Genomic DNA, 141,507 nt, shown 5'->3' on the forward strand with positions numbered 1-141,507 from the left:
TCACTGCTCACTTCCAAAGGCACAAGAGAGCCTCTAGCCGAGTGTGCACAGAGAGGAAACGTCAAAGCCTGTTATTTCAGAGATGCAGAAGCAGGGAAATGGCCACCGTCTCAGAAGAACTGGGCTACTACACATACATAAAACAGCCAGATTGCTCTTTATAAAGGTGGTGCTTAATCTCCAGCAGCGTTCACAAGAGAGGTTCTCTGCATGCAAGCGCACTCACCGAGTCTGTGTAACAGGGCACGGTGAGGTCTGTTTTGCACTGCTCGCAGCACCTACGTGAAGCTGGATCATGTTTACTGCAGCTCTTTGCACTGCAGCGGGTTAGGTAAGAAACCTGGTCTCTTTGTGCTGGCTGCAGTAGAAAAGCTAAAATCCTTGTGAGCTCCCTCTTTCCAGTGGATAGAGCTACTTTTGTTTCCACTCCCCACAAAGCCAGGGAGGAATAAACACCTTTCCCATAGACGAGCACCAAACCGCTGCAGACTGGGACCCGGCTGGGGTCTGCACAAACAGCCTTCCTCTTAGACAGTTAAGGCTGGTTTTCAGTCAATTTTTTCTCCCTTCAAATCCTTTTATTTTTTTTTCCCTCCCTGTGAGCAAGGACCCCCCCAAGCCGCAGTCCCTGCCACGGGGCCCCCACTGTGGAGCCGTCAGACGGGGATCCTGCCTGGGCGCTGGAGCCCCAGAGACCCCAGCACCTGGAGGGTCTCCAACACATCCAGCTCCTGACGCTGCCTGCAGACCTGACCCTGCTGAACGCTTCGCCTCTCACAGCGCAAAGGCAGCTGCAACATACAGGGTTTCCCGATGCAGGGAAAGCCTTCGGGTCCAAACCCTCTGCCCACGCTGCAGGGAAATGGCAGAGCTCGGCAGGAGACCCGCGGCTCGTCAGCACCGGGCTCTGACAGCGAGCAGCTGGGGAGGCAGCACGGTGCCGGCCGGTGCCTCGGCAGAGGTCTGCCGTTGGCACGGCTCCCAGAGCGCCGGACCCCCCGTCCCCAGCCACGGAGGATTTCTGCCCTAGCAAAACTCACCGGTGCGGCAGCGCTGGTAACGCGGGCGTTGAGCCCAGACGCTGGCGAGGACCGGCCCTACCCTGGCCGTGGCTCCCAGCCCAGCGCCTGCTGCACGGCAAGGGCAGCTCTGGCGGCATGCGGCGGTCGGCCTCGGTGTCCTGCAACCGGCCTCCGCGTGCCGCCTCTCCACCGTCCCCATCGCCGATCCCCAGCACCTCTCCATATGGGTGCGCAGGCAACACGCTTGCAGCCGGTGCTACCCGCGCGGGACGGCCCGGCAAACTCAGCCACGGCCGCCGGTCTGGCCCCGCCGTCCTTCCTGCAGCTCTGCGGGGCTGCCTGCTCCCAGGAACGGCAGGCGGGCCCAGCAACCTCCGGCTTTGGGGCTGCATCAGCAAAGTCGATAAAGCGAACGGCTTCCGTCTAGCCTGTAGGAATCCTACCGGCAGGAGAAGGATTTTACGCTTTCATTTTAGTTTTCTTTGCTCAGTGAACCATTTGTTTCTCTGAAGACAAAGAGGAAAGGAAAAAATTCATCCGTTACACAATCCCCATGATTCATTTTTTGCTGCTCTGTGTGTGTTGACACAAACCATGCTGGAGAAGGTGAAGAAAGTATGTTTATTTCTGGTTGAAGACTGATTACATCACTATCATGGATAATGTAATAGAATAATTATATACCCTTGGGAGAACTCTAAGAATAAATATGAAAAAGTAAAATATTTTGTTTCCACTGTCTCTGAAGATGAGTGATGATTAAGTGCTGTATTTACAGGATAGTTATCATACTCTAGACTCTGTGCTGAATAAATATTATCTTGAAAGGGTAAAAAAATCCATTGAAATATTTTAACTCACCACAAAATTAAAAAAAAAAAAAAAAATCCATGTATTTGTCCAAAGCGAAGGTTAGTTACATGTTAATTATTGAATCCACACAGGATCATTGTCCAAGAAAGCATCCTCTCCTTGCTGACCAGTTCCTCTCTGCAGAAGAAGCCCCGGTGGTTCTCCTTGTCTCGACTGACGAACTACTACTGGTTCTTCAGGCTGCAAGACAGAAACGAAGCAGAAGTCACCCTCCTCCCTGCCGTCCCCGGCTCAGGGCCGGTTTCTGTGCACCTCCTGAGGTCTGCCCGCGCCTTGCCCAGGTAGCACCTCGCTCCCCGTCCGCAGCGGACGGTACCCACCCCCCCGCCGCCTCTTTCAGCGGCCGAAGCTCCAGAGAGATCCAGCGCTGAAAGCAGATCCGAGGCAAACCTGCAGATTTTCTCGTAATGACCAAAGACATTTTTAATGTGAGCAATGAGGAAACTTCAGTTCTAAAAATATATAAACAAACTCTTTCTACCCAAAACATATTTGCAATTTTAAGGATAGTTTTGTATTTTATGCAAGAAAACCGATGTAACAATTTGAAAAAAGCGTACTTTCTTTAGGTCTTCAATTTAAATTGTTTAAGAGCCTAGCAAACCCTGCAAAACTTGCCATGTATTCAACCCAACGCATTTTTGGCCAATGAGGAATTCCTCATTCAGCAAGCGTTGGCGATCTCAGGTTTACACTTTGTGAAATCAGTCCAATGTTTATGCTTTACATTAAAATAATTAATCCGTACACCCGACACGACGAAACAAAGTTGCACCAGCCATTCTGGGGCTTTCAAATGATGATCAAAACAGAAGATATCAGAGAGATCTTCATTTTCACTTGCATTAAAAGGGAAGGGAGACAATTTAATCCTATAATGAGAGAAAGTATTACACACTCTCTCTTCATAGGCAGTATAATTATTCAGCTGCTCTCTGGAACTGAAATAATGACAAATTAAAACGCCTTTCAATTCCATCTACCTTTTATAACTATTCATCTTCTGGAGTTATTATCACTCTAAAGGCTCCTTTATATTTTAGGCATCAGCCACTATATGTTACAGAAAGCACATGGAAATTGTTACTGCTACCAATAAAAGTTGCAGTCATCAAGCTAAGAACAAAATCATTTGGCCTTGTTGTAAAGTATATGGTACAACTCAAGTTTTTAATATAATTTCCTGAAATTTATTGGAAATCTTATCTCAAAGAGTGCATTCGTTCTGGGTGAGGATGCACAGGAGGGAGCTCGACCTCTGAGTGCCGGGGACGGGGGCTGGAAAAATAACAGAAAATGCAGAATAACAGAAATAACATTTTGCATAAAATCTGACACAAATGAAGCGAGGCCAGGCAGTGCCAAAGCCTTCCTCCGGTCCCGTCTCCTGCTTTTTGGCACGTCATCAACGTCCAAAGCCCCCGAGCGGGGACAGCCGCAAACGGCCCTGAGGAGGACAGGACGGGCAGAGCACCCACCCGGCCGCGCCCAGGCCCTGCCTTCGCCACGCCGCCGGCACCGCGCCGGGGAACGGCGGGACGCGCTGCCCTGCCGTCGCGTGCGCGCTTGCCACGTCAGCTACCGCAACCGGGAACGTGTTTCAGCCACAACAGGCTGTAAATATTTGTTTACACTTTCTTAAATAGATTGAAAAAAAAAAACGGAAATGCAATCATGGTGAAGGGTGACATTTCTCCAGGCACGGTATTTACAATATTTTGATTAGCTCCCCTTCCTGAATAGCCAAGCAAGCTTATGCTAATAAATACCCTATTCCAATTAGGCATCCGTGTTCTCAATCAGAAGAAAAAAAACCCCAAAAAGCGCTCATAGGCACCAAGCCTGCTGTCATTTGCTCCTCAGCAGGCCATTAATCATCTGGGCTTTCGCAGGCTGCAGCCCACTGACGAGGCGCAGGGCTGTGGCGAAGATCTTCAGAGCGCACCTCCCAGACTGGAAGCGCCCGTTCCCAACCCCCAGGCACTCGCTCTGACGGAACACCCCGCTCCTTCGGTACGTTTAGGTTCCTATAGAATCGATTTTACCCCAACGACGGCTGCAGGACTGGGTCCCCTCTCTGCAAAAATCCTAAAATTAATCAGAAAGCATGCGTTTGAAAGGGAAACCTAGACATGTATTAGCATCTATGAATGTGTAAATGAGTAGTTATAAAACCCCAGAATACATTTGTGAGCTCTAGATGTGGCAGAGAGGTCTGGCTGATCAAAGAGACAAAGCAAAGGCGAGAAGATGAAATTCTTCTTTATGGAAGTGGGAATCATTATCCCCATATAGTCAGACTCTTAATTACTAGGGCTGGATCTCAGCCTCCGATCACTGACAGCCAGAGCGGCGGCGGACAGCTCGCAGCTCTCGCTATCCGGCACGTTATTACAGCGTTTGATATATTTGCAGCCGGCCCAGAGATGGCACTTACACCCGGTGTGGGTCGGGGCTCTGGTACTCTGCCAACGGCATCGCCGGTCCTTCCATCCGCAGGCCCCTGAGGAGCTACCTCAGAGCGGGAACCGCCCTCCGCCGCGGCCGCCCCAAACACAGCCGCTGTCTCCTGGGCGCAGCCACCAGCGCAGCACCCTGTCCCCAGCCCCGCTGCCCGCGCGCGCTGATTAAAGGAGGGAAGCGCTTTTTGCGAAGCCCCAAGTTAATATTCCGCACAAGTATTTCTTTGACCCAGAATCTGAATCTCCTCTGGCTTCTTTCACAACTACCCGGACTTTAATTCTCTGTTGTTGGTTGCAAATCCCTTCTAGCAGCGACTCTTCATCCTTCCAGTTGACATAAACCCGAAAAGAGGGAAGCCGTGTTTCTTCCAGCCTACGGTAAGCAGTAAGGAGCAAGGCTGGCACGCGATTCTCTCCCAATATTTCAGAGCTAACGTGCCCTCATTCTGCAGCTCCTCATGAGCCGGTGCTTCGGCTGCCACCGGTCCCCATAGAAACGGAGCTGCTGGTGCTGACCGCGGTCCAGCCGAAGCGGGCACCAGCGCCGCCGGCTGCCTCGCGCCTTGCTCGCCATTCTGCTGCTCTTCCGCGCGTTGAGGGGAGGAGGAAGGGAGAAGGGGAGATTAAAAAAAACCACTTCTATTTCTGGAAAGCAAGTCAAACAATGACTCAATCATCTCTACACAGTTCATAAATCCCTAATTAAAGGTTTAGTGCTCCTCCCCGCTGCAGATGTTCCAGAGTCCAGCTACATTTCAAAACCTGCTTCTGTGCCGGCGTGCCTGCACGCACGCAGCCGCCCGCGCCGCTGCTCAGCGCCCGAGCTGGAGCTCCTCTTTCCCAAGGCGTTCAAAAGGCAGCCCTCGCTGGGCTGCTCCGTGGGAACGCGCGTTCCCATCAGCGCTGTGGTGAACACTGCCTGGCCCCTGACGTAATGTAAGCAGACTGGATGCCAGATTCGCGATGCCTTAAAAGAAATACTCTCCTGTATCCGACTCTAGCCCCAGTTCCTGACTTTATGATAGGATAAGAAAAGGATGCAATCTTCCTTTATTTTCAAATATACAGCTTCAAGTACCTGCACCCTGGAGAAAAACTGGGAGCTAGCAGACATTATCTTGCTTTGCATATTCATTGGCCAGAGGGATAAGGACTAGCTCAATATTAGCTACCTCCTCCTGCATCTTTTATTCAACACCAAAACACCAGCCAAGACACTTTCAGCTTCCCCCCCTGGCCCCTCATTTTCCCCATCTTTTGGTCAAACAAATTCAGGCAGAAGCATTCAGGCGAGCCCCCGAGATTCCTGTAAATAACCAGCCAAGCTCTCCCCACCAGACGCCCAAAGGAAGAGCAGGTCAGCTGCAGGGTACGCGGCTCCAGCTCCTGCTTTGCTAACGGAGCTCCAGCGCCATCAGCGCTGCGCTGAGCGTGACGGGGGTCCAAACAGCATGGCCTGCTAAGCACCGGCAGTTCAAGGGCTGCTACACGGTGGGTTATTTAAAGCAACTCTAGCAGTGCCTCGGTTGTGTGTTGCTCTCTGGAGAGCTCTCAAGAACTGTAATAAATATCCACAACTTGACTCATTCCTCATAAAAGTTTTTCTCTCCTAAAGCAGCTTTTCAGAAGACTCATCTGCCCGGTATTTTTTGGGTGCTACCAGCTTCCAGTCACCTTCCCTGCTAACCCGTCCCAGAGCAAAATCCCTTTCCTTTACAAAGTGCTCCCCCTTTCTTTTTTTTTTTTTAATTAGATGAAGTATGACAGCTACATAAAATGTTTTGTTGCCTTGGCAACTGCAATCCACTGGCTTCAGACTGAGTTATAAGGAAGAGGACAGTCTTATCACTACCAGCAATAATGAGAACAGCAAAAACCAGTGGGCAAAGCACTTGCCAAGGTACGTGGGAGGGCTGCAGGAGGGACGGCGTCCTCGCCTGGCACCCCAAGGCAGAGCATGCTTGCTTCACCCGGCACTTGAGAGCCAAGGTGCTGCGGTGACCCAGCCTTGCTCTGGGACAAAGCAGCAGTGGGAACTTGGCAGAAGTACCAGGTCTGGATTTCAAAATTAACTGTCTTTGTATAGAAGAGGTAATCGCTTGCAGAAAGCTACAAAAACACAGATGCAGCCCTGTCAAAATCTGTTGTGTTTCTGCTGCCCTGCACATCCCTTTGCGTTGGAAACAGGGCTGAGCTGAGGGCACGTGTACCTTCAGTACAATAGTCAAGACACGATGTAGAATAACTTTTCACAATGTATTCATTTACAGCACTAGAAATGAAGATTTCTTCATCTTTGTCTGCACTATAGACGATTTCTGTAGTCAGGAACATGAGCTGTATGAACTGCCTTACCTTCCTGAATTCTTCTGCTACCTGCTATTATCACAAGCGCCCGACCCGTGCAGCTGGCTCTGTGCAGACACCGTGTACGCAGTCATCTCTGTGCACGTGGCAAACAGAACTATGGTCAGGAGACCCCCGACTCATTCTGGGGCTGCACCTCTGGGCCAGCCACCTTCAGCAGTGCACAGGGCTGTTACAGACCCCTTAGGCTGGGGGGGACAACTGATTCAGGACAAAAGATACGGGTAACTCATTCCCTCAGTCCCATATAGAGGACAATGAAGCTGCAAAACCAGCTTTAAACAAGGAGAGTAAAATCTGGTTACATACTAATTACAGGGTGGGAAGAGCTTTTGTTGTGCACAAACCCAAGCTGCCAATCTATTGTCTCCCATGCTTCTGCTCTTTCCTATAGGCGCTGGAGGGATCTGTGCTGTGCTCAGATACTTAGCCTCAAGGAAAATTGTGTAAGAATGAACAATGGATGGAGGAAATAGAATAATCAGAGCAATTTCCCATAGAAATTGGTCAGACGAATGTCTCTAATTGGCATTCCATTATTACATTTGTAACATACTTTCTTTTGAATTTATTACTTTCTTTCCTCTTATACTGAATGCCCATGAAAATCCCTTGGGACCAGACTTAAGTCATTATGAATAAATGATAAGAAACTAAATTTAGAAAGACTGATAAGAATATTAATTTGCAAAAGAGGAAGGTCCTTAAAAAAGAGTGGGAGTCCTGCAGGCCCCTGCACCACTCTGGCGTTCCCTGCGCAGGCTGGCTTGATCCTCACCGCGATAAAAGAAATGGGCCTTCCTATCAATAATTCACGTCCTTTCAGAGCTCCGGAAAGCTCTGGGAACGCCTGTGAGTGCCACCGAGCCGTGACACTAAAATAGCGCGATGCCGTTTGGCTTGCTGGTGTCCCAGTGACACGGGCTGGGACACCGGGAGCCTCCGTAAACCAAACCCAGCCCTCCCCGCACCGCCTGCTGCTCTCCTCCCGACGCCCCGTGTGTTCCGGGCAGTATTTGTCTGGACCCTGCTGCTTTATCAGCCCCGGTTCCCTGGCGCTTCTGCTCTCGCCAGCTGGAGCAGCTGCGGGAGGTTCTTCTGCCCAACAGCAGCAATCCCCTGCCATGGAACGGGGATTCCTCCGTTTCCCCGTCCTGCAGCCTGGCCTCCTGCCACGCACGCTCCGTCGGGGAGTTGAGGGTCTTCTCCCCGACAGGCGGCAATAAAGGGATGTGAATTATTGTCTCGACTCCTGCTGATTCTTTACCCAGAGATTCCCTTCAATCCCGAGCTCTGTAGTGAATGCCCTCCCCGTTAGGCTCCTACTCCAGCTACAGAAAGAGCTGAAGCAGGAAGATCCCTAGTCTTTGCCATTTTTGTCAGAGTATGTCAGAAGAAAACGTTTGGGGAAGCACTAGATGCAGAAGGAATTATCTTTCTGCAGAATTGTCTAAGTGTGGGGATGACACTCTGCTAATTACAGGTGACTGAGAAACAAAAGCAGAAGGTGTGGGTATAAAACAAAGAGGATGCGAGGCACCCTCCCAGCACTGAAAAGAAGTAGCGCATCTTTCCTGCACATCTATATTTCCCGTCCATAAGGCTGCTCTGATTTGAAATGAACTCCTTTATCCTTCGCAATAATACCAGCAGCAACAACCGCAATAATAATACAAACTCAGAAGGACTGGCAGGGGAAGGATAAATTACAGCTCTGTGCCCGGGCAGCACACCACAGCTGCTCTCATTCCGGGTTTCCGATGAGAAGAGCTGTCCGCTCCTTTCTCCAGCAGTGGGAGTTCATTGCATTGGGTACGGACACGGACCCCATCTGCGCTGTCCTGCACGCTGCGCGGGTAACCTGGTGGAGCAGGGATGCACCATCAGTTAGATGTATGGAAAGAGAAAGGGAGACGGAGGCAGTGAAGGACTTGCTGAAGGTCCCAGATTGCTCGTGGCACAGCCTAAAACTGCATCTCGCTTGCCTGACCCCAGCCCTCTTCTCCACGAAACATCTGGACTGGGAGGTGTGCTGGATCCCTGCGGCCACTCAACAACCGCCTCTCCTTCCACTTCACCCGTCCTCTGCAAAGGGGGGGCGAACACCACCTCGTTAGAAAGTCTGACGCCATCAGTTCCTTCTGCTAATTGAGATCCTGAATATGAGGACACGCTCAGGTCCAGAAAGGGTAGCATTTGGAAGACATTCCAATGCTCCGTGAATAAATAGGATAGAGCTAACGTGAATAATACCAGGAATCTTTGAAGGTCTAACATCAGCTGGGGAAGGTCTGCCTTTATCCTTTGGTGGCTTAAGCAAAATTAGACATTAGTGCTTACTGCTGGTTCTGATCATCCTGCCTCATCTTTCAGATTGCCCTTAAAGCTACCTGAAGTATTTCAGTAACTAACGACACCTTCTATATCCCTCCTCTAATCCAGGCAGTCCTGACTGCTTCAGCCTGAAATGGTTCCCAAAGCTCACATGTAAGTGTATTAAGAGAGATTAGTTCATTAATCTAGTCTCTGGTACCATGTATCTTTATCACTGCATTTTGATAATTTGGACTAATTGACAGAGCAGACTCCCCCCAAGTCTCAAAGCTGGGTAATACAGAATTGCTCTAAATCGCAGCATAAACACTTTCACCTGAAAACACCTAATCCCATTACACTCCCAGTGTCTCCTCTGAGGCTTAACACATGAGAGGAGCTGCAAACTCTGCATCATTAAGCACGAATGCCTGTGGCATCAGGACCAGACATCGTCAGTCTTGGGTCACTGCTGCCCATTTCTTCTTCACCCGTCCCAAAGCAGTAGGCACTGCTGAGTTTGAGGAGGGGATGGGCAGATATTTGGGTTCCCCAGCATCCTCTGACATGTTTCAGCGGGGAAGGACAGCAAACCTCTAACCTGGCTGAGGACACGGGGAAGAGATGTGCAAAGCTGTAAGGTACTCTGTGCTGTAAACGCACACGGCACTGTCGCGAGCAGAGGTAAGGAGTGCTCCTGCCCAAAAGCCGATAACCTACCAAGGACAAGCTGAGGGCGAGGGGTGTCCCTGAGGACGTGCAGAACGATAGCTGGGGGGGCCTTGGGGGGAGAGGGGTCTGCAGGAGAGAAGGAAGATGTTCAGGAGAGCGGGACTTCCCCTTAACACACTTCACCTCTCCAGAGAGGAGCCCTGTCCGCGGGACATCTGCAGTCTCACGAGCCCCCAGCCCCAGCTGAGCCCCCAGGACTACCCCTGAGCCTGCAGGAAGAAACCCAGGACAGCAGGACCAAGCTCCAGCAGCAGAACGCAGCAGGCTGCGTGGGAAGCGCGACGAGCTGGCAGCAGGACCTCGCTGGGCCGTGCCGTGACTGGCAGGAAATTAAGAGCAAACAGCACTCTCCGCTTCGGCGGGACTCCGGGAAGCCCATCTGGGCTCAGCCCTGCCTTCCTCGAGCTGGAGGTGCCTCCGATATCTGTGTTTGCAAAACACCCAGAGCTCCTCAGATGACAGGGTTATCGGAGCGTAAAGCACTATGATATATATATTCATCTAGGCAGACACAGACAGACAGGAGGCCACCGGGAAAAGCACGAAGATACCCACTTGGTCTGATGTTTGGAGCCCTTCAGGTGCGCGTGGTACTGCTCTATCGAGTTCAGGGTGACGTTGCAGATGTTGCACGTGTAGCTGCGCTTCAGGCCTGCGAAGAAAACCCAGAGTCGTTAATCGGAACTGTTAACTGCCCGCAGCACTGGCTGTGTGTTTTGGTGTAGGCTGAGGGCAAGCTCAGGGCTGCAGAGGGAGGAAAAACACCTCGGTGCCTGGGCTACAGACTGCTCAGCGTCAAAATGGCAGCTGGGAAGTACAAATGAGTGAAAATGGCTGAAGAAACGGGGGAAAAAAAAAGGCATTAACCTTTTCCCCCAGCAAACTTCTAATTAATTGGAAGGTACTCAGATCTCAAATTTCATTTCCAGTTTCCCAGACATTTCTCTTTACAGTAACCCATCTATTTACTTTTCCAGGCCAGGCTATCCAAGCATTAGCGAAGCCTAAAGGAATAGTTTAAGAGACAGACGGCAAATCCCTCCTGGAGACCACGGTCCCCGCAGTTCATCAGCACCGGCATCCCTCTCCTGTGGCTTTCTCACAAAGCATCATTGCACTCAACTAACGAGCACACGAGGCCCCATTTATTCCTCTGGTTTTTTGGTAGCGAGCGCAATTCAGGGCAATTCCTCGTAGTGTATTTAGGAGCCAGATCACTTAGGAACCTTTTTTTTTCTCCAGAGGGATCACCTCTGATTTATCCACCGAAGTGAACGGCCACGTTTGCTGAACGCAGCCGCTGATCTCCAAGAGCCAGCGACTGGGCAGCCTGCGTCTGAAGGTCAAAGCTGGAAGCCTGGCCCGGGTACCAGGTGGCCATCCAAAAGCTGGAAGCCAGGAGCTCGTTTGCCTGACGGATTTACCCGTGGCTGCAATACCTGTCTACAGCCCCTGACCGCAAAGCAGCCCTCGCCTTGCTAATTTTAGCCCTTCACAGATACAATAACAACCAACTATTTATAAAGCTGTAGCTCTTGCTGCTGGCCAACTGAGTACCACTGAACTAGAAATAACATCTCAGCAGGTCACAGCAGAAATGTTATTAGGAACTTTTGTTGTTGGTTTTGCTTTGTGGGGGTCTGGGGGGTTTTGCTTGGTTCTTTTTACCTTCTACCAAATCTCTTAGCTGCCTCTGCTACTTTGCATTTCATTGACTATTTGATTGCCACAGTTACAAGTGATTTTCCAAGTAAGCATACTGCATTTTATTTTCTTGCTGTGTAAACTGCAGAGAACGTGACCGTAAATGCAGCAGTGCAGTTGGCTGAGCAAGTTAAGGCAAGAGCAGACAGCGCAGGCGACCGTGCTGGGCTCCAGAGAAGAGCACAGGGCACACGCATGCGAGGATTCTCTCCTGCTAGCAAAGAGGAGACGAGCGGTGCCAGCAGCACTGAACCAAACCTCACAAACACCCCCGGAGCGACAGAAACGGGGGCTGTGCCCCGACCCGCTCTCTGGGTCATGGAAAGGCGAAAGCTGCACCCTCAGAAGGGGCCGCTGGACCCACGGAAAAGACGCCCCGGCCCCGAGGAGCAGCACCCACAGCTCCCTGCGCAGGAAGAGCGCTTGCTTTAAACAGCGTTCCCCTCCTAATCCACTGCTCTGCCTCTGGGCACAGATTGCAGGGAAGACAAAACCAGGCAATTAAGCAGATTCATGCACATCTCAAACAGAAGCTGCAAAGCGATTTATAAGGAAAGTCACAGAAACACTCTCTCGGCACATTCACTGGAAAACATCCGAGCCGCAGAACCAAACCCAACAAAACCAGCCTGTGTTTCGCCTATTCAGCTAAGATCAAACTTCAAGTCTGTGAGACATCCACTGCAGACAAGACATTTGTTCACCTAAAGAGTGTGCATGCACAGAACACGAACAGGAGACTCTGTAGGACTGTAATGGCAGGCACTGCCAACGAGAGCGTGGCAGTAGCAGATGAGCCACCTTTCTCTGTATGCAACTCAGAAACGTCTCCAAACCCTGTTCAACTAATTGTCATGTAAGGTAAAAAAAGCAAGAGACAGGAGATGATTTATGGATACAATAAAAATTGCTCATTTAAAAATTGTAATAGCTTTTACGCTGCTACCAAAGTTCAGTTTTTTTACTGGAGATTGATACTCAGACTGGGACAGTTATTACGGCTTTTCTTCCGATACCATCCTTTCCACTCCATGTTATTCCAGACCATCTAATAAAGTGAATTGTCCTGGGTGGGTCTCAGGGAAAGGGAAGAAGGTCAGGGTTAAAGAAGTCGTCCAGGGTTACAGATGCAACCTCTGTACAGCGCAGCCTGAGAAAAACAGTCGCCTGAGATGCCCAGAGAGATACAAAAAATGCTATTCTCAACACTATTTATTGTACTAAATAGGAAAATTATTTCTTCCTCGTTTAACAGTTTGCATCTCGGAATTATAATTTAATGACTTGAGGCTTAGAGTATTTTCCGTTCTCAGCAGACAAGGAAATAAAGACTTTGTCGCCTCTGAAAAGCTGAAAATCTAAAAATAGGAACCCAGCAGACAGGCAGCAATCAGAATTAGAGGTGAAGGAGAAAAGGCCTTTTCCCAAGACAGCGTGCTGCCCGGTGGCTGCTGAAAACGGCTGATATTATTTTTGATTTGTGTCAGTTTAGCTTTCCTGGGAAAATGTGGCGTTTAGTCCATTTCTGAGGCATTTATTCTTAGTGCCCTGGTGCACTCCTCCCTCCCTCTGGAGAGGATATTAGCCTGCTTAGCACACAATAGATCAAGTCATTATTTACACACTACTGTTCTATTTTGCCCTTCTAGACGGGTTTTCACCCACAACATTCCTCAATGACTTTTGCAATCACAGAAGAACATGATGCTGCCAGGGAAGTTCCTCCACACCTGCAAAAGCTGCAAAAGCAGATTCCATTTGTTTCTTCTCTTTTTTTTTTTTTTTTTTTTAATTACTTTCTCCTTCCATAAGGAAGTGACCTGGGCCAAGAGACAGCCACTATCTAGGTTCAAAATCTACTTTTTGTGGGAGAAATGAGAAGCCTCTTTTAGGAGCTACAACAACAACAAAACCAGTTCCTTGCCCTTCCGCAACACCCGACGTCCCCAGCCCCTGTGCCGGGGCAGCATCCCGGCGCCGGCGTGCCCGCAGCAGGACCCTCACGGGGCCCAGAGGACCAGGGCGGCATCACAGCCCCGAGGGGTCAAAACCCGGACCCCAAGCATGCGGAGCTGGCAGCAGTCGCCGGCGGCATCCCGGGCCGGAGGGACGCCTGCCCTGTGCCAGCGGCGTCACCGCGACAGCACCGCGTAAGGGAAGGGCCACGTGCCCGCGCGCTTTGCGAGCACGGAGGGCAGGAAACCAAAACACTTCCCGGTTTCTACAAATGGAGCAAACCTGGCAACAAGACAGGGAGCGTCGGTACAAACCCGAGCACGGCAGAGCCCCTGGGACGGGACGGGGCTCTCTGCTCCCTGCAGCGTAACTACAATTTAACTCCATTATTCTTCTGCCTTGGGGAAAGAGTACAGCGGTTTCAGAGCAGATGTACAGAAACAGTCACTTCTCTGCCTCATCTAACATGTTTTCACCGAAAAGACAAAGACCGGCTGAACGTACATTAAACGCCTGCTTCCCTCCTGGACGCCCCTGAGAAGGACAGCAATCTGAGAGCTCTTACTCCCGGTATGTAGGGCAAAGCCTGACATGAATTAAGCATATAAATGCAGACTTTAAGTGTTTCCAGACCCTGATTCTGTTGTGTCCTTTACTATGCTGAGTGTCAGAGAGTGGTTTCTTCTCTCGTCTTCTCTTTTGTATTTTAACATCCTAATAATTCCCTTGGCATCACGGACTGCATTAGCATCACTGACATTACACGTACGTTGGCATTACAGTAAACCATTGATGCTAAAGTAATGCCTGTCCTGTCCTCCTAGAAAAAAAGGGAATTGCAAATTTTAGAGTCTCTGTGGTCAGGTTTCTGCTTTGCACTGATTCACTTCCATGAAGATCTGAACAGAGCGTTTCAAGCTTAATTGAAAGGCTCAGCTTAAAAATACCAGAGTTGTGGAATTCTTACCATGGGCTGCTGTGCTCTTGAGGAACAGTTTTAATGTACCATGTAATAGTCTCTTTTGACTTTCCACAGCATTATTTCTTTGCAGAAATTGTTAAAACAATTCATTTAGAACAAGTAATGTACGGCCTTCTCAAATTTGATCATTTTTGCTTACCATAATTAACTGTATAGGCTATATACCCACTTACCATTCCCCAGCTGTATCTCCAGACTCCCAAAAAATCACTTTTCCTTTTTTGAACTTCAGACACTAGCTATACTAAGAGTCCCACTTTTCTCAAACACCTCATGCATCTCTCACCTAGGAATCTGGTCCAACATAAACATCTTCTTTAAAAAATATTTCAAAACTATTCAGATGAGCACTTGAAAATAGCAAGTGAGCAATAATACTGAAGTATTTAAATAGTCACCTATATCTTTATGTGTCACGATGTGGCACAGAACAAAAATCAAATTGCAAATATACTTATGGATGCTCTCCTTACTGAATTTATTCTTGATGCAGCAGCAATGGTTTTATAGTCAAGCCCTCTCTCCACAGCTGGCAGCTCCCGTTTCCTTTATTAAGCCAACAGGAGTCACAAACCACGTACATTCGTGCCACAAGGCAGGGAAAAGGATGGAAAAGGCAGCGTGTGGCTGGCACGGGCGGTGCGTTAGCACCTTGCTGCAGGCCGAGCCCTCGGACCATGCCGTGACCGCCGCTTGGCAGAGATCGGGACTGGGGAAGCAAGAAACTGGTAATACTTTAAATTAAGGTAATCAGGTTCTAATGCTCAGCAGCTAATTTAATAGCATACATTAACAGCAGCCTTATTGAATCTTAATTACTTGTGTAGGTGGAAACGCCATCAGCGATTACAGTTCCTAACTGGGGACACAGATTTTTTTCCACCAGCATGTCAAGGCTGCTCACGATGATGAACAGAGGGGAATCCTGTCCCTCCTCCCCGCGTCCAGCACAGGAGGGACTCGGCGCTGCTCCGCCGCAGCAGCTCTTCCCCCCGCCTGGAAAACGTGGCCGCAGAACGGGCCGATTCTGTGAACTCGCTCGTGCTCAGCAGAATCGCACATCTGCTAGCACACACGGGTACGTTTTAGGTGGACGGAAACGTTGCCGGGGCTGGGCCGGCCGGTCGGGAAGACACCAGAAGCCACACCGTGCTCCCCAACACCGCGCTGCCCCGGGGCGGCCGCGCTGCCGCTCGCCTCGTGCCCGGGATCGTCGTTCCTGCGGCAGGACAAGGGCTGCAGGACCTCTCAGCTGAAATCTGGCATCCTGAGACGGCCTTGTACAGGAAAAGTCTCGAGCGTGACATGAACTCCACCAAAACGAGACACGGAGAAAGGAAACTAGCCTCAGATAAAGTGCAGGCTGAAACCCCAGGCAACCATCACCTCCAGAGTATCAAAATTAACAGTCTTTGATCTCACCGGAGCTTACCAAAGCTGCCAACTTGGCTGAAACTGTAGTTTCATAAAATGCACCCAACCAAAGCGCGCTGGAGCTGAGTATTAGCTCAGCAGGCAGTCTGCAACAGGAAGGTGGTCCCGACCAGAGCAGCCTGTTAGGAAATGCTGGGCTCTGTCTGGCTTCACATCTACTTTTGCATCCTCACGACACATCAGCATTCCCTACCCTGCACTCATGTAAAATTGAATGTGCTCCTATATCCATTAAATAAAATATTAACAAGTAAAGTCATTAATGTCATTCTGCATAAAATGCATTAAAACACACTCCAGGGGAGTACTTGTTAAATCGCTTTTTACTAACCAAAAGTGACAGCACAGAACGAAAAGTATTTATAAGGCATACAAAGAAATTATGAGCTGAGAAGGAAAATGAGAGTCAGCTCTTTGCCTGATTTTTCAAGATAGCATCTGCAACTATGACAATTTACCTGAAAATACAAAGGCTTCAGGTGACAACATCCCTGTGCAGCCGTCCCGGTTCTGCTTTCCTGCAGAGGCTGCTGCGTTTTATTTTAGGGGTTCACAGTGCAATCCCCTTGAGAGGCACCAGCTTCTGCTCCAGGGCCCGGTGCTCTTCTCCTTCACCAGGGACCAAGTGCCCCGGGAAGCGGACCAGCGCACCAGGACCCGCGCTCCTGCGGTTTACAGGATCCCATCTAATCAGCTCCAGGTACACAAGGCTGGCCCTGAATCTGTCTCCGTCGCTACGTAAAATTCAAGTTTTACTGGCAGGCATCAAAGAGAGCCCAAGGTGCCTTGGCAAGTCGTTTGTTGTCGGCAAAAGGCGCTGAAGCGCAGGTTACGAACCCTGACGAGATGAAGGAGGGTCTGTCTGTACGCTAAGTCTTCTGCTCATTTTGTTCATTCAAAGGTGTACATCTAGGAAAGGAAAGGACACACCGAATCCACTTAACGAAGCCCAGACTTTCAAACACTGCACCAGCCTTCAAAGAGAGAGCGTTTTGCTGTGGGGTTTCGGCTCAGCACCAGCAATAAGCAGAGTCCCTTATTAATTAAATTCCCCATGAATGAGATCCGCCAGCCTCTGTTGCGAGGCCTCTGCCCCTGCAGAGCCCACCTGCGTTAGAGGAGGAACGAAAGAGAGCTCAGCGATGGATAATGCCAGACGTGAAGTAAAGCTGGTGAAACGTGACCTGATGGAGCAAAAACGCAATTTGCTTTCTGCCTGGCGCAGGCTGCGGGAAGGCGAGAGCTGCCAGACAGAGCCGCGCCGGTGCCTCCGACGGAGCGGCTTCTGCTCCGTGTTGCTGAACAGGCGCAAGCTGTCGGGGAAGAGCCCAGAATTCAGAGTTTGTCACCATACCCACCGGTTTTTGTCTTTCTGTTATCTGCTCCAGGATCGGCCGGGGCGCAGCGGCAGCTAGAGGAGGCAGCTCTGCAGGAAGAAACTCTTCGTTTCCTCCTCTTTCAGGGTATGTCCACGGGCTCTGCTAAGGGGTAGGAGCAGAGGGGCTTCCAGGCCAGCCCTCAGAGCAGGGGGCCCTGGACCGGCTGCGCTGGCAAGGCTGGCAAGCTGCACGAAGCCGCTCGGAGAGACGGGGCTGGACCCTGCCGGAGCAGCGGCGCGCACGGCCGAAAAACCCGCCGAGCGCCCTCCATGCGGCCAAAGCACGCGGACGGCGTGACTGCGCACCAGCGTGTATGGCAGCTTTACCTCAACACAGACCAGAGAAATGGTGCTTTTTCCTTTTTTTTTTCCTCCTCTTTCTCATTTCTGAGAAGAAAATAAGTCTTCAAAATTGCAGGATGAGCACTTGGCAAGAAGAATCAATGCTTTTGTTTCCTATAAATATCAGTTGTCCAAAAATATATCTCTATTCTTATTTCTCCAAATACACATTCATATTTATCAATAAATATTTTATTATAGCCATTATCAAAACATCAAAGGCTGCTGGAATGTTTTACTTCAACCGACACTGCTTGTTCCAGGCTCACACAATGCATCAAATGTTCGTCTCGCACAGTAGTCAAAATAGATTTAATATTTAAGTTGTGATGGGAGAAGCCACTGGGGGTAGCGTGGAAAGGAAATGAGTTTGTATTCGAGCAAACACCGAGGTAGCAAAACAAGCGCAGAGCAAGGAGAGCACACTGCTACAATCCCTACCAGGTACTGTCGAACACCAAACCTGCCGGCCATCGAAAGCGATGGTCAGACGAGATTTCGCTGACAGCCTGGGACAGACCGCCCCTGGGTATCTCCGATCTGCCACTCTTATCATTTTCCTTGAAGTCAGATATGACTTTATCTGCCAAGGTAAGGCTATTTTCTCGGACAGAAGGCAGATCTCATTCTGTGTTGGCTCTTGCAGAGATCTGCCTTCTACATCTGTACAGATCTGCTCTAGCCTCACAGCTAAACGCATACAGGAGAGCATATCACACCTCCTAGTTAAGAAAAACTGTGAAAAAGAGGATTTCCCATCTTCCTTGGCTCACCGAGTCTGGCTGCGCAGCTCGTCGGCGTTAGAAAGCACTGGACACCCGTGAACTGCAGGCTCCGAAACAGCAGCCTGGCAGTGTCTGACCGGGGGACCAAAGCTGGCTTCCCCCTGCAGCCGGGGCCGGGGCCGCCGCGGCACAGCTCTGCAGCCCGCTCTCCTGCGATCGCCCCGCGCCGGCAGGACCACGCTAGATTCAGCTGCGCATCCCAACCACGCACAGAACCACCGTAAAGCTAAAAGCCAGCACGGGCTGATGAGTGTGTAAAGCCCTCCAATTTCAACTCTCCTAGGCACAAGCTAAATGAATAAAACACTTCACAATTGATTTATTTACAGTTAACGGCAGCCTCAGCCACTCTTGAGCTTGGCACAGCTCAAAGTACTAAGCGCTTCCATGTTATTGTCCCAGGTTTTATTTCCCCGCATATTTTCAACAGCGGGCAGTGACTCAGCCACATGAATCATTGATGGCATTGTGAGTCACGCTAGGTAGCACACGAAGGATCTGGATAACCACTACAAGGTTTATTTGAGATCAAGAAATGCACAATATACTGCATAGTCATTAGTATTTGAAGGAAAACTATTTAATTTAGCAAGGAAAAAAAAGAAAGATATTTTAAAATGTTAATGCAATGTCTTGCTGGCAAACCAGATTTCCTCTCCCCCATGGCTGTGAAAATCAAACCTGCACTTTTTCCTCAGCCTGCTTCAGTCAAATACGCTGTGTGCATACCGGATTATAATCAAGACCACAGAGAAAACTTCCACCAGGAGGCTCGTACCCCTCCCCCTGTAATTACTCCTCTATGTTAGAAAGCGCTTTGCTCAGAATCCAGTCTCGGCCGCATCCTCAGCCGCTATAATCAGCACATCTCCATCAACAGGCACAGCGCGAGGGAGCCGGCCCCTCAGCGGGGCCGGGGATGCGCGGGGGCTCGGGCAGCCGTGGCTACCGGCCAGGCTGCGGCCGGGCCCCGCTCCGCACGAGGGGGCTCCCGGAGGGGTGCAAGGCCCAAATCCGGGTGACCCCAGGGTGCAGCCCCCGCAGGGACCCCACGGGTGGCAGAGACCTTCCCGGTGGGGCCGGGATGGGCGGACGGAGAGGCAGGCGGGTGGACGGCTGCTCTCCCTTCAGCGGGAACACGGAAAACTTGTGTTTAACATACCCACGGCAAATGCTCCGTTCCTCTTTTCTGCTGCTGACCCAGGGCCATCGCCGTGTTTTACAAGCACTAATTAAATCGCAGAAGACAGCTAATGCCCCGCTCCCCATCAGGGAGATGTAGGGAGTGCTCTGCCTCCAGCAACAAACATCCCCGTCCCCCTTCCCTGCGGGGCTGAGCGCTTTAAGGCGAGCTCTCTCGCAGCTCAGGGACAGTCCGCATCTGCCAGAGGACAGAAGCGTGTGCTAATGGAAGGGACTATTTCAGGAAGAGGCAAAAGAAATACCTAGGAAACAACTTTTAAAAGATGCTGCTAAAGCTGCAGACTGTTATCGCAGAGGAGGGGATTTTTTTTTTACGGTAGCAGGAAGCTCCTAAAGCAGCGAGAGCACCGCAGTCTCCCCTGCACCCCTTGCCCAGAGGAACAGCGACCGCGGCGGGCGAGGGCGTCATCGCCGTGGTCACCAGATCCCACGGGGAGCAGGTCCGTGCTCTCCACGTACCGGTGCTCTCACCTCTCAGCTCTCCCAGGTCCAGGGTCTTCCCCAGCTGCTCCAGGAGGTCGGCCCTGGCCGCGTTCTTCTTGTGCTTTTTGCCATCGTAGTGCTGCTGTGCCATCATGGGGTTGTTGAACCAGGCTGCGCAGAGCTGGCAGTATCTGTCCGAGTCTCTCCGCTGATGCGGTGACGGTACCACCGGGGGACCGTCCGTGTGCGGCTGCTTCAGGGAGCTCAGGGTGGTTTCTGCAAAAGGAAACGTTCAGACATGAGCTCTTCCAGGCTGGTGCTGCTGTCTGAATAACAGCAGAGCCTGAGGCAGATCCCACGTTAGACACGGGGAATAATTAGCAGCAGTTACAGGGTCCCACTGGATATATTGGATGGTACTGCTCAGAAATCTACCATTTCTCATAAAAACAGCAGCGTGAAAGGATAGCACAGGACTGTTCCTCAACTATCTGCATTTCACCAGGTGGGAAAGGACGCTCTCAGTGCAGTTACACAGCTTACCACTGTTGTGACTAAACCTGCTAAACTTATCCTGCTTAAACTGCTACTTCCAGGAAAAATTGCCAGTGGAGAACAAACAAAACGTGCGAAGTTACTTCTCAAGATAGAGAGACAGATTTATCAATACCTCAGGATTCTTATTTTTCAATTTATTTGGTCTCAGAAAGAACAGGGAAAGCTGTAGTAATCGTAAATTGTCACAGATGAAAATATTCGATAGTCAGTCCCCTGATTCACGTATCTTTACACTGTGAATTGACAGGTAGCAGCAACCTTATGGGCAGCAACCCACTTAGTTTAATCCTATTTCCCTTCAGATTCACCAAGAGGCCACCTGGGAACACAAACATGATCCCCAAATAATTTCAAAGAAAAATGGGTGATTAGTCTTTACGTAATGGAGCTGCACCTTGTTTGCCACAGTTTTCCCACTTTGTACGATCTAAGTGACAAAGCCATGGAAAAACAGTTTAAAGTAAAATAACGTTCAGATAACATTGGGATACAAAAATATACAATGACTAGCACTTAATTATCACACCTCATTCAAAAATTCCCTTTTATGTGGTTTTCCTTTTCTTTTCTTTTCCAGATGAAATGTCTGCTATCTAAATAATTAACAAACCCACTCTCTCCACGATACAAGAGTAGGCAAATTTGAAGGTGGCGAAGAGGAGCTCAATCGCTCCCCTTTGATCAAGAGGCTCCGTGCTATTCCAGCTGAGCCCCGAGCAGAGCACGGGCTGGCGAGTGATGAACCCGCCTCGGTGTCTGATACCGGGAACGGCAGCCGTGCGCAACACAGGGATGTCTTTAGACACGTAATTACGACTGAGGCCCGCTGTGATTGACTCCACGGCTCCAGAAAGTTAATATTGTTAGAAATCTTCCGCTGACCTGCTCGGGAAAGGATGTCTATTAACTTTCCTCAAGGAAATTGTATCTCACATATAACATTACCTACAACCTCATCAATTTCCAGGGGTTTATAGGCTTCTATCGGTTTTGATGACAACGGCCAGGGTATCGGAGTTTCGCGGCCCGGGCGGCTGGTCGAGGCACCATCGCCCTCCTGGCCAGGCCGCCCCTGGCAAACACCTGGAGAAGCTCCCTCGCTTCTGCTGCTGCCGCCAGCGCTCTGCGCAGCACGAGCGAAACGAGCTCTTTGGGGACTAGTTAATAAAGGGATTACACAATTAGCTCCTGCGGAAGATATTTCTTCTCCTCGTTCTGCTGTCTCGCGAACCGCCCGCCCGCTCGTTTGGATTCATTTCTCCCCACCAGAGGATTCCACTGCCTGATCTCTGCCCGCCCTCCATTGAAGCAGCCTCGCCAGGAACCAGGCACAACGCCAACAAAGGACGCCTTCTTCCTGTGCCCCGCGGCCCTGACGCCCCTTGCAGCGTGCCGGGGCCGGGGGCTCTGCTCGGACACGTCCAGCTCTGCCGAGGCCAGCGGCTGCCGTGCTGCCTCCTGAAAGCTGCTCCTGCCAGAGCGGTGGGCAGCAGCAGGGCTCAGGAAGGGCCCGGCTGTGCTTTGCTCCTAAAAACAACATCTTTTCTGACACCTGCGGTTCCAGCACAAGAGACAACCCCCAGCCCCTCCGAGGTGCCCGCGACATAAACAAAAGCGCAAAGCACACCAAAGAGCAGAGCTAGGGCCAACACGCGGCGATTAAGAAGAAAATTTGGAAATAACAATATTGCCTGTCCAAACTAAGATTACGCAGAGTTTGCACACGCTTGACTCGTGAAAGCGAGCGTAGCTCGCCTATTCCTCGCGTGTTTCTGTGACCCCCCGCGGGCGCTCCCTCCCCAGGGAGCCTCCCCGCGCCGGGACCGGGCGCAGCCCCGCAGATGCTGCCGGTGCCCAGGGACGGGGCTGAGCCGCTCCGGGGCACGCGCGAGGCACCGGGACAGGGCTGCAGAGATGTCCGGGCATCTGGACCAGTATAAACAGCCAGTTACTATGGCAGTCCAGCAGCCTTGTGATATATTTGACTTGCTGCTCTCCAGGCCCCAGGCTATAAAGTTAAATCTATCAGATCTTTTAGTCGGCTTTCTCCTTGTTTATATGTTAGCTGCCGCCAGAGGGGAACCAGGGAGGCTGAAGTTCAGAGAGCTGGTGGTGTCCGCAGGAGTTACATCTCCCCCTCGCTAAAGAAATACGACCACAGCATCCTCTGCGGCTCAGCCATCGGCCGGGCCGGCGGCCCCGTGGCTGCGCGTCCAAGCCCCTCTTGACGAGGCTGGTGGTTGTGCCCCTCCAAACGCAGTGCAGAAGGGAGGCTGTCCGTGGGACGGGCGCTCCTGCTCCCGGGGCTTGCACCAGAGCCCCCCGCACCCACCCCAGCCCTGCTCCGAGCCCACCACGACGCCTGGCTGCCCCCGGCCCCGCGGGCTGCAGCCCCTACGGCAGAGACCCTGCGCAGACCCAGCGCCGGCCCCTCTGCCCACATCACGCGGGTGCTCCCGCACGGCAGGGATTTCCTCTTAGCACGCGCAATACAAAATATTTTCTTGTAAAGCCGCATTCCTCAGGTTCCGTTTACAACTACCACTAGTCCTACGGCGTGCTGAACCCAGCCTGGCAATTAATGAAAACATCCCGTGTCTTCCAAATCCTCCTGAAGAGAAATAGATGAAAGTTGACTTCTCCACAAATGTGGATTTATCATTTTGATATGCGCTACGTAACTACTACAGAACAGAAAATATCATCATTCCCTGAGCAGTGACACAAAAATTAATAATAAACACTCACAAAATGTCAAATGTTAAAAATGTTTCTCCACCTAAAACACAAACATAAAAGCTGCTAGTTTGACTATTTCAAGTATTTCAAAATGCTAAATAGCTCATGACAGTCTGCCTTACGTTCCCTTTTGCTGTGGGAGGGAAGTGAGAAAGCCTTACTTTGCTGCAAGAAGCAAAATACAAAGTTAGAAACACTTTAGCACTCTGGCAATGAACTAATGTTTGACTTATTTCTTGCATGCAAAGCTTTTTATTCATAGCTGTATTTAAATGGCACTCAACTTTTTATCGTTGCCACTCTCCAGGAACTGAGCACGAGGACGAGAAAGTCACTGAGCCACGACAATGGGGCACCCCAGAAATGCAGTTTTCTGCAGAAGACAAACCTGGGACTAAGGCAGACTCCAGGCGCTGCTGGACGGATCCTCGCACCCCAGCCTGAAAGCCATTTACTCTGTCCCCTTCTGCGCATCTGAAACGCAAACCCCACGCTAGGAACTAGAGAACAAGGAGGTAAAAAAGCCAAGGTGACTTCTCCCACCGGCAATATCACACCCTTATTCCTCGCCCCGAACGCAGGGGACCCCGGTGCTGGCATCTCCCCTCCCGGGAGCTGGCGCACACCAGCCCCGGCCCTGCAGCCGTGGCAGCTCCCAAAGCCGTGACTCTCGGCGGCCGGGTGGCACTGCCGGTGCCGAAGGGCTCATCTCCACCTTCCTGAAACGATGCTTGCAGGCACCCGCACTTTGATCCGTGAGGGCAGCAGCTATTTCCCCCCCCAGTTCTCTGTTTTGTAACTCATACCGATGACTGGATGCAAACTGACACAAGATGTTGGAAATGACAAGAGAAATTCATCAGCACTAGTGGTGACAGAAAGCCTCTGAAGGCTACAACCGTGTACTGCAGGAGCAACAGAGAAGATTACAAATATTTTGCTGTAGTGATGAGACGTCGCTTTCCTATTGTGAAAAACCCGACTGTTAAGGCACTTCTCCCTCTCCTGAAAGCACCAGCAGAGAAAGGAGAGATCTGTATTTCGTTAAGATGATAGAATTGAAAGGGAAGGTGTAACTCCGTAAGGGAACCGAGAATAGATGTAATTTTCTACAGAACTGGCGAGACAGAAAACCCAGAAAATCAAGCAGTGGTCTGTTGGGAGGCAAAATGCAGTCGCTAGCGTGTCCACGTGCACCTGCAAAACAGATCCGAGCCCTCCCGAAGGCCGGTGACGGATGCTGCAGCTTCAGATGACCCGAAAGCACATCTGGATTATCTGGCAGGAATGGGGGAGGAACAGAACTGCCAGGGCACAGAGCAGGATGTACGGTCATACCTCGCACCGCTTCATATGCCGTGCAGAGCACAGGCTGCTCAGAGTTTAGGACTGAGGCAACCTCCATGGTGAGGAGAGGGAACTCTTGTTCTTCACCAGCTCAGTAGAGCTGAGATAAACATTTCACCTTGCAGCATGAAACTCACTGGGAAGCCCCCGAGCTGCTCTCGGGTGTAGCATCAGGCAGTGCTCTGGCACTACAGCGCTTGCAGGGAAGAACGCTCAGCACTGACACATGTCGGATGGCAGCAGCAGAGGAGGCATCTGCAGAAACCCTTCCCTCTGCCGCGTTCCAGCTGGAAACGGATGCGAGTCCAGGGCGAAGCCGCAGGACGCTGTGTCTGGAGAGGAGCTGCTCTGCAGCGGTGAAGCCTCAGGGAATTTCTGGCTCCAGGTCCCGGGGCCGCCTTGCAGCACAGTGTGTTTCAGGGCCGATGCCTCCAGGGACCGTGACCAGGAACGGAATTCCAGTGGCAGACGTTTTTCAAATTTTCACCTTTGCTGAGAGTATTACCTATATTTCAATGCACTTCTTTCTTTACTGGAAAATGCTGCTCTTCAAACAGCTCAAGAATTCTTCCTCAATTTCTCCTGCAGTTTCAACCGCATTCATTAGTCTTCATTTTGTCCCCTAAATTCATTTTGTTATTGTGCAATTTAAAGAGATGCTACGCTCCACAGAGGCAACTGTATGTCTGTGTGAACAAAATGACTCTGCAAAGACAGTCGTGCAAAGAATTTCACAAATTCTTTCCTCCCTTTACACACAGACCCACTAATTAAGCAAATGGTCAACACAGAATTTCATAACAATTTAGGGTAGCAGAATAAATTTTTGTGCAAGGCTGAAAATCAGACATTGCAATCTGGAGGTTATTACCTATTTTTACTTGCCTACTGCCACTAAAATACCTTTTCAGATTAACTGTACATGTTTAATCTCACCCATAATAAGAGCACTCGGGGAACTCTGAAGACATTTTAAGCTTTTTTTTTTTTTAATTAAAAGATTATGAGAGTTCAAATATTTGTATGGAGTCTCACTTTTTTTGATCACACATGAAAGTTAAAAAATACTTTACTCGCAAGAGCTTAGGGAAACACCAAATAAAACATTCAGCCCATTTAACCGTCTGAAGGATTACCGTGTTACGATCAGAACAGCAGCCTGATCTCTTTTAAAGACGCTGCCCAGCTACACCGCAAGCACGAGCGCGTGCCTCCCGAACCGCCAGCACCCGCTCCTCCGCCACGGGGCTCAGCTCCCAGGGCCCCAGAGCCCCTGAAGGGGTTGGATCCCTCAGCAGCAACACGTCAGTGATTATCGGTACCTCTTAATCGCTGCAAGTTAGCAGCTTACTTCTGCACAAACTAACCCTATATTAAATGTTATTTATCTCCTCTAAGGAAATCAAAGGGAAAACAAACCCGACTCATCCCACCACCAGGTGACGTGGAAAGCACCACGTCCCTGTCCCGCAGCTCCAGCGCGGCCAGAGGGGCTCTGGGACTGAGCGCACCCAGCGCCACGGGGAGTTACGGGGAACCACAGCAAGGGACAGCTCCACCACCAGCACTTCCAGCCTCCATCACAGGGGACTCAAAGCTGAAGCGTTCCCAGGCCTTCTGGCAAGCAGGGCTTTAAGGACGACGTACAGGAGCCTCTGGAGTGCCCTTCCATGGAGCTGGGGAAGAAAAACGGCTAGATAATCTCAGCGACGAACTCCTATCGAAAACAGCATAGCCACCACTCGAATCCTGCGCAGCCCCCTGCCGCACCGCAGCCAGGCTACGCTGTCATCACAGACACGCGTGAAGCCCCGGGGACGGGACGCTCCTCCCTGGGAGCACCCAGCACGCTCGGGGCTGTGCGTGGCCGGCTCCCAGGACTCGTGAGCTCCAGAGCCTCTGAAGCTCTGTCCGGGAGACTAAAAGCTCCCCGGTGCCAGCCACGAAGGACTGGGAGAAAAATCCAGTGGAAAAATGCTGGATGACCCTGTAGGAAGCCCAGAAAAATGCTGTGTCCAAAGGGCACATTTCTGAGAACTACTAGAGAGCAAGGAGGTGCTTATTAATGTATTGCTGCAGCTCCGCTTCATCAGATGAAGTGTCTGGAAGGGTTGATGAGTCCTTGAGTTACTCTTTCCTAGTGATTACCACAGCTGAAGAGCCCATTACTCTCGGAGCACGTGGTGCAGCTCACTCAGAGCCTCTGCGAGGCTGATCCAGATGATTAAAAAATTAGACAAAAACACAATGCAAAGTTGCAGCTCTTGGAAAGCCCTGCCTCAACAGGGCCCTACAGCCTCTGTATCCATGAGCAGCGTGGCACGGCTGGTCGCTGCATCGTCTAGCACAGACCCCACAGTAAGTCAGCCTCGGCACCACTTCAGAGAGGTCTCTAACAAAGGAGAGGGTACGACTGGTTCTCATCTACCTATTGCCAGTCCACGCGCACCTCTGATTTCATTAACAGAAACGCTGGTTCACCAGAGTCCGAGATTTCCACCGGCACCGGCTGTGCGGAGGTCAGTTCCCTCCTGCCATCGACCGAGAACCACTGCCCAGGGTTTGTCCATCTGCCGTCGCACGGCTCCAGCTCCGCAGGCGGACCCCGAGCTCCCGGCGGCTCCCTCTGACCTGCCCAAACAGCACCAGACCCGCGGGGTCCTGCCCGCAACGACCGTCCTGGAGGCGAAAACAGCGACTCCTTCCCCACTGGCAGGTGAAGCCGAATCGTCGGCTTACGTGGGAATCAGTCCAAATCGGTCCACTATTCCCTGAAACCCAGCACCCCCGTGACCCTCAGAAACTCACCTGGATTTGACCAGAAATACTAGGTTTTCTGGCAGGTCCTTTGGTGCTGGAGGATAACTCGCTGGAAGGCTGCACACGAGGGATGGAGTTCTGAGCGCTAATGCAAGCGCTGGACAATTAAATACCACAAGCGAGTACACTACTTCTCTCGGTGCCCTTGTAATTATTTGCCAGCTGCAGAGAAGAGCCTGAGGACTCCTAAAGTGAGTCAGCTGCAAACGATCACGTTAGTCCCGGCCAGATCCGTCCTGCTGGCCCGCTGCGGGGATGGCCAGGAGCTGCCAGCACCCCCCGCCGCTGCACCCGCGGGACTCACAGCCGGTACCCAAAGCACCGGGCAGTTTCCAGACGCACCTCAGCGAACTCTGCTGCACCTTCACTTCAGCAGCCTTCTGAGAGCGCGCTCGTTAGTTAAAACAAGTAAGCCACCATCTAAAGTGATTCCCCGGGTTCCCTCAGGCAAAGGCGATAACATTTCCCAAGCCAGTCCTGGTAAAGGACAAGTGATATTCTGTGCATCAGCATCTAAAAAAGCAACAAAAACCACACAGACAGCCAACCCCCCCTTACCGAATCGCATCTAGGATTTATGCACATCATGTTAGGCAGGATGTAAAATGCACAGCTAAATATATATTGTGTTCGGACAGAAGTGCCACTGGTGGTAACACTGAAATACATCTGTCTGCAGGACCGCAGCCCAGTTATCCTGCCTGGTTAGCATGAAGAATATTTTGCTCAAGTATCCTCTGGCCCAACGAGCACAAAGGAAGTTTTGTTTCACAGTATATTAGCAGTTTGCAGGGACTTTATAGTTAAGCAAACAATAAGATGGTTAAATTATGCGGTTCCAACATTTGACTTTCTAAATGTGAGAGTTAATAGGCTTGCATTATCACAATCACCGTGGAGGAAAGCATGAATACCCATCTGGGCAAAAATCGAAAGACAATCGATCCAACAGTTTTTAAAGACTAGATTTCCCTCTAAGGTAAAAGCAAATGATATTCTGTTCTGTACAGCAACACGAAAGGTTTATTAAATGTATTAGCTGAGCTGCCGAATAATTTCTGATAATTAAAGCGAGGCTTGGCTATTTGGGCCCAGAGGAGAGATTGTCTTCCACCGAGCAAAACATTTCGGAAGCGTGGAGCCAGAGACAGGGCTCTCGTACAAAGGCCAGCCCTGGCTGATAAACCACTGATGTACGTGAACATAGCAGACAATAATGAGCATCAGCAGTTTTTAAAGGCTGTTATGACAGCAACACAAATGAATAGCTGCTTCTGCCGGCCTTCACCACTCAGCTATCCATTTTCTGCCGCGCAGGCACCGAGCCGGCGCCTCGGCCGTGCCTCCTCGGCACAGCGAGCCCGCTCCGCCCCGCGCCGGACCCTCCTGCGCCGGCTCACTGGCTCTGGACCTACCTGTGGCCTTTAATGCTGGTTGTTCACCTAGCAACAGTTTTAACCTTTTGGCATGGATTTTCCCTTGGTAATGCGATTCGGCCACCACTGCTGAGGTAAAGGACATGTTACATAGTGTGCAGCATTTGTTCTTATCCACTGAGTCACCATCACTGCCCTGGGTGGAGACAAAAACACAGACAAAAAAAGAGGTGTATAAGCCCACCAAGCACAGTCACGGAGAAAGAAGAGAGAGGAATCCAGGTTGTTATGCCAAGGCCGTGGTTTCCAAGGGGTTTCCCTTCCTTGCCTCCCCCAGACTTGCTCCTGCCTGGTCCCAGCCCTGCTCAGCCTGGGGATGCCTCCGACCCCTGCGCGCTCCCAGGCCCCCAGCGCCTCCACTCTCATTCGCGCGCCGGGAGCTCGTCCTGTCGCTTCACGTTCCCCACGGCCGAGAGCCTCCTCCTTCACATCCACCAGCCTGCCTCCCGTTAGTCTTTACTCTATTCTCTGGCTGAGGGAGTCATACAAATCCAGAGCTTTCCCTGCCACCAGACACCGGTGCTTCCTCCTGCCACACGTCTGCAAGAGACCCCAAAGTGGCGGGGGGGGGGACGGGGACGGGCAGCCCTCGCTGCAGGTGAGAGAAGCAAATGAACCAGTGGGACTCACGTGGGTCCCCCGAGAAGGATCGCACACCAGCCCCGGACACCCCCTGCCCCTCTGCCTTTGCTCTGCCGTTCTCGAGCCCTTGGAGGAGACCCCCTTATCCCCCCTCCTGCAGAGACCCAGACCGAGGGGGAGATCGGCCAGAGGGGTGGGGAGCCCCGGCTGCACCCCCTCTGCAGCCGGGTGCCTGCTCCACCGGGCAGGAGCTCCACGAGGCGCCTGGCCACGGGGCTGCCCATCTGCCGGCCCCTGCGGAGGAGCCAGGCTCGTACGTCGCGGCAGTAACCTACTACCAGCTGCTGGCAAGAGAAACCCAAGGGCAAGATAGCCTCGTGGCACATACTAAAGACAGGAATGACCGCTTGCTGCGGCGTTTGCATAAAAGGAAAAAAAGAGCAAAACACCTAAAAACCGCACCTATGCTCTGCTCCTTTCCTAGAGGTGGATTTTGAGCTCTTGAACACTGCCAGATGAAAAAAGGCAATCATAAAAAGTCCAAGATGCTTTGCAGGCAATGGTAAAAAACACATCCCAAACCCCAGTGCTGCCTAAAACAAACCCGGAGCTGTGGCCCGTAGCCCTGTTTGAGGATCTGCGCAACGAAACACCTTGGTGCAAAGGTGATACTCCCTTACAAGATCCCGGGTGTCAGCTAACGGGTGACTGGAAATTTTAGTAAGTTATGAACGTCACCATTCAGTATTTCGGTACCAGCAAGAGGCTCTCATGGCTGCAGCGATACAAGTAGGGGCCATTCTTTGCAGTTACTAATTGCCGCATCTTTATTTTTATAAGTACGTACCAATTTAATGAGAATATTGTCTCCAACCTTCATTATGGTTATTCTTGTAGGAATAAAAGCCAGCGTGCCTCTGCCCAGCTGTGTAGCTGAGCTCCGACCTTCTACTCTCAGCAAGCCCCGCGAGGAGGAGTGGTCGCAGCTGAAGGCTGCCTGTCCCCACGCTGGGGCGGGAGCCGCGTCACTGTCCGTGTCACCGTACGTCCTGGATCCCACAGCAGCTCCTGGCACTGCCCCGAGTCCCACCCGGGCACCCGTTACCCCAGGGGCACCGAGCATCCCAGCACGACCCCCGACTCCCAGCTCCCGGTCCAGGGCCACCAGCACTTCCCAGGCACAGACGCGTCTGCCGGGACTTGTCCCCGCTCCAACGGGGGGTTCGGCCCCCGCATGGGGGGAGGCGGAGGCTGAGCGGCAGCAGGAAGGGACCCCTGCCCGGCAGGGAGGAGCCGAGCAGCCAGGGAGGGTTTGGGAGAAGAGCTCACACGCAGCCCCTGGGCCGCACGTCTGTCAGCAAAACAGAGCTGCCGCTGCCAGCAAGTGTTTACGGACAAACAGCTTCCACAGATACAAGGGTAAGCGTACCGACAACCAACAAGCAGGGGAAAAAGCACGTTTGCGCCATTAGTCACAATTAATTGTTCAATCCATTCCACAAAGGAAATGGGAATCACATTTAGGGACATATATACATGGCCTCGCTTTTCCAAAGATCTCAGTATGCTGTGTTAGCCGCTGAGCACAATTTATAAATTATCTCTTTTGAAAATACTTCTCTGTGCAGAGCAAGACCTTTCCAAAGCTGGGAAATGACCTGCTGCGTGCAGGCAGTTAGCATCCCGGCCCATTCCCTGGACAAGATGCTCAGATCTGGCCCCTGTGCCAGGGTAAAACTCCCTCCAGTGAGAGGCCATCTGGAGACAGTCATGCACTTTTTTCTTTTTTCTTTTTTTTTTTAAAGCAAGTATTCCAACTGCTGGTATACAGTCAAAACAGAAAATAGTCTGCTTTAGAAGCTGCAATCTTCATTTCACAACAACTTCACAACAAGCTGTAAATGCATTCTGCAATTCATCCCCGAGCAAAGACTCAGGCGCTCGCGGGGGCACACGACCGGTCTCGTGCTGGCCGTGCCCGCGGGACTGCACCCCCTGCACGGAAAACACACTGCACCGCTGGAAACGATGCCACGGCTGCAGGGGCAGCGGAGGCCGAGGGCAAGTCAGATGCAGTCCAAAAGCCAGTTCCCCTTCTGCAAATGCCACGCTTACGTTCACACACAGAACGAAGGGCCCAGCTCTTCAACTCCCCCGTGTAACGGGTGAAACAGCTCCAGCACGAGCACCCACCCCTGCTGTCCTCCCACCGAACCCCAGCCCGAGCCAGGCTGGCGCTGGCACAGCCGCAGCCGCCGGCCAGCCGCCTCCGGCACACCCTGACCTGCCCGCCAGCGGCAGGCCCCTCCGGCAGCGCCCGACCCCGCGCGACGCGGCGTCCTGGGCGGCAGCCCCGGAGCACCGGGGGAACCCGCGGGGCTGTGGCAGCAGGGCAAGCCCCAGAGATGCCCCGAGCCTGCAGCAGCTGTGGGGCAGGAGAGGGGCTCTGCAATACTTGGAGAGCGAACCGACCACACAGTCGGCACCCAACCCACTCATTTCAGGTCATTTTCTCCCCCAAAATAAGCACAATTAGAAAAAGGACCGATTTTCATCACTTTTTTCTGTTGTTGTTAACTATAAATCAACTTAAACCTTAGGGAGAAATCTCAAGAGGTGGTAAGTACTGTTCTGAGTGTAATTTGCACTTCTTTTAAATACGTTTCTCTCAAGATATTTTACGTCTTCAAAGGGAAATCACTTGAAAGTTAAGAGCAGAGTAAAAAATTCCCAGACTCTATTGATCATCAGCGGCGGTAACATACAAAGAGCCTCCAACAGACCCCATTTGAAAAGCTGATACACTTCGGTGTTTACGCACCAGGGTCTCTTCCTCTGCCTGGTCTGCTCCTCAGTGACATTTTCTCCTTTCCAACCTACTTTCACAGATAGACTGCAATTAAAAAAGAAAATTAGAAAAAAATTTTAAACCCTCTCAAACACCCTATTTAGAGCCTAAGGTCCCATTTACACCGATCCACAGTTCGCTGCGCAGCTTATCCGAGTTCACCCCAGTCTCTGGGTGAGCGCCTCGAAGCCGGGATGGGGATTTGGCCACCAGACTGGCACTCGCCTGCAGGAGAGGGGTGTCCCCAATTTCCTGGTCGGTCTGAGAGTCCCAGCCTCTGCACAAAGCACAACAGACCTTCCCCATCTGACAGCCAGCCGTTTTTCATATACTAAATGCTGCTCTTTGTTAGCAGGATGCAGGGGGTGATTGGGCTCGAGTGTTATGAAGCATTTACCCAAGTCTGTAGCATTTGTCAGCAGAATTGCCTCCCTTCCCTCCTCCACCACCCAAACTCCCTGCTCCAAGCCGCCCAGGCGCCCGGGGCTGGATCCAGCCCTGAAGGGTAATTATGCCTTCTCATTTGTCAGCGGCTGTTTTACCTGTAACCAGATGGGCTGGGGGGAACCCGATCCGCACGTCTTTTGTCACCCGTTGAATGACACCGCATTGACAGGATTGTGCAGCCAGCTGGTAAAATAACATCGCTATCAGAATGCCTGGGCGAGACGGCTGGGTGAGCCCAGCCCGAGCCGGGGCACAGGGCTCGGCCAGCCCGCAGCCTGCTCGGGGCAGACGCCTGCTCTCCCGGGACCCTCTGCACCCGCGTGTGCACCCATCCACCTCCCGGGACGCTCTGCACCCACGTGTGCACCCATCCACCTCCCGGGACCCTCTGCACCCACGTGTGCACCCATCCACCTCCCGGGACCCTCTGCACCCACGTGTGCACCCATCCACCTCCCGGGACCCTCTGCACCCACGTGTGCACCCATCCACCTCCCGGGACCCTCTGCACCCACGTGTGCACCCATCCACCTCCCGGGACCCTCTGCACCCACGTGTGCACCCATCCACCTCCCGGGACCCTCTGCACCCATGTCTGCACTCATCCATCTCCCGGGACGCTCTGCACCCACGTGTGCACCCATCCACCTCCCGGGACCCTCTGCACCCACGTGTGCACCCATCCACCTCCCGGGACCCTCTGCACCCACGTGTGCACCCATCCACCTCTCCTCGCTGCTTCTCTTGCTCCCGCACCCAACTCCGTCTAAAGCAGCAGCAGTAAATAGGCACTAACATCTCAATTTAGTTTCCATAAAACCCACACAAGCAACTCTCTAACCCCGTGCTGCGTAAAGCCAGCCAATGTGCAAGGAATATTTCTACCATCTGTTTTTGCAATCTTCTCCAGGCGCTCCCTTCTCGCTAACCTTTGCAGAGATGCAGCACTGACAGGGGCGAATGGCCTCGCATAAACTGAAGCACAATGACACACACCATGGCCTCAGAGATAAAGCATCCGTTTCCCAAAGCTGACATCACTCATCTTCCCCCCACTCTGTAGCCGTGCCGAGCCAGCCTAATTTATAGGGCTTCTTTTTGCAATATTATAAACTTCAAAGCAAGTCTCGTACATCCAACAGAATTAACTTCAGTTATTCAGATGCCTGTTAACAAGCTGCTAAAAGGCATAATCCTCACACAGGACCAGGCAGTTGCAGTCCTTTGCTGGATGTTCCTTAAGTAATCCTCAGGAAGAGTAAGGATTTTTATTCCACAGATACAAATCTGCTGTCTTCATTTCCTAGGTTTTATTAAGAAGAAAAGATTATACAAACCCTTGAAACACAGCAATATAAAACAGAGCACTCAAGGCACTGCAAAGTGTCTTTTAAATTGGAGTTAATTTTCTGCGCATGAAGAAGGTGTTGCTGCTAAAGAGCTGTTTTCCGTAACGCTCTGTGTGAAATTTAGACCACTTCCATTTTGGAGCCTGTTCTTCTGGTGGTACAAGCAAGGAGCGAGTACCAGTTTATGGCTATCTCAATCTGAAACGTGCGTTAATTCTTGGAGGATCTCAGGACCTATAGGTTCCCCGAAGCAAAGCTGGCCCTAAGTAAGGGGCGTGTTCGACAAGGTCAGCACGCGTCCCACTGTCCCCGCTCTGGCAGGGACAGAGCCACGGGCAGCTGGGCGAGGACAGGGGCGACTCCGCAGCCAGAGACCCCGGCTTCCACCGCTCAGCGCTGGCTCAGTGGGTATTCAGAGCCGCGCAGGCGAAGCCCTGGGGACGCGGGAGGACCGGAGCACAGAGCGCACGGCGGGGCACGCGGCGGAGCGCCAGCGGGCTCTGCCCCGGGGCCGGGTTGGGGCGTCCCCCGGGGCACTGCCCGGGGCAGAGCCCCTCACAGCAGCAGCAGCTCTCGGCCAGTCCCAGCCTTCTGTCGGAGAGCAAGTTAAGTCTTCCATCACTAATTTCTTTCATTGAAACCAATACCTGACCTTTTGGTTGAAAACCTCTGACCAGGTACAAAACACACAGTAAGAACGTTGGCTCTGAAACCAGACATTTCATCTTAGTTTCAGTGTAATCGCTGAAGATTTAAGTTATAGCATGCAGTAAATTTTGCACTAGAACCTATAAAAACTGTGATTCCCTTGCTGATTGGGAACCAAAGCCGAGCCTCCCAAGGCAGCCGCCGGCACCGTTTGTGCCTCAGAGAGGCACAGCTCTTAGAATCACAGAATCGTATAGGTTGGAAAAGACCTTTAAGATCATCGAGTCCAACCGTTAACCCAGCACTGCCAAGTCCACCACTACACCATGTCCCTAGGCACCTCATCTACATGGCTTTTAAATACCTCCAGGGATGGGGACTCCAGCACTTCCCTGGGCAGCCTGTTCCAACACTTGATAACCCTTTGGGTGAAGAGATTTTTCCTAATATCCAGTCTAAACCTCCCCTGGCACAACTTGAGGCCGTTTCCTCTCATCCTATCACTTGTTACCTGGGAGAAGAGACCGAGACCCACATCTCCAGCGCTGCCTGGCAGGACATGCATTACCCTCAGCAACAAAATCTAATATCCTGCTATCTTCCCTCAAACAATTTATCCTTGCTTTCTTGACCCCTTTCTTTTTCAAGGAAGATGATACTGGTTAAAGCAATTTACTATCTCATAGTACAAATAGGGCTAGAAAGAATTTGAAGGCTTTTCTCCCATCCCAAAAAATGTGTTTCGTAGCACATCAGAACTTTTCATCATAAAGGTAGTGAGAAAAGGCTGATTAAAACTAATTCACCAATCCTGGGACTTGAGGATATGACTCCGAATTCCAGCATGGCCCTGACCCAGGCTGCAACCTTCTCCGATTACTTTCAGCTGAAATGTTAAGCGGAAATTTAAAATGAAAGGTCAACAATCCCTCAGTACACCAAAGACATGAGGGTTTTCCCCTCCCCCACAAAAAATTAAAACAATAATGAACAGCCCAACAACTGCGTCGTTATTCAGTGCAAGACTAATTGTATAAGCCTCGTACTTCTTACTAGGAAAGGATAATGGGTGTTTGGGGAATGCAGAGTATTTTTATAGTCCTCAAACACCAGCAACCACTACCCTTTGCCTCACAGAAAGGTCAGGTAGCAAATGCTCTGCTAAGCCTGTGGCACCGAGAATCTACAACTGCAGCCGCTTCTTCCTCTTGCCATGTGGAAGACAGACAAGGTGTTCCGTCTTGTGGTCAAAAGGATACCATCTAATGGCATACAGGCATGTCGCAGTGCAGCTTTTGATGAAAAAAAGGCTAATCTTCCCTTTTTAGTTGCAGATGCTTCTACGCAGAAATTTAATTGCTTTTCATGGATTGTGTCTAATATTCGTTAGAGTTGGCGTGCCGTGGATTGACTGAGGCTGCTGGGTACCTGAACTGGGCAACGCAGCTGCGCTCTGTACGGGGCAACGGTTATCGTGCAGCGTTAGAGATGTCCTAAATATTTCTGTCCTCTTTAAATGCAAAGGCTTGGCTAATACCTGATCAGCAACAGGCCTACTTTGAGCTGTAAATGTTGGCAGATTTTCCTTGCTGTATTTTTATAACGTAAATAATTTTAGAATTTAGGTCTTGCATAGCCTATCATTCAGCCAGTGCATAAGGACTTGTTAATTCATCCCCCACTAAGGGCTGCCCTTGGCACAATCAAGCAGCAGCAAACATAGAATTACATTACTTCTCGCCGTTGCCTTTCACAAAAGAAGCGGGAAGTAGTTCAGCTTTGACTTATTTGAGGTCTGTTTGGTTCTCTGTCTACCATATCCTTGTGCTACGGTGTACATGCAGCCATGCGGTTTCCTGTTAGATGTAATGAAGCTCATCAGAGGACCCCATTCCAAGTCTGTATGTGCATGTCCACTGTACCTTTCACATTCTGTAATTAATAACTCATTAAAAATACTGGAAGATTCTGTTGTTAAGGGGTAGACTGCATCTGCAATTACCTTGTGTGCAACATAAAAGTTCCACTAAAATTTTAATTACTGTGTGAAGGAACTTTCAGATTCCTTTGGCATGCTTCTCCCTTTAATTAGAAGATATCTCACTAAATATTGATAGCATTAAGCCACAGTCACACTCCCATAGATCTGAAATGGTTTGGATGCTATCTGCTGGGAACCTCATCAACAGCTCTCACACCAGCCCCAGAACATGGGAAAGAGCTGAATGAATAATTCACTGTGAATCAGTCCCTTATAAATTTAGTCTCCTTTTATTGCCTGACAAACGGCTGCGAGCTGGTCCAATTTCCTCAGGTTTGTTTGTTTATTTGAATGCAATTGAGGAACCCGATGGCAATTTTTTAAAACTGCAGACTGACCTCAAACCTTTGTGAGGAACCTTTCGGATCCAGCACTCCGTTTTCATCGACTCTCAGAAAAAATGGGGTTGGAAGAGACCTCCGGAGGTGACGCTGCTCTGCCGTGACCTCTCCGCTCACCTCAGGGGCTCTCGGGGGGTTTCGGCCACGATGCGGTGATGACACCGCAGGCGTCCCCTGACCTCCCGCAGGCTGGAGGGCACGGCACCACCGCACCGGGTGTACGCACAACAGCTCCACGCGCAGCACCGCCACGCCAAGTGTGCGTACAACAGCTCCGTACCCGGCACCGCCGCGCTGGGCATACCCGACAGCTCCATACACGGCACCACCACACCGAGTGTACGTACAACAGCTCCGTACCCGGCACCGCCGTGCTGGGCATACCCGACAGCTCCATACCCGGCACTGCCACGCTGCACTGCTCCCCAAATGCTGGCTGGGCAGCAAGCCCTGCCCTCTGCCCAGTGATCCCCGCCCTCGGGAAGGGAGTCGCATACTGCAAGTTGGGTGAACGTGTCTGGAAGCGACCCGAGTGCTGCTTCGATCAGAGCAACTCCAAAGCCCCTGCCAGAGCCGCTGCAGAGCAGCCTTCATGATGACCCCAAGCACCCGAAGGCACAAGCCTCCTGCAGCCATCGCCCTGCCTCACCTGCGCACAGGAGCTCACCAGCAAAAAACGAGCCGTTGCACTTAAACTGTGTAAATGCTGGATATTTGCTATCAGCATATTTTTTTTCCTATGAAAGAACATTCAAATAACTAAAAATGCAATTACTGTTGCTGATGCACATAATATTTCTTGTATAGCTTATTGAAAATTATTTCCAGTTACTTAGCATTTCAGCTAATCTAAATGTTACCTCTGGGTACCTGATCATCTGTGGCTGTTAACAGAAAAAAATGTTGTAGCACAGAGTCAATGATTCACAAAGCAGCTGAGTAAACAGGGACTTAAATTATACCCACGTTTTCTGACCGGAGCTTTTTAGCTGGACAGCCTCCATCTATGGGATGAAGCATATAATATAGACGAACTTTGCTGGCATGTTTCCGACTCTGAAAAAAAGAAAAGAAAAGAAAAGAAAATGCAAGAAATGAAGTTACAAAAAGGAAGAGACTGTATTGCTGTGCATACAACACTAATCTGCAGTAAGATTTCACATCCCCTTGATATATGCATCCAACGTGGGAGGAGAAAAGGGGGAAAGACCCAGGTGAGGAACACTTGCATTTCACAGAGGCTTCACAGAGCTGCAATGAACTGTGGAACGATTACACCACCTGCCATTAGCAGGAGAACCAGTCCACCCTCGCCACTCTGCGCTAAGTCCTGCTGCCTGCAGCCCCCAGGAGGTACAGCGGGAACAAAGGCAGCGAGAGAAGAGCCACATTGGTTATCAGCCCATTTCCATAGCGGGAGAGATTGAAAAGATGAGGGTTATTTACCTTCAAGCAGAGACAGGATGGCATGGTGAGGGATCAGATACACGCGCACAAACAGAAATCCACAGTTCCTACACTTACAGAAGAATAAAATATATAAGGGGTATAAAACCTCACTCTCTAGGAAATAAGCCAACTGATACCTGCCAAAGGTTTGAAAGAAATTTCTCCCACGGGTAAATTATCAGGTAATTGTGCATTATGAAATGTAATGCTTTCCTCATACGCAGCTGGTGCTGGCCCTGCAGAGAGGGGATAAGGACTACACGGGGCCTGAGCCTGAGTCCCTTCTCCTCCTCGAGCATTTCTAAGGGGAGCTGAACAGTAAAACCTTCCAGACGGCCACGGAAACGGGAGGGTCTGAGCTCCGGGTTAAACAGTGCCAAGCAGGCGAAAGCCCAGGCTCGACCCGATGTTTGCTGCTGCAGGAACCAGCCCCAGGAGCCCGGGCACCGCCACAGGGTCCTTCTGCTTTCCAGAGCCCTGCCCAGCGTCACCCTCCACCATCCCATCGGAGGGACGCAGACCGCGCTTTCCAGCACCCGCGGTGGTCACCAGTCCCAAAACCCGCTCTGCTCCTTCACACCCAATTCCAGTAAGCAGCCCCCCTTCAGCCAGAGGGCTGGCTTCCCGCGGCACAGCAGAGCAGGTACTTCTCGTACTTCCCAAGAAAGGCACCGAGTGGGCGTGTGCTTTTCAAACATTATGTATATCCCAGGAAATTTTCAGGGGACCTGTATTTTTGCAGAGGGACCAGGACGAGCTGATGAGGAGGGATGCCTGGAGGAGACTCTTCCCTGAGGGACACACCAGGCAGCACGGGCAGGCTTCCCGTGCCTGTGGGCATGACCAGAGCTTACCAGCAGGTGAGAAGGAGAGACGGAGAGATGTCCTGGTCGTGCCAGCATCAACAGACAAAGCAACCCGTGCGATTTGCAAAATGTAAAGGAAGATTTAAAAGCTTCTACAGCAGGAGCACAGACGTAAACCTTCAAAACGCTAACTTGCAGTCAGCTCTCATCTTCCAGTAGATGTAAGGGGGGGGAAAGACTGCAGCTACTAAATACCTGCATCCAGAGCCCAGACATGCACGGCAGCTATTATTATGCAAATGTTTTCTCTGAATCTCCATTTCTGATTGCCTCATGGAACAAAGGCACCATAATATTATAATTTCAGATCACAGATTTGCAATTTTAAAATATTAAATTATCATTAGCATGTTCTGGAACATTCTTTTTCCTGTGGTGCGAACTTGGAGCTAAATTTGCAGAGAACTATATTTGTATGCATAAATGTGACTATGCAATGATTTTTTTTAACGGTGCAAATCAGTCAAGATAAATAATGTCAAATATCTTTCCCTAACGCGTCTTCCTGCACGCATTTAGAAAACGTGACCCACTGTAGTCAGAGCTAAGCGCAGGAAACCCCGAAAGCTTCAGCTATCAGCGATTAGCAGTCCAGACAGCAATGGCATAATTAAGAAATGACAAAATAACATTTGCCATGCAAAGGGCAGATGTGCGAAGTCGGTCTCGGAGCCTGGCAGCGCTCCTGCTTTCTGCCTGAAGGGACGCGCGGCTGGTTTCACCTCGTGGAGGTCGGCACGCCAGGAAGCCCCTGCCCGGGCAGGGCGCGGGAGGCGGTGACGGCTGGCCCCTTCGCTCAGGGCAGGGGACAGGACGAGCCACCACAGTCCCCTGCACCGCATGCTATGGATGGAGGAGTCACACACACCGTAAAGGCGACGTGGCCAGAGCTTTTCAGCTGAATTCCTTTACTGAATGTTTACACCCCTGGGAGCAGCCAGCCAGCCTCAAATCATCCTTCCCACAGTCACGAGGCTCTTCCCTCGGGTGAGTTAATCCAGCATGTCATGATGCCTACTTGCGCACAAGTACAGCCTGCTGAATTTAGAGGTTAAAAAGTTTGTGGGTTTTTTGTTGTTTTTTTGCAAGATGGAAAGGCAAGATTTTAACAGTAATCATTTTCAGTGTTCTTTTCCATGGCACTCAGCTGTGCCATAAATGATGTCCAAATGTCAGCATTAAAAGGCAGCAAAGCCTCAACCTTCTGTAAAGCACCCCTCACCTTTATTTATGCACTTGGTCGGGTTTATGAAAGCTAAGGTAAAGAAATAACTTATGTTTGGCATAATTTAAAACTACATAGCTCCTTATGCAGCCTTATTATCCTACGGTTATAAAAGCGGAGCTTAAAATCATCCCTGGCCTTTACAAGTTTGTAGCGAGCATCTCATTCCCTCTCAGGGAGCGGAGGTAGCACAGCCCATTTGTCACCCATTTTATCTTTGGTATTTTCTACATTTACATGTGTATTTATCATCCTAACACCAAGGCAAGAGCGAAGTGATTATTCTTAGCGTACTGCTCGCAAACAGCCCTGCGGGTTATCTTTTCCCCTCCGCAAAGCACCTTGAAATCTGTAGCTCTGAGGCGCGAGAAGGGCAAGTGCCAGGGAGGGGGTGGCAAGTCCCGGCGGCAGCACCGCCGCTGCCGCGCAGCAGGGACGCACCACGCTCCTGAGCCAGGCCCCGCCGTCCCCTTCAGAGCTCGCGTGTTTGAAGGAGCTCCGGAGAACACAGCACCGGGAGGACGCCCGAGAAGAGCGGAGGCACGGCGGCGAGCGCTGCCGGAGCATCGCTGCCGGCCCGCCGGCCAGCCTGCCCGGGCAGAGCAGGTCCCTGCAGGACAGCTCGCAGCAGGGGCTGGCGTGGCCGGCGTGGCCAGCTGAGCACCTGCTGGCAGCTGGCACCCAAGTCACTGCAGATGCACGGGGAAAAGGGGCCAAAGGAAGAACCACGTCCAGGAGACAGGAAACCGGGATAAAGTGGGATCAGGGCACGTCCAGCTCCCGTTTTGATCTGTCTCACCGCACGTGCAAGCCTTAGGAAAGACAAAACGTTGACACGTCCGTAAATCCATGGTCTGGAACAAGAACACTGCCTTTGGAGATACCTGCCTGTTCATCAACAGCCACCACAACTTTATCTTAGGGTGCACTAAGAGAGTATTTCTGTGCCTGTGAATGTTTTGTAGCTTTACAAAGCGCTACGCCAAAGGCATTTTCACTTAAATTCTCTGTGTCTAGTGTCTGAAAGCAACTCCTTTAGAAGGCAAGAAGCCTAGCTTAATACTATATGCTTTAAAAACAACCTTCTCTGTGCAGGGAGGGGAGGGAAGCTTAGAAAGAGCCTGTTTTCACATAGCAACTGCAGTCTTCTGCATTGCAAGCTCGTGTGCTATTGTAAGAAGGCTCATCAATAAAAGTAAATAAATGGATCATTTCTATCTATATCAAATCTACTTTAATACAGAGGACGGTGGCAGAGGCAGCAGAGTTCCGGCAATTCAACCCTAAAACATAGAAGGGCAAAGCAGAGCTAAATTGTGCTATGAAATGCAATTTGGTGTTGCATAAATCAAATTTTGCAGCACACTTCTGCCCAGAGCAAGCAGCAGTGCCGTGAGGAGACAATTACGTCTCTGTGGGAGCGGCGGCAGCTGGCAGGACCCCGGGAGCCACAGACGAGCTGGTTTCAGACGCAGCAGCCCTGCTCACCCTGGCTCATGGAGGGTTTGCTCGCCGCCATCGTAACTTAACAGCTTCTCTGTAAATTCACCACCAGCAGCAACGTCCCTGGGGAGGACGGAGATGCGTCTCCCTTTTCAAGGCCAGAAGTCCCCGGTGGAGGCTTTAGCCCAGGGTTTGCTGGGCTGCACAGACGCGCAGATCCCTGCTTCCCCGGTCTGCCCGGGGCGTGCGGGGAGCCCTCCCGTCAGCGGGAGCTGGGCAGCCTGAGGGGGCCCCGGGATCTGCTCCCGCTTTGCATCGCTGATTTAAGCTGACCTGACAGTCTAAAACATTTCACCACCTTGTGAGGGACTTCCCGTACCCCCAGCCACCTCGCCAGGTTCAAATCAACCGTTTCTGCTGCTTTCCTCACGCTGCGCTTGCATCTGATCTAATTTCCCTATTCCCCATAGCTCCCTTTATCATCTGCTTGTTCGCTCCTCTGCTGGCAGCATCCCGCGTTCGGTCGGTCTGCCTCTCCTCTCCTGCTCCCCCTCCTCTGTGCCCCGTTCTCCAGCCACAGACCAGAGACCCTCCGCGCCGGGGCCGCGCGGCCGTGCCGAGCGCAGGCAGAGACACAGGTGGGAGGTGAAGAAAGGAACTGCAATGGCAGCCCGAACGGCTGTGGCTTCCCTTAGTTTGTAATGAATTCTTTTTCAGAAGCCTGTCGGTTGGATTTTAATCCTTTTAGCGTGTACTGTGTTGATTTTTTTGTATGCTGGCAGTTTAATTAAATTGCCATGAAACATGCAGTCATATGATTACACCAACTTTATTATCTGTATTGGCCCTACTTGTAATCTCATCAAAAGAGATAAAGTTATTTTGGCCAGACCCAGTTCTCTAAACCTCATGCAGAATACCAATTACGTTGTCCTCCTGAAGCTACGTACTCGAGTCCCTTTCCAGGGCCTGTTCTGCTCAGGAGCCATGCCAAGTTAGGAGGGCTCCACTCCCCGCGGTCGTCCCCCGGTGCTGCCGTGCCTGGCTCCGCGCTCGCCTTCCTCCTAGAAACTTCCTCACTTTCCAAGTCCCATGAAGGATCAGCAGTGACGATGCAGAGCACATGGCCAGCTCTTTTCAAGCACTTGCCTGCAAATTACTGGACCTGCTGACTCAAAAAAACCAACATTCTAGATTTCATAATCGCTGCCTAACAAACTTCCAAATTTCTACTGGAACAGAACCAATCTATTCCTCATTCTGTGATATAACAACATCCTCTGCTTTTTTTTAAATAGAGGACAGAAGTATTTTCAGCAAACGCCTTCCCTTTTTTGCCTCTTCTACCCACACGACCAGCAAACACTACTGTCGAGATCCCCGTTGTTCGTCGCAGAGACAAACTCCCGTCTGTTATTCCAGACGCTGCTGGGTGCCAATGTCCTTTTTCTCCCTTTGTAATTTTTGCAAAGCCTCATTTATAATTTATGGTCATTTCTATCCACTTCCCCTTTTTTCTCCGTGAGTTAATTTTTTAAAAAGCGTCTACTCATGCTTGTGCCTTTCTGGGCACACAGATACGTGTCTGTAATTCCCAATTGCACACAGCTGAATTTTCACCCCCATGAAACTGGCTTCTTCAAAGCAACAGGTAGACACATTACCAGTTTGGACATTGATTTGCTTACACGTAAAGGCAATTACCGATGTCTGTTCAGCCCAGCAACCGCTAGCTCATTTCATTTTCTCTAAACCCGTAATCATTTCTCCCTGCTCGCCAAGCTGACCCCGACGTGGATCCCCCTCACCAGGGACGCCAGCAGCCTCACGGGACGGGCGTGCGTGGCTGCGAGCGGTTCACAGGCCCCAGCGGCTTCTCCCAAATCTTGATCACTGCAATTTCAAAAATGCGAAAACACCACCTCAAAAGCTCCAGGTAAAGCAAATAGCAGCGACCTGCTGCACCCAACAGCAGCGACTCGCAGGGGGTAAGGGGGGCTGCCATGTCTGCCGCTCTGGAATCGCACGGGGCCAAAGCGTCCAGTTCAAGCCTGACTTTAATTATAATCAACATTGTTGTTGCTTCACTCACCTTCGTAAGAGAAAAATCTCACCCGCTAGATCCTCCTCTCCAGCGTGAGCTCAGAGCTCCTGTTGCCGTATGAAACGCATTTCCTCCAGGAGAGCTCAGAAACACCCTTTCCCGTCCACCTCCCTTCTGCTGCGCTTGAAATATTAAAGCTGCAAAGAGCCGGAGGGGGCTCACGCCGCCAGCCCAAGGGGCCCTTGAGAAAAGGGTTTCCAAACTGCACTTGTTCAACAGAAAAGAAAATACCACCTTTGCTTTTTTCACCCGGTGCAGTCCCCATCACACAGGCAGACCAGGCGGATGGCTCCGGTACCCCGCAAGGGTGGGTCCCACGGGTCCTGTGGGTCCCACAGGGCATCTCCCACGCTGGAGTTATCACCCCGGGACCCAGCCCTGCCCTCTCACAGCTGCTGATCCAGACGGATCCAGGCTCGGCTCTGCAGCTCCCGGCACGATAGATACCTGCAGACTGCCAGAACAGCAAGGCATGAATTGTCTGTCTCGGGAATCACTGTTTCAGCTATGTGATCTTTAATTTTACCGCTTCCTATATTGATTTTGAACGTAGTCAAAGCACCTCTTGTCCTACACACCGCAGCACATCCTGCAGAGAGGAAAATAACTCTCTCTACGGCCTGTTGCTGGAGCAGCGCGGCACCAGCAGCAGGGCTCAGCACCCGGCTCGCAGGCTGCCGGTGCCCGCGGACCTGCCCCCCAGCACCCGGCATCCCCCGGGATTGCCCGCAGGCTTCTCTTCCTCCCCAAATGCACCAGAAGTCCCTTCTCACTTCACGTCCTCACATTTCTTCTGCAGGTGGATCTTACACCTGAGCTAATGCAACCGTGAATTTACTTCTCCATTGGTGTTTAGGGATTTTTTCCAGGCAGGGCACCTCCCTGTGAACGGGCCCAGGGAAAGGGGATGCAGGGGACAGAGCGAGTGAGCCAGGAACCTCTGAAACATGCTTCGCTCGGCAAGCTAAACCCTTGCTGTTTGCCCGCAGCTGACTGACGTCAAGCGGCTGCAGCTCGGGTTTCTCAGCTCAGGCCACTCTGCCGCTGGGTACCGATGCTCGAGGTGTGGATGAACTTCGCTGCTGGTAGAGAACTATCATCCTGGTAATCAAGTGGGAAACAGAAGAGTTAACACAAACAGAACGTCTCCTCCCCGCCCAAGTCGCCCAGCACTGTGCTCTGCGGAGCGGCACGCACCAGCCGCCGCTGTTCCCATTCTATCTTTACACGTCTGAAACAAATCACTTCTAAAGCACATCAGTGCCAGTCACTTCGGAGAGCCCGCTCAGCCCCGGCGCAGCGCGTGGGCGGGTTTTGTCACAACACACAACGATAACTAAAGACTCTGCTTTCAAACACCTGGAACCCAAATCCAAACGCGGGTTGCGAGTTTAAAACATTAAAGAAAAGCAAGAGTGAATACCTGGAACAAACAGGGGCCCTCCTATGCATCGGGAGCAGAAAGGGGCTGCCGCGGGAAAGCGAGAGCTGCAGGGACTTCTCCTGGGGACCCGTCTTGGGTAACAGAGCAACGTTTCATCGCTTTTATTCCATGTAGGCTTAATGTGACATCCCTTGTGCCTCTCCATCACTGCTGACCTCGGGGTCTCATCCCCAGTGGATCTTACCTCTGCTCTGAAAGTACCTTTGAACTTCAGCTATTTTTAGCCAGGAACGAGACTCTGCACAGAGGTACCTTGGAAGGGAGCTGTACGAGAGGGCTTTATCTGCTCCGCTGTTGCTGCTATTTAGTGATAGATGTTGACACTGGGAGTGCATTAAAAATGATGTTTAGCCATTAATGTTGACAACAGCGTAGTAACAGAGCGCCTTGTAAAGTACCATTTAATCTACATTGGCTTCCTGAAGCACACTGTGATCCAGCAGCTAGTACTGCCCAGGTGGGTATATACTTACAGTATGCAGAAAAGGGAAGACGCAGCACGAGCACCTCACCATAAAACACCGACATCCACGTATCTCTCCCACATACGATGTGTGGCCACGTTTACCTCAACGTCTTTTAACTGCTGCTGTTAGATGGCACTACATGAACTGGGTACCAAGGCAATCTGCAGCAGGTCTATATGTGCACATACAGAAAACAGAACAGTGCCTTCATCATCTTTGTAACTGAACCACAAAAACGCTTTCTTTAGCCTGATTTTTTTTTCCTCCCCAAGCCAAGGTTCTCCTACCAAACACCAGCATAATCTGCAGAGTAACAGCAATGTTTGAGCAGCCACTAAAAACTATATAGCATGTGTACACCACGGCAGAGCAGATTCTCAGCAGTTCTGGGGAAGGACATAGGAACAACAGGTAGGACGTCCCCTCCTCCTCCATCCTCTGAAGTACTGACAGGTTACTCTCAATAAAGCAAGCCAAAACTTCACAGGTAAGTAGCGGTGATGGCAGAACATAGGAGAGAGGGTGTTGCTAGCAAACATTGGCATTCCCTTCGATAACGCACAGCTAACATCAGCAGACTCCCTGACACACGAGAGCCCTGTGTAGTCTTTATTTCCAGCTGAAGCGCGTCCTTTCCGCTCCTCCATCCTGGAAATGCCTGCAGCATCTCGTGCGGGGAGCTGGCACCAGACACAGAATATTCCAGCTCCTGGTGTTCTAGTGCAGCATTTATTTTGTTAAATAGAGTATATGCTCTTCCGCTGCATTAATATTTCAGACACAGGATTGCCTTTCTGAGCACACATATCTTGATCCTTAAGGCACTAACGTGCCAACAGTAAACAATGTTTGTTATTCCTTCAGACAAGCCATCATTTTATGCAGTTTCCCAGAGACGGATGGCCCACTGGAAGCAGATTAACCCGAGCACCACTCCAGCCCCGCGCAGACAAGGAGTATTGACGAGGCTGTCGATAACGCTCGCCCGCTTCGCTCCGGAGACAGGGCGAGAAATTCCAGAGAGCACTTGGCTCCCGAGATGAGCCAAAGGGCACGGCACTTTATTTGTTCTCCCCAGCTTCCTCTGCATTTGAATTTTAATACACTTTGCCTCTGCCCTCCCCCTGCCTCTCAGGCTCCACTGCAAGCATTTAAGCATCATTCCTTCATCTCACAAGGTGAGCCAACATTCGCACGACACCTTCCTGGGCTTCTCTTCTGACAGACCCAGTGTGCTTTTTCATTTAAAATGAAGAAATAAAGTACCATCTGAACACCTGAAGCAATAAAGATTACAATGGCGAAAAGTATTATAGCAGCTTAAGGAGCAAATGTGGTGATGAATATGCAGCTCAGGGTGGAATCCGAGAGCAACTTTGCATATTTGGTAATTTTCCTGCAGGATTTTCAAGGAGAAACTTGAAAATAAACGGTAACATCTTCCTAAAGGCTGTGAACACTTCTATATAGAGAGATGAGGACTTGGAGCTAACAAAGAAAGCTTAGCTCTTGAAATTTACGGAGCAGCTCACCAAAGGAACTGATACAACCTCTCTCAAAGACAGAGCTGGAAGGAAGTGTTAAATTACGGATGATCTAGAGAGTATCCAGCGGCAAAGATGCTTCCCACTCCAGAGGAAGGTGAGATGCAGAAATACAGAAAACTAAACACTCATCTCTGGGGCACAGACTTTCAATCACGTTGCAGCAAGTACAGTGCATTTTATTTTTCTTCTCCTCCTGTTTAGAAGCTCTGTGGCACCGGCCACTTCCCAAATCACTGCTGCCCTCCCACCCTCTCCGATTCCTCCTATGCTTTTCCCCTTGCAGAGGGCAGCAGCATTGCCGAGCATAGCAAGCAGCTGGTAAAGCGGCCACACAACTGCAAGAGCTTCTGATCACAGGGCAGCAGCCTCAGTTATTTCTTCGCAATACCTTTGAGGGGTGAATGGCATTTGAATAGCGATGCTTTGTTGATAAAAGTCACAGGGGCCTGACGCAAGATAGAGCTGCTGTAGCACAAACCGTGTGCTCCAAATCCCAGCCTTTTGACAGGCTCTCCCGTCTCCCCAAAACAGGCTCTGTGCCAAGGTGCAGACGCTGGGTTGCTGCCTTCTGGTTTTCCCACCCACAAATGTCATTTAAAAAACAACAACCAAAAAAAAAAAATCAATCCCTTCATTTCAAAGTTGTGCTTCAAAGACACACACTGTCTGTGCCATCAAGGCAGAGCAAAAAGGTCGCTGTCTGCGAGACGCTCCCCATCTCTGTGGCCGGCGCAGAAGGTGCCCCAGGAGGAGGGCGCTGGCAGACGTGCCCCTCGCCACGCGCCCGGCCCTCGCCACCGTCCCCGTCACCGCGAGGAGGTGGCCGAGCAAGGAGCTGCCGTGGCACAGCCCGGGCATCCCTCTATGCCGCAGGAGCCGGCCGGCGACGACTAAAGAGCATCAGGAGCAGACTGGCCCCAACCTCGCGCAGATCGAGCGTCCTGCCTGGAAGGGGTCTGCCAGGCGAGCGAGCGAGCAGGCTTGAAACACCCCCCCTCCACCAGACAGCACCGCACATCTGGCGCGGGCAGCAATCGCCTGGAGCGTATTGCATCCTTCTGCCCTTTCTCGTGATTCTTTATCTAATCAGTCATCCTGCCCCATCTTTGTTCCTCCCGTGGGGGGAAAGGGAGAGCCGATGCACATGAGGAATGCTTGGCACACCACGGCAGCACAGCGAGCTATTACCTAGCAGGGATTTTATCAGGCATCCATATTTGGACGCTTTATTCCAGTAGCGGAAACGGGAAGGGAGTTTTCTCATACTTCAGGGGACAAATTAAGATATTAATTTGCTTTCAGAATTAATATTCAAATGCACCATCTTTTGGGCATTGACAACAACCAGTAAGATCCGTCTCATCTCTTACTTACCGCTGCATGGAAGCTAACCGGTACCTTTAAAGCAACCCCCTGTGATACTCAGCATCACAGTACGCAGAGAGCTTGTTAAGGCATTTTCTCATTTGGGCACCTGCAACTTCATTACAAGTCATTACCCCACGGCCAGCTACTCGGATCGGCTCTGCCGCGAGGTGAACCCTGGACAGGAGAGCAGTACCTGGCAGTTTCACCGGGACGGAAAGGCAAGCAAAGGCACAGCAGACATCTCAGACAAAGCCATAGACACAGTTGCACAAAGCACATAAAACAGGGGCAGTATTTTGCTGTATGTCAAGTTAGAAGCAAAAATGTGCTGCAAATACTCTGATTCTTTTGTCATTTTTTCACTACACGTGCCCTTGGAAATAATACCGCTTAATATTGCACGACTGACATCAAATTATTTTTTATTCCTGGCAAAGTAGTGCAGAAGAAAAGAAGAGTTAATGGTTGATGATCTGGAGAAGGAGACAAGACAGCGATTGGAACTGACTATTCCTGTTTGGCAAGATAAAAACATCCCCCTTTCATACGCCGTTTCCCTCTATTTTCTTACAGAGAAATGTCTTATTTTGCATGCACAAAGGAGCCAGGATTTCAGTGCCTGGCACAAAGGCTGCAGATCTTACTCGGCTGTGCTAGAGAGGCAGCGGATAAACTCCCTTTCTCTCTAAGCTCTGGCTCAGTAAGGGCGAGGGCACTGCTGACCAAAACAAACCCAGCCCCGGGGGAAGGTGCATTACCAGCACAGTCCGGGAGCTTGAGATCGCTGGTTTCCAGTCCGGTCTTCCGCAGGTACCCTCGCCAGCTCCGAGCGCGAGGCTCGGGGCGTTCAGCCGCTGCTCAGCTTGCTCCGCACACCCCTTGGCACCGCTCCTCGGGGCAGGCAGAGCCCCCGGGCCCCAGCAGCCGCCCAGGCTGCTCCACCGCCCCGCTCCGCCCGCAGCCCCGGGCGCTCCCCATCGGCCGGTCCCTCTTCAGAAAACCAAAGAAAAGGAACGCTCGGGAGCACGGGGGACCCAGGCCGCGCGAGAAGTTTCCCCGCGCGGCTCTCCCGACGCCAGCGAGCACGCTGAGCCGGGTGGGCACGCTGCACTATTTTGATTAAGCTGCATGCACCGCACCGGTGTGGAATTGCTATTTTGCAGTATTTCACTTTCCCCCATAAAGTTCAAGTCAATTCAAAATGAGAAGTTGTGCCCTGTGCAAAAAGTTAATTTACATTGTGTTTTTATTGTGTGCTTTGATATTGACAGTATTTTTTTTCAATCAAGAAGCTGAAACAAAGCAACTTTAGAAGATTAAATGAAAATTTATTTGCAGAAAATTTAGTCTTCTGAAGTTGGTATTTTCCCTATGAAAAGAATCAGTTTTGACCACAGAGTGCTTTTTAAAAGAATGAAGAAAAAAAACCCAAAACACCAAGGTGTGAAAATTGTGACCAGCTGCTTTTTAGTTAGGAAGAAACAGTGAATTTTATATTCCTGCTATTAACTAATTGGCTTGCAGCAAGGGCTGGCAGTCTCGGGCAGGATGGAGCTCAGGTACCTTCGACACCCCAGCTTTGTACAAGAACAGTCACGTTGCAAATCCTGATGTTATAAAAGTGAATATTCTGACCACAGACTTGATCTGCTCACCTGGCCAGGGAAGAGAAGCCCCTCATGGGCAGGTGCCTGGCAGACAGAGCCGCCGCCTCCATTCGCAGAGCAGATGCTCGGACCAAACTCCTTACGAAACAGCGTCAGGGCAAGAATTGTTTGCAGAAATTATTCTCCAATAATTTGCCATGATTAATGTACACGGGGAAATCGCCTACTGCTTGTCCGACGTCTGACTAGAGAAAGAGGCCAAGTTCACCTAACAAGTGAATCACTACAAATTATTTGCTCAGGTCTCTCAAAACCCTGTCCAGCTCGCATCAGGCAGGAGCCGGGAGCGCTGCAGAGCGGTTTTCCGCTCGCATTTGCAGTCAAAGCACACGGACTCAGGAGCCTCCCCCGCAAGGCTCGATGCTGCACCGAGCTGCCGGCAGCCCAACGGCTTCGTGCATCGGCCGCACGGAGGAAAACATCCAGGGCCGGGCTCTGCTGCGCCCGGCGAGAGCTCCTCGTGGGCACGCCTGGCACCCAGCACCGCCTTCCCCATAAACCTCGGGGCAGATTTTCAGCCCCCTCGCTGTGTCTGTGGGTTTCTTGGGACAGGGCTACGAGGAGAATTTGTGTGACGCTCCAGAGCGGTGACCAGAAGGGACGCTGCAAAGCACTGAGCCTCCCTGTCGAGAGCAGCAGCTGCTGTGGGGACACGGCAGAGCGTGGCACAGCTGCGGGGCAGAGACCTTCAGCCTCTGGGGCCAGCAGAGGAGACCCCCGGCCAGGGCTGGGCCAGTCCCCCCGGCCAGCTCGCTCCCTCCATCCCTCTGCTTTGCGTTATGCAACCCAGCAGGCAAGGTTAGGTAACGACATTATTGTGCCAAACGTCTACAGCGTCTGCTGGGATTTCACAGGGGATGACAAATGAGCACAACACCTCGCGCTAGAAATATACAACAGAAAACCGTGTTGTTTTCCACATTTCAAGAACATCTGCTATGAATTAATGATTCAGCTCATACCTACAATTGCAGGCGCAGAAGAAAAGAGATTGGCTGAGCACCCCGTTGCTCACCAGTCGCTACTCCCGTTTCTGCAGCAATGCTTCTGCCTCCTGTAGACAAAAGTTGGCATCTGCATCGCCCATTATCAAGATCTGGAAGGTGTCCCTAAAACTGCAGCCTTGGACTTCACAGCAGCTGCCAGGGATCTCTGCTGCACGCCAAGGGCAGCCAGAGGAGCGTTCACAGGAGATGCCTTAAGAAATTCACCAAAACAGACACGTAAAGTGCCTTACAAGTAAACGTGCATTATTGTTTGCATTGTTTATTAATGCGGCTCAGCATCCTTGGGTACTGTACGTCGATTAAGCTTCTTGTATGTCTCCACTGACCACATTGAGACAAATGTCTCCCCTGTATATCCATTGCTAAACACTCAAATCAGAGCAAAAGTCTGGGGAAACTTCATCTTCCAGGCCTCTTAGCACAGGTTCTGATTTTGTTGAAATACTGCAGACACCAATGGTCTTAGTGTATTCAAAAGCAGGGGCAAAACACAGCTGAGCCACGCAGCCCCCATGAGTGCAGACGTCCCTCATCCCCAGCCTCTCCACATTCATCGCTCCTTCTCCTGGAGCCCTCCAGGAGACACTGGACCGCACCACACGTCCTTCCTCCGCACAGCACTGACCGCACGGCTGGGCGTCACCAGGGGGGACGGTCCTCTGCTCCCTGCGCAATTAATACCGTGCAAAGGGTGACCGACTGCGCTCTAATCCCTTGTGCACAACCATCACGCAAAGCGGTCCTACACCCTCCTCTTCATCTGAACGTGAATGAGAAAATGTCTGTTCTCCTGTCGGGTTAATGCCAAGACAGCCCCTCACTGCGACGAGGATTTACACCCCTCTGCTGCGGAACTGCTCGGTGCACGTTCCCCACGCCGCAGGGAGCGGGTGCCAAGGCATGGACACAGTGGGTTTCCTTTCTTGAAGGACTTCACAGCAGAATATCCCTCAGTAATTTCCTCCCTTGTTTAATAGGAATTTATTTAATTTTGTTTCGAAGATATGCAGCGCTGTTAATTGCTGTTCTAACGTGTCTCTAATAATATATCCTTTCTAATGGTTTATTGCTTGCCTACCTCTTAAGTGCTTAAATACGTTCACAAATACTAATCTATTCTCTGCACAATCAGTGATTCCTACTCCGCAAAGCATAGTGCAGCACATTTAATATAAAAACATGAGTTCATTTTGCTGAACTCTTAATTGATCTCCTTGCTAACTATGTTTCTTTGAAAACTAGCTTTCAGTTGTGTTCAAATTGCAGCCTGACCTTGCAAATTTAGACAGAAGAAAACACCAGCCACGCAGCAGACAACGTTTGCAGTGACATCTTTTACAGAGTAAGACGCCACCAGTAAAAACAGTCTTTTGAATCTTGAGTTTTCAGAGAGGAACTTTAACTGCTGGTGTAGCTACTGGCTGGGAATGCAGTAGCTGATGCCACCCTGTAAAACACGCAGCTGGAAGAGGCGGCGTTACAAACCCACAGAGCAGAGGTACCAAAGAGCATCCTACCTCGTAATGGGCCACGCGCTGGGACTCGGATATCAGCTGAGCGCTGCACACTTTGCAGTAACTTTCAGTGAATAATTCCTGGTCGATGTCGGACGATTTCATCTGTTCATGGCAGAGAGGAGAGACAACAAACAGAACCAGTTACAAAAGGCAGGCAGAACCAGACATGCTTGATGAGGGTCCCTACAGAGACACGGGCAAAGCAACGCTCGACTCAAGGGGTTCTTGTCACCACGAGGGAACGCAACCAACTTAATAAACCTGCAAATGTGAAACACGTACGGTGCCCATCACATCCCTGCCATCTACAATTTGGAGTCCCCGGGTTTACGCACAAGCAACCCGTGCCGAGCGTCCGGTCCTCACCTGCAGCAGCTCCTGGGTGTCCCCGGGACCAGCGGGGTGTCCCCAGCCCCGCAGCCTGCGGGCGAGGACAGCGGACACGCGCCTGTGCCCAAGGAGCACCCGGCCCGCTGCACACCCTTGGCCACAGGCACGGCACAGATTCCTGTGCTGCTCTGTAATTGTATTTCATGTGTGAGCTACAGTTGTAAATAGCTGTTCTTCTGTATTACCTTTCACATCTAGAAATACCACGTACATAACCAGCTATAGCATATATCACTCGTGGCTCGAAACACACTTAACCGTTTGTTACACAACACGAAAGAGCTGATAAAGAGTTTTCTATAAAACGCAAACATCATTACAACCTGGAGGAAGGTGTTTTTAAGCTGGAAGGGTGCTCTGCTATATTTCTCAATTTAGACGTGGAAGGAAATTGCTTGGGTGATTTAGTGGGCTGTGCTGTTCCCAAGCAGCTGTTTAAATATTTGTGCGTTCCCCGCAACTTCCAACGAGGACACCTGCACTTACAAAAACAGCTCGCCGAGTGATCTGGTTCACCGGAATACTTTAGTTCTCTGTTCACACCTTCCTCCTCATGCAAGCAGTTGCAGGTACCCAAGTCTGAACTGATAACCAAGGTGCATACGAGGGAGGTTGAGGCTTAGAGAAGACTGAACCCAGGCAGAGCCAGAAACACCAAAAGTAGCTTCACAGACAGGATAGTTAAAAACAAAAAACCCCGGTGCAATTCAACAGGGAAATAGAGGCCAATGCCTTCTGACTAAAGCCAAGATAAAGTCTATTAATTCACAATCATAACAAACCTGGGCATAATGAAGACCGATAATACAGTTTTTATAGAGTTTATTACACTGATTAGGAAGAAAAACAACAAGGAAATTAACAAGTTACGAGATCTCATTAGCAGAAAAACAATCAGGCAGAGAAAGACCTGTCGCTGCTGAGCGGGGCTTGGGGCCGGGGATGTCCCAGACCCCCCCGGACGCCGTCCTGGGCCAACCGTGCCCGGTCCCTGGGGCTCGGGGAAGGAGCCTTTCTGCGCACGTCTGCCTGCCAGCCCGCAGCACGAGCTGCTGAGCCGGAGGTGGCTGCACAGAACCCCCAAGTGTATTGCAGTCTCACAAGTATGGAGATCCCTGCACATTTTATAAAAACAAGCAGCTGAGTCGACACCAGAGGCTCCCAGCCTGGAGAGACCGACTTGCCCTCAGCTCCAGGAAAAGATTTATTCGGGTGTTCGTGCTCTACCAGACAAAAGACACAACTCTCAGAGCTCCTCTGCTGGTGCCCTTGCTCTCTGACTCTGCAAAGACACTTGCTTGTTTTCTCTTGCTATCTGCCTAGGTTTAATCTTCATTTACTCTGTCTAGAGAAACGCTGCTTTGAGGAACTTTCAAAGACACCAAAAGACCCTTTTAGGAGTACAAGAACTGTTGCAAAATTGCATCAAAGGCAAAATAAAGTGGAGGGAAGAAGTCTCACTTAAAATACAACAGATTGGCACAAGGCAAACCAAAGAATCTCATTAAACCTCAATCCAGCAACCGAGACAGAGGCAGGTAATATTGCCCTCATTTGCAGGCAGTCTGCAATGCTCACAGTATAAACTCTCATTGCAAAAATCAGACTAAATCAAAAGCTACTCAGTATTAGCTTAGCCCTTCATGCTCTGATAACAGATCCCAAGTCTATTCTGCCTCTAACATACGAACGGAGCCGTCCGTCCCCCCGTCATAGCAGCAGGGGCTAAACAGGCTTATCCAGGAACAGGATTTAGTGTCTTTTCTCTAAGCAGTAACTTCTGATACAGGTATAGGATTTGTTAGCCTCAATATTGCCTGTTAGGTTTTATACGCCATTGTTACTACACAAGGCTGTAACGCATCGCAACAGGTGAATACAGTTATTACGCTGCCAGTGTGAAGGTTATGCAGCGTGATTCATGGATAACTATTCAAGTTATCTAATAAAGCCTCTCTGGGATGGCAGACCCCCAAGTAACGCATCAAGAGCACGGTTACAGACTGCACGCGACAGGAGCATCCCCAGGGTGCTATCCCTGCAGGTGACTCCAGTACCGGCGGGTCCCACCCTGCTGTACAAGGCCGTGGAAAGCAGAGTTTTAACGAACAGTAAATCCCCACCGCAACGCAGCTCGTCCCCTTCGGCCGCAGCGCGTGAGCTCTGCCGCTGCCCCGCTCGGGGCGGCCACAGGCCCTTGGCTAAGGTCACCCGGCAGCTCTCGGCCAGCGCGGGCACCTGGTAATGACTCTGCTCTGACTCGGGAGCACAAGTGGTACCCACCAAAATGCCAGCACCCGCAGGGTCCCACCAAGGGCTGACTCAGCCCCTCGCTGGCTTTGGCTCAGGCTCTTTTTTACTGCAACTGTCTCTTCCTACCACCACACGTGGTCCGACCTGCTCCACACCTTTCACACGGGACCAGCGTTCAGCCACGCATGCCCGGTGCCCCCAGCACATCTCCCGAAGGAAGAGCTACCGCTCGCCACGTCCCTTCCCTTACCCACGCAGCAAACCCCGTAGCTGTGGCTTGGGGCAACAGCTGCCCCGCTCCCAGAACTGGGTGCATCCTCGCCGCCAGCGGGACCACGCTGCTCTGCCCGGCCGTCACTTCAGCATCTCAGCAAGGAGAAGCTCTTGGCTGCCTTTGCCCCGCTCTCCGCAGCGGGACAGCCAGGCACCAGGTTGCTTTGACCTCCTCAAGCAGCTTGTCGGGTCCCACTGTTGTCTCCGAGTTGCCGCACTCTCGTTGAACAGCTGGCCGCGGGACGGGGCAACCCTTCTCCCCCCGGTGCTGTTCGGGGACCAGGTCTTTTTGCTTGGCTTCAAGCACTGGATGCACAAGCGAGCAGTGATGCTGCAAGGAGATCATGGTTCCCCGAAAGCCCTCCGTGCCCCTGGGAAGTGCAGCAAGCCCAGGATCGCTAAAGCTTGCAGGATGTCAGAGTCCCCTTGTCAGGGAGCAGAAACGTAACAGAGTGTCCTCTCCTCATACTTAGGGTCCTGGCAAGGGGGTTCACTGCTTGTTTTTGCATGCATTGCTTTTTTTAATAGCAATGCAAAGGACAGCGAGGCAGAGGAGTGAGGGATGGGGATTAGGGGGAACAGGAGAATAAATGGAACCAAAGCCTCCTTCATGCTTTTGCATGAATATATTAGGGTAGAGAGGATTCAAGCATATGTAAGCTTGGCTACTTAAAATAATTAGAAAGCTCTGGTAACAATAACTGCTTTGGGCAAAACTTATTATGAAGGGTTTGACAAAAATAATAGATTCACCTTAGCAAGGAAGATTTCCACACAAGCAATCCACTACCAGCACCCATTTATACAAGTGACCCTTGTGAAGCTGCCACTAAAACCCAGACAGCCTAAGAACAAGTTTAAACTCAAGTACCAGCTATTGACTTGAGAAAACGGACTTTTACCTGTCCCACACAAATGCAACAGAAGAGCAAAAGTCTCTTCCCCATCTCAGCAGCCTCCTAATTGTCTCTCTGCTGCTGGAGAGCCCCCATACAGCCTGCCTTCCCAGAGTCCCTTCCTGAGGACTGACACTTTAAACTCAGCTGGTGCAACCTGCTGGCTCCGAATAAAGCTTTTAAGTTTGGTGACTGTTAGCTGGTTCCTTTGCTTTTCTTAAAAAATATTTTTTTTCTGTACTCTTCTGTTTTCCTTTCTAAGATAACATGAGCAGTAAATGATGTAGAGCAGTACATCAAAAGGATGTCAAGGTAATACGCAGTGAAATGAATGCATGAACGTGCATCTCGCCATGCCATGTGTTTTAAAGCAGGCTCTCTCACTGCCACCGTCCCCAGGGTGCCACCGGCTGGTCTTGCATGCAGACCGTAGGAAAGGTCCAGGGCTGATATTTCCCTGGGGACCTGTGCAGAGACCCCCTTCCAACGCACGAACCAAGTGAGGGGCCTGTCTGCTTCCTACAAAGGGATCGGTACAGAGATGCTGTAACCGCAGCGAGGCGACCGCAGGCAGCCTGCTGATGGCATCCTGCACAACTGCGAGGGCTCCCCTCTGCAGCAAGAGGCAGACTCGACATGCAGCCCTGGGAAAGAGAAAACGGCTTTGTTGTGTGGGTACCTGACCTAAAAACAGTGCTTCCTCCTGCTCCAGAAAAGCTCCCTTTTCCCCCCCTTTTGTCTTGTCTCAGATACACTCTGCATTATCATTTTGTGGGTCAATCATAGCAGAGATTTATTAACTTCCGCCCGCAAGTGTCATAAAGGGAGTTCATAAGCAATTACTATTTATATATTTCTAATCACTTAATTCCACTCTGACTCTCCCTGCCTACAAGTGCCTAACAGCTCGTAGAATTGACTAGCCTTTGGCTGACGCTCACTATGCAGCCTGCCTTTGTCACAAAGCAGAGTGGAAGGGGGGCTTTTCTCCACCACCACCACCAGCCAGCAGCGTTCAGCACGTCATGGCCGCAAAGCACCACATGCCTCTGAGACGCTTGAGGAGAACCACAGATGCTGACCAAGGAGGGACATGTTCCCCGCGTGCTCCCAGAGGCTTTTCTTGCTGAGAGTTGAAGAATTAACGTGCGATTCGCAGCCTTGCCAGCTGGACTCGAACTGTTGAGCTGAGCAGAAGCCCTTGGTCTGCACACCAAGGTCTAAATATCTAAAACTCTTGGTCTCCTCCTCAGGTGGGGACGTGAACGGTGGGGCCTCCAACACAAACGCTGACCGCTTTGTCTCCTTCCAGTGGGGTTTGTTATTGCCTCTTGCGCTGGCACTCCAGTGTTGACACCCCCCTCCCCACTTCAGATCAGTAACCTCTGCACGTGTCAGCTCAGCATCTCCAGGAATGGCAAACCGTGTCATAAGAGACTTCATTTTAAATACCTTGTGCCATATGGCTACGATTCTTCTCAGCAGTTTCAGTGACTGTAACAGCTTAATGAAAATCCATTTGATGGGGCTGACTCCAGTTTTTGGCAACTGCTAGAAAAATGCTAAGTAAGTTGCATTCAATTTTAGAGGACAGCAATCCACATATTGACATCAGAGACGTATTCAAAGCCAAATTCCTTTTTAAGGATATGCTTCGCACCAGCTGAACCCCACCGGACATGCGACACGTGCTGAACGTGTACCTGTCACAAAGGAGAGCGACAGAAGTGCCCCTGCAATACACGCTTTTGCAATCCAGACCCAGCCAGGACAGCAAAGCGGCTCCAGGACCTCACTTCGGTGCGGAGTGCCAGCTGGATGGGCGTGAGCTGCAGCAGCCCTTGACTCTTGCGACAGCCCTCGGGGTCCTCACTCACAAGGCAGGAGCAGAAGCACAATCTGCAGTCACTGCTAGCAAACACTTCCCATCGTGTTTCTGATAAATACTGTTGTAATCTTCTTTCCAGCAATCTTCCCTCAGCAAGCCGCTTCTATTTTTATTGTTGTATAACCCCTGTTATCAAGTTCATCGTCCCCTTTTATTGAGCAATGAGCTCAGTGAATAGGAAAAGAAATTCTTCTAATAACGGGAAATTCACGACCGGTAGCAAAAGTTCCAGACTACATGACAAACATGAACAAGACAGAGTTTTTTCCAATTCCAAGTTTTGCCTTTTATATCACTTCACAGGCTACCTTTGGTATTTTTCATTGTCAATTATTTCTGTATTTCGAAAACAATAAGCAGAAAACCATGAAAACCCTGAGAAGCTGCAGACGACTTCACATCATTTCAGGGTGGGGATTTTGAAAATGCAGCACCGTCCCTTGCCGAACCAGCCTGCTGACAGAACCAGACAGCTTGCAGCTTTTCCAAACGCTCCTCCTGCGCTGCTCGCACGCGCCGCAGATCCCGCGGCACTTAGAGCAACGGCTCAGGAGGGGACGTGTTAAATAGAGACGGCAAACGAAGGATCTAAATCCGAGATCAGAGCCAAGTCCCTGGGTAACCGCTGTCTAAACTTTCCAACACGTGCCTCAGGTACAAGGATAAAAGTTACAGGCAGACATCCCAGAAGTTGCTGACTCAGCTGCCGCGACCACAGACCCACACACCCAGCCTCTTCCTCACCCAGAGGCCTCGGAGCAGAAGGTGGCAACGACCTGTGCAACACGTCCAAGCACCAGCAGGAGAGGCGAGTCCGTCTGCCCTGCTCTGGGCACTGCCTCGCTGCGCTCCGCCGAAAGCGCCAGCACCCGCAGGAAGGAAACTGCTTCCCACCGACCCCGCTTGGCCATGCCTCCCACTGGTTGCTTCCAGCTACGTTACCGCCTTTCTGATTGAACTTTTTAAAAATTTTTTTTAAATCACTGCTTCTCAGTGCCAAATTTCGCCCCCAGCCCACCCCCAAACACTGCTACAGGGTTAGGGGAGCATCCCCCAGCCACCCTCTGCGCAGGGCTGCTCTCCCCGAGACAGCCCGGACCCGCTTCCCTGCCTGCAACAGCACTGGGGCAAAGTCACTCCCACGTGTGCACGGACCCTGAGCAGCCACACCACGGTCATCAGCTCATACAAGAAAACTGCCTTTGCATCATCATTTAACCAACGGGTCTGAGACCTTGGGGCACTTCAGCCCCTCGGTCTGGCCCCCCCGTGGTGCTGGGCAGAGGCCAGCGTGCTTCGCCCTGCGCCAGGGCTGCCCCGCGCGGGGATTCGAACGCCTTGTCCTGAGCCCTGCCACCGAGGCGCTCGTTCCATCACCTGCCTGTGGTGATGCACCAGGAATTTCTGCACAGGTTCACTTTTCCTATTGTACAACCAAGGACAAGGAGCGCTATACGATAAAGCACCGAATTCAGCAACTCGGTTTCTTCCAGTCAAGAAAAAATAAAAAATTTCTGGTCCCTTATCCAATTTGCTCTGAAGGGCCTTAATCACCTGTCCCAGAATTAACAGCTTCCGAAACCTCCGTATTGGAGCACCAGGGAAGTGGCAACTGAGCACGTGCGTGAATGCCAAACACAAATAACAAGCCAAAAATTAAATGTCCTGATTTTCATGTTATGAATTATTTGTGGTTTTTGCTGCTGTCACTCTCCCATGGATTAACATCTCGTGTAACACTTCCTGTTTTCTTCTGTTGTTTAATTTGTCTTGCAATAAAAAGAAAAAAAAGTCTTTACTAATAATTAATGTGCTTTCAGCAACTCTGTCACTGCACTTACAACAAGGCATCTGAAGAAATGCAAAATACTGCCTTTTGAAGTGCCTTATTTCCCAGCACTATCAGCATGATGGATGGCTGAGCCTGTTCCATGAGTTCAGTTCTCCTTCTGCTTTTATCGTCTTGAGAAAGGAGTGCTCTGGGCGCTGGAGACCACAACAGGCTCCCAGTGCAGACAGCACCGCCGGCTATCCAGAGAAAAGGGCAGGGGACGGGGCAGCTCCTCGGAGCAGCACCGCACGGCCGGCTTTCCCCGGGGAAGAGCACCAGGACAGGACGCCCCGTCCCACAGTGACGGCGGGACCCCGTGCAGCCCACCCTGAGCCTGCTGCAAGAGGCCGATTTCGCAGCCGTGGCATCTGCAGCCTCTGCCTGTACCAGCGCCTGAATTCACGTGCTCTCCTCCGCAGCCCCAGCGGAGGTGGGACAGGGCCCTTGCCAGCGAGCGACGTGACGGAGCCCGGATAATCCTGCGTCCCAGAGGTGATGCTGGCGAGGTCCCAACCCATGAGGAGCTTGCTACGAGCCACGTCCTCAGAAGACATGCGTGCTATTTTCAGTTTTTCCTGTTCTGCCAAACCAAAAAATGCTCCATGTCCCTCCAGCTGTGCTGCACATCTGCCATCTCTGCCACACTTCACCTTCCCTGCAATTCTTGTTTGGCTTGGGGTTCATCTGCCATCTCCCTACTCCCTCCATTCCTGAAATCCTCTCCAGAGTCAATTTGCTTCACTTCTGCATTCAGCCTTTGATGCATTTTGACATGCTTTATTGGAGCCTTGAAAATCAGAACAAGATTGTGTGTGGCATGAGCTGGGGAGCAGGAGAAATCCTGCACGTGTCTGCTGCATGTGTCAAAACACAGAGGAGAGGCTGCAGAGAGCAACACGGAGGAGACGGAGCCTCAGCACAGACAAGAGTCTCAACCTGAGCACCCCAAACACCCAACTTTGCACAGCTTCCCCCAGCGTAAGCAGCCAAATTGCTCCTTTGCTGGGACCTACTCCGTGATGTTTGCCAGGACTAGGAAAGGGACACTTAAGACAGCAACAGTGTCTTCTCAGTGGATGGAGATGATGTTTTTGAAAGGAGCCTCACGGCTCCCACGCCGTGGGGGGGAGAGCACCCGCGTGGGTGCTCCTTGCCCCGCGCCAGGAGCACGCTGCGCTGCTCCACGCAGAGGGCAAGAGACGCCCCACGAGAGCAGGCCCACGGAAAGAGGGGCCGGTTGCACGGTCCTCTGCGCGGGATTCAGCCGCGGGAGCAGGATCCCTCCAGGGATGTCTCGCTGAACTCCCCTGAGACTTGTGATCTGGGGGAGCTGCCAGATGTTCCCACCTCCTCAGCGGTGTCACCGAGGTACCGTTTATAAACAGCAGAACCAAGGAAGAAAAAAACCTGACAAACACGTCAGGCAAAGCAGTGCCCTCTGGCCAGGGGGAAGCCACGAGGCGCGGGTGACACCTTCCAGGCAGCAAAGCCAAGGCTCAGGGTGGGCAGTGCTCTGCATCCCCTAACCAGCACCACGCCACAGCACGGCACGCACTGGGCACGGGAGCAAATGGCGGAGATGCAAGCTTATGCGTGGCCGTAAAATCCAGCACGTGCCTTTCTGACCTACCTCTGCCTGAGGTGGGAACAAAGGGCGAGCCGAGGAAATTACAGGCACGGAGACTGAGAGAGCAAAGGAAAGGCCTGTGCATGCAGCAGAGAGCAAGCCCTCCGTGCCACAAGTTGCCTCAGGGGGTGACGGAGGAAGGATGCTGCCAAGTTTAAGGGGAGCTACACTGCAATTTTGAGAGCGGCACCATCATCCCTTCCCTACAAATACTTGTAGCCGGTTATACACATGAATTGTTCTAATTAGTCACACTACATCGTGTGGCAGGATTTAATTGCAAACATGTGCTGACTTGAATAAAAATACATTTTAAAAAGGAGATTGATACATTGTGACTGCTTTAATAAAGTTTGAGGGAAATGAACGAAGAGCAATCGCATTTTGTGCCTCGGCATCAGTTCTGCATCCTGCACTCTTCGAGGACGGGGCTCTGGCGCTCACTCCCACGCGGCCGGTGGCACAGCTCGGCCCCACGCAGCAGGGACAGCCCAGAAACGCTCCTGAGAGAAGGGGTGGAAACAGACCCGTGCAGGCTTGGGCAGAGGCTGCAGGCTGAGATGGAGGGCTTGATGCAGCCAGATGGCAGAGGGGAGGGACCCGCTTGTACTGGGACCAGCGGAGAGCTGGCGTGGGCGAGAAGCCAGGTGCCCTGGGCTGGGACGTCTCTGCTGCTGGCACCGCCCCGCAGAAACGGACTCCCCTCGACTAAGCCCCGGCCAAGGCCCACCCGGGGAAGGAAGCCTGGTCCCACAGAGCCTGGCACAGCCCTGGCGCCCGCTCCCTTCCCTCCTGCTCGCCTCCCCTTCTAAATCCTCCCACCTTCGCCCCCGCCGCCCCGGGCTGCGTTTCTGGCAGCTCTCGCACCGTGCTGCCCCGGCCTCTCCGGGACCCGCGCTGCCCAAGGACCCCGCATCACTCCGGGGACCCCGCGCGGCGTCGTGGGCCGGCAGCACGGGGCGCGGCGAGGCGCCTTGCGGGCTCGCACGCTGCGGAGCCAGGGTTACCCATGTGATGCTCGTGGTTGCTATGGAAACGGTGGTTTCTCACAAAAAGAGGCATAAATAGTCTCTGAGCCTTCCCGGCGCGCGCTCCGCACCACCAGGCTGCGGGCACCCCGAAAGTCGGGGGCTGCCGCGGCCCTGCCCCAGTCCCTGCCCCGCGGGTCGGCGCCAGGGCTGCGCTGCAGCGGGAGCCGAGGCAGGGGTAAGGCCAGAGCGTGGCTCCCACGCAGCCTTTCTCTGCAATTACAATCAGGACACGGCGTTTATTTTTGGCTAAGCAGGACCTACTTTTTCCTGTGGCTCCCTAATAACGTACAAAACAGTAGGAAGCGAGTCAAGCCGAATCCCGTGCCTGCAGCTCGTAGCCTCTGGAACTTTGCATAATCAGGGCTTGTCATTCCCTATCAGCTTCAGCCCAGAAACCCAAGAGGCAAAGCCGTGTAAGGTGGCAACAAGCTTAGAAGAAGCCTTCGGAGAACAAATCTGTCCATCACTGATGGGGGATTATTTTAATGCTGGATTCCTTGATAAAGTCTGCACGCCGGTTTAGCTGGCCAAGCTAAAGCACCTCGCACCAGAACCAGCTTCAGCCTCAACAACGCCAACCCCAAATCAGTTTAACGTCACTGCTTGCTTGCCGGCAGTACTAAAAGCTCCCTGCCCAGCAAAGGTTAACGAAGTTAGTGACAGCAGAAGCAGAGATGCTCCTGGTTATCCTCCCTGTCATCCGAGCTCCCGCGGGTGGGCTGAGCTCCTCTCCCCTCCTGCCTGCGACACATCCGATATTTGCCAGCCGGAGCTGCCTCACCGAATGCCAGCCGGTGAGGATTTATGGGAGTCCAGGTCTCCCCGAGGCAGCCAAGCAGCATTGGCCAGGAACCCTCCCTACTTGTAATGATTGATGGACTCCGTTCCCTTCAGCTACAGCTCCCCTGCTATAGCAGAGCTTTTTGTAATCAATGAAATGATTTAGAAACAAGACACCAGGAATGCAAATGGTTTGTATCTACATCTCCTAGTTAGCATGGCACAGCTAAACCCCTGGCCTAATTTAATTGCACATCCAAATTCCACATCCTCTAAAGGGTATCAGCAGATTTCATTATACTTCTTCACATTATCATGTAATCTGTCAATTAGCTTTGTGTGCAACAGCAAACAACAAGGAGCTTTATCTTAAGTAAAACATAAAACATTTACATCCCTCCTACAGCCTTTTCTTTTTCTTTGCCCGTCCGTGATTTAAAAGAGAAAAAACACAACCCCTCTTTTGTTTGCATTTGTGTTCCTCTAAGAAGCAGGAGCATCTCCCGTGCTCATCCACATGCAGCAGAAGCATGCTGGACTTTTAAGTTTTGTCAGACCTGCCTTGCATTTGGGAGCATGTCAGCAAGCCACTCGGGTAATTCATGCTTCATTTTCCCCTCTGGAAGAAAACCACACCACTATCCTCTCCCTTAACAACAGATGAGCAATGAGAAATGGTTCATCAATGCCCATTGTAGAACTCCAGCTCTGCGTGTGAAAGGGTCTCCAGAAATGCAAACTATTATATTTTCATCAGTGAGAAATTAAACTGCCATCGCAGAACGGCCAGAGTCAGGCACGCTCCAGGCTGGGCAGCAACTGCTCCTTTCAGAGATCGGCTCTGACTCCAGGATTTGGAAAGGTCTCCCTCTCTCTGCATAGTCTGGGGACTCCTATTCCTACAGCATTTATTAGGCATCCTCTGTGGTACCGAGAAGCAACAGAAAGGCATTAAAACAAGTTAATGTGTTTCATACAACATCAGTTTTCAAAGTGGGGTTTGTAAGTTATCCTTCAGTCATGGCCATCAGCCTTCCTTTCTGGCTAGAGAGGAAAAAAGGCTGAAAAATGCTTTTCATATATTCTGCAAAACCAAAAAGATCTCTGTGCTTTGGCAGGCGTGGGAAAACACCTTTGCATGATGCACACGCAGATCCAAAACTTCTAAAAAGGTGCAGACTTCTCCAAAAAAGCAGACTGAAGAGATGCCTCCGTTATACCACCTACCAGAAGCAAAGAGGTCAAGACCTGGCAGTACAGGATTCCTAGAAACAGGAAAGCATTCATCAGGTAACACCAAATTCCCAAAGTAAAGCACAATCAGAGCCAGATGAGAAAGAAACACTCATCATAGCGTGACTTATTCCTGAGAAGACTGAATGTAATGGGGTTCACCATGATCTGCGTCAGCTGGCAGAGATGATACGAAACAGCCCCATGACCTCCTCAGCACAAACAGCAACAGAGCTCGCTCTGAAACCGCAACAGAGCTTGGTAATTTGAGAAAGCCTGAAACAGCCTGCATTGCAGAAAGAGACTGTGAAACTCCTGAAGAGCTTCATAACCATGAATTAGCGAAGATAACTATAGATGGCACCGAGAACTTGGCTCCTTCCTGCTTTGCAATGTCATTTCTTGCCCGGTTTCAGAGCCGTTTCAGGAGCAAAGCAGCTCCTCGCGTCCCTCTGTCTTCACACCCCGTCCAAGCACTACCCGTCCCCGCACGTGGGGGATCCCCCATGAACCCTCAGCCTGCACCATGAGGAACCGGTGCCGCCGGCAGCGCTGCGGAGCGTGGGGGGCCGCAGCCAGCGCCTCTTCACGTCAGCACGGCACGCAGAAATCACAGTAAAAAGGTCTGACAATTAAAGAGAGAAAATAACAGGTCCCCACACTCTGCATGGCTCCCGTCACTGCCAGGCTCCTGTGAACTACAGTCGTGTGCTTGAAAATTAGACAGATTTATTATTGCTACAATTAGTAGTATCATGAAGTATCTCTGGTGGCAGGAAATAATATTGTCATAAACTTGTATAATTGCTTAATATTTTCAAATGAGCAGTTGGATCCACAGTTATCATCTTGATGCTTTCACCAGTGACATTGTAGGGTGGAAAACACAAAATTGATGCATTAGTTTTCATTTTAAGTCAAGCTAAACTCTGGCACTCTCTGCCACGTGCCGTCACTGAAGCCAAGACTCTGTAAAGCTCAAAGAGGTGGTAAGCGGGGATGTGGAAAGCACCAGCGTCCCGTGGTGCACGGTTACGGCCGAGAGCAGGTGAAACGCTCCCGGGGTTCAGCCCAGCTCTGACCGTGGGAACACAAGTGCCGCCGGCGAGCACCGAGCGCAGTCCGTCGCGATCCCAGCGTGGCTTCGGCCACCCCCTCCCACGCACCCGGCGTGGCCACAGGAGGGGCCCGGGCTGCGAAGGCCCATGCCGGCTCTGCGGCCGCCCTGCCACCGTGAGACCCGACCGCGGAGCCTGCTCGGCCGTCCGACGCGCCGGGGCGTGCGTGTGCACACCAACATTTCAACTTATTTTTTGCACAGTGGGAAGGAAAAATCCCAGTAATCATGCCAGTCTCCCGCTTGTTCACCAAGAGTGCACGGGCACGTCCACGGACCCCAGGGCGTTTCAAGGCACGGGTGCGACAGGCAGCACCTCCACGCTGCGATCTGGGTCAAATGCCAGGGCTCGGGCTGGCTGCGCTGCACCGCGCCATGCCAGCCTCAACACCTCAGCCGTGCACAGAGGCCGCTCCAGTTTCTGCCTCTCTTACCAATACCGTCAGCTCACATGTGCTTATTATATTTCAAACAACAGAGGAGCTTGCACAGCATCCCATACAACAGGGGTTTAACCGATTAATTTACAGCTTCAAAAGCAGTGGGTGTTCAATTCCATCCTGTTCCCGGGGTTTCTGACAAGCCACTCTGGGTGCTGCAGATCCAACGCTCAGAGTTTTTCCCATTTTCTTTATGTAATTTTGAAACCAGTGTGTGCCTCGTATTCACAGCTAGCTGCTGGGTGTCACGTCTGTGGCTGTATCCTTCAAGACAGCTTTAAATACCAATGTCTCACTTTGCCACCAAGTCCGCCCGCTGTTTTTAAGCGGCTGGATCAAATTTAGGAACAGTTTTAAGTTCACAGTGCAGTTCCCTGTGTCTCCTAGCGTTGATACCGATTTTTGAGAGCCGCACGTGCAGCTCCATCAAACCCAGCTCATGGGCAGCCAGGGCCTTGTTCAGGTACCCCGTGTGAGACACACACAAGTAATATGTATGTGATATATAATCAAGTAGATCAAAGCGGGAGGCAGGTGACACCTCTAGGGCCTCAAGTGCAGAGGCTGATATACTGAAAAGGTTTATTTATACTCTCCCACCTTGAAGATTTGTTTCACCAACAAACACGTATTGAGAAGAAGCAGGTCCAAGCTTAACTACATCTTCTACCCCATTTCCCCTTTAACAATACAAAATCAATCTATTTCTGCTTTGGAATTAAGAGGAGTGATATTCTTCTCCCCTATCGCTTTCCAAATGAAGCTCCTGAAAGCCCTTTTTGAAGCTTCCCGGTTGCATTTCCAGACCTGCTCCCCCTCCGTGCTCTGAAGAAATGGATTAAGCAAGCCCTTTGAAGTGCTGCTGCTCATGAGCCGCTCTGGGGTGAGCTTGGCTCAGCTTTTTGTCGTGTCCTGGAAGGAGGACAGCAACCACCGCTCGCCTTCCAATTTCCCTCTCATCCCGCAGATGCCGAGGGGGGACAGGGCTGGAGCCAGCGCACACCCCCAGGTGGGACACGGCGCTCCCCCACGGCAGCCCTCGCCGCCCACCGGGCACCCTCCTGCAGCCACCACCTCCCTCCAAAAGCGATGCCCAGCTCAAAAGCAAGCCCCTCGCCACCAGCGCAAGCCCTCTCCCTTCTGCTGCATCCCCACCCTCTGCTCAGCACGAGGCAGCACCCTGCAAGCCGTCCCATCCGCCCAGACCCCGCAGCGGTGCACGGCCAAGCGACTGCCCGCACAGGCGCCTGCAGCAACGCAGCCTGGGGACACCGACCCTACCTCACTCACAGGCCAACAGACCCTTGACTTGGCGTCACCAGATCTGCGAATTCTTGCAAAAAATCCCAGGACCGAACCTTGTCCATACAGGCAAAATGCTGTCGTGGGACAAACGCTGCGCTGCACGCGTGAATTCCCCTACACTGAGAGTCTGACAGCCAATGCAGGGTAAGCCACCAGCGTCCCCTGCCAGCACATTAAAGGCCTAAAAGCTGTCAAGCATTGCACAACAGGCAAGTTTTAATATTGAGAATATTCATCTCCAGCCATTTCTAGTTAATGGAACAAAGCAAACTGTCGAGAAAAATGGGAACATTACAGTAAAAACAACAACAAATTAAACTCTAATGCAATTAGAGAGCAATTAGGGATCTATCCTCTGGGAGCATTTTGGAACTCTGGGTCTTTCTCAAAATCTGATCTCTCTGCAACTTTATTTCTTTCTAATTAATAAATGAAGAAGCGAATGGCATGGCTCCCCCCCAGTCCCCTGCAAAATGCCATCTCCCTGCTCTGCAGGAGCAGAAGGTGGTGGCAGGTAGAAGCGTTCACACCTCCGAGCTGAGGAGAAATGCAGCTGTCAGCAGAACGAGGCACAAAGGCAGGGAAAACAGAAATCACCACCGATGTCTGTTGCAAGGTGACCAGAAACGCGAAGACCCAAATGCTCTTGTGCAAGAGCCAGGCTGAGCAGGCATGAGCAGACAGCGGAGCACGAGCGACCCTGGAAACCCCTTTGCTTTCCTAAACACAGCTCCCACATAAGCCACAGCCCAGAAAAATATGTATTTAATTCCTCTTGACTTTTTAAACTTACCCACGTATATGCCTATAGATAAGCACCCACTTAACCAAATTGCTCAAGTACGCTGCAGAAAGGAGCAGGACGCCCTTTGGGCATCGGGCTCTGCCGTGTCCTGGCCAGGGCAGAAGGAGCCTTCAGCAGCGCACGGTGGCACGGGTGCCCCACGACCCGCGCACTGCCTGCGCTCTACCCCAGCACGTCTGGAAAGGAGCGTTGGGCACATCCTTCCCTGGAGGGCGGGGGACGTTCAGTGTGGTGCCAACAAAGCGCCCAAAAGTTACAGAAAAACTGAAATGAAGGGGCAAAGCTGGACCGTCCCATTAAACCAGTGCCTCCCCAGCCTCTTCCACAAGCTGCCTGAAGGTCACAGCTGCAAAACTGATACAGCAAAGCCTGGCTCTGTTCAACCTTCCACCAGTGGATGCAAACACAGTAAACGCTCTCTGCAGAGGAGAAGATGGCATGGTGTGGAGGTTTCCCCTTGTTTCCTGAAGCTGCTGCTATTCCTGGGGGCAGCCCCACCTGCACTACGCAACTCTGGTACTCTTCAGCAAGGGCTGTTTTTAAACACTTTGTAAGGAATAATAAAGCTTCCCTAAGTCCTGCTACCTGCCCGGCAGCCGTCAGGGAGACGACTCCCTCGGTGTTCAGGGGAGGAAGGCACCAGTGCAACGGAGGGAGGTGGGAGCCTTGACCTTCATCTGTTTCTGTACCCAAATCCACCTTTGGGAACACCAGCGGCCCCGTTTTGGCCTAGAAATTGGCCCAGTTCTGATCTCTCAAACCAGTTCTGGATCTCAAGTCACACCTTTTTCCTTGGGAGCTTAACCCAGATAAAGCAAGACGCCCAGATCCAACAGTGCCCAGGCCACCCAGTGCAAGGATCAGCCGGGACCACCCCCAGGAGCCCCAGCCTTGCCTGGCTGTCTCAGACCCTGCAGCAATTTCCGAGGGGCTTCTGGGAGCCCTCCCAACTCTGAAGAACACCTTGCAATGAAAAAGGGTCAGATTAGAGACTCACGGGTCTGAAAAAGATGCTGACTTTTGGTCAAAAGTTGCTTCTTGCAAATGAGTAATTCTCAAAAAATCCCCACTATTATTGTCTACATTTGATCACTGACGTGGGGGAGGAGGGCTGTGTGTTGGTGGGTTTGGGGATTTTTCCGCCCCTCAACAGCAAAACCCCTGCAGGGAGGGGTGATAAATCCGTAGCTGGACCAGACTGGCCATCAGCGTTCCCAGGTAAATCTCCGGGCACGAAGAGGGGGAGTTAGGTGGTGCAGTGCCATACACCACACCACAAAGCTCCCCAGAGAGAAAGCTGGGAGTACACTGGGAGTACGGTGCCGAGCCAGCAAGGATCAACTGGCTGCACCAATTCCTTTGCAAACTGGAAGCAGCAAATCAACCAGATCCAGGCAAACATCAGCAAAACACCTCCATGCATAGACAACACCTTTTCAAGAAGAGTTAGTCAGCAATGCTGTGAACAGCTGGGGAGGCCTGTCAGGGGTGTAGTATGTGCTCTACAGCACACCTGGGAAAGTGGAAACGCAGCAGCACTCCACCTCCTCCGGGCTTTTCAGCACAGGAGAGGGCAGAGCAGGGCAGAAAAGCCTGAGGGAGGAAGGCTGGATGCAGGAGGAAAGTTAAGACAGTGCAACTCAGAGCCAAGGGAAGTGACTTCCGAAACATGCACACCCAAGTCGGCCGGGTACGTACACAGAAATGCGGTGCAAACTGCTACATAGGGACAAGGATTAATTATGTGGAGTGACTCAGAAGTGACTAAGAACGATCAGATAAAATCAATTGGGGGGAACGGTTGTGGAAATCAATCCGAATTTTGGAAGTCCCACCCCAGGATGTGGTCAGAAGGCAGGATCCTCCCCATGGAAGGAAGCAGATGCAGGGGGCACTGGGATTAGGAGGTTTGTAATCGACAGGTCTACACTGCTCTGGGAGTAATAAAGGATTCCTGTCCTCCTGTTTCTGATTAAAAATGGGTCTTTCCCCCCGATTTTCTCTGGAAAGCTCCTGTGCTGCCCCTCCCTCCTGTCCCTTCCTTCAGTAGATGAGTCACTGTCTAGCAACCTTTATCAAAATACCTCTTACAAAATTGCTTATCAAGTCCCTGCCATTTCCTGCCCCACAGCACAGGGCAAGGAGAAGCGGCCAGAGATGCTCCAAGTCACTGTCCCTTTCCTGTGGAATGACAAGAGTCCCGAAGCTGAAACTCCTCTGCCCAGCGTCCCCCCTCCACGCTGCCCCTCTCCAGCAGCGTCCCCCTGCTCCCCTCTTGCACCCCAGAGCCGGTTGCTTGTGTTTTGCAGATGGATCGCACGTGCTCATGCGAGAGCCAACAGCACAATCTCATGCAGAAAATGCAAACTGGTGATTTTTAGCCGTCTCCTCAAGGCTTTGCAAACCTTGTTCTTCACCCAATACCGCACGCTAAGGTCACTCCAACAGCAGAGAGCAAAAGGAGCGTGTGGCTGCCCGAAGGGCAGCGATCGGGGCAGGTTTAACATCAGGAACTGAGGGGGCACTGCCCCGGTCTGGTATCGCTCATCAACGGACACGGACCGCCAGCAATTCCGACAGCTCAAGGGTCAGGTACCAGATATCTTCCACGCCGCCCAAAACAGCAGTCACCCCGCTCGTGCTGCGCAAGGGACAGCCTTTGCTGAGGCTCCCAGACCCACGGACGACTCCAGGGCAAGACAGGGGGTCGGCCGGCCCCGTGGAGATGCACAGACCGATCCCCCTTCGCCGGCGACGAGCAGCCGCGCCGGCCGGAGCTGCTGGCCCCAGCGCGCTGCAGTGAGCCGGGTCAGGGCTGTCCCCGGGGGCGGCAGCCCCAGCCCCCGCGCTCAGCTGCCTCCCTGCAAACGGGCTTTTGCTCTCTAAGCGGTGCCGACTTGGGAAGTTCTCCAAACTTCCCAAACGACAGAGAGAACAGGCTTGTTTTCCTGCATCTGCAGGGATCCCCGCTCGCGTCCCGCAGCCCGAGGAGCTCCCGTTCCCGCGCCGGACCGCGGGGACGCCCGCCCAGGGTCCATTCCGTAAAAGCACCCCGAGTTTCCACCGAGCGTCCGGCACGGGGCCGCCCGCGCCGAGGGGCCCGCCCGGCTGCGGCCGCCGCCTCGCAGCTGGCTGCAGCGGCCAGGGAGAACTCCCCCGCGAAGACATCCTAGCGCCCGGCTCGGGGCCGGCCCGCTCGCCCCCCGTACGCGGGTCCCCTCCCGCCGGGCGCGCCCAGCCGGCGCAGACACCGGCTCCCCCGCAGCGGGCGCCGGGCGGGAGCCCCGAGCAGGGGCCGCCCCTCCGCAGCAGGGCTCGCGGTGCCGAACCCCGCTCGGGCAAGCCCCCGCTGCACCCGGCAGCTGATCCCGGCCGGCCGGCGGGCCGCCTCCCGCCGCTCTCCCACGGACGCCGTTATCAGACGGCTCCGCTTTCCCGTGAACTTTCCGCCAACTCCGAGCAACAGCTCCGAGCAACGCGCAGAGGCGCCCGCCGGCGGGGACGCGCCGGTACCTTCGCGCCGCTGGCCGGGCCGGCGGGCCGAGGCCAGCCGAGCTGCTCCCGCGACGCCGCCAGGGAAGGCGCCCAGCCGAGCCGCCGCCGCTCTCCCCGCCGCCGCTCTCCCCGCCGCTCTCCGGCGGCCCCGGCCAACTGCGCGGACGGCGCCGGGCGAGCCTCCGCCGCCGCGCCGGCTCCTCCCCGGGCAGCAGCGATTGGCTCCGCCGCGCTCCGCAGGGCTGCGCCGGGCCCCGCAGCCCCCCGCCGCATCCAGCTCCCACCGGCAGCGAGAGCCGCCCCGGCGGCGACGCCCGCGGCAGGCCCCGGTCCCGGCAGGCTGGGGAGGCGGAGCCCCCCCGACACGGCCCGGGCCAGAGCGGCCGAGAGGGGCTTTCCTCGCTGCGAAAACGCAGGGATGCGCAAATCTGATTTGCGGGGCAGAGGCTGCGAAGGCTATCACGGGCTCCGGGGGGAACGCGTCTGCTTCCAGAGTCATACTTTTGCAGATGACGCGCTTATTTTAATACCCTGGCTTTGTGGAGCGAGCACGCCTCGCGCTGCGGGCACCCGCCGCACGCAGCACCGAGGGACGGCTGGAGGCAAGACCCCAGGCGGGAACGAAGGGTGGGAACAGCTTTCTCAAAGCAGTGGCCAGAGGAGAGCAGATACCGAAGGGAACGGGACGGGTTCGTCTTCAGCCAAAGGGTAGTCACGGCCTCCCTTAGGCAGGACTGATGGGACGCAGAAGCCAAGGAACAAGGGCCCAAGGGCAGGGGCAGAGCAGGGGAGGGCAAGGCGATAAACAGGGAAAGGAGAAATCGGGGGGATGCAGACCTCTGCAAACCACGCGCGATGAGGAGACAATCCCTAATACAGCACCACGCACACATGCCCAGGAGTCTGCAACGCACAGCCAGGCTTAAGCCAAACCGATCTCCCCACGCTGAAATCCAGTAACAGCTGAATCTAGAAAGAGAGCGGACTTCCCTTATTTTTTGTGCACGATATCCTCCAGGCAAAGCCACTTCAGAGTTCAGACTGAAAGTCCTGAAAACCAGGGTGTAGATGAGCACGATCCCATACACCTTCTCTTTGCCAACACAAAACTTCAGAGGCAATGTCATCTCACTGCCCTCCTTTCTGCTTATAACGAAATAAGGAGGGCGAGGACCAGCTTGGTACCGCAGAGGGTTTCTGTCCCAGCTTTGCTGAATTGGCAGGCACCTCATTTGCCAACACATGAGCCTTACGACTTGCAGGTTAGGTAAGAAATGGGGACGCAATGGAGCAGAGAGAGGTTGTGCTCCAAGCCTTGCGAGGTGACGTTTCCAGCCTGTGATGCGCTTGCAAACAACAAGGAGAAAGGCAGTTAATCTGGCTCTGCTCCGCCTGCCTCTGTTCCCACAGCGTCTCTCAGCAGGGATGAGGGTACTGGGTCTCTGCAGTGGAGGGGAGATGCCTCAAAGGTCTTTGCAGCTCAAGGCAATAGAGGGTTGCACCCTGGAGGAACTGGGCGACACTCATCTTGCATGCTGAGATGTGGAAGGCCTCCTTTATGCCTTCACTTCCAAAGCCAGGTAAAACCAAGCATGCTTCATTCCCCTTCTGAACATTTGGCTAATCAAAGCGATTACAGGCTTCCCCCTTTTCTCACGAAAGACCTCTCCCGTCTAGCTATCACCTTTGCCAGAGCCTGATAAAAATGCTGTATCTTAAGCAATACGCCTTACTGGCAAGCGTATGCTGCATACACACACGCTAATATCAAAATGTGACTGGTACCCTGGGTGAGAGGTCTCCAGGCACTTACAGGTCAGCTATGGCTGATGCTCACTGAGGGATCGTGTCCGGAGTACCTTTAAGAAATGAGTCCATTTAGTTTGATTTGTTTCTATTAAATATACTTTGCAGACAGTCTCCGGGATTTTGTTTGTGCAAAGTAGCTGGCTGAGCCACACTGCTGCACTTCTGCTACCAGCTATCTGGAGCCTCACCTAGGTGGTGAAATGGACTTCAAGTCACATTCACAGAATCACAGAATCGTATAGGTTGGAAAAGACCTTTAAGATCATCGAGTCCAACCGTAAACCTAACCCTGCCAAGACCACCACTACACCATGTCCCTAAGCACCTCAGCCAAACGGCTTTTAAACACCTCCAGGGATGGGGACTCAACCACTGCCCTGGGCAGCCTGTTCCAATGCTTGATAACCCTTTCAGTGAAGTAGAATTTCCTAATATCCAGTCTAAACCTCCCCTGGCACAACTTGAGGCCATTTCCTCTCATCCTATCACTTGTTACCTGGGAGAAGAGACCAACCCCCACCTCTCCACACCCTCCTTTCAGGCAGCTGTAGAGAGCGATGAGGTCTCCCCTCAGCCTCCTTTTCTCCAGGCTGAACAACCCCAGGTCCCTCAGCTGCTCCCCATCAGCCTTGTGCTCCAGACCCTTCCCCAGCTCCGTTGCCCTTCTCTGGGCACGCTCCAGCCCCTCAATGTCTCTCTGGGTGTGAGGGGCCCAACACTGAACACAGCAGTCGAGGTGCGGCCTCACCAGTGCCCAGTACAGGGGCACGATCACTGCCCCAGTCCTGCTGGCCACACTATTGCTGATACAAGCCAGGATGCCATTGGCTTTCTTGGCCACCTGGGCACACTGCCGGCTCACATTCATCTGGCTGTTGACCAACACCCCCAGGTCCTTTTTCCGCCAGGCAGCTCTCCAGCCACTCTTCCCCACGCCTGTAGCATTGCATGGGGTTGCTGTGGCCCAAGTGCAGGACCCAGCACGGAGCCTTGTTGAACCCCATACCATTGACCTCGGCCCATCGATCCAGGCTGTCCAGGTCCCTCTGCAGAGCCTTCCTCCCCTCAGCAGATCAACACTCCTGCACAACTTGGTGTCATCTGCAAACTGACTGAGGGTGCACTCGATCCCTTCGTCCAGATCATTGATAAAGATAGTAAACAGAACTGGCCCCAACACAGAGCCCTGGGGACACCGTTTGTGACCGGCAAACATTCAATCACACAAACATTAGAAAGAAGGGAAAAAAGACTTCACCAGCAATTTTTCCATTTCTAGCGTAATCTCCTTGACAGCAGTTTTACAAACTATCTGAGCTGTGATGCTTCACGATCCTGCTTGGTTCTTTAGCTGCAAAAAAAATAACTGCTAAGGAGCATTTAAGCCATGCATCTAAGCCTCCAAAATTGACACAAACTCCTTAGAGCTGCCACCTGGAGCCTCAGATACTTCAGTGCTAAGAAGGGCAGATCAGGCAATGTTTGCAATAATGTAGCTGCCATCCAGGGAAGAGATATTTCTTAAATCTCTTCCTCACTGTTTTTTTAGGATTATATAATTCCCAGGAGCATCCCATGCTCCCTTGTAATGGCAGCATCGGCACAAGAACTGTTGGAAATAACTTGCAAATTAATAAATCCTTTGAATTTTTTTAAGGTGCACCCTCTCACCATCTAGCACGCTCACCCAGTCTGTCGCAGAGCACTAGCTGCCTTTCTTCACGTTCGCCTGTGACTCCTTGACCCATGTGAGTGAGCATTTCGGGACGCTGCCTGTTCCCCAGCCACCAGAAAGGGACATGAGGGTGTCCACACTCCACACCATTGCTGGAAGAAGCTCTGTGCCAGCGTCCAGCGGCGGCTTCGGGGGCACTCAGCTGCCTTGCTGATACAGCTGCGACACCAGACCACCCCATCACCCCAAACACAGGCAGCTGGGGAAACCCCAGGCCAGTCCAGAGACCGAGCTCTGCACTCTCGGCGGAGAAATGAACGGAGATAACCAAACGCTGAGGAGCAGGTGGTATGGCTCCCCGCCACGCAGTCCCCACCGGCCAGGAGAAAGCATGCCTGCCGTGCAGAGGCTGCTCTTACCACGTGGGGACCAGGAACCTCTCCTCTCCCTGGGGCCCCAAACGCTCCCCGAGAGCCTGGCCGCATCCCTGTGGCAGCGGCTTGGCATGCCAGCATGGCACACGCCAGCACGGCACAGCTCCGGGGGGCCCACACAAGGCTCCCTGGACAAAAACGCCTCCAAGCAGCACTCTCTTTTGCAGAAAATAACGGCGAGAATGAGTAATTTGTTACTGCCCTCCCTTGTGCCAAACAAACAGGCTGCCCCATGGCTCTCCCCGACAGACTTGGGCAGCCTTGGCTTTGAACAAAGTGCAGCACTGGAAATTCAGCTTTTGCTCCATCCCAGCACTCTGACAGGGCTCAGGAATGTGTTTACTGGCCCGGAGCTGGGCTAACTTTGGAACAACCTGAAACGCATCAAAACATGGAGCTGTAAAGCAGCAGCTGTGATTGATTAATCACAGTAGTGAAGCTGAAGGGTTTGATCATTTTCAAAAGCTCTTTAACATCTTAATCTCCAAAGAAGGAGAGGTTACCACAGCCACAGAACAAAGCAGAGCACAAAGCGGGGCCATTTCCTCCCGGGAGAGGCTCTGGACAGGCTGCGCTGCCTCGTCCGGCGCCTCTGGGAAGCAGGAGATCAAGACAGATGAGTGAAGTCGCCAAGCTGCCGCCGGCTAGGAAGGAAACAGTCTGACTGACATCTTGGGCCGGGTTCTCGAGGTGTGCACGTGCCACCTGCACGGGGAGGCCACTCGCCAGCACGCACAGCCTGATCCCGCACAGGCTGCAAGCCCTCAGCGGCTGTCGACACACCCTGAGCCAGCAAGGGCATTTGTCCCCCTCGGAGTAGCCTGGTCAGGCCAGGTCCAGCCTGTTGCCGTCAGTGGGCACTGTCTGGGAGACCTCTTTGCTCTCATACCTCATCACCACATGTCCTTGCTGCCAGAGGCCGCCCAGAACCAGAGCGTGCACAGCCCTCGCTAAAAATCCCATCAGGGCATCAGTTACTCTCTGCCTCGAGAGGGAGGCACAAACCTTCCTTTGCTTGCAGGTAGACGCCGACAGCCCTGCAGCTGAGTGAATAATTGAATTTCCCATCCAACCTCCTCACCCAGAGGAAGCTTACCCTTCCTCTCCACACATTACGGCTATGAAATATTTCAGATTCCTTCTGTTTTTTATGGGAACACTACATAAAAATGTAGCAAAAGAAAAAGAAAAGATCTTCCTTCCACAAAGAAAAAATCCATTAATCTCTAATTTGACTCTGGCGGGCAGTCACATTGATTAATTTGCCTCTTCTACCAGCCCTGCTTCCTCCCAAAGGCCGAGCTAAGCGCTGTCCGTAGCAAGCACGTGGTACAGCAACTATCACCCCACAGGGCCGTTCAGCAAAATATTTTTCAACCACCAGTAAAATACAGACCTGTTATCTGGTCAGCAATTAATTGGCATAAGCCTCGGGGTGCGCAGGGAGCCAAGCCCCCCGCAGCGGTGCCAAAGGAACAGCCCTCGTGCAGTACGCAGCCGCGGCACCGCGTGGGTCCGGCTGCACAGGGAGCCTCCAGCCCCGGGGCAGCAAACTGACCGACGCACCCGCTGAATCGGGGCCCTGCAGTGCACGGAGAGCAGCAAGGACAATTAAACACATCTGCCCTGGTACCCAGAGGCTTTGAGCTTGCACCCTTGCATTCGCCTCTGCGCTGACAACAGGAACGCCTCTTTCCAGGTGGATTCCTCTCCACATCAGTGCACTCAAGATACAAGAACCAGTCACTCAACTCTTGAATGTTCTCACTTGCTTAGGTGTGTCAAACGTGGTCATGCTGGTCCAGCCTAAAGCATACTTAATGAACACTTGGCATTTACATGGCATTTCATGCTTCCAGAGTGGTGTAATTACCTGGAGTCCTGCAGCAATCCTTGCAATGCTGAAGCAGGCTAAAGAGACGGACAACACAAACGCCCCAGAGAAGGGAGAGGTTCGGCCTCGAGGTGTCTGAATAAACCCTGCACCCTCCCCCTTCCTCTCACCAGAGAAGACGAGCCCCTTGCTCTTTGGAACACCTCCAAGCAGATCTCACTCAGGCAGCCAGGGGATGAGGCGCGGTCCCCATGCAGGGGGCCCTGGGGTCACCCGTGCCCAGTGCCGCAAGGCAGGGTGCCTTCTGCACCGACGCGCGCGTGCACGGCTGGCCGGCTGGGCAGCCGGGGTACCCCGCTCCCAGCACCGCTGCTAGGCTTGTGACCTGCCAAAAATGGAAACCAGATTTTCCCCAATGAACACCCGGGTCTGGCTGTCTGCTACTAATCTACTGCTTTGCTGCGACATCCAGTTCCTGAGGCACTACATAGCTCAGTGAATAATTATAAAAATCTCCAGAAATAAACAAGATTTTTGTCACAGCTGTAAGCCCAGCTCCATGTCGCTCTCCTGCCCGGGAGAACATACCATCGCTTTGGTTCTCCTTGTGCTACGACCACACGTTAGCACTATGGCAAGTGTGGAAGCGTAACTGGTGGCACGATGCGGCCAGACAATAAGCGAGAACCAGGCCCTGCAGGGCTATTGATCTGCCCTTGGTGTGAAAGCTCAGTTTACCCCCCTTTCCCCAAGGGAGGAAAAAAAGAAACCCGCTGTCTTCAAAGCCATTTTCTTAATTAGCAGTCACTGCACAGGCCAAGGGGCATGGCAAAGGCACTGGGTGGAAGGGAAATAAGCAAAGTAAAATTAGTGGGATAACATTTGTACCTGGGTTTTTCACAAGGCACAGGCAGGCGCAGCTCCTGTGTGCATTCACAGCTCAGCGCCTGCACATCAGAGCACGTCAAAGGACGCTGCAAAATCTGCCCAAGCACATCATAACCAGGACTAGCTAGGTGTAGGTCACCTTGTCAGACAGAGGGGAGATTGCTGGAAGTAGCTGCATTTTGCACTTTAAAAGTCTACTTCCTATCTCATTCCAGTAAAACAACCAATACGTGGAGAATGCCACGCTGTCCAGGGGACAGCAAAGGTCATCGTTCCAGGCCTTCCCCTGAAACGCCCCTAATCGGACGCCAGCCTGGGGATTCAGAGTGAATTCTGGGGACAGGATAGATGATGCTCTACTGTGCGATGCAGCAACATCTGGTGTTCCTCTCAGCATTTGCAATTTCACTTCCCTCCCTTGGGCTATACTCTGCTATCCACATTCCATTTTCTGAGCTGGCAGGCATGGGGGAGTGAAGAGGAGAGGAAGCCGTAGGCAAAGGCGGTGTCACCTGCACGCTGTTTATGAGACATCCTTGCAGCAAACTCTGCCTGGGACCTCATTTCCAATGAGGCGTGGGACAAACAAAGCTGCTGGTGCTCCCCTTTCCCTGGTGTGCCACCCATGCAGGAGGCTGCAGGCGAAAGCTGCTGCACTCGCCAGAGCAGCCTCCAGCTCTGCCGCCACTCCTCTCCCAAATCTAATTCCCATTTCTGATTAGAGCAGAGATCGCAGATTGATGCGGAGCACAACGCAGCACTGGCTCAGGGAGCCGCAGCTGCTCAGCATACCTGGAGAAAGGAGACATAGGCTTGAGCAAAGCTTCACATCGCAGTTCACAAACCCTGCGGCCACGTGCATGCAGTGCGAGGCCGTTCTTTTAGCAAGGCTGGCGTGCAAAGCTAAAGCAGGGCAAAACGCTATTGTGCTGCTCCTGTTGTCCATCTCCTTCAGCAGCAGAGGATCTGCCCTGGGAGAAAACGCCATTTGGCACGACAGTAAGAGGCTGGCGCTCCAAGACCAGCGCACTCAGGGTCTCCAGACAAGCCTCTGCAGTTCCCGTCAGGAAGGGCTGTGCCTTGACCAGATGCGTTACGCTTGCCCCACACGAGGCTCTTTCTGCTCTGCCCTGCCAGTGCTGCCGCTCCCCAGCTTTCGCCTGGCAGAGCAGCGCTGCTGCAGCCCTTGCGCTCACCCGGCTGCCTCGGGCGCAGCGAGGAGCCCACCCTCCGCGCACCAAGAGCGGCAGCAAGCAACCCTCCTTGGACCTGGGCAGTCCCTATTCCTTTGAGATAACAGCTCAGATTCTCTTCTGAAGCATGACGCCCTTTAGACTTCTCCTTTCCTGACATTCAGCAGTGAAATTAGAGCAGGCAGCAGCAGGTTTTTTGCGAAACAAAGTTTGCTAAGCGTGTTTAAAGTACTACGTGCTCCTTCACTGAGGTTTGTGGGCCCTTCTGCCAGCTCGTGCTGTTTGAAGCAACCTGAACTAGTGGCTGACCCTGGCTCCATCACACTGTTAAACATGCCTGCGGGATGTCCCTAGATAGGTTACTTTGATTTCGTTAGCTCATCCTCAACTGCAGTTTTTAATCCTCCGGATAACAAAAGGCTGAACTGTAGCCGCCTTCCAGGATCTCAGACTCTGGCAGAGCATCTTTAGCTCTGTGCGTAAGAATTGCAGCACCCAGGGAGCTTAAACAAAGAGCCCCAGGCAGTCCCAGCCTGAAACACTGGGAACAATGCCATCGCTCACAGATAGGGGAAGATGTTTGGAAATGCAATTTCCGAGGTCACCTTTTATCATCCAGGCAAACCGTAAGCACAGCATAGAGCCTGAGTGCTGCTTTTGTCAGCCAAAGCCAGCACTGGGGACTTCCCGCAGTTACAAAACAGCGGTCGCCACGTTTCCAACAGGTCCTCTCCCACCTCGCCGGTGCACGCCCCAGCAGCTGAGCCCCGGACGAGGCGGAGGGGAACCAGCTGCCCACCAGGACTCTTTGCCAGGGATTTCAGTCCTGTCCCTGAGGACAGGAAGGCTTGGTCCGCTAATCTCAGAAGCTAAAATAATTTTACGCTTTCTTCTGAGAAATCCTCACAGCAAAGCCTGGAAGATGCAGTGAGCCCAGACAGAAACATATTTCCCCTGTGGTTACCCTGATGCCCGACTGCCAGCACACAGACATGCAATTTGTGCCTCACTAGGCAAAACCCAGTGAAGTGTTTAACTTGACAACAGGAGCGTTTCTCTGAACACTGCCACCTCAACTGACCCCAGCACAGCACCACGGGCTGCCCCAGCACCTCGCCAACACCCACTGCTGCAGCCGCCTGCAACACCCCACCTCCCAGCAACTGCTACCCCTGCACCAGTTCTGCAGGCTCCTTGTGCACTATTTAACATCCAGCAATCCTTCGTCGCACCCTCTTTTTGCTGCTTCAGAAAGTCACGAGTTTCTCCCACCCCCTCTTAGAGCAGGCTAGCACAAAAGCTGCCCTTGTGCACGGAGCCGTCGAGCGGGCAGCCGAGGTCTGGCACAGAGGGCAAAGCCCAGGCGCTGGGAGACAGCGCCGAGATGGACCCCCTCAAGCGGAAAGCCTGGCAGAAAGATTGGCTCTTGCACAGAGAAAATGTGGACCTTAGCCCAGGCTGAGCGGCATCTCGGAAGCCTGTCAATAACAGCCTTACTTGGCCTGGAGCTCACTAAGCATTTCTAATGCCCCAGTTTTTCCTCTGGCTTAGAGACACGGGGACCAATCTCTCTGCCCACACCACTAGCATTAATCTAGAGTTAGAGAGTGATAACACAGAGTGGAACAGATAATGGCTGTCACAGGAGTCCCTGAGTGGGAAGAGAGTGAGTAACAAACCCTTACCTGCCAAAGCATCCTGCAAGCTCCCTGATGGCTGAGACCAGGCGTGAGGAGACGGCAGGTGGAAGCCGGGCGCAAGCTAGCAGCCCTGAGCACGAGCACAGACCTCGAGGTGCACTCCAGCTTCCACTCCCTGCTCTGTTTTCCCCTGCCCTCCACTGCTGCAGCACTGCTGTCAGAAGGAGCAGCTGGGGCTGGGGGAAATCAGGCCAGGACAGCCCATGGCGATGGGAGATGCAGACCAGCTGGGCAGGCACCCACATGAGCCTTCCTCCCGAGAAAGCCCAGCAGACAGCACGAGGTCATCCTGGTTGCACCTGGGTGCTCAGGACTGCACAGGAGAGGGAAGCCTGGGTGCTAATTGCTTAAATGGATCCCAGTTACCCTGTAACTGGTTACCCTACACAGGCTGCAGCACTGCTGTAGGATCACCCCACAATGAACTGGCAGAGCTGGCTCGGCAGGGAGATGGGGCTACCAGGTTAGGAAGGGAGCACGTTGCAACACGGAGCTCTGCCCGCAGATCCTTCTGTGCAAAACCTGGCATCAGCTCTGCATGCACTGCACTGCTGTAAAGGCCCCTTCTCTCACCAGATTATCAGTATCGGTGTTTTCCAACACCGAACAAGGCTTGCCTGGACCTCTGTCGCTGTGGCACAGCACATTTGGCTTGCTTTACAAGCAGCTTGTTCCATTACCCTCCCCGGGCAGGCTCAAGCATTTACCAAGTTTGTCTTCTGTGTATCCGTTGCTAAGGGTGCTTGCTGCCGCCTAACACTATTTAAACCAGTGGACCAGGGCTCTCCAGATCCATGGACAAGAGAGGAACGCGTATCAGCAAACAGCCAGCCCAGTCCCAAGGCATAAGTATTAACAACAGGCTGCCAGATACCATTTGTCACTGCTAATTTATCAGAAGGGCCATTTTGATTGGTTTCAATGCCTTTCCCCAGGGACACTGAGGAAAAGGAGAGCTGAGTCGATTCGTTATTGTTCCTTGACTGTGACCTGCTCCAGCCCTGTGCTCTGCATTGGCTGCTGGTGGGTGCCAGGGCAGAGGGGCCCTGTGGACGCCGGCGGGACAGGACTCCCACCAGCACCTCAAGGCCTAGGATGGGGACAGCCTACAGGGGATGTCCGAAGTAATCCCCTGTGGCAAGTCCAGAGGGTGGTACCTTGGTCAGAGTAGACAGTTGGCATCTGTCTGCATATGGCCAGAAAGGGAATTTCCCTCCCAGAAGCAAATTACTTCCTCTGATTTGGGCCCCACAATACGTATGGCACCAGGAGTAATTTCCATACCCACCCTAGCCCAGTATGCACGGTACTGTTTGTCTGCCTTGCTATAAATAGTTTCTAGCACTGCTGAGCAAGGATTAATGACTTTTCTAATTATACTACCATCAGGGGAATGACAGGGGAATGATACTGTGCAGATGTCTGAGCCCACTCACCCAGTGCATGGCTGGATTGCTCTGTGCAGAACGTACCCGTACGTCATTTCATAATTCCAAGGAATATCAAGTCATGAGTGCAGCAAAGCAAAAAAAAGTTATCTCTTCATATTAAATGACACATCTGGAAACCATATCTACTCCAAGTTACTAAAAGGAATCCTATCGGTTTTGGGTGGCATCTCACAGAGCTGCATTTCCACGTAAACATGATCTGTGACTTGTACCACTTCAAAGCACCGCTCCTTCTGAATATACAGAAGACCTGTTTCATAGCAGCTTCCCTATTAACCCTTGGTTTTAAATTGGCTTGCCTTATTTACTAGGCAACTGCTTGCTTTGTCCTACTGAAAAGGAGCATTTTTCACATGCCTGCGCTACCCAGGTGGCAGCCAGCCTGATCCCTGCACCGTTACACAGCTGCTCGCCCTTCACCAGCTTCTGGCAGCCCTTGCAGACCTGTAAAACCCGTTGTCCTTTGTCCAAACATTCCATTTCCACATGAATTGCTAATAGTGCACACAAGAATTTCTGTAGAAGGGCTCTTACTTCAAAAAATGCTAATAATAGGAAAGCACATCTTGCAACACCCTATGGTAGTTTCGGTCCACCTTCTGCGTTTTAAGTTTTCTTATTTTACGCCAGCATGAACAAGATGCAGTTTCAGAGGGGAGTATAGTATTTCGGTGCCAGAATAACTCTCCATTTTCCGAACGGTTATGGCTATGGCAAAAAATGTTTTCTCCTGAGGCCATGGCAGGTGCATAATTTGCCTGGGAAAATTACTGGAAAACTTAACAGCCAAGGAGCGCTTCGTTCAGCAACTGCAGCACGGGAAGTTTCAATCTGCAGGTCCCCAGCAATGTGGCAGGGGCAGGCAAGCCCGGCTTCCCTCTGCTGCCTGGGCTCCGAGAGCGAGATTTTCTATCCACTGTACAGAGGCTGAGCACCGCTCAGCAGGCTCTGCCGGGCTTCTTGCTTTGCAAGAGCTGTCAGAAGGGAAGGGATCAGGCAAGTTATTTTGCCTGGTCATTGGAAACAATACAAGTCACTCCTTGCCGCAGAGATCCTGCCCTTTGTCAGGTCTAATTTAAGGCGATAACAATTCTATCAGTTCCACAAGGCAATACCTTAGGTCCTGCAGCTCAGGTTAAAGGAATTGCTGTGCGTTTCAGATGTCAGCACAGGGAAGTGGTCCCTGCGGTCCACGCGCCCGGCTCCCATGGGGCACAGCCCTGCCAGCACCCTGTGGGTGACACCACCAGGTCAGAGCAGCCTGGCATAACCCCGGGGAGGGCCGGCGCAGCCCGGGAAAGCCGTGCTGCTCGGGCTTCAAGGCAAGCACGCGCAAGGGCCAGCCATCCCACAGCCTTGCACCACCACGTTTCTCGTGCCTTCCCCGGGAAGCTGTGACGCACGGCCGCCGGCCCCGCTGCCACCAGGAGGGGCTTGGCCCCCATCGCCATATGGCAGCTCCTGTCCTCCAGCTCCAAAGTGTCGCTTCATTTCTGTTCCACCACCAACCTTGTCAGAGTGCCCCAGAAACCACTGCCGGTATTTTTAGAGGGTTAACAAATACCTCTAGGAAAAAATAATCCACTGGTACGTGACTCCCTTTCAGTCCAACACTCCACAAATGGCCACAGCTTCAGTCCAGTAGCTGTAAAGATGAAATGCCGACTGATGAACTCCGTCTCCCCTCACCCACCTGCCCATTGTGAATGAACACGAGAAAACAGCTAACCTTCTATTTGGTTGCCAAGGTTTCTCATTTTTATGTATAACTATATATATTTATAGTGCCCCTTGCTATCAAAAATGAGCAAAGGGAACAGCAGATCAGACAGCCCGGCAGAATTGTTTCTCAACAGAATGTTTTTCAGTTCTCCACGAGGCATCAGCAGCTCTTTAAAGTCTTTTTATTACATTCTGCGTTAGATGCAAAATCATATTTCAAAGACACTTTAACTTTGAAAAAACAAAATGCAGATTCTGTACTGTGCCACCTGCAAACAGCAGAGGCATGACCCACATTGGAGAGAAACTTCTAACGGAGGGAGGGAGCTCTGCAGACAAGACTGGGCCATTTAAAACACTTTAAATATAAAAGGTCACAGGGAATCGCTGCCTTCCTAATTATAGCATTCGCTCTAGTGTTACCATGCCACAACTTGGGTTCCTAATTTAAATTGTCATTAAGCCTTGCTGCAGGCCCCATAACTTAATGACTTTTGGTATGATAGCCTGTTCTCCACCAAGGAGATGAAGAGCACGTTCGTACAGAGACGGGGTGAGGAGAAACAACACAGGGAGCTAAATAAGGATCAAAATCACAACACATCTCAGGGGCTGCCCTCCCTTTTTCACAGGGTCTTAATTTGATGCGCTATACCCACACGACAAACTTTTTTTCTTGTCTGCACTCATGGCCTCCACAGGGATGTCGGAAGAGCACGGATGTTTGGGCACATTACCCCAGCTACACGTCAAGCTTCACAGGGATGGAAGGCCTGATCCTGGCTTTGGGGAGGTGCTGCAGACTGCTCCAGAAAGGTCGTCCACAGCGGGACAACAGCCACGGCGGTGCGGTGGCCGTGGGCACGGACTGTGATTGCCCCTTATGCCACAGGAAAAGGCGAGAGACTCCAGGGGAGCCGGGCGCTCGACTGGCCTGCAGCAGCGAGCTCAGCAGAGGTTGTTCACCGCCCGCCCGCTCCCCGGCTTGGCGGCTGCGGGACCACCGTCCGTCCTCTGCCCATCCTGGGTGCAGGCAAGGTGCCCTGGCAGGCTGCTGCCGGAGCCCTGATGGGCCGGGTGCTCGCAGACACAACCCACCTGGACACCAGCCCCATCCCAGCTCATTTTGTAACGGCACGGAGCAGAAACCCACAGACTCAGACAGCACCAGTAGTTGCTCATACTTTTAGGGGAGACTGAAACATAAGACGGCAATATAGCTTGCAGCTCCTTCACGTGGCTCCCAGCAAACACCCAAGTCCCCACCTCAAGCCGCTCCTGGGCCTGGCCAGGCTGCAGGCGAGACGTGCCCCTGGCTGCAGCGTTCCCCTTTCCCAGAGGACCTGGTTTCCCTGTTGAGCATCCTGCTCTTCGGGGCAGCCCCTCGACGCCAGCCCCAGGCAGACGCCACCACTCCTCGTCCCTCTCGCGCTCCTCCCTCCCGTGCCTGCAGGCCAGCACCGCTTTGCCGGGAGCGACACTTCCAAGGACTCCCCACCGCGGACACCCGGCCCTGTCCTCTGGGTCATGACGGGGGTCTGCAGTTACCATGCAATTAGCATTTACAGCCACGTAGCAAAAATTAACCAACCTGGATTTTTGTCAGATGTTCAATAAACCCAGCAAAGCTTCCACTATTTTTTGTTCCTTCCTAATTAGTTTATTAGACCACAAATTACAAATCAGAAGTCTTCTCATCTCCATTCCTTCCAGCATAGAGGCTGTTACCAATTTCTGAATTTTCTGGGGATTGACTTTTACCTTTTTCTTTTTTTAAGTATGAAAAGCTTTAACAGCCACAAACAATTAGTGAAATGAATAACAAAGCAGCTTGTATGCCCAGATTGGTTATGCCATGAAGAGGCACCCTCCTGATCGGACCGGAGTGGAAGCTTTTGGCTGCTGCACCTGATACTGCAAAACAGGAGATGTGCAAAATTCAGAAGCAATTTCTCCCCAGCATCACGACGCTCTCAGCATAAATCACTTTACACTTTATTATCTGGGCAGGGGACCTGCAAAGAGCTGCTTCCGGCGTTTTGACTTATTCTTTAAAAAATACAGTATTTAGGGCAAATGAATCTTGCCAAGATTCTCTCAAGAGCTGCAATTAAAAATAAAAAAAACTTTTAAAAGGCCCAAAGCCGAGGAGAGAAGGCCTGGAGGGGCCCGAGCTCTGCCGGGCCGGCATGAGGCCGCCTCCCCGCTCCCCGCGGAAGCATCCCGGACCTCCCGGGCGGGCTTCGCTCGGCGCCGGGGCAGGGCTGCAGCGGCAGCGCCCCAAAATAACGGGGCACAGCCCGGCGGGGGAGCCCGGGGCACAGCCCGGAGGAGCCCGGGGGGGAGGAGGGCCCGGGGGGGGGCGGCCGCGCTCCCGCTCCCGCCGCGCGCGTTTCCGAGACGAAGGCGCCACCCGGCGGCGCGCGCGGGCCGGTGCGGGCCGAGGCGCGGTTGCCGGCCGGGGGGCGGTTGCCGGCCGGGGAGCGGTTGCCGGCCGGGGGGCGGTTGCCGGCCGGGGAGCGGTTGCCGGCCGAGGGGCGGTTGCCGGCCGGGGAGCGGTTGCCGGCCGAGGGGCGGTTGCCGGCCGGGGGGCGGTTGCCGGCCGGGGAGCGGTTGCCGGCCAAGGGGCGGTTGCCGGCCAAGGGGCGGTTGCCGGCCGGGGAGCGGTTGCCGGCCGGGGGGCGGTTGCCGGCGGGGCGGGGACGCTCCTGGGCAGCGCGGGCAGCAGCTGCCCGGCGGAGGGCCCGCGGCAGCCCCCCGGGAGCCGGTGCCGCCGGCAGCAGCGCGGTGCCTCGGGGGCGGAAGCGGCCCGCCCGGAGCCTGCTGCGGGGACGGAGGGCGGGTGAAGGCCGCCCCCGCCGCGGCGCCCCCGGGCGCAGCCCTGTCAGCAGGAGGCAGCAAAGCCCGGAGGAGGGCGGGAACGTGGAACGGCCCCGCTCCCGCTCGGAGCTGCGGCTTCCCGGGCGGGTCAGGCCGCCTTCGCCCTCCAGACCCCACCCGGTCCTGCAGGAGCGGCTTCGTGAATAGGAGACGGCCTCTGCAGCAAGGCTGGCATCCGCTCCAGGGGCCTTCCTGAAGTCTCGCAAGGTGACACAGCAGCCTGATAGAAGTTGCAAACCGAGACTCCGGTCTCTCTGCTCAGGTCCTTACACAGATCTCTGCAGCGGGGTTTGTGACAGTCAGGGGCGCTGGCCAGAGCTGGGAGCATCGAAGTCCCAGCGGCGCAGGGATCCCACTCAAAAGCTGCACTGTAATTAAGGGCACACCGCATTTGACTGCTCCTATGCTTTCCTGCTCTTAAAGAACTCCTCCTCCTACATGCCTTAAACAGGGAAAATTGCATTGTGGAGGGTGAAGGGTAAACCAGAGAGTTTCGGGCATTCTGCTTTAGTGCCGTTTACCAGCTGCATGCTGCCCATTCCCCTAGCAGCTCACCCACAACCCAGCATCCGCTCCCAGCCAGCCAGCACGCTGCCAGGCAGGGAGAAGTGTCCCCGAGCTCCAGGATCACTCTCAGTCCCAGTGTGCAGCTCCAGCAGCACTCCCACCTGCTTTTTCTCAGCACAGGTACTGCAGGAGGAGCTCCTCTTACTCATAAAGTAAGGTGATCTGCAGGGAATTAATTTTGGACTCCTCCCAAAGCGGAAAGCAGGAGCAGATCAAGTTTTGTACCACTCTGGAAGACACAACAGTGCTTTTCTGAGACTGAACTGAAGAAATTTTAATATCTGCAGGCAAACAATGAACCTCGTTCACATTTTACGTGCTACTGTCTGTCTTCCCTTTAACTCAGTCATGTAATTGCAGACAATTTGGTTTCTAGACTGTAATCTGATATTTGCACAAAAGTGATACAAGTATCCTGCCATTAAGTCCCTTTTACTTGGAGGAAACAGCTCAGGTATTACGAGATGCTTATCAAAGAGCAGGACCTCTGGGTTCCCAGCTAGAGCTAAGCTATTCTGCCTGAAGGAGCAAGGACCTTGTTCAGATGGGGAAGGGCATTTGTGTGCCTGCCTGGATACGCAGAGGATGCCCTTCTTTCCAGAAGTATCTCAGCCTGTACCAAACATGCGCAGCAGGAGCCAAAAAGGCGGTACAAGGGCACTTAGGAGAAGCCCCACGTAAGACAGGATGACTACAGACAACAGAGAAGACATAATCACAGAGAATGAGGAGCTCAAGGATCAGATGTGGCTTGGGAAATACACTACAGGGATTTTGGAAGTTACTCAAGATCTCAGTTGGACCAATCTGTCTGCTCCTGCTATATATCTGTTATCAGACTTACTATTTCATCACTGAGTGGAATAGAAGGACCACTGAAGAAAAACAGGGGGGAAAAATGAAACTGGGTTTCAGTTCTCCCATTGTACAGCCTTCTCGATCTTGCAAATTTTCTGAGAAGGCAAGCACCAGTTTCACAAGGCTGGAAAAGTATTTCGAGCACAGAGGTCAGCAGAAACAATACAAAACTTTACAGTCATAAACAGAACAAGAAAATCCATAGCCCATGCTGTGCGGGGACTTGCACGGCCATTCTGTCAAGGAGAGAAACAATAGCTTATAACTTGCCAGCACAGTACGAATTCCAGACTGCCACCTGGGAACGGTCACTGTGCCGCCAACTGTAAACAGCTACAGAGCGAGGCTTATCTGCTGAAACTTTCAGCAGCCATCTGGGAGAACAAGCACAATGCATAGCTTCTTACTGCATGAGGGAAGGAGCGAAGATAATGTCTGTTTTAATTTGCTTTGTTATTCAGTCATCTCCAGTCATATGTTCCAGGTTGCAGGAACTGTACTGGGACAAAATGGGAATTCCTCCTCTGCTAAAGCGAGGAGGGTGTGCTTTGCGTTGGGGTAGCACCTTGTGTACTCATCTCTGCATTTGTATCTCAGTAGATGCTGCTATCCAAGTAAACAAGGCACGGTTTTATTGTCCTGGCTAAGTACAGAAATACCCCTGTCCTGGGGACCCTGCATGCTATATAGATGTGTCAAAGGGCTGAGAAAGATGCATTCACGGCAAGATTAGGTACTGGCTCCACGCTGGACAGGAAGGAAGCGCTTAGGAGAAACGGAGTTGAGCACAGCTCCTGCTGACATCCAAGATAAAAGGCAGAGCCACCACTGAAGGTTTAGAGGTCATGCTGCATTGTGCTTTCAGACACGAGACAATCCTGTCCCAAAACGCTCAGTATCTGGTGAACTTAATGGAGCCCTGACTCACAGCGCTGCTGCACCCGCTTTGTGTAGGATGCGCTTGTCAGGGCCTTTGTGAGCTGCAGGCACACACCCAGCCATTGCTTCTACCAAGAAAAGCACTCTACCTCCTCCTCCAGCCCTTCCTGTTGCTTGACCCCGATTTTACCACCGGTTGGAAGTCAGTCTGTCATCCCGGCCTTGCAGGGTGGGGATTTCACGCCTCAGCGTAAAGGTGATAAATAGGATTCTGTGTGGGGCACGTTGGGTTTGGTTATTGATGATGCACATTCCAGCTTTGGGAAGTCCTTGGAAGCCTGGTGTTCGTATTTCAGTTGAGATTTATATCTGGGAGAACAATGCTCTGTTATAGGAGGACTTTGCTCTCACAGCCACACCAGTAATTCTCAGCAGCTTTTTCCTGAGCTCTTTTCTGGCTCCCCACTTTGACTCATTGTCTATTGTTGCATGTCTGTCAAGCGTAACAAGGAAAGCTGTGTGCACGCCTCATCCACTGCAAGGGAGTTTCTTTATGCACTGAAATTTCAGTCCTCTGCTTTCTTAACCCCTACAGTGCCATGCACATGCATAGGAAAATCGTGGTGAGAACCGAAGTAGGGCAAGTAGACATTTCTTTGTCTCCTTTCCACAGTCCTTGCTTAAAGGTAAAATCCCTTAAAAGGCATTAATGTGCTCATACACCACAGTACTAGCTTAACCGGAACAACGTGACGGAGCGCAGCACATCTACAGGGACGGATTCCCACCGGTGTCCCTCTGAGCGGAGACCTCTGTCTGGTCTGATCCCGTACGCTGAACTCACCGAATACAGCATCTGCTGTGTCTTGCCACACCTTTTACTAATTCCGGCCAGAACTTTGTTTGACATTTGATTAAACACCAACTTGCTCCCATAGTTTTAGAAACAAGCTAGGGACCCTAGCGGATTTATTAGTATAATTTATGGGCATGGTTCATATAATTACTATAGCAGACTTCTCACATGATCGTTTCTTTGTACCTCTCAAAAAGCTCGTCACTGTTTCTAGGCAGTTCCCTTTAATATACATGCTGTCAATCCTTGACTCTGTATTTTCCCTGCTGTCCTGCACTTTCTGTCCCATCTGGGAAGGACCATCAACTGTGACTGGCTTCAGCAAGGCTTTCACAGACCAGCCTCCCTGGGAACAGGGCTCAGTGCTGGTGCTGTATCTTTGGAACCCTCTGCCCCTGGGTTTGCTTCAGGAACAGGTCTCTCTCAGGGGTGTCGGGGCCCTGTTGAGCTCTACAGAGGGTTTGTAGGCTCAGTCTATGCAGGCAAACCGGGCTCTTTCCACTGTGGTATGGGGAAACTGCAGTACAGAAAGAGCCTTGGCATTGCCCTCCTTCAGCATGCAGTTCTTTCCCATGGTCATGTAACAAATCAGAAATTAACCTAGAATAACCAAGGTCCAGTCCCCCAGGACCATCTTTTCTCCTTAGCTAGTTCATATCCCAATCACTTTGTTCATACAAGGTTTTATATGGCGAGCTGGTAACCGCATCACGTCCCAACAGTGCTCCAGGAGATTCTCATACAGTACCTATGTTTTCTGACAACTACCAAGTATAATTTCACCACTGCTGACTTTTCTTCCGCTTGCACCATGAGAATTAGGAGCCACCTCCTCTCCAACACACACTGGGTTCCCAGACCTTGCTTGCAGCCAGTGAGAATCCCGCCAAACCCAGACCTCATTGCAAGGATCCCACCCCCAAAAGATGGGGATTTGGCTGCTTGTCTGCAGAGAGGTGACGCTAGACTTAGAGCCCAAAGCATTTATTTGGCTGTGGAAGGGTATGACAAACATTGCAGCTCCAGAAACCAAAAATGTATTTCAGGCCTTTCTGAAGATACTGTATTTCAGTAGTTGAAAATAGGCTTAGCAAATACTTTCTTCTGCAGAAACATACTGGCTGTAATGTAGCTGCTCTCGTTAGTGCATGGAAGGTGACCGTCCTTCAGAGAGCAGTTTGTGTCCCATCTTTGCACAGAACCAATCTGAAATTTGTCCAGACCATTCGCCTTGTCACAAATGATACTCTAAAACCAACTGCGTCTCCTTTTCAAAATGTTCGTTTTCTTCTCCCATTTACCTTATCAAATAGAAACCACGAGTTCTGTCATTATGGATCTCTTGTTTATGTTGTGCATTCAGAGTTTTTTCCTCTTCCAGAGTCCAGCTCCATGCCCTGCTTGTGCTGCCCAAAAGGGTGGGGACCTTTGGTGGCTCAAAAAGAAAAGTATGCCAGGACCCCAGTCTGCAAGGAGACCCAGCAAACGGCTTGCCAGGAAACATCAGCTGCTCTTCAGAGAGCAGAGTGCAGGGGACCAGGTTTTTGACAAGTTTCCCACAGCAGAGAGTTCCCTCAAGTCAGCCCCCGGCTCAGCCTGGGGTTCAACTGCTGCGTCCCCAGGCCCCGGCAAGTCACCGCAATGCCAGAGATGAACCTCTGCAGTCGGCTGCTCCGGCGCAGGAGCAGCCAGGGGGATCTGTCTCATTTATAAGTGGTTTTCAAGGAGGGAATTATGTACAAGTGATAAGACTTCAACATTGAGTGAAACCCTAACGGAAGTTAACAAGAGCCACGGCAAGACCCAAGCTATTTCAAACCAGGCCAGCGCTTTCCAAAGGGCACAGTCAGTTCTCCCAGTTCAAGCAGGGCCTTTACTTTCAGCCACTTGCAACAAGGAGGTGCAAAGCGACCACCAGCAATACTTCAGCAGCCAGGACGCTTTCACCATCCCTGCCTCGTGGCTGGACCCCAGCTACACCTCACATCCCCGTGACGGGTGCTAATGGAGCAGAGTCCCGGGGGAGCGCACAGGATCTCCGGCACTGCACCAGCAGCACGACTAACGGCAGCGGGAGTCCACCATCCCTTCATTGATGACGGACCGCGAGAGAGAGTTTAATTATTCCAACGCTGACTGTTTTACAGCAAGCAGAAGGGATCCAGGAAAATGTTTTCCTGGGAGTAAATGACTGTGAGAAAGCTGGCTGGAAACCCAGCGCTTGGAGTCCAAACAACACAAAGCCGAATGTTACCTGTCACGATAAATTGTCAGCCTCGGCCTGCGTGTTCTGCGAGGAACTGGCTGGGGGAGCAGACACCTGGCGTGCTGTTGTTTGGGCAACACAACCGCCTTAATTCTCTAAAGGAGGGGAGAGACTGCAGCCCTCTGCTATTTGGAAAGAATAACATGCAGACAAATCACAGAGCTTTCTTAATGCTGCCATGATATACAAATAAGAGGCTTAAGTATAATTATAGGTTGTATAATCAGTGTGAATAAAGAAATATGTAGTAATTGATGCCATATTTTATAAATATCCTAACTGCTTAAGAAACTGAAAATGTTTTCAAAAGAAATACTTTAGCATAACGATTATAAAGCCCTTTAATGTGAGTGAGCTGCTTTCTGAAGCCAGTTTTAGACTCAGTCTCATGAACATAAATAGAGTTAATTGCCCTTCTGTGCGAGCTGGATGTTAGCACATTCCAGCAGAGTGTGCATTTTCCAAAGTGCCAATTCCAACACATTCCACCCCGTGCAATTTCTGCCTTTTTATGCACAGCACATAAAATGCACGCACATCTGGGCAAGGGTAAAGTTAAGTGCTTGTAGTAGCGAGCCTTGGAAATGGATTGAGACATCAACTGCTTGCCTGTAGTTATTTTGATATTCAAGTGCAAATGTGGCTTTTCTGAATTCACCCCACAAGGAAGAGCACATTGATGTGCAAATCGGGACAGTGGGGCGAAGGGATGCAGGGTGGCTCGGAGGGTGCAAATGGCTCCTTCCCTCTTCCTTTTTGAAAATAAGCAGCTGCACCATGGGGGCAGAGGAAGGGGACGATGCTCGCTGCTGAAAAGGGGAAATCCTTTACCAGAGGCAACTCCTCAGCTGAAGGACTCCCCAGGGCTGCGTGCCTGCAGGTGCGGGATGCTGGCACTGCTAGGAGAGGGTGCTTAGGGAAAACTGCCAGGTGCATGCTTTGCCTCTTCCCTGGCGCATCCCTCCCGCCCCGAGCAGTCAGCAGGACACAGCCCCGCTGGCATGGGCTGCACCCAGCCATCCTCTCAGTCCCCTCTGCCAGTCCCGCTCTGATCCCATCCAGGCCACAGTAATCGCGGTGATGGCCATTCCTCCCTCCCCAGGCCGCGCGCGCTCTCAAACACAAAGCTCATTTTCTTCATATGACTCACATAGCAAGTTATACATGAAAAATGCAAATGAAAATACAACACAACTCTATCAAGAGACCTTACGGAAACAAAGCATTTACATCTCCAAAAGTAAACAACACCTCGGATTTGGTCCTACAGCATGAAAATAGGCAATACTTTGTAAGTAATGCTAAAAATAATAAAAACGTCCCGATTTGGACATGGCTTCGGGGCACAGCACAATAGGCATTCACAACTGCCAGATTGCAACTGCAGAGGAGTTTGTGCAGATGACCCGTTGCAGAGGGCTGTCTCGGAGCACGGCGCTCCCCAGCGTTTTGGGTTTCTGCCTTTAATGAGCTGGTGATGAGTGACCCTTCCCTCAGCCCTCCTTCACTCCTGGGCCTTCTCCTGGGAGTCAGGCAGAACAATTTTAAATCCAATTTCCTCTTACAGATTTTCTGAGACTGGGGGTGAAGCACAAGCAAGCACAAGTCCTGGCTCCGCGCTGCAGCCTCACTGCCTAACCCAAGTGTCTGTCACCACATAGGATGGCCACGCACAGCAGTGGAGTGGCATTTCTGCCCCCATTTCAAATCCCAGCCCCACCGCCAACCCAGCGCCTTGTGATGGTCGTGTTTTCCCAGGGCACACAGGCTCAGGGCTCTTTCTGGTGTCAGGCTCTTTAGCAAAGAGCAGGGACGGCCGCCACCGCCGGGGCCTCGGCACAGGACAAGGTGCCGCCTCTGCTGCTGGCCAATGCAGAGGGAAAGGCGAGAGCCCTGCACCTCTGCAGCCACTCTGCTCCTCGCGAGCAAGCTGTCTGCAGTGTGGCAGAGATGGTGTGATGCGCCAGGGACTGGCTCTGCCATGGCCTGCAAACGGGGACCAGGGAAGCTCCCAGGGCAGTGGCGTGGCAGATCGGGCATGCTGTCCTCTGCTTGCCTTGGTTTGGTCCACCTCTGCTTCCCTGCAGCTCCATTTCACCCCAAGGCTTCCACCACCGTAACTGCCAGACCCATTACAACCTGCTGCAATTCTCTTTGCTCTTGCAAAGGCAATATACTGGCCATTCAGGTATCTCCCTCCCAGTCAGCATCGCATGCGTCTTGCATGCTCTGCCACAGTCGGGAACGTGCTGAAAACAGCCTTGTGCCCACTAATTGCTTTGGCATGTGGGCAGTGGGAAAACAGCCAGGCTCTGCGTTGAATTAAACCATTACTCTTCTCTCCTTGGAATCACTCTCCTGCCTTTGTGCCTTCACAGTAGCCTTTCTGCAGCAATGCACAAAGGATTCATGGTATGGTATACATGGTATATCCCAAGTGCAACGTCTGGTGTTCATCAAAACGGCGCCAGTTTCCCTGTTCCTAAAGGCCACTGTGTAGGGCCTTGGTGCAGCAATACAGCTGCTGATCAGCAGCTTGGGGCTGAAAGGGTCTGGCTGGTCGCAGTGCCTATTTGCATTTGCATCTTTGAGCACCTTTCTCAGCCTTTTTAAACCAGACATGACGCAGTCAGCCTTTTCCTTGGCCCGCAAAACCTGCAATTCCCGTTGGCAGGCTGCATCTACACCACCCCTTCTGCTCCCTTCAGTTTGCACAGTCCACAAGAGGCTTTGAACTCCGACACCTGTAAATACAGGAGGCTGCATCTGGACAGCAGGGTCGTGGCAGCCTCCAGAAAGTCACAGCTCAGCTCCTAGCTCAAGTTTTGCTAACCCTCCAAAACTGACCAGGAGGAACCCATCCCATCCCAGGAGGTGACAGGCCTCCTTCTACAGACACATTGGTCCTTCTGACCACAGGAGCCAAGTCAATAACTCTAGTGCTGGAGGCACATCCCGAGCCTCAGGGAGACTACGGTACTGTCCTTCATCCACCTCGTGGCTCTGCTGCCAAGGGGGACACTTTGCCGGTGGCTGGGGCTGCAGTGGGACTTGGCCTAAAGGAAGACAAAGTGAGGACCTATCTCCACTGCCATCAGACTACCCAATGCTGCTACCGAGAGCTCACCATGGGCCAATAACCCAGCCTTTTTTTCAGGGGGCGGGGGACTACAGAGTGCAGCAGACTACAGAGAGTCATGGTGCCATAACTGGGCAGCTAAAACCACCCCCAAATGGGCCAGCACCAGCGGCTACCACTCGACTGCAATGTAAATATACATTAAGAGTCTGCTGTGAAATGATGCTGCAGCAGAGCTGAAATGCAAAGACGCAGCACGCCCTCCAGCTAGGTCATGCTCTGTTTATAGCCAGGCTCTTCTGGACCTGAACGAGGGTTTGTGTTCTCGGTCATCAGCAACCCTACAGTTTGGGAAAGACAACATTACATTTGGCTCCACGCCCAAGCTGAACACTGCCCCATCCATCAGCAGTTTGGCTTCTCATTCATATGATGGGCTTGATCTTGAAACCATCTGTTTTCCCTCAGCTTGCATCCAGCTTTCACTTGGACAGCAGAGCCCTTTCCAGCTACAGCCCCTGGGCATGGGGGTGGGAAAGCCACTTCACCTGCTGCTCTTGGCAGCTAAAAAAACCAAGTTTGACTGGAGACACACACCAGTGACCCTTCTTTTGCAGGTAGACTGAGACTGGCAGGACTTGCTAACGAGGAAGACCAGAGAAGTAGCCCTGGGACAGAGCTCAGAGGATGCAGCTGGGGCTGCTTGGGCCAGATCCTTGCAGCAGGGCAGATCCCGTGCAGCCTGGAAACGCTCGGCCCATGCGGACCCTGCAGTGCATGGAAAAGGTCTCCAGGAAAGAGGTGCTTGGTCCAGCCTAGGACTCCGGGAAAGAAAGATGCTCTCAGCAGTGGGAAGTAAACCTTCAGCAGTCTGGGAGCCTGTGATGAGTAGTTTCCTTCTTGTAATATTTGTTTTAACCTGTCAGTGTGTTTTCTGCTCCCAAACAAATGCGGTCTGCATTCTGTCAACGAGAAGCTCTGAGTGTGCTGGTTGTGGCTTGGGGCTTTGTTTCTTTTCCAGGGAGTGGAACCAATGTGAACTTCGCTGAATTGGTCCTTCCCTTCCTCTCCTTGGGATGCTTTTGCTTTATTTCAAGGCTGTTATTAACTGACAGGTTGGTGTAAACACGCATTTTGAAAGGCGCTAGCAGACAGCACTGCACACGCAGCACTTGTGCGTCTGCAGCAGAGATCACAGTGGTGATTCGTCGCGTGCCTCAGTCAGCGGCTCACAGCTCCGGCGTCCAGGCAGGGAGGAAAGAGCAGGGCTCTGGTCTGCACCTCTCACATGGGCTCGCCTGGGAAACAAGTGGGCCTGCAAAATGAGCCACGGGCAGCTTTGCCTTCTGACCACTGCTCTGTGGTCTCCACCTCCCCAGCCAGGTCCGACCTCAGTGGCAGCTGCAGCACCGCACCGTCACTGGAAAGGCTTCTGGCACCATGGAAGAGGCTGATCTGCAGATCCTGGGGAAAGCCCATGCGCAGGGGACCTGGTACGCCTGGCACTGCTTGGTTAAGGGCCCTCTCCTCCAGACGGGAGCTTATTTTGAGCCCGGCTCCTGAACGCCATGCAGCAGAGCAGGGCAGAGGGAAGGAGCTGTGCACGTCCCTCAGGCAGTCTCCTTGCTTCGGACCAAGCAGAGTCTTGCCAGCTGAGCCGCACAAGCCAGCTCTACAATCCACAGAAATGAACTGCACAACCCTGTGCACTTCTAGTGCTGCAGGAGGGAAAAAAGAGCATTTCCTGCAGATGTTTCCCATTCACTGGGCCAAATCTAGACCTGGCGTAAGCCGGAGCAATGCACAGAGGAGCTGTATTAGAGAGAGCCTCCCATGCTGACACCCAGTGCAGTAACTCCTGTCCAGCCTGGTGGGGCCACCACATGATACTCCTTCCATCGCTCAGTAGCTTATGGTGCCAAGTTTGCAAGAGCAGGTGAGGTACCACACGGTGCCGATAATGAAAACCGGCTGCCCAGGAGGCGTCTGGAGACAGCAGCGAGCTGCCAGCCTCGGGATAAGTGCTGTCTCCCAGAGCATGGAGACAAGATAGCTGCGTCTCCGGGAGGGCCCTGCAGAGGTCATTTCGCAGGAACGGATACGGAGGAGATTTTCGTATTAACCCTTTTGCTGACTTGAAATTGCACGGTTCAAATCCCGATCGCCGCCGCTGAGCCGTTGAGCAGTTCAGCTGCTAAACAACGCTAAGCAACCCCCTCTCCCCCCGGAAGACCCACTGGGGATCGCGTCTGCCGTCACCGCCGGTGCATCGTAGGCTGCCTCGCGTCCGAGGGACGGCGCGACGGCCAGCGCAGGGCCCGGGCCGGGGCCGCGGCCCCGCGGGAGGAACGGGCCGGCACCCGCGGCGGCCTCAGCGCGGGGACAGGGGCAGCGGCGCTCCCCCGGAGGGCTCCCACGGGAGGGCTCCCCACGGCAGGGCTCTCCCCGGAGAGCTCCCACGGGAGGGCTCCCCACGGCAGGGCTCCCCACGGCAGGGCTCTCCCCGGAGAGCTCCCACGGCAGGGCTCCCCACGGCGGGGCTCCCCACGGCAGGGCTCTCCCCCAAGGGCTCCCACGGCAGGGCTCCCCACGGCAGGGCTCCCACGGCAGGGCTCTCCCCGGAGGGCTCCCCACGGCAGGGCTCTCCCCCAAGGGCTCCCACGGCAGGGCTCCCCACGGCAGGGCTCTCCCCGAAGGGCTCCCCGGCCCGGCCCCTTCCCCTCCGCCGCCGTGAGGTGGCAGCCGCCTCCCGCGGCCCGGCCGGGGGGACAGCCCCTGCACCGCCGCCCCGGCCCGGCTGCCCCTCGGCGTCCCCGGCGAAGCACGGGCCGCTCCTCCGCCGTCGTGGTCAGAGCGAGGCGGCTCCGGCTGCCTCCCGTTACACGGCACCGCGGGAAACGCCGAGCCGGGCACGCTGTCCCCACCCGGGACCGCTTAATCCCCTCGATCACCGTTCCTCTGGTTAAAGCTAGTGGGAATTCGTGTATTCCGGCTCCCGAGTCTGATCACAATGAGAGCAACTGCACAAAACTCTGCTCAAAAGCTCCTCTCGCCGCTGCTGGAGTTACCTGCGAGGGGGCTCGGGTGAATCTCCTGTAACTTAAAGGGGAAAAAAAAAAAAAGGCACATGCTTTCAACCCCAGGCACAGCCCGCTGGCAGCAGGCACCCAAGCCATCAAACTGCATTTCTGGGAGCCAAGAAACACCTAAGGGAAAGTGGAAGCATCTCTGCTCCTGCTTAGTCACATATGTTGAATCCAGGTGCTTGGAGAACAGAAACCAGGACATGCAGACTCAAAAAACTGACTTAAAATCCTGGATCCTCTATATTTTAAATTCACCTTTTGCCTTTTAAACTTTGAGTGACTTTGTTCAGCTTTCCTAGCCCTTCTGCTGGAGAAGTTTCCTCCTTTAGGAAGCAGGGAAAACGGGGAGTTTCTGCACCAGATGCCTGCAATGGCTGCGGCACTGGGAGTTTCCTGACCAAACTGGGGAGGGTGACAACAGGACAGCCACATGCGTTCTCAGGGAAAGGCTGCCAGAGTGCCAGCTGCCCAGTCCAGGGTATGTCCAGCCATCTGGCAGCTCTGTGCATCTTCCCCTGCAGCACATCTCTGCCCTGAGCACAGCCACTAGCAACAGAGCATCCCGCAAGGGCTGACCTCGGGAGGGCACGTCAGCAGAGGGCACACAGGCCCCTCAGCTAGTAGCCCTGGCACCAGCATCGAGCACATCGGTTTAACATCTCCAGCGCACTAGAAAAGCAAGCGTAGCTCAGACATCTTCCAAGGAAAACCTAGGGGTTGAAAAGTCTCTTCCTTGGGCCAACCAAATTAAGCCTCCGAGCTGAGACGCCAGGACAGCAGCCTGCAGAGCCAGGTGCTTTGCAGCACAAGGTGCTGCCTTGGGCACCACGCGTTTTCTGCACAGCACACCAGCCCAGACAGCCACAGTGAAATACATTAAACCAGTTCTTTTGTGCTTAACCTCCCATCGAGATAAACAATGACATTTGCATCCACTACAAGCCAAGCAAAGCCAGAGAGTCTGCTGGGAAAGCAAAAAAAATTGGAAGGGCTGGGCTGTATTTTGGGTTAGGGCTGAATCCCTCCTGACTTTCCTTTCAGCCTGTACAAACCTGTGCATGTTCCTGAGGGACTGGGAAAGGGCTGCTCATGAGGACACGCTTGCTGCGTGGTACCTGAAGGGAAGCCTCTCTGACTATGCTAATGGCAGAGAGCTTGGAGGAATCTGCATGAAACTTGCCCCTACAGAGGGATTGAGGTGCTTAAGCCCAGAAGGCAATTTACAGGGAAACATAAACTGGGCACTTTGGAAAGACACCGTGCATTTCCAACAGGATGATAATGTGCTATCTAGGTCCCAGCCCTTGGGCTGTTTAATGATCTGTGCAAACAGCATGTCAGGCTTTCTCAGCAATGGCATGTAATGGGTCTTCAGGTTGCTGTACTACACAAGGCCATGCTGAGCTGTATGCCCAGCTCAGAGCCTGGGCTTCAGCAACTCCCAAGACTCACATCAGCATCTAGGAACCCAATTGCCCATTTAATGCCTCCCCATTCCTCCTAATGTTCCCACACTGCTGCAGGAAGGCACTCCACCTCTTCAGCAGATTTTGCCCTACGCAACTGAAAACCCTCGTAGTTCAGGAGGAATAAGATGTTCCCTTGTGCGTGTACCTGGGCACCCAGCACTAAACACCCAACTTCAAGAGCTGACAGGCAGCCGGAGGCCATGTAGAAAGAAGAGCTGGCCGAGCAGGCCGGCATCTCATCCATCAGTCAGTGCCGTCCTCCGAGCCCTGGTCCACAGTTACACGTGACGTGGGGCACAGAACCAACCCTGCAAGCCTGAGACTCCGTGCTTGATGCTGCCCTATAAGTTACTGCACGCATTTCTTGCCGATAGGAACTTTCAATCCCAACACAGCACTGTCCCCATTTAACAAGTCAGGACAGCTTTCAGCTTAGGTGTGCTTGTTTCTGCAGCTGGTAGGACAGCTTGCTTTGCCCCAGACACCCTACCAAGCTCCCCACCACATCCCTCATGGCCCCACGTCTCTGCAGCAGCCCCATCACCAGCACCGAGCCCCCCGGGAGCCAGCGTCCAGCGGGTTGCCCCAGGCCAGGCAGTTTCTGAGTAAATGAGGAATGAGAGAGTTAAAAACTAGGAAATATTTCTAATGGGCATGAATAGCCTCACTGAGAGAAGGCAGGCACGCGCTGCCCCTGATCTGTCTGCACTCAGCACATCCCTGATCCCGTCTGTCCTCCCAGCTGGGCTGGGCAGCAACTCATTTGGGTTTGTCAGGGCTTTCAGCCCGTCCCCCCTGCATTTGACTTGTCACCATCTCATCGACACTCCTCAGCCTAATCTTGCCCATCTGTCCCCAGACCAGCCAGGCCTTGTTGGTCACATTTCCGACTCCCCGGTCCTGCACCATTTCCTTCTCCAGCCTGCAGCTCCCCCAGAATAGTTCCCGCTCCATCGATCCCTGGACACTGCCAGGGGCCATGCAGCTCCTTTGCCCTTCTGCTGCTCCCCAGGGACCTCCAAAACACCACGAAATTACTGCAAGGACCTGGGGCAAATCCCAGGGAGTACCACCCTCCCTCCCCAAAAACTGCCAGTCATCAGAAACACTCAACACATGAGCAGAAAGTGGTGCAGATGATATTTTATAAGGGGGGGGGGAAAAGTCAAGCGTGAAGCACAGGGTTATTGCATTTTAGAAATGACTAAAGGATTGTTTGTTCCGTGTGTAGTAGGAAGTGTCGTCACTGGAGTAGCTGTTTAACTGTAACCTGCTAGGAGTAAAAGCAATTTATGCCACTGATCCTTGACTTCAGGGCCCCAAGTTGGGCAAGATCAAACCATGGAGAAAGAAAACACTGAGCACACATTGCTTAGAGCCAACAACAGGAGGAGAACTACCCGTCACCAGCTAATTCTTGCAGAAAATTTTGTGTGAAATTACCAATGAAAAGATCAATACGAACCAACTGGATTTGTTGCTTTTGGGTACCGTAGGAAGCTGGCTGGCTGAAACTCACGCATGTTCTCCATCTTCTCCCTTTATATCTTGCTTTAAAAAAGCATTAAAATATTTTTTTTGTAAACAGGTCAGTGATGCTGAACAGAAATAATTATGGCCAGTGAATCACAAATCAATGTAGTGCAGTTATTATACACAAGACAGCCCAGAATCCTAATGCTTCTGCTCTCATCTGAGTCCTGGAGGATTTATGACTCTGACAAAAAAATAACATATTCCTTGGGGAGCTCAGTCAAGAGTTGTCAGTGCTGCTGCTGGAAAGTCTCCTCACTGGCTTATTACCACATCGTCTACGACCTGGGCAATTTGAAAAGGTCAAAGACAGGCGGTGAAGAGCAGAGCCTGCATCAGCTCTCTTCCCACACACAGAGTCGGTCTCGTGCCAGCGGGACGCCATCAGCAGAGCCTTCTCCAGGCTCACGAGAACTTGCCAGTGTGGTCCGATAACGCTGGTGCCTGCTCGCGGTTAGCGATGGCAGAGCCGCTCCACGCAGCCATGCCGATGCCTGGCCAGACCGGTACCCAGGAGCAGGTTGGCTCACGTGGCCCCGCTGGCTGCAAGGCGGTTTTTTGGCCACAGATTGCGTTTCCATGGATAGGGGAAAGGATGGGGAGACCACACGGGCTCTGAGCAACGTTTTACTTCAGAAGCTTTTATAGAAAGGCTCCGCCACAAGTATCCTTCTTAGAAAACCATCCTTGTCTTAATACAGAAGCGCCACGTACATGCTGCCGAGCCGTCCCCTCCTCTGGAGAGGAAGACCTGCCACACGGCTGCTTCCCACCCCTTGCTCCCGCTCATTTGAGTGCAAGTGCTCCCCTGACAGGTCCCATCACCGTGCCTATCCAATGAGGCCCAGCACAGGCAGCAGGGCAGCACTCGCTGGGGCTCAGGCAGCCAGGACAAGCCCAAAGCCTGCACACGCCCCCAGACCTTGCTCTCTGCGGTCCAGACCCGTCCATGGCGCCTGGCGGGGTGACAGCCCTCTCCCCACCCTCCTCTTCTGCAGCACCTCGCTCTGCAGGGAGCAGGTTCCTCCATGGCACCCAAATCTGCAGGGGGTGCCAGCGGTGCCTGGGGACAGCTCGGGGGCCTCGAGGTGGGCAGGGCGAGGGTCCCGCCGCGATGGCTGCGGCCAGTCTGCAGGGAGTTTCCCAGCATCTGCAGGGAGCTCGGGATGCTGCGGGGCATAAGGGCCATCGGAGGACAAGATGACGTAAGGGACAGGGCCTGGCAGGAATTAGCCCCTCCTCATTCATCGCCTCTAATAAGAACAACCCTTGGTCAGCACAAATTCTTTCACGTTCACTTACAACATCTATTTATAATATCAACAAAACCACAGGACATAACAGCCTCAGACACGCTCCAGAGCTTCCAAGAGCTTCAGACAGAAGAGGGTTTCCACCAGCAGCAATTCCCCGGCAGAGGCGAGAGGGTTTTGTGGTTCGGGCTGCGGACAGAGGCGCAGGAGACCTGGCTCAGCCCCGACGCGCGGTGGCCCCAGAGGTGCTGCAGCACGATGGCTGTGCAGTTCGGGTGCCTGCAGAGTGGCCACAGCGGGAGGGAGCTGGGCTGCATCACCAGGGCACTGCCCGGCCAAAGCCACCGCCTCACCTGCCCAGCAGAGCACAGCCCCAGCTCCGTCCTCACCCCGGCGTTGGCCGCATGCCCGCCTCCCTCCCCTGCTCTGCTTCCGCTGGATCCTGCACCAACAGCTTTTCCCTGTCTCCCCCACCCCTTTCTTCTTTACAAATCGAGTAGTAATAATTTAAAAACGTCTCTTTCTGCTGGGAGCCAGAGGTCTCTGACTGATGGCTGAGTTTAAAGCAACTCCTGTATCTGCCAGGACCTATGGAGCACCCAGATCTTTTCAAGACTCCTGCCAAAGCTAGGGCGCATAAAAGCGACTTTAGTCACACAAATAAATGTTTCCTTGGGATCCCTGAGCCCAGACACAACCAAGTTCTTTGAGCGTTTTAGGCCTGGCAGGACTCCTCCCCGCTTTTCACATTTTTGAATCATAATATCCCATTGCTTTGATACATCCCTGGATTTCCAGTGTCTGCTGGAGCCATGAGCATTCATAGAAAGGCACTGCCATTTCTCCACTAGTTTTGCAGCAGTTGCTGCCTTTCCAAACCAGCAGCCTGCATCCGCATCACGAAGCCCTCGAGTTCGGTCTTGTCTTGCATTGGCTTTGTCCCTGCACAATGGCACTGGCAGAGCGACCGAGGGAACCGACAGCCCTCCTCACCGAGGGGTGCGAGAGGAGCACGGCTCCGGGTCTGGCCCGGCTGTTTCTCTTTCAGCCGGGCAGCGTGCAAGGTGGCACGCGTTCTCGAGCTGCTGGAAACCCTACCCCAGCCTGAAGACCCTTCTCCTGGCTTCCCCTTGTACTTGCCCCCCAGAGCTGGCGGCAGCTGTCCTCAGGCGTTGGGTGCGCGTGAACAGCCCCCGGGGCACCTCGAGGTCTGTATCGCAAGGCAGCGATGCCGGGCTTCCCCGGAAACACACTTTTTAACCCCCAGATGCATTTGGGATCTGGGGCTGCTGTTGGCACAGAGCCGGGTGGTTTGGCAGATACAGCTCTAAAGAAAAAGAGGGGGAAAAAACTGGTGGAAAAATATCCCCTCCAGCCCTCTTGTTGAATTAAACCACATGTATATTTTTAAAATACAGCGGAAAGGAACGACTCTCCAGCACATGTTCAAGAGCAGAGTCTTATTTCAGAGATTTCAAAAAATTAGTGGCTGAATGCTGAAACAATATAGCCTTTAGACGAGGGCATTTGGAAGTGATTAACGAGCCTGAACTCATGCGTTCAAAATAAAAAGTTAGTACCTCACGCTGGTAACAACTGTCAGCTACTAAAAATCTGAGGAGGGGGGAAGAAATCAAACTCAATCCTGCATAATCTAATGCGCCAAATCAGCAGGAGACCACTAGCAAGCCTGCCAGCCCGCACCTTCCCTGGGCACATCGCCTCTGGACCTCGTGCTCGTACCCGCCGGAGAGACGGACGCCCCAGCCCCGCTCTGATGGGAGGGCTCAGGGGCCGTGCTCCCCAGACCCCACAGCCCCGTTGTGTTGCCTTTCCGGGGCGAACAGACCGAGTCTGGCAGCCGCATCCTGCGGGAGCTGCGGACCAACTCCTGCCCGGGACGTGGCCCCAGCAAACCACCGTGGGAGCAGGCCAGGGGCTGAGCCACCAGGGCTGGGGTTTGCAAGGAATCGTCTGCTGCTGCTTCCAGTCTGCCTGTCTTTTAAATGATAAAAAATGAAAATCTGCCCAAACCTGGCTACTCCGCGCCCTGAAGGAAGCCCTGCCAGCTGCACGCTTGGGCGTGAGCAGCACAGGAGAGAGCTCACACTCCCTCTGAGCATTCAACCTGCTCTGTTTTTCAGGGACTTTTCAGCTTAGCAGCAAGAAACTGAAGTGACCCAGCGCTGCGTTGGTGGTATCAAGATCAAACAGCTCAGGAAGTCTTAGTTAAGCAAAAATCGCACCTCACGCTATAATGTAGGAACTGCTTCTCGTGCCCCCAAATCTGAAGTGATTAAGAAGGATGTTTGTCCTCTGTGGCAGCCAGCCTCAGAAGCAACTGCCAGCCCAGGGCAAAGGCAGCCCCGGGGGGCTCGGCCCCACTGCAGGGGTGCTCCGAAAGCTTCACCGGCACAGCTCTCCCACACCTGTACGACCAGCAACGTCCCCGGTGTTGCAAAAAGATGCAAAGCCCAGAGCTCTTGGCACATTTTCCCTCTCTGTGTAACTGAGACCAGGGTGAACTCCCACAGGAGCAGCGCTGCAGGTGACAGTGGACTACATCGACGGCGCGCCAGTGCCACCGCACAGAGCATCTCACACTGCTCCTGGTGCTGCTGGGAGGGTGGCTGGAGGACAGGGACAATGGGGAGACCCTGCAGTGTGGGAACACCCCCAGATGCAGCCCGGCCCCCACTTGCAAGCCAAGCTCCAAGCTGCAGGGCCAGGCTTGCAACCTGGTTCACAGCCATAGGGGGATTTGGAGAGCTGCAGTCAGAGGAGACTGCTGAGGCACGTCTGTCTGTCCTCCGCAGATGGGCTGCAGCGGTAAGAGCCAGCCAGTCTGCCAGAGCCTGCTGTCGCAGCAGAGATGTTTGTGTGCGTCCCAGGCTGCCCATCCCACCCCGCAGGCACCTGGACCTGCAGACCCTGCGCACGAGCCGGGGGCCGCAGTCTGCCCGGGAGCGGGGTGCCGCGGCACATCCTGCTGGGCCAGGGCCGGTCTGTGTTTTGGGCTGGGAGCTGTACAGAAATGAACTTCCCCATGTCTCATGTCTGAGAACTTAAAGAAAAATAGATGGTTTGAATTTGCTTCAGTAAAAAGAAATGTTGGTAACATGACCAACATCTGGGAGCTTAAAATGAAACCAGGCTGTTCCTCCTCTGCAAGGAGCAAATGCGTCCGCAGTGCGGGGAGCCTGGCAGCCCCTGTCACACACAGCTGGGCCCAGTGGGTGCACCATCGATGGGAGCCCGGGCTGAACGGCTGCTGTCCTCTGTCCTGGGACAGGGTCCTGGACTCTGCCTGCAGCTGACTCGGGCTGCATCCCCTGCCATACATTTTCTCCCTGCCTTAGTGAAGATTTGGCGGTTTCAGCAGCACCCAGAAATTCATGGCATTTTAGAAATTAGCCCAGTATTTTCCACTCTTCTCATTTCTTTGTTTTGTTCTCAAGTTTGTCTGAATCACACACTGCTTCACTGGTTTTTCCTGGGCTGGGCAATAGTGAGGAGCTGGAGGAGCGGAGTCACACGCACGTGCACACGGTGCCATTAGCTGAAGAGTCCAGGATACGTTTCACGTGCCTGGAGCAGACCAGGTGCTCTGGCAGAACAATCCCAAATCCCCACTAGCTCAGCCAGGCCCAGCTCCCTGAAACCCCAACCTGCCCCATCCCCGAGAGCTTTCTCAGAGCATCTCTCGCCATCGTGCAGCAGGCAGACCCCGCTGTGCTGGGCAGCGTCTCCTGCCGACGAGGGGTTCCTCGTGGTCCCTTCTCTCTCACTCTCCAAGCCTGACAGTCAGCTCCTCCAGCCCACACTTGCAGACACAGCATCTGGTGTCTGTCCCATCAATGGGAATGTGCTGCAGATGCAGGCAACGGGCTAGGCTGCAGCCCCTTGCCAGCCCCATGACTGGGAAAGCAGGGGACCAGAAGCGGATGGCAGGAGGGACACTGTTGCACACTGCAGGGGACGGGCACAACAGATGTCTGCAGCACGCTCGGAGAAACAGCTGCCTGCAGAAGAGCGGCCAGCCTTTCCAAGCTTTTAAACCCAGCCGTACCATGCTTTTGCCCAGTGCTGTGGAGCTGCAGCACCTTTGTCTGCGCAGGGCACTCAAAGGTTCCTGCAGTCAGGCTCCCACTGGACCTTCTGTTCTGGATATAGAAAAATACAACCTGACAGCAGCACACAGAACCCACTGCTTCTACATAAGAGCTGTTCATATAATCCTTGCACGCTGCAGCACACCTTTTGTTACGCCAGCCCGCACATTGCAGAGCTCGGCTTTGGTACCAGCCAGGAGGTAGGAAAGAAGTTTCCAGCAAGGAGACACAGAGCAACAGCAGCCACGCACAGCACACTTCATGTCCACGCTGTGGCACGGTTGCATCCCCTGTGCTCTAGATCTGCCGTGCACTTTTGCCTCTTGCACTTGCCCCAAAGTTTCCCACTGAAGAGTCTCATTCTTTGAGCACAAAAGTTGTGCCAGTGGAGGGTCTCAGCCCTGTGTTAGTTATCTCGCTGTGAACATGGAGAGCATCTCCAGATCAGCAAGGAGACCAGGACCTGGACCTCACGACCTCTCTTGACAACAGGCATCTGTCTCTCTCCCACACTCCCAGAAAAGACCCACTGTCTCTGCGGTCAGACACACGCCTCCACCTCTCCCCAAAGATGAAGATCCACGTCCAAGCAGAGGGTGTGCAGTGGGGAACAGGAGCTGGTGCTGCTAGAAGAGAGCACAGAAAGCTCTCAGAGCCAGGGGATGCGGTCCCTGTTAATCTGCTAGGGCTGAAGCATGAATAGCTTTCTTAGCCGAAAGGCACCAAATACAATTCTGACTCCACTCGGGAGCATTCCTGAGCACAGATCATTATTATTATTATTTTCTTGTTTCTTTAATGATGTTGAACATGCTCTGAGACCCTTAATCACAGAGGAGATTACAGCAGACTCCCGGAGGGCTGACGAATGGGCTGAGGAAGGCCAAGAATAGCTGCGCTGACAGCACGCCCTGCCAGGAGCGGCCTTCGAGGGGGAGACGGAGGGATTGGGGGGGAGCAGCCCCTTCCCTGTGCCCCAGGCAGGAGCCTCCCGCCCGGCTCCCTCTGTGCCACAGAAAGGGCAGCCGGAGCCAGGCGCGCGGGAGCGCGCTCCAGCCCGCTGGGTACCCACGCCGTGACCGCAAGCCTGTCCCAGCGCTCGAGTCCCCCGAGCTCCCCTCCCCGGGCTCACACCCTGCGCGGGCAGGGTGGGAGCCCCTGGCATCGCTGCCCGCGGCTGCCCCGGGCAGGCGTCCGTCCCTTCCACCAGCCCCGGTTACTCTGGGGTTGGGGAAAGCGGGAACGGGGCATTTTGGTCCCACGGCTGTTCCCGCAGCCACCGGGGACGTGCCGGGGGCCGCAGGGGCTGCCCCGCCAGCTCAGGAGAGATGCTGGTCCGCAGCAGCTCGTCCGCAGCCACTCGCCCCACCTAGGAGATTTCGGTGCTTTGAGGACTGTGTTGGGGACAATTTTCATGTTTTGGAGCATGCTGTAAAGCCAGCAGGAAATCATTTCCAAAAGGATTTGCCTCTCTGGGCACATCGCGGAAGGCGGTGAGCGACCAGCTTCAGAGCCCTCCTGCTCCCCAGACCGGCCCTGGCCTGCTCCAAGGCTTTCGTGTGGGAAACCCAGGCCTCGCTCTGCACAGAGCACAAGGCATTTTCCCTTGATATCAATCTCATGGTTTATCCTTTAATTTTGTAAAATAAAAAAAATGAATATTTTAAATGAAATATATTCCTTTGTGTGACACAAGGAATTATGAATTGATAAAGATTTCCTATTATCTTATAAAATCTACCACGCCAATCCTTCAACGAGGCCATGCCCATAATTGCAAGCAGATGTCTTTCTCTGCTGACACGTTAAATAGAAACAGAAAGACCCGCTGCTATCTCCCATCAACAATTTGCACTAAGGCAGAGAACAGATTTTCACAGAACAGGACTGCTGGAGGGGAAGGGAGATTAAGTTCCTGCAGACCAGGCGTCTAAGCATTACAGCAAAACAAGGCAGCTCGGGAAAACAATGAACTCTAAACAGTCCCTAATCCCAAAGTAACCAAAAGCTTTTGTGAAGGAAAATGAATTTGCTGAAACTAATACTGCCAGAGCCCGCGGAGAGCTCGGAGACTGAGGTAATGCGCTGTGAAGGCGAGATTATCCAGCTGACAAGTCCTCACGTTAGCTCTCCACGTACGCTGTCTGTGCAGTATTGGCTCTCGACGTCTGTGTTAGCACGTGTAAAACCGGGTGGGAAAGCGACACAACCCCGGGGACGGCGCAGCCGCTCTCCCTGGCGCAGACGCGGGGTGCGCCGCCCCGACGCTGGCCCGCGGGACCCTTCGTCACAGGCGGTCGGCGCTCCCCACCGAGCCCAGCGGGCCGAGGCCCGGCAGCGCGACTCCCGGCCCCTGATCAGGGTGGGTCCGGCTGCTCCAAGCCTCCCCGCTAGTTCTGTTCCCAGGGAATGCTCCGGCTCCCAGGCCCCAGGGGACGGAGTCGTGCGGCTGCAGCTGCCCCGTCCTGCGGCACGGCTTTCAGGCAGAGCATGGAGCCCAGCTATTCTGCAGCAGCCCGGGAGTTGTCAATAGAAGTGGAAGTGACAGGGTGTTTAGCAAACATTAAACCCAGGAAGCTTAAAAGGTCTTCCAGGATTATTAAATAAACATTTAGGGTGAGTGAGAGGAAAGAATATGAAATGGTGAAGAAATTGTAAACACTCTGGAGCAGGCAGTTAGGGGCTATGCTAATTCAGCTGGGCAGCACAACGTTTAATAATTAAAGTAGTATCACCCATAATTATGCCTCAGCTCTTCAGCAAGCATTATTCAAGGGGAGGGACTTTTATAAACGTTTAGCCTGATATTAACATTTTATTAAGACCATTTAACATGCAACTTTAAACATGCCATCCCGGCCCACCTGCAGCTGCAGCGGAGCGGGGTCACCAGCAGCCCCGCACGGGCCCCGGCCTCTCCCCGCCGTCCGGGGCTGGGACCGCGGTCGTTAAGCCCACGCTCAGCTCCAGCAGCGCAGGGTCGGCGGTTCCCACCCCAGCCGCTCACCCCCCGCAGCAGCCTCAGCAGGGCACGGGGGTCTCCGGGGGGCCGAGGAAATCCCGTCCTTCATGGGGAAGGAGCGGGGTGCTCAGCTCATGGCCCGACAACCGGCCAGGATCCCCTGCCAGCCAGCAACACCAGCTTCGCAAGGACAGCACAGCCATCGCCATCGCACAAGCTCTGCGAGAAGGCACGCGGCCACACAGCCACACGTTAAATTACCTTGGAGCTTGCACAAACGAGCTCAGCCTTCTCCAAATCAGTTATTTACCCTCGCTGTACAATAACTAGGGAGACTGTCTGGGCTGGGCGGGATCACCCGCCCTTGAGGATGACCAATTTAAAGGCATCACATTTGCCTTTGCCTAGACGGGTTGTAGTTCATTATTTGTGGGATTTAATGTAGTTCATTATTTGTGGGGTTTAATGTAATGTACCGTACATGAGAGACTGTACATGTGCTTGCTAGCCTGCCAAAGACAAATGCCCTGATCTCTTCATTTCTTTTCAAGTAACGGCAGAGATATTCACTCTCCACCATCATTCTGGGGCTATAATTTATTTATACACAACACTATGCCTCCTAATAAATTAACCTCTCAGCCACATTAATAACCCAAGAGTTTGGAGAAAGTCAGATTGAGGTAGTGAACTGCAAAAGCAGAGGTACTGCAATAGCGTAGCGTGCCCCAACTGAACTAAGCAAAAGAAAAAGCAGAGCAGTTTTAGTAACTGTACCGAGGTACCTTCACATTTAGGGGTCCTGGCGACGGCTTCGGAGCAGCACGGGGAGACCTGCTTGCCAGCAGCACTGGACCCAAGCATGCACACAAGCACCCAGGCAATCATCTCTGGGTTTATCATCTCTCTTTCCTATTACTGCCGGTGAAACACCCCACGTTGTGGCACAAAGTGCCCTTTCAGTATCTGCTCTGTGGCTCATGCCCCTACCCAGAACACGGGCTGCAGTCTCACAACAGCCCACGCTGGCCATAAAAATCCATAAACTTGGATTTTTACGGATTAGAGCCCAGAGAAAAGGTCAGCAGTTCAGTCCTCCAAAGCACAAGTCAGGCCTGGCACTGAGAGTAGCTGCGGGAGGGATATTATCTCGGTAGGTGATGCCTGCCTGCAATCAGAGATGCATTCCCTGCCTCCGCCACAGCACTGTATCAGGGGACAGGTTATCATTTAGGAGGCAGGTCATGATATGGCCACTTCACTTTTTGCCCATGTCCCAGGGAACGATATCCTCGAACAACCACGAGATCTCACAAATGCAGTCGGGACAGGCAAGTCGGAACGTCTTTTCCAGGTATGCGCTGGATCAAGGCAGAGCACACCCACAAACATCACTTGTGCGACGCGCCATCCACCATACCACCAAATGCTGCTTTCTATTGCCCCCAACAGACCTTTCTTCTGTAAGTTGGGTCTAAAGTGCGCAAAGCAGCCGCACGGGCTCTCAGATAGAGCCGTTCCCTGCACCTCAAGGATGGGAGCGGAGAGCTGGATCTGCAAGCAGCCCCAGCCCGCACTGGCTGCTATCAGGTGTGGCTCCTTCCAGCCATGTCCTGGCTTTCCTCCTCCTCTTTTCTAGAGCAATGGCTTGGCAAACATCTCCTGTTTGTCTCTAAAGGAAAAATGCTACAGACAGCAGCAAATTTCCAGGCTGTGCACATTTCTGTAGAAAAGTGGGACTGTTTGCTGACTGCTCGCAGCTCTCAGATCTTGGCAGGCTGTGAGCGAAGCCCGCTGTGCGGCAGAGCGCTGATGCCCCCGCGCTGGTGAGCGGAGACAGATCCATCACTCCGATGTGCTGAGAGGAGACAGGGCCAGGCCTTCCCCGGCGCTTGCGGTCCCTGGCACATCCCGCGCCCGATGGCAGGGGCGCAGCAGACCCTGCTCCCGCCATGCAGACGGCATTCTTGTGGCAGGCTGCCGCTCCAGAGGAGATTCCAGCCTCCGCTGGGAAGGACTTGAAACAAAGCCCTCATTTTCCAAGGGCTGGGAGGCTTCCGCAGAGCAGCCGGCCCCCCTGACAGGTTGATCTGCACTCCCTCCCTCGCGGCTCTCCGGGACGTGGCTTTGCTTGGGGAAGCCACGTGCTGCAGAGCCCCTGGACCCTGCACATGGGTCTGCCTGTAGCACGGGCGAGAAGCCTTGCAAGAGCAGAGGAGCCAGCCAGCTTGCCCCGCTCCCCTTCCAAGAAGGGCATTCGGGCATGACTTGGACCCTACGAAAAGGGAGCAGCTTAGCCAACGGGTAGCATGCTCAGAGGCTCAGATGAGATTCCCTGGAGAAGAAATAATAATAAAACACGGTTTGTTCCTTTGCAAAACAGAGATTTTAAGAGCACTTGCTAAAGATGCTGGAAGACTTCTTTTCCCCACTGGATCTAATGGAGGCCTTTGCCTGTGGTGCAGCCGCTGCGGCATGCGCAGGGCTTGGCTGGGTATTGCTTGGCTGGAACGGAAAAAAAAGAGCCTCTGCGTTAGGGAACAATGGTTTCCAAACACAGCTCTGGCCTTGGGGTGGAGGTTGGCTTTAATTCCAGGTGCGTGTGTGTCCTTTTTAAGGGTCATCCAACATGATTCAGTGAGAAAGCAGGAGCAGCCACTGAAACACAGTGGAGCATTTTCTCAGTGATGCTACTGGGGCTGGGGGGGGAGGAGTGTTTCACTGGGGCTTTGGAGAACATTTCGGAAGAGACCCAGAACTCCCCTCGGAAGAGATCTCCCCTGTTCCCGTTTGCTGCCTGGCCCATCTCTTTAGCCGTGGGGGGCTCCGGAGCCCCCTCCACCCGCCCTCCCAGGCACCGCACCCCGCACAGAGCAGCGGTCACTGTAACTGCAGCTCCAGTGAAATGCCAGTGAAAGGAAGGAGCTTGTTATTTCTGTTATGACTGTTTCTGTTATTTTTCTGTTATTCCTGCTACTATTACTGCAGGATCCAGGGTACCTGTTTGTGGAAAAGCTGATTAAATAGGGAACTTGCACAGAGCGGTGGATGTCTGGCTGATGAGCCCAGATCGGCTGCCTGCAAGCCGATGACAAGCCAACTCCAGTCCCAGACTTAGCTGGAGGATCCCACGGTGCCCTTGCTCCCAGCTCCTGCTGTTTCCAGCCCTCCTTGTGGCTCAGCTGACGCTGCCCACAGATCTACCCGCAGATTCACTCACAACCCGCAAATCCTCCACTATCCAAGTGCAACGTCGCTGCCGTGCAGCTGCTACCCCCAAGGCAGCGTGTTCCTCCTGGCTTCTCAGAGGCACAAGCGATGGCCAAGACACAGGTAAGGACAGCTGCTCGGGTTGGGACGGAGGCCCCTCGTCCACCTCCTGTCCCCGGCCATGCAGCAGTGGATGGCAGGGGAGGGAGCAGAGCGAGCGCCGAGCAGCACTTCCCACATCCGCGTGCCCTCCCACGGCTCGGGGGCTCACTTAGCCAGAGGTGGGACCTTTGCATCCGTCTACGCTTGATGGATCTTTTTTCCACAAAAGTGTCTGAAAGGAAAGGAACCATTTCTCTCCCGCTTCCTGCTCTGTTCATCATCTCGGGACATTACAAGCTCCGTGCCTATGCTCTGTACATCTCTCCTGGTCTATGCTTTGCGTGGCCACACGCAGAAAGACGCCCCCTGCTTTGCAGGAGTTTATCTCCATGTTAGAGCATAAACACCTTTTCTGTTGGTGAAAACGATCTGCAGAGCTCTCTGCCACTCCTGGAGGTCATTAGATCCTCAGTCGGGAGTGGGAAAAGGGAGAGTCGGCATTTTGCAGCACCAGGCTGCAACGCCAGCGTGTGTCCTAGCAAAGGCTGAGGACCTGCAAGAGGGAAGAGGGCTGCGATGTGAATTACTGTTAAGCCCTGCTGAGAGGGCAGCAGCTCCGCTCTGGGACCAGCCTGCTGCTCACAGAGGAGCAGGTAAACACAGGAGTCATTTTCCCTTCCAGGCACTGTCACCAGGCTGCCCGGAGCAGCTGGGGTGTGTCACCCCCTCCTCCTGCACAACATTAATAGAGCTCCACATCAGACACACCAGGCTAGTGTCTGCTCTTCTCCAGGAGAAGAAATCCTCCCTCATTGCTCAACTGCTCTTTCTAGCCTTGCATTTCCCAGCAGGGGCCAAAGCAGAACACAGACTGCCAGCAACGTAAAAAATTAATTGATGGATGGACGATGACTTTCATATAGCATGAAAGAAAACTCTATTTGTTTATAACTTAACTACAGACTGGAGGCCAGAAACTCAATTAACAGGCAGTACTAAGCAGAAGGAATGCTGGAGCAAACAAGGCAAACATTATTGGGAGGATAAATTGAGTCACAAAAGGATGATATTTTACTTTATGTAAGAGTCATACTTCAGACAAGTCCAGGCTGCTAGCAAGCATCCTTGTCCTCCCAGATTAGCTGCTGCAACCCTCACACATGTCAGAGCAGTTTTCCATGGGGGACGACCCAGAGACACAGTACGTGCGCTGCTGGGAGTCCCAGGAACCTGCACAGTGGCCCAGCAAGACCCAAGCATCACCAAGTCTCACTCTCAGCCTCCTTGAATATTGAAACTTGTTTCAGAGTCAGACCTTGCTCCCGCTGAGCATGGGAGCCTAAAATGAAGTGTATTCAGGGTTCAGTTGCAGATCAGCAAAGAGCTGAAGCTCTTCCCTAACTTTAGGCATTTCTTTGCACCCCCCAAGAGTTCAGCAGGATCCAAGCACACACTGTGCTTTGCACAGCCATAACCTCCCTGAAAGTATTTGCACAGACAGGGGGTATGTAATATATGCATTAAATTCACCCCCATTTGTTATACAGCACAGCTTCAAAAAGCAGCAGGTACATTCATGGCGATACAATCGGAGTATCGCATCCCACAGACAGCACGTTCCTGTCTCTCAGAACACCCTACAGCCCCCAGCGAGGCAAAATTGGAGGGTGTCTCCCAGCAAAACAAGGCATGGCTTAGTTTAGACTGAGCATTTACACAAACACTTGTAACTTCAACTAGAACTCATTATAACAATCAGTATTTGAACCATGTATTATGTGAAATGAATGTACCCACAAACTTCCCGAACACCAGTCTTTCTGCTCCCAGGGAATGCTAAGTCAGCAGACACCCAGCTTCTGATTTAAGCAGCCTCTCATACTTTCATGTTTCAGTAAATGTCTGTTTGCTCCTCCATACAACCCTGCACAAGCATGACTCCAATCTCTCAGGTGCTTTCCCCAGAGTTTACACGTATGTTTCAGCAGACTTTTCTTGTCAGAGAGCAAAACAAATACAACGGCAGCAAATGCACCCCCGTGCAGGGGTTGGCTGTGAGTCTCACTTTTTACATGACCTAAAAATACTTCAAGAATTTCCAGTTCCTTCTTCTAGACAGATGTTACTAGAAGCTAGTAAAGGAACTGAATTTGTGAATTCTCAGTAAACACATTGACTAGCTTCCTGCATCTCTTCAAACCTACCTGATGCTCATGCTTTGGTTGGTAACTACAGAAGACCCAGCAGTAAAACGCCAGCAGCAGGAAAGCACAAAGCAAAGAGCAAGCCTTCACCTTGGCTTCTGAACTACCCCAGACACCAGCTCTGAACTGGGAAAAGAAAAGAGACCCCAAGCAGCAGACCCAAGGCACTGGCCTCACCTGCTCTCACGGTGATAACACTGCTGCAGCCGATGTCGCTGGCTGGAAGCGTTGCAGAAAGAGAGCTTGCTGGTTCCCCTGGGCTATCAGCCTCCATGGGCACCTGGGACCTAGCCCGGCTGCAACGCATTCACACCGCTTGGCCGTGCCTCACCTGATGGGTGGGTAAATGGAGCAAAAGAACCTGGGAGCTGAGGCCAGGACTGGCTGGCCAAAGAGGGCAAGACTTTTCCAGGAATCGTGCCTGCTCTCTGTGCAACCAGCTACAGCAATGGCAAACTTTCTCTAGGAGGCAACAGGAAGGCAATTCCTGCAGACAATACTGTTTGCTACAAGGGGTTCACTGCTTTCCGTCCTTTGCATCGGTGTAAGCTAAAACGAGCTTCAGCTAGTTGGTGTACAACAGGGATATTTAGCGGGGAACAACTATACAGATAAAATACTGTAATCCAGCAGTAGTAATTTGACAGTAGACTTTTCTGTCTCCGACATCGTGGATCTAAGATTTAAACTTTTACATCATCCCTTGCTAGGAAGCAGCAGCAAGATGCTGTGTCTCACAAGGAGACAACGCACTGGGGCCCTGGGATGTCAGCACCACATGGAATGAGTAATGCAACTGATATGGAAAAGGCAATAATAAAAACGACTTCCAAAGAAAAAAGGCATTTTATTGAGGGGTTTATTGTTCCAATCACAGAAGAGAGAAAACAGAAGCCATAATGTGCTTATATCAACCACAAGTTTAAAACAAAGTAAAAAATCAAGCACAGATTTCTTCATCAAAATACACTGTGAGAAAAGCAAGCAGTGCTCTGCTGTAACAGGCGTTGTGCTCGTGCAAGAGGTTCCCACAGACAGCAAGGTCCTCTTGCTCTGCTTATGTGCTTGTGCCTGTGTTGAGTGCTTACATGCCAGCGCTCCTTACCAGGGCCTGTGCGCTTCTGCACACTCCATCACGATTATATTTCGAGTATTTGCCCTTCAAGAAATAGTTTGCATGTAGCTTGAGCTGTTCTCCTCACATCTCCGAGGTAAATGAGGTAAGCAAAGCCCTTAAATCAGAGCAGGGCTCTGCCAAGCGCGTAACAGCCCCTCTGCCCCTTTTATCCCCGATACCCACCGGTGCATTTGCGCAGACTGGAGGTGTTAGGGGAAGCAGGGCTGTTCCCCACGCCCATGCAAACCTGTTCCCTCGCTGCCCTCCTGCCCCTGCCTGCCTTTGTCGATCTCCTGCACGTTGGTCCCGGTTGGCAGTGCCTCCACTTCTGGTGCAGTGCCCGGGAGCCAAGTGCTTTCCCAAAGAGTAGAGCGAAATGGCAAGCCCCAAAGCCTTTAGGAAGACAGCTGTCCTTTACTCGCTACCCAGGCTGCCCACGTTGTTTCAGGAAGACAGCCTTCGGGCGAGGATGCGCAGCTCCCTCTTACCTAAGCTGTGCACGGTACAGGCCCGGGGCAGAGTGGGAACCCGCCTGCCCTCGACCCGCTCGCAGCAGCCTGCATCCTGCTGCACCGCTCAGCAGCCCCGGCCCTTCCCTGCCAGCTCACCCAAGTGCCTTCCTCCCTTCTTGGCTGCTCTGCTGAAATTACCCAGCGCGCCGGGTGCAGCCAGAGAAGCAGAGCGACTGCAACCCCGCCGCACCACGATCCCGTACTCTGCACAGCTGCGCAGCAGCGACAGCAACGTGCTGAAAGCTGGCATGTGCCAACTCTCCGCATGATAACACAGTTCTTAACTGTGGGGCTCCCCTTGTTCCCAGCCCTGCACAACCCGCCCCGCGTGGCTCTCGCATCCCCCAGACCTCTTCCGAGACCTGGCGAGCGGCAGGCTGCGCCGCAAGACCACGTCTGCTGGTCTTGGCTCCCGCAGCAAGGATGGATCCCTGGGGAGTTTGAGGCTTGCCCCGTGAAAAGCATCTTCCCTTCCCCATGTCCTGAAAGTTACAGCTGTATGGATGTGCCGGCGTACGGCAGGATGCTGTTGTGGGCTCAGGACCGCGGGAGGCCCTGGCAGCACCACCTGTGTCTGCAGACATGGAGGGTACCCACAGGCACTGTCCATCACCACTGGGACTACGGACTCATGTGAACTCAATAACCGCCAGACTTTGCCCCAACATCTTATTATTGAAAAGCTATGACAGTCTTCCTAAAATAAACTGAAACTTCAGTGCTGGGGAGAGTGGAGCCCCAATACTTTTCACTGGCACGAAGTCAAAGGGAACAGGACAATAACGAGAAAGGCTGAATGGCCAAAGTTTTCCTTGTGTAAATCATATTATACCGAAAAGGCAACCGAGCTGAATGCAAGAGCAGAACACGCTAAGAAGCTCGCATGGGGATGTCCCTGAACAGGACCGATAGTCTCGACCTTACCACCTGCGTGCCGAGTATCACCGGTGCCATGCCCAGAGCATCGCTGCTGTGAGCGGGCAGCAGGCGCACGCCTGTGGGACCACCGACAGCCTCCCGGGGTCTCACCCCAGCACACCCGCAACCCCGTCACCCTGCGGCAACCCTCGAAAGCACCAAGGCAGGTTAGAAAACAACATCTCTTTATAAAAAGGGGGAGTGGGGGAATCACACAGCAATTGATTAATTCAGCAATTTTAGTTAAGTGAATATTGATACATGGAAGAAGCAGCACTAAAAAAACAGAACCGATATTAGACTTGAAAATAGATGTAAGTCATAGCATCAACAACTGCTAAAATAATGTCATGTGAACACACAGCTGAAATTCGTTGGTTAAAAAACAAGAGCACTGAACGTTTTCAGTGTCTGAATTTTTGTACACATCAGAGAAGCGGACGCTGACACCGGTTTTGCAGAGTCCACCTTGTCACTGCGGGCCCGAATTAAACCCGCTGGCACTGGGGGGTCTCCGGTGCGCTTGGGGGTGCAGACTAAGGCGCCTGGTGGCCATGGTGGGGGCCAAGGGGCCCGAGCTGAGGCTGGCTCCTGCCCGTCCATCAAGGCATGCCAGCGTGCATCACTGGGCAGACAGCCACATGTTATCTGTCGCTCTCAACCTATCAACAGCTATTAACTAATTAATGTTTCCTAAAGGAGACAGAGGTGTATTCTGGGGGGCGTGAAACTTACTGGACATTTTCTCTTAAAGCCTCTTCTCTTGGAAATGGATCTGCTTCCGCTTTGCCAGTGCAGCAGTCACCTAAACAGGCAGTGCACGTCCGTGCCTCTGCAGAGGGAGCGTTCACCAGGGCCGGGCGATGCACGCTGCCAGCACCGGACGCTATTTTCCCCCGAACTCACCAGCGTGCGCAGGCTCTCCTCCTGGTGCCGGCGCTGCTGTTTCGGTACCTCTCTCCTACTGACTCCACATTCACCTTTCCATGAGGTGGCAATTTCACAGCGTCACCCACCAAACCTTCTCATTGCAACCAAGCTCCCCCTGAAGGGACAGGACAGGGAAAAGGCTCCTATTTCCAGACATTTAGCACGTGCTTCCATGCCAGATTTCCTTCCTAGAGTAAGAGCTGCGTTAGCCTTCATACTGCTAATTGCTGTATCTGTCAGCCTTTACAAGGTGTAAGAATATTCACAGAAATAAAAAAATCATGCCAGCTGCAGTAAGGAAAAGCCTCATGCTTTTGTTCGCTGCCCAGAGAAGGCTGTTCTCTACAGTGCTGATTTTCACTGGTCTTTTACATTTTCTCTTTCTCAAAACTTCCAAACAGAAACACAGTCCCCTCTCATCTGCCACACTTGTCTAAATTAACTATCTAAAATAACATTAAAACAAAGTGTAAAGATACCTTAACTGCTTACAACATGATGTTACATCAAACGCATTTCTCTTAGCGCTGTTATTTGCATCAGAAGCCTCCACATACCAAGAGAAGCGGAGTGACGACCGGTCAACCTACCCGCTGGATCCACCAGGACAGCTGGCAGATCACAGAGCAGTTTGGCAAGAGAATGGTAAAATTACTTTCCAGGGACATGGAAATGTCCAAAATACCACGTCTGAAATACGACGTGCCAATCTGCTCAGCAGCTCTGATCGGCTTTTCAAGGACAAACATGCAGGGTCAGAGGGCTGTTCGAAGTAACTGACAGAGCAACTAGTAACATACAATTATATTATGCTTTAAGTAGGTAATTACAGTGATAATTTGCTCTTCCCACGGGTAGCTCCGAGGTGTGGGGTTTCTTCAGCGCCGGGACACAGCCTGAAGGATTGCACAGTCCTCGCACGATGTCTGCCACGCGTCCCGGCCGGGGACGAGCGCCGCGGGCAGGGGCTCTCTGGCAGGCTGGGCCGAGTGCACGAGACAACGCACAAAATGGTTACAAAGAGCAAAACGCATCACTCGCGGGCACTCTTGCTACTAGTTTTTCTGAACTACTTGTGCAGAAAAAAGCAGCAGTGGCATTAACAAACTCACGTACATCGTTTCATGCTCTGTACGGGAGCAAAGGAAAACAGGCCACTGCCCTGTTCATTTCACTGGCCGCTGGATCCAGGCTTTCAGGCTCAAGATCCACCGGTGGAAAGCAGGCTTTCGGAGCAGTGAAGGCTGCCAAGGGCTGAAAGTGGCTCTAGGCACATGTGAACTGGTTTGCTCTTTGATTTGATGCTTCCTGCTGAAGCATGTATTTTTAAAATAGTAAATCAACAGCCCATTACACATCAGGTTTCTAGAGGTGGCCAACAGGAGACCCACCAGCAGCCTGGGCCATAGCGTGAAAACCCCAGCCCAATTAAACGCTTAAGCACCTCTCTTGCGCAAAACCAATTCCTCTTCCGCGTTGCCGCCCGGCTGTGGAAGGAAAGCCATGGGGGTGGAGGGTCCCTGCCCCGCTCCCCGTGGGGCTTTGCCGGGCGCTGCGCTGTAGGTGCTCCAAGATAACCAGCCTTTCAGCTCAACGTGTCCCGACTCGGGGCCATGACCTGCTTCTGACAAGGCTGGATTTGTTTGCCTTCCCCATCGTTTCACCTCATCAATCTATGATGTTAAAGCCTATGGTTTATTTATTTCTTTAATTCACCGATAAAGCACATTATCTACAATGATTAATTTTGCATCAAAGAAACAACACTACTACAAATGGTGGTCTAAGACAACCTAGTGGGACCTTCTACAGAGTTCACATCCTAAATCCATCTCTCTGTTAGCTGTGAAAGATCATTCCTCAGTGCGCTTGGTTTCTTCACAGAATTCTTCTACAATCAAGTCCACGGCTCTGTCCCCACGTGGGGAATAAACAGCACTCCCGAGCTAAAGAATAATTAATTTACCAGCTTTGAGTGGGGTTGGTTTAAACCTCAAAAATGAGGTTTTGTTATTTCACTTAACTGCAATACAACAGGATTATCTCAGATTGCAAGATATTCATTCTCTCAGTGTAATCGTGATTGATGAGAACCCCGAATGGAAGCAGGATAGTATAATTAATGTGGAGCAATATGGGCCTATGGAAAAGAGAACTTGTCCAATTAACGGAATAATGAATTTCAGCTTGGTCGATAAATGTAATCATTTGGATGCAATATTCATTGTCTTTCATAAACTATTTGACCTCACACTAACACGACATTTTGATTAAGGAAAAAAAAACCCAGAATGATACAAAGCCAAGTTGTCACCCATCAAACAGACAAAAACCTAGAAACTGATAGGTCCCACAGCGACTGCAAAGAGGGAAAGACAGAGACGATGCACTTCCCGTGGCGCTCCACAGGGACCAGTTCTCGGCCTTCTGCAATCTGGTATTTTGCCAGCAGCCTAAAGAAACTATAAAAATATCACTGGTAAAGTTAGGGAGTGACACAAGCTGGAGGAGCTGGCCGCAAGCTCTCCCTCAACGGGGAGTGCCAAGCTGCTGGGCTGGCCAGCAAACGGGATGCATTTGCCCGTGGCTAAAACTGAATTGCGTGTCTGGGCACAAGCAGCAGCGGCCACGCGTGCATGGGAACTCCGCCGCAAAAGGCTGACGTGGGAGGCGTGAGGGTGGGGGACGCTCAGCTGAACGCCGCTGCGGCCGGGGGTCCACGCGAGGCCGGAGGCATGGGTGGAGGCAGCCCCCTTCTGCCACTGACCCCACAGCCGCGGTGGGGCTGCTGCACCATTGAACCGGGCAGCGCTGCGGGGGCTCAAGGGCTGGAGAAGGGGCAGCACGGCGCCGGGCTCAAGGGGCGCAGCCAGCTCGGCTCAGCAGAGGCCAGGGCAGGCGTCCCAGTGACACATAACAAGAGATGCTGGTAAGGGAGGGCTCCCCGATCCAGCCGATCAAGGTATCACAAGGACCCCAGGGTTAAGGCTTAAACTAAGCAGGTTTAGACTACAATGGGAGTTTTTTACAGTAAGGGCAATTAGCGATTAGGAGGTTTTATCAGAGGTTGTAACGGGTTCTCCACTACTCGTTTATAACTTTTATCACGCCGATGGGATGCTTTTCTAATTGGCGGGCTCTGGTTCAAACAGGAATTAATTTAGGGTGATCCTGCAGCCATGAAGACGGGAGTAACATGGTCACAAGGGTCCTCTCTGCAATCGCGTAACCTCTTGACATAACTTCACACCCCTCCGCTTGCCCTCTTTACCTGATAGCTGCTATTTAAATGAATGTACATATCTGTACAGCAATAGGTCTTTGGATACTGCGGATGTAAATCATGTGTGACCTCAGCAACCATTTGGTGCACACGCATCACACCTGCACAGCCGGGCGATCAGGAAAATGCCAGCAGCGGGGAGGTGGGAGGGCTGGGGTGGGCAAGGGAAGCTCCGAGGAGCACGAGGGAGGAGCAGGAGGGCTCAGCTCCAGCATCCCTGCTGCAGAGGAGCGAGACCGAGCTGCCGTGCCGGGCTGCATGAGGTCCAGGCGGCGGCTCTCCCGCCACCCACTGCATCACTTGAAGACGGACGGAAACGTCGGGCAGTCAGGAGACTTCATCTTCTTCATGAACTTCTTGAACTCTTTGTTCTTCTTGTCCCACTTGTAGATGGCTGTCAGCAGGTACTGGGTCTTCACCTGGCGGCCCATGATGAGGAAGTAGTGGCCGAGGTTGTCCAGCTGGTGGCAGGGGCAGTCGGCCCCGTTCTTCAGGAACAGCACCAGCTTCTTCAGGTTCTTCTTCCGGATGGGCCCCAGCTTCAGCGCCTTCCTCTTCCGTGGGACGATCATCTTGTCCCCGTTCTCCTTCTTCACTTCCTTTATGGTCATCTTAAGAGCTGAAAAACAAGCCAGAGAGAGGGGAAAAACAAAGCGACTCCTGAGCAGCCTTCGCTGGCACAAAGCCTTTGCTAAGCAAGGCTGGGGGCGAGGGGGCACCAGTGCCCCTGCCCCAGGGCGGCAGCAGCACTCTGCCCCGCTGCAGGTGCCCAGCGACCTGCTCCGCACCGCTCCCGCATCCCCCCGCTCCCTTCCCTGCGGCATCGCCCCAGCAATGACTTGACCCGCTGACCACGACACGAAAACCCGCGTGCCTGAAGCGGAGCCATCCCCGTGCCTGGGAGAGCATCAAGGTAAAACACTGATGTCTCTGTTTCCCTTCCCCCAGCAAAGCACGCCAGGTGCTTTTTATTTGAGGGGGAGACTCGTTCAGCTGGCAATACGCTCTTTGCTAGCAAAACGTTAGCTGAGTAAACAAGGTGATTTCCCTGCTCTAGACGCATGGAGAGACTCTTGGAAGGGCCATTTAAAAGGTCAACTTGGCTTCTCAAGCATTTGTTTGCAGTCACTGCCGGCCCTCAGGTGCCTGTGAAACAAGTTTCCAAGCACTGAACATCTCTACGTTTGAGCAGTGAAGTCCCCTGGCAAGCAGCCATGCCCACGGGACCCACACGCAGGAGGCAGAGCCGCGTGGAGCTGCCACATGCCTGCACCTTCCCCAGGAGAAGGGGAGTTAATCCGATACAACTTCCATGGAAAATATTTTCCTCTTTGGGTTCAGCATTTTCCCGAGTTAATCACAACCCAAATAAAAAAAAAAAATTAATGTTCCTTTGCCACGACCATGAAGAGGAATTTAGTATACATGGGAAAAATTATGAAAATGTGTTGTACATTAAAGTATCACTTCTGTGCCATTTGGCTCTGCCTCATTTTTGGGGAAAAGCACATATGGCCAAAAATTACTAACATATTTCCATCATTTGGGAGTTTACTTCAGAGCTGCAGATAAATAGTGCTCGGATAGGTGATTAATTGTCTGCTGTCCCTTCTCATTTGACTCTCAGAGCATGTGCAGCAGACGGCATGCAGAAGCCTCTGGCTCTGGCAGGGAGACGGGTCCCCGCAGCATCGCTCCTTGAAGTCTTGCTCTGCTGGAACTTGCAGCAACGAACACACGTTACTTTCTGGACAGCAGCTCTGCTCATCATTCCAGACACGAATAGCAGCAGGACAATGCGATGACAGTCCTGAGAAGGCAGCAGAGTCTCTGCATCACCCTCATGCTCCCAGCCACTGCACTGGCAACAGGAGTAATGGTATTTATCTGCCCGTGTGCCAAAAACGCCTGCTGTGTTTGCCAAGAGCCCTGTCGTGTTATACTGTTACTGTACAAGAAAGTAATCCAGGACTGGAAACCTAAGTGAAATTTTCATTCCATCTGTTTTCCAAATTCAGGATGTTTAAGGAGCTAAAGATGCTGTACCAGATCAATTTGCAACAAATCTGGAAAATGAAGCAAGTAGTTTTCAAGCAGCTCTAAGCTCCATGACATTAATTGGGCAGCAGCAGCAGCATCCCTCAATGTGAACCTCAATTTCTTTATCCGTTCTGACTTTGAACTCTTGCACTAAGCCCAGCGGTTGCCAGCGCAGGAGGAATGGTATAATACCAGCAATAAGAGACTTTTTCAAAATGGCTTGTTTGCAAATTGCTTTGCTGTGATCACTGCAAGTTTAGATCCTTGTTGCTAGAGGAAGAACACAATCTGGCAGCTAGTGGAGGTGCTGTTCTACTCCAAGTATCATAGTCATGGAACACAAAGAGGGTCTGGTAATCCTGTGCTCTGGGAGCTCACGGCTGCTCCCTTCCCTGCACAGCAGCAGTTATCTGTTCGCAAGCCAGCGATGCAGGTTCAGGGAGCTTGGGAGCTGCCCAGGTGAACCGTAAATCCAGACGTGAACTAGAAACTCATCCAAACCTCACTCGCGCGAAGCAGCGCACAGAGCCAAGATCAGATAACGCCAAGGAGGACCAACGAGGAGGCTGAGCAGGGGTGCAAATAGTTTGTGTAGGACTCTGCTCTTCCCAGCAACAATGCCCTTCTTGTCATCAGCAGAGGGAGTTTGCAGTGCTACCCAGGTAAAATGCAGCCTGGCTCAAGGACTACCAAGTTCCGGCTGCCTTGCTGTGGACTAAGCAGTCAGACAAGCCAAAAAAAAAAAAAGCATTATAATCACTGCACAGTTTTTACCCCTCTGCCAGTGACCTGGCTCCCCAGTCACCCCTTGCTCCCCTACTTGGGCCACATTCCTTAAGCTCAGACCCGCTTTCTGGACGAGACTCCGGGGCACAAAAGGCAGGTTTCAGAGCAGCAGGGCTGGACACGCAGCTCTGGCATTTTCCACGCGCATCAGAAAAGCGGTGCCTGAGGGCACTTTCGTTCCCGGCTGCACACCCAGCTCTGAGAGCACACCACCACGCAGCGGGAGGCAGTCCCTTGGCTTGTGGCTTTCCTAAAACATAAAGGATTTGGCAGGGGGGACCATCGTGTGACTTGCCGCTGCTGCAGCTCGCCTGGCATCCTCCCGGCCCCGGGAACACCTCCGCCCCAGCAGCGGGCAGGCAGCGGGGGAAAGGCTCGAGCAGGACGGATTGAGTCTTGGCTCCAGGATCCGACCGAGCTGCCAAAGCAAACAGCTTCCTCCCTGGGAGCCCTGGCCTTTCCGCTCCCCCTGCGCCGCACCAAATCTGCCTCAGCGCCGAGCGGGAGAAGAGCCGAAATCGCCTCCGAGACTCCAGGACGCACTTGCTCGCACAGACTAAATCTTCAGCCGTCGCTGCCAGGAGGGAGCTGACCCCAGGAAGAGCCCTGGAGGGTCATGCATAGCACGTGAGCATGTGCAGCCTGCCCAGCCCAGCCGCTGCAGCCTGCCTGCACCACGGCTGCAGGACTGCCCCAGCATCGGCTGTGGCATCGGCTGCAGCATCAACCCATGCCACCCTGCGTGCTGCAGCGGCTCTGCCTTGCTGCAGAGGAAGCCAGCCACAAGCCCGTCTTCCCCTTTGCTCTCACACGATACACACATGTTCCAGCACAACCTCTTATCAAACCCGTGCTCCCTCACTAAATTGCAATCACATCTCCTCACCTAACACACTCAACACCACCAACTTTCACCCAAGCTCCTGTTAATCGAAGTGTCCACCACGTTCCTGAAGATGCTGGCTGACGCGCTCACACGGAAAGGCCCTCGCTCCCTCCGCTGCGAGCGCCTGCAGACAGACAGCAGCCTCAGGGGCTGCAGAGAGACCATGAACTTTCCTGTGAACGGGAGCACCGATGGGACCAGGAGCCAACTTCCATACCACGGGAGAGGTGATGGCAGAGGAGCCCCGTTCTCTGCCATCCCAGCAACGCTGGTGGCCGGCTACAGCCAGGACCACCCATAAAACCAGGAAAGCCCTTTCCAGCCAGGCATTGTCTCAGCTCTGCTTGCGACATCACCAGCACAGCTGAGACGCAGTGCCGGATCCGGCGCAGCACGGTGCCAGGACTGCAGCCCCTGGGTACCGGAGCGGGAGGTGAGCAGCATCCCCAGGGATGCTGCACACACCACTAGGACATCTATGCCCACAGGGACAGGGACAGGGACGGGGACAGGGACGACCCTCCCCGCCATGCAGGACTGGCCAAGCAGGAGGCTCTCCCCTCCACTCCCCTCCGGCAGCAAGCACACCTCGGGGCCATGCGGCCGATGGTGCTCAGGGCAGAGGGGGACTCCTGCACGGCACAGCGAGAGGTCTTACTTTCGTGCCATATGTGGTCCCAAAACACCCTTCCTGTGGGCGCTGCCGGTACGTCTGCTCACGGGCAAGTGATGGCAGGAGAGCTCTAGCGCAAGCCAGCGTCCAGCTGCCCACTTCAAAGGCTCTTCCCAGAAAACACAGAAGTGAAAGCATTACTCAGGCTGGGAGGGAAAAAACAAAACACAACAAAGGCAGATTTCAGGATCTAATTTGGGACTCAACAGCTCTCAGCCATGTTGTGTTTACAACAGCAGAAATCCTCCCGGGGCGCTAAACCCATGCTTGCCCTTGCTCAGCCCCAGCGCCAAGAAGCTGATGTCTGCCCAGGCACAAGCCACTTGCCAGCACTTTGCCACAGCCAGGAGAGCTGGCGCTGAACCCAGCACAGGCACGGACCCTCTCACCAGACCTTGCCCACTGCCACGGCGAGCTGCCAGCATGAGAATTAGCTGCACTGCCCTTGAACAGTGCAGAGACTCCTGCAAAGACCCTGCATGCACCAGCCAGCAGCTACGACCAGCTTTTCCTTGCTCCCGATGCAACACCGCAGCATCACCCAGCCCTTCCTTCTCCCAAGGCAGGTCCAGCGGGACCACGCCACCAGTGACCATCGGAGTCAGGAAAAGAAGGCCAGCATGGGCAGCCTCATCCCCTCCAAGGTCCTCCTCTCCTGCGGCCCCAGGTTGCCTTGTGCTTCCCTCTGGTTTGCTCTGACTCCAGGACGCCCAGGGAGGACACGCGAGAGGGACAGCGGCAGCTCTGGATGCGCAGCTGCCCCATCACCAGCAGCAGCTCCCATTAGCAGAGGGTCAGACCCCGGCCCGGGGTGATGCACCCCCGTTAGACTAAGCCACGAATTTGGCCCCAACTACAAATGGCTTGTATCAGATGGTAACATGGCTCTGCTATCTCTAATGCAGAGAGAGTAGGGAGTGCTGGAGATATAAAAATGTCTTTTTTTATTTCTACTAACATGAAACAGGGTATATGAAAGTGTTTGCTCACTTGGAGTGAAATTACTCTTGGCAGCAGCAGCTCCAAGAGCAGCAAAGGCCCCGCAGCGCTGGTTGGGGTCCAGCCTGACAAAGCACAACTCGCGTTTCATCACTTGAAACAATTCTTATCGATGTCCCTACAGCTCCAGCCTTCCAGTCCCATCCCCAGCATGGGGAAAGAGGAAACCCAGTCTCCCAGGCAAACTGGGAGCACCGCATTAGTGCTGCCTGAGAGCAAAGCACCCTCTTCCCCGACACCAGCACCAGGGCTCAGGCGCCCTCTCCGCGTCTCCAAGGGCTGTGCTGTACCAGGGGCAGCCACAGGCTGAGATGCACGAGCCCCTGCACCCTGCTCACCGTCCACCACCACGCACCCACCATGACCGTGCCCCACAGGCACCTCCAGCCCTTCTTTTCCAGCAGGCAGGAGCCTGGGACCGGGACGCCATCTCCGCTGTTCTCCTGCCTGCACGGGCAGGGGCCCCACTGCAGCACCTCAGGGGCAGGGAAGAGAACATGAGAGAAGGGAAAGCTCTGCTGTTCCTTCAGCCTCATTGCTCCTTCCTTTAGAAATCACTCAGAAGGAGGAAACCTGCCAGAAGACACATTAGGGCTGTAACAGGAGAAGGCTGCAGGCAAGGAGCTGTCAGTCACGGGAAAAAATAAACAGCACGTATTGATTGTACTGCAGTCTCCAGTGCAGCGAGAGCCCGTTCAGCAGGATCCCCTCAGACCCCAGAGAAAGGGCAGAAACAATAAATAAAATCACCAAGAGAAACAGAGAGAGGAATGAACTCCAGGGCCAGCCCAGCCTGCAGAAGGAGTAAGAAGCAAACCCTGGCTGCAGCCTCGGGAGGCTGGGGGAGGTGGCTGCGAGGGCACAGGAAGGCAATCTCACACTTCATCATGCATCCATCGCTGCCCCCAGCACACCAGAGCCGCACCAAAAATCTAAACTGCAATTAGCCCACGCATACCTGGCCCAGCCACTGGCGCTGGTCTGTGCCCCAGGCGAGGGTCCCTGCACCACACGCTGACACCCTCTGCCCTGTGCTCCTGCAGCCCCTCTCCAAGCCACGGACGATGCTTCTGCTCTCCCAGCCTTGGCACCCAGAGAGGCAGATGTGGAGCAGCACCCACACACAGCCAGAGGTGCGACAGGACCTCACTGCATACCGCAGGGACAGGGGACTGCTGCTACGGCAAGTAGCTGAGCAGCAAACCAGGTGCAATGCTGGGAGCTGCACACAGAGATGCTGGGTCAAAAATGTTCCCCGTTTTCTGGAGGCACTTGGCTGGTGCTTCCAAGGAGAGAGCTAGGGTGGAGAAGAGGAGGCAGCTCCTGCATGCTGCTGAAATAAAGGAAGGAGAAGCTAATCTCCAAGTGCCTCCAGCAGTGCCGAGCCAGGTCCCCTCTGCCTACAGGCAGGACGGCCACAGCAGCAGGCAGACAGTGCCGAACGCTTTGCCGGGGCTACGGGAGCATGCACATCGCTCCCACCGTGTGGCTATCGCATGGCAAGCTCCAGCCAGAGCCGTGTGGACAGCAAGACATGCTGCGCCCCGGAGCCATCCTGCTCTTGGAGGAGCTGCCAAGCTGCTGGCAGCCCAGCAGGGAGCGGAGCTGCCTCAAACCACCACCCAGGAGCCCCCATTCACTGCTGCTCAAACGAATGCAAACCCAGCGTCCTGCTGGCCCAGGAGGCTGGCCGTCTCCTGGCACCCCTCCGAGCCCCAGCGTCTTGTCCAAGGCCCTCTCTTGGCCCGAGGAAGAAAGGTCCCTTTTCTTTACAGTCTTCCTGTGTTCACAGCTGGATGCAGCTCTCTTCCTTCGCTGTCCTCAAGACCGACATCGCTCCCAGGGCTGTTACAGACACCTCCCACCCTGGCACGGCCACACATCACTGGTGGGCAAAGTGCTCCTTGCATCTTGTCTGTAATGAGCCACTGGGGTGTAAGTGAAACCCACGGTAACGTTACTGTGGGAATCAGTGCAGGACCCACCAACAGCTGCCCCGTGCAGCACACGTTAGTTTAAACATTTATTGTATGTGTCTGGCTTTGATGAGGATCTGTAACCTGTCAGCTGCCAGTGTTTACCTTGGTGGATGTGCATGAGAAATCTCAGTCTGAAGGGCTGGGAGTTTATTTTAGTGCCAGATAAACAGCTCTCCTTGAGAAATCGCCCCGTGACAGTAACCCCCCAAGACTAAACAAAGAGCCAAGGGCCACGCACTGTGCTTTGAGAAACCTTCCTGAAGGCGATGCCTCCTCCGCTGGCTCCTCTCCACAGCTGGAACATCCCCAGGAGCACCCTGCACTGCCCTCCCTCGCAGGGCACAGGTAAGACCTGCATGGCAGCTCCTCCCTTGCTCCAGCTCCCCAGCTGGCTACAGACTGGGCACATCTGGAGGCAGCGCTACGTGCACCCAGGACCCTCCTGGATGGGGAGGAAAAAACACAATGACAGAGGGAAGAAAACACCGAATGCAGCTGCGTGAAACCTACACCACTGAAAATCCATGCAAGTGAGCTTCCCGCCGCGACCGAGTCTGGTAACAGGGAGGAGCAGGGGAACAAAAGTATATCCAAGACACGACCAGCTTTCCAGCGTGAAGACAGAGCAATGATTCACATGCAGCAGACACCAGCTGTGTCCTGCTCAGCTGCCTTTGGACTTCTCTACAGTAGGGAGGTCATCTCCTTTTCAAATGAAAAACCTCTTTCTGAGATAAAAAGAGAAAGCAGGAGCAGGAAGGAGGAGGAATGGGAGCAACCTCAGCATCAGCAAGAGCTCTCACATGTTTAAAAAATAAAGTTACATGTTGGAGTTGTGCTGATCCATAGAACAAAGAATGATCCCAGATTCCTTGGATTGGTCAGAAAAACCATCAGACTCTGCTTTGGCAGAGGAAACAAACGACTTTGTACTTACTACGACAAAGCTGGAGAAACATGGTGATCCGGGCGAGTCAGGTGGGTGCGCTGACGCAGTCGCAATACCTGCCATTACGACTAAAGCGATCCCAAGGGCTCAGATGAGCCGGTTCAAATCTAGCCGTGTTTGTCTGCACAAGCTGCTGTCACCTGGACGCGGGCACAGGGCACTCGGTGACACCACCGAGCTCCCCAACACGGCAGAGAGCGGAGCTCCTCCTGGTGAGCCGAGCCTGCGGAGCTGGCTCCCATTTCTCTCCCTCCACGCTGGGACCCAGCACGGCTGGCCTGGGAACAGGGACCCATCCCCACCACCCCAAACCACAGCAGGAGGAAGGCTTCTGTGAAAACCTTCACAGCCGTTTTGGATTGACTGGGGGTAGGCACGGGGGCTGAGGTCTCCCCTGCTTGCTGCCCCTCTGCTGCCGGTGGTGCACGGGGACACTGTAGCTGGCCACTCACCACAGCCCTACCCAGGGAGCCGCCTGCCAAGAAATATTTCCATCCTCTGGACGCTGTCACCACAAAATTTCCCAATAACCAACTTACTCTGTGGGCAAGTCAATGTCTCAAGCCGCTCCACCGAGGCCATGAATACTTCTGGTTTGGCCTCTGCTCCCTGTTGTGTAACTGTCCCAGAGCATGGGGAGGATATTTAGCAGCAGAGGCTGATGACAAGCATGTGGTTAAACTTGTATTTCCCTTCCCAGCACTTGCCCACCAGCGGGACACCACCTCGGCTTGCTCCTCACGCCTCCGGGGTAGCAGCAGGTATTGCAGCGACCCACCGACAACGGAGCCGCTGCCACCGTTCCAGCTCCCCTCGGTCCTCCTCCGGGACTGAGGTCCCCAAGCCCAGAGTCCCCGGACCGGGGTGATGCCTCTGCATCACCGCAAACCCAGGCACCTAGCCCCTGCCCAAACCAGGTACGCTGGTCCCAGAGGCCACTTGCTCCCTCCCTGCCGGCTGGGAAGCTCCCTCCAGTCTCTCCCCACGGATGCAGTGGGGCAGGGGCAGCTCCTATCCATCTCTCATCTCCTGCCTGCCCGGGGCAGAGCTCAGAGTGCTCCGGCTCACCCACCTCTGAGTGCTCAGCCCAACAGTCGGTGAGCAGCACATCCCGCTCCCCAGGCAGGCTGCCGCGCTGAATTCATGCGTCTGTTACCCGACCCAGCTTGAAGTATGCGCATTCCTGGGAAACTATTACATGGGTGTTCCTGTTGATGCTTTTCCCTGTTAGAAAAAGTCTGTGCTGAACTTAGGACTTTTGGCATACCACATCTGCAGGAGAGTTGAGAATTCATTTCCAGCAGAAAGGGTAATACGCCAGCATGCAGAGCAGGTTTGGGTTTGCATAGTGCGCTCTGGCACAGGGCACATTCAAGTGCTAATCCCGGAGGAATGCGCACCTTGTTCAATATGCCTTTAATAACCTTCCGGGAAAGTTACATACACCAGCAAGGATGTCAAACCCCGTTAATTCTGGGTTTGATCTGAGAAAGCTAATATTTTTCCCTGTGCTACTTTTTTTTTTTAAATGAAGTTCTGTTTACCTAAGATTGTCTGACTCACTCACTCAGTCATAATATATTTAGGACACAGCTTTCAAGTAGCTCTGCATTTTTTAAGCTCACTGCTTGGCCCTAGCTAGACAAGGACTCGCTCTGGGTTTTTACACCTAGACTTGACAAGAGCAGCATAACTTTGATAAAAAGAAACCCAGCAGTACAAGCAATCTGGGTGAAGGAGGAAGCTGATTTGCTCCTTCGTGATTGCAAGCAGAATAAGGGTCCATCCTACGCATCATTCCTGCAAGCATGCAAGAGCACAGGATCACCAGGGTTAAGTTACGAACCCCACCGAGTTCACCAAAGAACAGGCTCTGCCACTTCTGCCCCATCCCCAGACTCCGGACCAACACCATCTGGTTCTCTGCTCGCAGCCGGGGCTGACGGCGGCAGCGGGGCCTCGCAGCCTGCAGCATCGCTGCTTCAGCGGGTGATCCCACACTTGGGGGCCTCGTCCCACACAGCATTTCGCCAGGCGGGGCAGGAGAGACGCTCAGCACCGCAGCCGGGGCGATGCAGGAGCGCAGGCACTGCCGCCAGGACCCCGCTGTCCCGGTCCCCGGGTGCGCTTGGCTGCAGGAGCTGGACATGTCCTGGACACGTCCAGTCCCGTCCTGCCGCCTGCCTCTGCGCGCCGACACTGACATCTAGAGGCACGCTCGCCTTGGGGAAGGACCGCGGCTGCCCGCAGGCGACGCGGCCACACTGGCCACACCACTCTCAGGGCAGGCAAAGAAGCGCAGTGGTCCAGGATCTGGCCCACACAGGAGCCGTGCTGCCCTGTGCCCCCCAGGAAAGCCTCCCCGTGCCCCCAGCAATCCTCCTTACCAAACTCGCTGGCACACAGGTGCTCCACGATGGCCTCCGACTTCATCTCGTTGTCGCAAGGGGGACACACAGTCGTTCCTGGCAAGAGGAGAGAAGAGGTGGTGAGGAGCCAGCTCAAGAAGCACCACAGAGCCGGGCCATCCGTGCTGTCAGACCACTGCCCTCGAGGGGGGCACACGCCCAGGCACCATGCCATGGGCTCCCAGGTCCCAGCCCCGCAGGACGACACCCTGCCGGGGTCAGGAGCCACCCACCAGCCCACAGGGCAGCACTGGCCGTGGGCAGCCTCCTACCAGCCCCGCTCCAGTGCTGCCAGTGGCCCCAAGGCTGGGCACGGGCAGGGGCAGGCAGCCGCCAAGAGTGGGAGGACAGCGCTGGCAAGGAGAGGGGTTTTCAGGGCCAGGCACTCAGCTGAGGGGAGCCGGGAGCCACAGGGCATGGCCCACAGCCCGCTGACGTTCCCTCCCCGTGGCGTGCCAAGGCGGGCGGGCAGCGCCCAAACCCCAGCACCGCAGGACGGTGCCCAGGGACGGCTCACGTGCCAAGGGGTTGCCCCGGCCAGGAGCCGCCCCGGAGCCAGGCGGGGGGGTTCAGGACTGGCACAGCCCGGCTCAGTGCAGGTTTTCCTCGGCACCGGGGACCACCACGCAGGCTGCTCTGGCACCGCACAGCAAGCCCTCGCCTCCCTCCCTGCCCCAGAGCAGCACCAGTTGGTGATGGACCCACACACCTCTCGCGTGCGCCACCCCGCTCCAGAAGCCCCTCCAGCGCAACCCTGAGAGCGGATGTCTTCTCTTTTTTTGTTTTCGGCCCGGCTACACCCGCAGGCCTGCGGGGCAGCCTCACGGCTCCAGCAGAGGAGAGCCGGCTCCGCTCACCAGCTGCTGACAGTGGCCGACATCCTCCGCTTGGGAAATGTCAGCCCAGGACATTTCATTGGGATCCATCCTGGGAGGAAAGCTCACTTCACCCAGAGAATAAAAATCTGTTTCCAGGTTCCCGTTTCCAGCCAGAGCAGAGACCACCCAGCAGCACAGACGGAGATTTGTGCTACTGGCAGATGAATTTATTGAGCTGGGAGATGCTGCTTCTGTTCCTGGTCCAGCAGAACAGAGGGCTCTTTCCCACACAAGGGAGTTATTCTGGGGGATGGCACTGCAGCGAAACGTCTGCCGGTCCCTGCGTGCAGACGGAGCGCTCGCCCCCTTCCAGCCCTCAGCCAGGCTGGCAAAATCCACAGCGTTGCTGGACAGAAAAGACAGAGAGGTCTCCCAGCAAGAGGGGTGCAGAGCCAGAACAGCTGGGAGGGAGGCACAGCCATGACCCACGCCAACCACAGAGTCGGGTCTCCTCACTCACAGATGCCCCACAGCGTTTCAGGCGAGACATTTGTTTTCTGTGGCTTGTTCTTCCCCTCTCGCCCCCCCAAATGTGTTTGTGCCAAATGCTAATTCCTGGGGTCATGCACCATGTCTTTATTAATCACACATGGAGAGCAACTGGCCTTCCAATCGCCCCGATGGGCAAGTCACAAGGCAACCTTTGCAGCACCCAACAGCTGACTTAATAGTCCCACTCCTGGTACCTCGGTACCTGTGAGAGCCGCCCATCACCCGGGTAACTTCCTCTTCCAAAATCCTCACGTGCAATTGCCACTTTTACCATCTTAACTTAGAGTGACACAGGCAGAAGCCAGCCTTTGGGGACATGATGACGTCCCAAACACTTTATTTTTAAAATCAGCGGTCAGAATATTTCCATCCAGGCTGCACATTTAATGAGCTCATGATGAGGGAAAGGGGATGCTGGCAAGAGGGTGACAGCCCCAGCTGTCTGTCTCTGCTGCAGTGCCAAGAGTGAGTTACTGTACTGGGGACCACCCCCAGGAACAAGTGGGGGTACCTGCCACGCATTAGCTCATCTCCGCACGTTCCAGCGTGCAAAGCACTCCGAAGTGCCTCAGCAGCCAAAGCGCACGCTAGGAGACTGGCTGAGCCTACGCGGGCCAGACAAACAATGTGAAAGCCACCTCTGCGTCCACCCTATGAGCTTTCCAGGCAACCAAAGAAAAAAAAAACCCCAAAGTGGAAAATAAGACTCATTGTTCCCTGGTGAAAACACAGGCTTTGTTTTAGCTGTGCGACGGCAGCCCCTGGGAACGCTCTGGCACACCCAGGATGGCAGGGACCCCCATGTGGCAGGGACCCCCACCTCGCTATGGCGAGGGCCCGGAGGCAGCAGCCATCGTGCGCGGGCTGGAGCCGTTGCAGCCGCGCTGGGCAGCCCCTTCCGCGGGGCAGCACACCCACCCCCTTCCCACTGGCGACACGGCGCACGTCTGCCAGCCACGCTGCAAGCACGTCCTGCCAACGCTCCTCTTGCCACAGAGAAGATACTTCCCTGTGGCTCTGCTGATGCCCTGGGCAGGGCAAGCGCTGCCAGCCATCCAACGCAGCATGAGCAGCAGCCTCACCCGTGCACGCATCCCACTGCCAGGCTGCCACATCCCTGTGCCAGGGCCAAGCCGTGGCTTGCCACCCCGTGCCGGGAGGACCCCCATGGCCTGGCGAGTGGCAGCGGGCACCCGGTGCTCACCCCAGCTGTGCACCGGGCGGCTCCATGTGCTGGGACCATCACATGGGTGATGGGCCCTGCCTCCCGCAGCTCCATCGCAGCATGGATGTGCCTGCAGGGCTGCCAGGGGACACCGTCCTGTGCCGAGGGGAAGGGAAATGCTCCTCTCCCCACAGGACACTCCATCATGCCAAGGTCAGGAACACGAACGCCAGGGGCCCGACCAGCTCCCGCACAGCTCTGTGCTCCAGGAAAACTGCTGTTTCGTGGAGCCACAGCTATCCTGACACTCACACCCCTCCCGAGGCACCATGGCCAACGTCTTCCAGGCCACAGCGCCGCCCAGGACTTCACCTTCCCCTTCCCATGCAATCCCAGGCTGAAGGAGCCAAGAAGCCCAGCCACGATTCGGGTCCTCCCACCTCAGGCAGTCCCTGCTGCAGCAGCCCCGAGGCGGCCGTGCTGGCACGCACCCGGCTGGACTGCGCCCCACGGCACCCCGCCACAGCTCGTGGTGGGGGGTGCAGCCGCCTGCCTCCTAGCCTGCTGCAGTTCAGCCAGGGCCCGTCTTCTGCAGTTGACAGCTCTGCTCCAAGCACAGCCTCAGCCTGCTTCCAGCTCGCTGTTTCCCTGCTGACCAATTTCTAATGCCTGGCTTTAGAGCCAGCTTACTCCAGGGGCAGGAGAAGGAATGTGTAATGCTATATTAATCTGCAACTCCCCTGATGCATCCTGTGGGCCTGCAGGCTTTACCGCCTCGTGCTTAAGGAGAAAGGAATTCAGCAGGTCAGCTCTTTGAGAGGCAGAAACAAATTCCAATTTCGAGGTGTTAATGGGGAAAAATACTGAAAGGGCTCGTTCTTATTAGTGCCCAGAGAAAAGGGGGGACACTGCTGGGTTCTGACCCTCTTTGAATCAACAGGAAACACACCCCAGTGACCGAGACCGAAGGGGCTCCAGAAGCCGGTGCTCACGGAAGACGCACACAGACTGCGGACAGGGTCTCCTGCAGCAGAGCCCAGGCAGAGGGAAGGACCCGGCACATGCAGGGACGAGGGCTGAACCGCAGCGGCACAAGCATGCTCGCCCAGACGCACCCCTCGTCTGCACGAGGTGGCAGCGCCAGCGGACAAAGCGCTGGGCACCTCGCCGGGTCCGGCCCCTGCCGTCACGGCAGGCCACGCGTGGACCTTCTGCAGAGTGAGGAGCAGAAGCACCAGCGCAGGAGACCCGGCTGTGTTGTTTTACATAACAGCAGCGGTCGCAATTAACTTTAAGTTTGCTCTGTTCACTCTAAGCTGTTTGGGGGAAGAGTGTCCCAGCACACGGCGTATGCGGCACACAGAGCTTCACCAACCAAAGGTTACTCGTAGGAGAACACATGCCAGATCCCTCTGCCGCAAACCAGCGTTAAGGCCAGAAAAGCTGGCACACCTAAGGGCAGCAGGTCCAGCCCAGCAGATTACTGGGGGGCCTGGCCTTCTCACCTTGAAGAAGCCTTTTCTAGCAAGATCACTTGTCCCCTTAGAGAAGTGCCCCAGCCAGTGCGATGGGCACGGGGAGCTTGGCCCAGCACCTCTGGAGCTGCTGGGGCTCAGCTACAGCACGTGCAAGGGTTTCTCTTGAAATACTTTCAAGCAGCCAGGGGATGTGAAGATGGCTGCTTATGCTTTTCCACTGAATGCTGAAGAGAGTTCACATTTGCACGACAATTTTAAAGACTTACTTTCTGTAAACATCCTTGTGAACAAATTGCTCATTTAAAAGTGCTTGGGAAATAAGTTTTGCGAAGCCATTTAGCAGACAGCCTGAGTGGCTGCAATACCTCCTTGCAATACTTGCCCAGCTCTGATTTACAGGTCACCCGAAGAACAAGTTAATACTCCCTAAAGCTTGCACAGAATGAAGCCTCTCTGCACGCCAAACAGGACCAGCAATAGATCCACAAAGGATTCAAACATGAGCTGATGTAATTCCTTGTAATAAAGTCACTTTAGCGATGCCTGTCAAGGACAGCATAGTGCCCAAATACTGTGCTGGTGGGCACGTTAGCAGCACCAAAAGAAAGCGGTAATGTCCCATCCCAATGCTGCTGTCAAGACAGGTCTGAAAGGTGACCAGAAAGTTAGCTGTTAAACTACAGAAGGGAAAACTTAGCAGACGCTGCTCACCTAGAACGCTGTTCCCAGGTCTTGGGTCAAAAATTAATGACCTGCAAACAGCTCAAACTCTGTTTCAGACCTGGAAAGGGGCAGCTCTACAGCAAGCAGCTCAGACCCAGCTGCCCCAGGAGCACGCTTGGCTGCAAGTCCCCGGGGAATAAAAACAACCTTTGTACCTGCAACACAGGACACGACTGTGTCTTGACCAAGGGTCTAGGTTCACACAGGAGAGATGATTTTAGAGCCTTCCTGGAAAATAAAGAGCTTCCTCCAGCAAGCGCATCAGTAAGTGCAAGCCACCGCAAGGAAGCCAGCGTGGCTGTGCTGCCATTGGAGCCGCACGGGGAGAGGCTGGGTCCCTGGGAGCGAAAGCAGCCAAGCCTCACCCCCCAGCGTGGGTACACGCTTCACATCGAGACATGACAGTCTGCCACTGCCGAGACACGACAGTTTCCCTGTACAGCTCCAGCAGCTGTCGAGCTCAGGCATCCCTCCGTGCCTGCCCCCGGGCAGGCTGCCTGCCTGCAGCAACTGCCCTGTCCTGCTCAAGCCATCGCTCTCCACTTCCTTCCGCATGCCCCGGCACTGGCTCCCAGGGACACCCCCAGGGTGTCACCCCTCTGCTGCAGGATGCACTCCCTTCCCGCCCCGTTACTGAAGGGCTCCCTGAAGTGCAAGTCCTGCTGGGATGAGCGGGATAACACTGCACAGTCCCCGGCAGGCTGGGCGAGGGCTCCCAGCCAAGCACGACGTAAAGCCTTTGTCTGTAAAGGTAACTGCATGCGAGCGGCTGCTGCAAAGGGCGACCTTCCCTCCAGATGAGCTCCAAACACAGCGCAGAAGCCACGGGAATCGCTCAGCCCCACGCATGGCTCCCACGTCCCTGAGCTCCTCCCAGGTGCCTGCACTATCCCCTCGTGAAATCGGGGGTGCCCATCCCTTTCAATGAAGCTCCGGACACAGGAAAGCATTGCATTCTTTCATAGCTGTCTGCCCTCTCCCTCTACAAATATCCCTCCTGCCAGCCTTTCAAAGCACTCAGATGCAGAATGCCGAAGCAACACCAGGATATTTATTTATTTTAAAAGTTTTCAGCAACAAGCCAGACCCATTGCAACTCGCACAAACAAGCCAGTCTGACACCAAACAGACCTGCCGCACATAATGGAAACAAACAAGAACCACATCCACTTTCTCCAGTCATTTCTTGATAAATCTCTTGCCCCCTCACCAGCACACAGCCGCACCCGAGACAGCAGGGCTGGATTTCCACTGCACGCGCAGCCACCGGCTGCCCAGCCTCTCGCCCCAGGACTGCTCGGGAAGTGAGGTCCCCCGCCAGGATTGCTGCCACCATTTACTCCGGTCAGGCAGAGCTTTCTGCCGTGGGGGACCACGTGCCCTACTGCTGCCAAGAACGGCCCTGGAGGAGTCGGGCTCAGGAGAGAAACTGCTGCCAGGGCAGTGCAGCACCTGGAGCATGGAGGGTCAGAGCCCCGGTCCATTAGGGGCCAGAGCCCGGCCCCAGTGCCAGTGCGGGATCAGAGCAGCCACGCACCCACCGTGCCCCAGCACTGGGCTCAGCTCCAGGACAGAGGTGAGGAACCAGCAGGGCGTCCTGCCTTCCTCAGGACAGGAGCGCTTGCAGAGCACTCGGAGGCTGGAGGAGGACTGCTACCAAGAAGCAGAGTTCAGGTGAGCCTCCTCCTGCCGCAAGACCCCCTTCAGTCCCACACAGCTCTCCCGGGCTAACGCCTGCCCCGTCAGCTCAGAGAAATGCGCCAGGAGCAGAGCTGTGGCGCTGGTCACGCCTTACCTTTGGGCCTGGAGACCTCGGTGGCATTGGGAGCTGTCATGGCAATGCAGACATCGTCCTGGGGAAACTGGTCACACTTGAGCATCTCGGGCCAGAAGAAGCCAAAGAACTGCATGACGGGCTCACAGGAGTCGCGCACGGCCTCGCAGAGCCAGCGGCACGGGTAGACGGGCCGGTCCAGGCAGACGGGAGCAAAGAGGGAGCAGAGGAAGACCTGGGTGCCCATGTGGCAGTTCTTGTTGAGCAGCGGCACCCAGCTGCTCGCCTGGTGCTTCACCTCGGCCATGGTCTCGTGGTCCAGCAGGTTGGGCAGCACCATCTTGTCGTAGCCCACGCTGTGGCAGAGCCGCAGGTCGGCAGGGATGGCCACGCACTGGTGGGGCTTGGCGTAGAAGCGCCCGCCCGGGTAGGGGCCCAGGTCGGACTGGTAGCTCACGTAGTCGTACTCGCTGGCCCCGCCGCACGCCAGCAGCCCGGCGGCCAGCGACACCAGCGCCCGCAGGGCGGCCCCGCGGGGCCCCCGCACTCTGCCCATCGCCGCGCCCGCCGACGGCGGCCCCGACGGCGCCGCCCGCCGCTCCCCGCCGGGCGCCCGCTGCCGGCGGCCGCCCCCGGGGACCCTCCCCGCGCCCCCACCGACGGCCCCCTCCGCTGCGCCCTGCCCGGGGCCCCCCAGCACTGCCCGGGGCGCCGCCACGCCGCCGCCCCCCGCCCGGTGCTCGCAGCCCCCGCGTCGGACGCCGGGCGCCCGCAGCCGCCGCCCGGAGCCGAGCCGAGCCGAGCCGAGCCCAGCCGAGCTGCCCGCTCCCGCCGCCGCTCCCGCCGCCGCCTCAGCCCCGGCCCCGGTCTGGCCCCGCCGCGCCGCGCCGCGGGT

General features: G+C 53.3%; 2 protein-coding genes and 1 long non-coding RNA gene across 6 annotated transcripts; all 3 read right to left on the reverse strand.

Moving 5' to 3' along the window:
- Positions 1–1,624: 1,624 nt before the first annotated feature.
- Positions 1,625–73,024, reverse strand: ZMAT4 (zinc finger matrin-type 4). 3 transcript variants are annotated; one of them, XM_072846266.1, is made up of 7 exons: positions 72,619–72,981; positions 53,237–53,338; positions 38,099–38,188; positions 28,856–29,012; positions 20,013–20,252; positions 10,325–10,421; positions 1,625–2,075 (listed from the first exon to the last, which is right to left on the reverse strand). In XM_072846266.1, exons 1-7 carry the CDS (start codon positions 72,871–72,873, stop codon positions 2,060–2,062), a joined length of 957 nt encoding a protein of 318 aa, XP_072702367.1. In that variant the 5' UTR covers positions 72,874–72,981; the 3' UTR covers positions 1,625–2,059. The 3 variants fall into 3 exon arrangements, with proteins under 3 accessions (XP_072702367.1, XP_072702368.1, XP_072702369.1); XM_072846267.1 differs by having other exon boundaries at positions 20,025–20,252; positions 72,619–72,947; XM_072846268.1 differs by lacking the exon at positions 53,237–53,338 and having other exon boundaries at positions 72,619–73,024.
- Positions 42,636–44,379, reverse strand: LOC140643921 (uncharacterized). Of its 2 annotated transcripts, none has more exons than XR_012039690.1 (3): positions 44,208–44,379; positions 43,820–44,008; positions 42,636–43,283 (listed from the first exon to the last, which is right to left on the reverse strand). It is a non-coding gene; the product is annotated as an uncharacterized lncRNA (long non-coding RNA). The 2 variants fall into 2 exon arrangements; XR_012039689.1 differs by having other exon boundaries at positions 43,804–44,008.
- A 44,525-nt stretch (positions 73,025–117,549) lies between the features above and the next one.
- On the reverse strand, positions 117,550–141,270 carry SFRP1 (secreted frizzled related protein 1). The gene is made up of 3 exons (XM_072846185.1): positions 140,634–141,270; positions 134,082–134,159; positions 117,550–124,001 (listed from the first exon to the last, which is right to left on the reverse strand). The coding sequence occupies exons 1-3, from the start codon at positions 141,166–141,168 to the stop codon at positions 123,679–123,681; spliced, it is 936 nt and encodes a 311-aa protein (XP_072702286.1). The 5' UTR covers positions 141,169–141,270; the 3' UTR covers positions 117,550–123,678.
- Positions 141,271–141,507: the final 237 nt, after the last annotated feature.

Source organism: Ciconia boyciana, chromosome 25 (genome assembly GCF_034638445.1).
Source record: "Ciconia boyciana chromosome 25, ASM3463844v1, whole genome shotgun sequence".
In the NCBI taxonomy this organism is placed as follows: domain Eukaryota; kingdom Metazoa; phylum Chordata; class Aves; order Ciconiiformes; family Ciconiidae; genus Ciconia; species Ciconia boyciana.

What these genes read in the sequence shown, in the direction of transcription:
- ZMAT4 (XM_072846266.1), bottom strand. Translation starts at nt 72,873, where the DNA reads ATGCGGCGGGGGGCTGCGGGGCCCGGCGCAGCCCTGCGGAGCGCGGCG. An exon ending in GCCCGGCCAGCGGCGCGAAG is followed by an intron (nt 53,339 to 72,618) that starts GTACCGGCGCGT and finishes TGCCATGAACAG; the next exon opens with ATGAAATCGTCCGACATCGA. An exon ending in AGCGCGTGGCCCATTACGAG is followed by an intron (nt 38,189 to 53,236) that starts GTAGGATGCTCT and finishes TCTTTTTTTCAG; the next exon opens with AGTCGGAAACATGCCAGCAA.
- SFRP1 (XM_072846185.1), bottom strand. Translation starts at nt 141,168, where the DNA reads ATGGGCAGAGTGCGGGGGCCCCGCGGGGCCGCCCTGCGGGCGCTGGTG. An exon ending in CGAGGTCTCCAGGCCCAAAG is followed by an intron (nt 134,160 to 140,633) that starts GTAAGGCGTGAC and finishes TCCTCTTGCCAG; the next exon opens with GAACGACTGTGTGTCCCCCT. An exon ending in CCTGTGTGCCAGCGAGTTTG is followed by an intron (nt 124,002 to 134,081) that starts GTAAGGAGGATT and finishes CTTGTTTTTCAG; the next exon opens with CTCTTAAGATGACCATAAAG.